The 142,752-nt window shown below is 44.0% G+C and overlaps 7 protein-coding genes across 7 annotated transcripts; 1 reads left to right on the forward strand and 6 right to left on the reverse strand.

Moving 5' to 3' along the window:
• Window positions 1–16,689: 16,689 nt before the first annotated feature.
• LOC116502534 (zinc finger protein 85-like) lies at window positions 16,690–35,293 on the reverse strand. The gene is given in 6 exon segments (XM_032208415.1): window positions 16,690–16,923; window positions 16,925–18,585; window positions 19,193–19,208; window positions 20,065–20,144; window positions 33,259–33,385; window positions 35,267–35,293. Coding segments are annotated over 6 exon segments (2,145 nt in total).
• LOC116502535 (guanine nucleotide-binding protein G(s) subunit alpha isoforms XLas-like) lies at window positions 35,292–37,299 on the forward strand. Its single transcript, XM_032208416.1, has 2 exons — window positions 35,292–35,397; window positions 36,250–37,299. Exons 1-2 carry the CDS (start codon window positions 35,292–35,294, stop codon window positions 37,200–37,202), a joined length of 1,059 nt encoding a protein of 352 aa, XP_032064307.1. The 3' UTR covers window positions 37,203–37,299.
• A 2,595-nt stretch (window positions 37,300–39,894) lies between these two features.
• Window positions 39,895–86,094, reverse strand: LOC116502537. The gene is made up of 19 exons (XM_032208417.1): window positions 84,191–86,094; window positions 80,789–80,906; window positions 80,577–80,647; window positions 74,236–74,362; window positions 71,342–72,238; window positions 70,983–71,151; window positions 65,320–65,815; window positions 62,788–62,908; window positions 62,588–62,661; window positions 59,863–59,989; window positions 56,176–56,255; window positions 54,269–55,951; window positions 50,455–50,638; window positions 46,882–48,164; window positions 46,559–46,694; window positions 46,363–46,439; window positions 43,883–44,009; window positions 41,136–42,803; window positions 39,895–40,585 (listed from the first exon to the last, which is right to left on the reverse strand). The coding sequence occupies exons 1-19, from the start codon at window positions 86,039–86,041 to the stop codon at window positions 40,473–40,475; spliced, it is 9,402 nt and encodes a 3,133-aa protein (XP_032064308.1). The 5' UTR covers window positions 86,042–86,094; the 3' UTR covers window positions 39,895–40,472.
• Window positions 53,674–66,122, reverse strand: LOC116503083. The gene is made up of 7 exons (XM_032209244.1): window positions 65,320–66,122; window positions 64,308–64,697; window positions 62,788–62,908; window positions 62,588–62,661; window positions 59,863–59,989; window positions 56,176–56,852; window positions 53,674–55,951 (listed from the first exon to the last, which is right to left on the reverse strand). The coding sequence occupies exons 1-7, from the start codon at window positions 66,028–66,030 to the stop codon at window positions 53,999–54,001; spliced, it is 4,053 nt and encodes a 1,350-aa protein (XP_032065135.1). The 5' UTR covers window positions 66,031–66,122; the 3' UTR covers window positions 53,674–53,998.
• A 4,929-nt stretch (window positions 86,095–91,023) lies between the features above and the next one.
• On the reverse strand, window positions 91,024–91,819 carry LOC116502540 (zinc finger protein 626-like). The gene is made up of 2 exons (XM_032208420.1): window positions 91,652–91,819; window positions 91,024–91,563 (listed from the first exon to the last, which is right to left on the reverse strand). Exons 1-2 carry the CDS (start codon window positions 91,817–91,819, stop codon window positions 91,024–91,026), a joined length of 708 nt encoding a protein of 235 aa, XP_032064311.1.
• A 10,409-nt stretch (window positions 91,820–102,228) lies between these two features.
• On the reverse strand, window positions 102,229–123,622 carry LOC116502541 (zinc finger protein 429-like). The gene is made up of 11 exons (XM_032208421.1): window positions 123,073–123,622; window positions 121,379–121,487; window positions 121,096–121,178; window positions 119,503–119,614; window positions 117,635–118,261; window positions 116,767–116,894; window positions 107,581–107,991; window positions 106,536–106,647; window positions 106,052–106,131; window positions 105,257–105,383; window positions 102,229–103,640 (listed from the first exon to the last, which is right to left on the reverse strand). Exons 1-11 carry the CDS (start codon window positions 123,580–123,582, stop codon window positions 102,337–102,339), a joined length of 3,603 nt encoding a protein of 1,200 aa, XP_032064312.1. The 5' UTR covers window positions 123,583–123,622; the 3' UTR covers window positions 102,229–102,336.
• Window positions 123,623–130,198: 6,576 nt separating this feature from the next.
• LOC116503782 (zinc finger protein 501-like) lies at window positions 130,199–135,982 on the reverse strand. The gene is made up of 4 exons (XM_032210403.1): window positions 135,931–135,982; window positions 135,136–135,197; window positions 133,522–133,648; window positions 130,199–131,717 (listed from the first exon to the last, which is right to left on the reverse strand). The coding sequence occupies exons 2-4, from the start codon at window positions 135,187–135,189 to the stop codon at window positions 130,486–130,488; spliced, it is 1,413 nt and encodes a 470-aa protein (XP_032066294.1). The 5' UTR covers window positions 135,190–135,197; window positions 135,931–135,982; the 3' UTR covers window positions 130,199–130,485.
• Window positions 135,983–142,752: the final 6,770 nt, after the last annotated feature.

The following is a 142,752-nucleotide window of genomic DNA, read 5'->3' on the forward strand; positions in this document are numbered from 1 at the left end:
ACAATTGTAACATTGTGGAGTAAACCCAGGCCAACAAATATGCTGGATGACAACACCCAGAATTTCTTGTTAACGGCCAGGGTCCTCGCCTCTCCCACCTGGTGTAGTGGGCTGTGCCAGGCGTGAGAAAATCCACCGCTCTTTTCCCACGGGGAGGGGTACCCATTACACCAACTTCCGAAGTCTCTGCCTCTCTCCCTCCCTCCCCCGCCCGTCCTCCCCTCTGCCAAAGGGAGAAACCACGAAGGGCCTTTTTATCCCCTTCCAACCCCCCCCCCCCCCGCAATGCAACCTCTAGGATCCCCCCCCGCCCTCGGCATGCAGCCTCTAGAAAGCCACAGGCGGTGCTCCATGGGTCCCCGATCGATGAGTTCGGTGCGGGGGAAAGAGGAGGAGCTGAGTCCTCGGCCCCGCCTCCCCTGCAGAGATGAATTGCCAGTCCGTTTTGCATCGCACGGCCTCCCCCCCGAAACTGGCTAGAATTTCCCCAGGAGAAGCCATCTCGGCAGCTTCAGAGCTCAAACGGAGCATGCGCGAGACAATGTTGCCCGTAGTACCTCCTAAGGGCGGGGGGGGAAGCGTCCACATGAACGGATGTTTTCCAAGGAAGCCGCTTCTCTCCTTTCCGCTCTAGGAGTTAACTCTCTGTCTTTAACCCTTCCATTGAGCCTTGCTCTTGCAGGCATAGATGTCATGAACTGTACAGCGGGAACGACACATGATAGTTAATTGGCGTTTCACGGGCAAAAAGGATTGGGTGAAAAGCGAGGAAGGAAGCCCTCCGCCGAGCTGAGACATTCCCTTTGTGTCCCATCACCCGCTCCCCCGCCCCTCCGATTTTTATTCCCCTTAGATTGTTACGCAAAGGAGGCAAACGCGTCTCTTTTGTCAATTAATATCTGGCGCACAGGGTTGAAATGGAGGGGTCCCTTTATCCGCTGGCTTGAAAGGTGAGGTAGTCAGCCACCACTAGGAGGTTCCCTCCACAGGCAGCGCAGCACTGGCAGCCCGAGAGCGTCAGAAGGGTTACTGAGCATGCGCTATCTCTTGCCCTCTTTCCCTGAGCCTAATGAAAAGGTGCAGAGAGGTTGTGCATCCGACAAAGGCTTCCCTCCTCCTCCGCCTTTTGCACTGTGGACCCACCCCACCACCACCACCATTATCCGGGGACAAGAGACTCAGGAAGTACTGGCAGGAAAGGAGGGTTTACTGCTTGAGCAGGGTGGTGTTGGACTAGATAGAAGACCTCTAAAGACCCTTCAAACTCTTGTTATTCTGTATCTGTTTCCTAAAAATGCTGCAGGAGTCACTTTGCAGCATCTCTAGAAAAGATTTGCCAGTGTGCAGAGGATATGCAAATCTGGAAGGGAAAAAAATGAAATTTGAATATTATGGACATAAAATGAAATAAAATAAAAATCTTTCTAACACCCACATTTCTTTCTTGGCTCAACCCACCTCGCAGGGTTGTTGCTGGAGAGAAAATAGGAGCCGGAAGTCTTAGGTATATTCTCTGCCCTACATGTAGTCCTCAATTACAACAGTTCATTTAGTGACCAAACTTACAATGGCCCTGAAAAAAATGATTTAAGACCATTTTTCACACATTTGCCACGTTGCAGCATCCCCATGGTCACATGATCAAAAAATCCAGGCGCTTGGCAACTGACTCATATTTGTGATGGTTGCAATGTTCAGGGATTATTTGATCCCCTTCCGTAACCTTCTGACAAGCAAATTCAATGGGGAAGCCAGATTCACTAAACAACTTGCTACTAACTTAACTACTACAGTGACTTAATAACTGGCATGAAAGGTCATAAAAAGGGGGGAAATTCACGGCTGTCTCTCTTAGCAACAGAAATTTTGGCCTCAATTGTGGTTGTAAGTCGAGGATTACCTGTATTTATTTTAAAAGCAGAATTAAAGCAGAATTTAAAAACCCTAATAAATGTTTAAAAAGTTATTATTTTCAAAAAATTCAGTACTTCTCTTCTGCATAAGGTATTGTTTTCTTGGGCATACATAAAAAAGGGGCAAATCAGGAAGATGTTCATTAAGCTACAGAAAAAATATTTGTAACTTTGCTTTGCAAAACTTAAATTCAAGAGCAAAAGCAAGATAATTAAGTCTAAAGGACCACTTTCTGAATTAAAGGGCTGTCCTTTATAATAAAGGACAAATCACTATGATGGGCTGGCTGCTAAAATAAAGCAAGGTCATGGCACACACTTGAAAGTAAATCAGGAAGACTGTAATGGGGGGGGGGTCTGTCTGCCAAGAACAAAAAATGCTTATCAACAGGAAATATGCATGTGTAAAGCTTGTAGCAATTATGGCTAGCTAGAAAGCTGATAAAAGGTAACAAGAATTAGACAACTTGCAGACCTCAGCAACATGTTAGGAATAGAGAAGCTCCGGAAGCCTCTGGAGGGCCTCCAGGGGGGCGGGGGAGGCTATTTTCGCCCTCCCCAGGCTTATATAAAGCCTCTGAAGCCTGGGGAGGGCGAAAAAAGCATGCAAAAAATGGGGAGTCATGCCTGCATGCGTGCTGGGGGGGGGGTTCGCACATTGCATTATGGGTGCGGCACGCCCGCACACGACCCCCTTGCGCTCCCCCCGTTTATGGCACACAAGCCAAAAAAGGTTCGCACTTGCTAACCTATACTATAGCTGTGTATTGGGGGGGGGGGGGTTGTTCCTAGGTGCCACCACTGAATTACATTTTGTTGGATAGGGCCCATTATTCAAGCCTATTGACATCCTTTTGGAACTTGAATCTATCTTCTGGAACATTGGCTATTCCCCTCCCCACCCCACCCCAGTTTGGAATTGTGGGAAGCCCCACAGCCCACCAAGCATGAAATATTTTGGGGGATATTAAAAAAGGCAGAATATTATATTTCCCCAAAAGAGAAATGGAGAAACATGTTCTTAGAGGCAAAAAGCCAGGAATTCTTTCAGGGATAAAGAGGGAAATCAAGGTCCTTTAGTAGACCTGCAAGATGCGGTGGACATGTATACTTAGATGCCTTGGTAAGTCATTTGACAAAGTAGACCAGAGTCTACTTCTTGGCAAGATAGAAAATGTGGGCTAGACAGCGGTCATCACCACCAGATGGATTCTTAACTGGCCGACCAATTGTATAGTTCTCAATGGTTCAGTATGCTCATTTTCACTTTAAAGATAGATGAGGCCAGGAAGATTAAAACACCCTCTATATAATTCTGCAGGCAATGCTTATACAAGCCGCATTTGGATTTGGGGGTGTCAAAATAATGGCCAGGCATTTGGAAATTGGCAAACCTTCCATGTGGGGTGGAAGAAAGCCTTTCTGGAGCTCCTTTCCAGCTGATTGGAGGAAACACAGGAGTGAATGCTCCTGGTGTACTCCAGATCATATATATTCAAAAATACATTGAGCACTAGAGGGCAGCATTGAACTTCTTTTTGAGTACTACTGGAACTTCCAAATCTCTGAACAGGGAAAGGAGGACATGGACAATTGGAAAGAAGGGGAAATAGAGAGGAAAGAAGCATACACTGTTTAACATTAGCAGATGCCAAGATCAGCAACAAATGTTAATTAAAAATTGCAAAAAAAGTGTACTTAAGCACACACATATATGAAATAACTTGATTAGTTTCCATCCATTGTTTCTTGTCAAAGCACCAGAAGGCAGGACAAGAAACAATGGATGGAAACTAATCAAGGTGAGAAGCAATCTGGAATTAAGAAAAAACTTCCTAACAGGAAGGACAATTAACCAGTGGAACTACTTGTCTCCAGAGGTTGTGTGGGTTTCATCACTGGAGTTTTTTAAGATATTGGACAGTCACTTGTCTGGAGTGGTATAGGATCTCCTGGTTGAGCAGGGGACTGGACTAGAAGACCTCCAAGGTCCCTTCCAGCTCTATTCTGAATAGCTTTTCAACATCAAAAAGACTGCTTTTCCAATTAGGATATTTTTTCCAACAAATCTTTTATGTTCCAGAACATATGCTAGGTAATTCGGATTTGTACCAAAGAAAGTCAGAAGTCATTCTTTTTGTGCTATTCTTATTTTTTCTTTTTGCATTTCTATCTTCTATCTTGGTTTTTTCTCTTTCTTATATAGTTTGCTGTTTACCTTTTTAATTTGGGGTTTTTTGAAAATCAATAAAGTTATTAAAAAAACTATATACTGGCTATTATGTTAATAATATAGCATCAGTAATAATGCACTTGGAAAATTTCACCACAGAAATACATGGCAAGTTGTGTGGTCTACAGATTCTAATGATCTAAAGTGAACTGAAGGGGCTGGATTGAAGCTCACTGTAGCAATCAAGAAATAACCTAAATAACATAAATCTAGGCTGTCCAATCAATTGATCGACAAGGGAAAGAAGCCAACATTGTACTAGGCCACAATACAAAATTCAGATCTCAGAGGTCTTCTAGTCCAACCTCCTGCTCAACAAGAGATCCTACACTATAATTTGAATGACTAGCGTTGTGAAAACAATCCAAATTTTTAAAAAAGAGACAACAAAAGCCAGAAAATATTTAATTTTAAAATGGTGGCTGCTGAATGGACAACCAAAATGAACATTTGATGTAATAGGACATTTAGTAACTGTATTGGTTCTGTGGGTTTAACCCTGGCACAATTTGGTTGCCCATGGTTCAGGAGATCTTGTCCTCTCTAGCTTTGGATTGGAAAAAAAAATAGCAGCAAGTAAGACTAAAAAGATCTGGGTCCCCTGGAAGGTAAGGTGAAGATTGGAAATAACAAGCCTGGCTTTCTTGACATAAAGAAGGATAGTCCAGATTATTTCTCTCACCTCTGAACCCTTTTCTTTGCTCACTTTGTATTTATTCTCCTGTTGGCCTCCTGTTTTTCTGCTTGGGTGAGATGGCTTGTAGGAGCTGTAGGCGTCCCAGGATCATGTGATCACCTTTTGTAACCTTCTGACCTTTTGTAACCTTCTGACAAGTAAAATCCATGGAGGAAGCCAGATTCACTTAACAACCATTTTACTCATTTAAGAACTGCAACATTCACTTTAATAATTGTGGCAAGAAAGATTGCAAAATGGGGCAGAGTTTATTTAATAACTGTCTCACTTAACAACAAATTCTGGACTCAATTGTGGTCTTAAGTCAAGGACTACCTATATAATAATGCTTAAATATTACCATTGTTATAAATATGTCACCAAGTTTACAATGCTGAGGAAGACCCACTCTTCTTTAAACCTTTTCCAGTTTTACTTCAAGAATTACAGGTTACATCAACACATTTTAAAATATTGGCAGATATCATTTTCATTTTCTGATTGTCCACACTATACCAGATCATGGATACGGGTGAGTCTGTGTCAGGATCCAATTTGGGTCAGTCATTGGAACCAGAGATTTAGTCTTCTGAATTTTCAGACTTGTCCTGAAGTCCATCCTCAGGGAGGATGGAGTCCATCCTCAGGGAATTTCTCTCTCACCAGAATTTTCTCAAACTTCTCTCACCAGAGAAGTTTCATGAAGATAGGCTCCAGCACAACTCCAAAATCTCAGAAGACTACACCTCTGGTCCTGGTGACCAACCCAGATTGTATCCTGCAACATTATCCAGGGGCACATATATTTTCCTTCATTCATGAGTCTGTCAGTTCACCAGAATTTACCAGGAGGTACATCTGGAGCAGTGGTGGGTTGCTAACACATTTGCTACCGGTTCACTCGTGCACCGGCACTCGCTTACACACAAGGTTTAGGTTTAGGTTTTATTCAACTTGTAGGCTGCCCTATTCCCGAGGGACTCAGGGTGGCTAACAAAACCAAGGGAAGGCGGGGGACAATACAAAAGGGAAGGCAACAGAAACAAACAACAATACAAAGCCAGTTTAAAAGGTCTCAACAAGCACACCAATTTGAGTGGGGATGGAACTCAACAGCCCCAGGCCTGCTGGAACAGCCAGGTCTTAACGGCTTTACGGAAAGCCTGAAGGGTGGTAAGGGTCCGAATCTCCACGGGGAGATCATTCCAGAGGGCCGGAGCAGCCACAGAGAAGGCCCTCCTCTGGGTGGTTGACAGCGGGCATTGGCCGGCAGATGGAATTCGGAGGCCTAATCTGTGGGATCTAATGGGTCTTTGGGAGGTAATCGGCAGGAGGCAGTCTCTCAAGGGAAGTGGGTGGAGCCTCCGACCGCCACCACTAGCTGTTCGGCCAAACCGGGCCGAATCGGCAGCAACCCCCCTCTGATCTGGAGGGACCCAGAAGGGCCTTCTCCATGGTGGCTCCCTCCCTTTGGAACATCATCCTTGCAGAAATTAAACTGGTCCCCACTCTGACATTCTTTCCGAAGGCCATGAAGCAGAGGTGGGTTCCTACTGGTTCAGACTGGTTTTGCCAAGTAGATAATAATTGAGCCTGCCATGCCCCTGAATTGGTTCTATCAGTGGCACCATAGGCACCACCATCTTTTTTGCTTCAAAAATGCAGAAGCATTTTTTCTACTGTTCATGTGTGCATAGCGCGAATCAAGCACACATGCACCCTAAGCGCATCCCTGAGCAAACCGGCAGTAATAGAAGCCGGAACACATCCCTGCCCTGAAGATGTGTTTTTACCAGCAGGCCTGGGGAACCCAAAGTGTGATGGAGTCCATCAAATGGCTTATTTAATCATGTGCTGCCCCATCCAGCTCTGTTCTGCTTGAAGTTGGTGCTTCTCAGACTCCTAGTCAATTATGTGAACAAAGCCTTAGAACAAATTCCAGAGGGATGATAAATACTTCTCATATTTTTATCCCCATGGAAAGGTGTGTTTGTGAGTGTGTGTTTGTGTGTCCATGCACATGCACGTGTGTGATTTAAGATTCCAAAAATATTCATCATCTCATTATCATCTCTGGAAAATCCTCTTACCTGCAGTTCTGCCTCCTTCTGCTCCTCTGCCTAGCTCAATAGGAAACCTTCTGCCAGAGACGCTGCCTGAGATATAGTCTCTGTACTCTGAAGTACCAGCTAGGATGACACAGGGTGACACTCCTTCTCCTGCCAGGAGTTCTTGTGAAACCATCTCTCTTTTGGGTTCCAAGGGACAGCTGCAAAGCATCTCCTAGCTTTGAAAGCAAGTTGCTTCCATGAGGCAATCTTCAGGATGGGTTCTTTTCCTTGTTACTCCAATGAGAGTTCAACTGTCTAAGATGACGCTTTCCACTCTCAAATAGAGAGAAGGTAAAAAGTTCAGAAGTCCCGCAGAGAGTAATCCAACAGCCTCCTGGAGAATCCTTTATTTGGAGGAGTTCTTGGTGCTCTCTGAGCTTGCTTGTTTTCTTGCAGACATTTCATTACCCAAACTAGGTAACATCATCAGGGCTAGTAAGGAGTGGGGTTTGTGCTCAGTTTATATTCTATATTCTAAAAAATCTAAATAATCCTTTATTCCTTGGATCTTACATTTGAATACGAACTGGGGACAGTTTGTGATCTGCAGCCCTTTCAGAGGGGTGGCCTGGCAAAAGGGGATTTCACACATGCCCACTCCCACTTTGAAGTCCGATGCAGCCAGAATGGTGGAAGCATCTCTATACAATTTTGCAGACAATGCCTGTGCAACTTGCAATGGGATGGGGGGGGGGGTGACACCCAGGCATTTGAGGATTGGCTAATTCTCCTTCTGGGCTGGGAGAAAGCCTTTCTCGAATTTCTTCCCAGCTGATCTGAGGGACTGGAGTGCTGCTGGCATGCACCAGATCACACATATTCAAAAATGTAGACCACTAGAGGGTAGTATTGCGCTTCTTATCTGACTTGTGGCTAGAGCTACCTGATTTCTGAACAGGGAAAGGAGAACATGGACAATTGAAAAGAAGAGCACTGTTTAAATATAGGAAAAGTCATGCGATCTATAGACTCGACTCCAGGGATCATGAATTTGAAGGGGGGTAGATTGAGGCCCTTTGCTAGAATCAAAATTAAATAATATAAATATGGGCTGTTCAATCTGTTGATTAATGAGGGTAAGAAAGAAGCCAAATAATATATGAGGTCATAATACACAAATCTCACTGATGGTGTGACCAACCAATAATAAGAATAATTCATTTGTATGCCGAGTCTCAGCAACTCTGGGTAGCTTACAACTATTAAAAACATTTAAGAACATAAATCAATACAAAAGATCCCACTATATAGGGTATCAGTCAGATCCCATTTGGAGTACTGTTTCCAGTTCTGGAGACCTTTTTAAAAAGAAAAGATATAAGATTGATCTAGTCCAGAGATGGGCAACAAAAATGATGAAAGGTCTGAGGGACAAATCGTATCAGGAGAGATTGGAAAACTAGATATGTGTACCCTGAAGGACAAACAGGAAAGTGGGAACATTATTGAAACCTCAAGATATATTAAGATTGTGAATAAGATTCTAGAAAGCTGTACTTAGAATGTTATGCAAAAATCAAGAACAGGGTGGGTAGTCTCAAAATGATAGGGGGGACAAAAGTAATGTTAGAAAATATTATTTCACATAATGAAGAGTGGTGGAAGTTTGGAACCATCTTCCATAGGGGGTAGTGACTCAAACATCAGTAACAGTTTAAATATGTTTGGGATAAATGCATGTCCACCATCCATCTCTAAAATTAAAAGCTAATTTAAAATAATTAAATCATCATTTTAGTCATTTTCCATCCACTGCAGGATGAAGGCCTCTTCCACATTTCCAATTCCAACCAATACAATCCTGAGCTTTATTTGCCAATTGGGCCTGCCATACTTGCTGATGTTGTCAATCCATCTTGTTTTAGGTCTTTCATTGAACGCTTTTTAACAAGTGGGATACATTCTGACTGACTTGGCTCACCTGCCATCAGTTCTTCTTGTTATGGGACCAGTCCAATTCTTTTCCTCTCTTGATGACGTTGCATAGTTTCATTTGTTGTCTAATTCATATGGTCTTTCTATCCTATTTTATAATTCCAAGAGTATATCTTTCCATGGCTCTCTGCACCACCCAGTTTTTGTATTGATTGTGAGGTTAGTGTCCATGTTTCACCGGCGTACGTTAGAGCAGGTAGCACACACTGATTTAAAACTTTTCTCTTCAGGCATGGGGGGAGGCTGTTCTTGAAAATTATGCTTAACTTGCTAAATCCCTGCCAACTACAATTAACCCACCATTCAATTTCCTTTATTGTATAACCTTGCATTAAGATCCATTGGCCAAGGCATATGTAGTGGTCTGTTTAGTTCTGCTCCAGATATTTTAAAAATAATTTCTTTGGTGAATTTGTTAAACATAACCTTGCTCTTGTTCAGGTTTAAGCCAAATGGTTAATAATTTAATTAATTAATTAAGAAGAAAAAAAACCCTACTGAAGCTGAATAACTCTCTCATCTCAAACCATCTCACAGGGTTGTTGTGGGGAAAATAGGAGGGATTCTTGTGCGTGTTCACAGGCTTGAATTAAATAGAATTTTTTTTTTATTTTTCCTGAGCTGGGTCACGAATAAACAGAAATGGCAGCTGCTGGAAGTACAGTAGCTTACTCATTCAACCACATACAGTGGTTAAAGATAGCCTACATTATTAGAGGGTCTGCCAGTAGAAGTTTATATAATGACAAGCAGGTTTTGATCTTCAGATGTGCAGTCTGAGATGCTACTGCCCTGGGCTTTGATTACAAGGTGCATATTGGATATGTAAATTTAAATATTGTCCTAAGGATGTTTAAGCCCGGGAAGGAATATCGCCCTCAGATATGCAGATTCCTTCCTAATTGTGGATTTATTATGAGGTCAAATTGATATTTTTTAATTTAAATATCCCAACTTTATTTTTGATATTTGCTTAAATATCCCACCTTTATTATTTTTACAAATAACCCAAGACGGCAAACATATCCAACATATTCCTATTTTCCCCACAACCACAACCCTGTGGGGTGGTTTGAGATGAAAGTGAGTCATTCAGCCTCTTATTCAGTACTCACTCACTCAGTTACTTAGTCCTCACTTACCAACAGTTCATTCACTGACAGATCCCACGATTCTTATGACTGGTCCTCAAAAGTTCTGGTCGTAGTCATGAACACAATTCAGGAACTTAGCAACCATAAGCATAGAGACATAGAAAACTGATGGCAGAAAAAGTCCTAATGGTCCATCGAGTCTGCCTGTTGAGGGTTTTTTTTGTTTTTGTTTTTAATTAAATTATTAAGACCCGTTTGACTAAAAAAATAAATCTGAAAAAGAGTCAGGTTATTTTTAATAAATTCACCAAAGAAAACATTTTATATCTGGAGAACTAGCTGTAGAAGACCACTACATACACATAAGGATTGAACTTCTCGTCCCAATTTTTCCTTGAGGAGATTCTTTTTCTTTAACAGAGCCTGTGAAGTATTCTTAAGTTTAGGCCAGGCATCAAATGAAGGGTTTCTTTGCCTGCTTATTCTGAGGTTTGCCTGCACGTCAATGCCTTTTAACTTCTAACAGCATAAGGAAGGTGGGATCTAGTCGTTCTCAAAACCTTAAATTGGAGCTGTCTCAACAGCAATTTGCAACATCTCCTCTCTCTTCGCGGCTGAGGCGAAATTGCTGGACTCATCTGAGGGACATCTTGATGAGGGCCCAGAGTGTTGAGGGCAATATGCTGATTTTGAAAACCGCTTAGACAGGGCTGTAAAGCGCTGTGACGCGGTATATAAAACTACATGGTATTGCTATCTGTCAGAGAAAGCTACTCCTAGCGCTGCCGCCTTAGCAGCAACTGCGGACCCGCTGAAACAAAAGTACAATTTCTCTCAGTTCGGAAGCATCCTTTGGCGCCGTTACTGCGCGCAGGCGCCGTTCTGCCGGGTGACGTCACAAGCAACGGTTGCCCGCGCGCCTCCCTGGCATTCTTTTAAATAAATAAAAAATACCAACCGCCTGGGAACTCCCAGCGGCAACGTTTTCTCGCGCATGCTCCGTTTGTTCACTGCTGCAGCAGTTATGCTTCTGCGCACGAATGCTCGGAGGCGGTTCCGCGCGACGTAGAACGCACTGTACGCTTCTCTAGGGAGGCAGCGCCAGAAGGGCTCGGCCCCGCCCCTTTCTACGGTATTGAGCGCTTGAACGCAGTCAGGACTTTGCATCCCCGGTGGATTTCAGGCGATCCTAGAGGCTGCGGGAAGGAGGTGGGGGAGGCAGTGTGATAATGGCCTTTTCTTAGTCTCCCGTCCTGGCAGAGTGGAGTGGGGGAGAGTGCCTCTTTTGGCGCGCAAGTCCCGAAGATGTTGCGAAAAGTGCAAAAGGTACCCCTCCCCGTGGGAAAGGAGCGGTGGATTTTCCCACGCGTAGCAGGCGCACACCTGACTACTACAAATTGTACGGTAGAATTATAATTAGTAACCATTCTAGCCAGGGCCGCCAAGAGGATTGTTAAGTGCTGGAACAAGACTAATATAGGCCTTCTCACATACATGAACACACAAATCAATAATGTCATAACTGTACATTTACAATGTGCAGCACTTTGGAGCTCCAGATATTTGAGATGACATTTCATAACCATCCATAAACTGAAATGAAATATAAAATATATTCATAAACGAAATGAAACTAAACTTGCAAACTTAAATAAGTAATGAAATTAAAATTCAATAAGTTACCTAACTGTTCACTGAGTTTCAGATTAATAAAGGTTATGTCAAACAAGGTTGCAAGGTGGTTTTGCTATACACACAAAGTATAGGGTTTGAAGTATATCTCCAATACTGTTTTTCTTTTAAAAAATTTGGTTTTGAAAAAAAAATCCCCTTCATGGGCCCCCTATGAGCTCTGCAAGGGCTTCAATGGCTCTATTCCCAACCAGTACCCCTAAATGATAAGAGGGTGAAAGTTGTTACCCAACACATCTGGAAAGCTCTGGGACACCCCCCCCAACCTTTCCATAAAACAAAGAGGGAACTTGGCAGGATGGGAACAAGGAAATCAAGAGAGGCTTTCAGCACACAATGCACTACCCCCAAAACAGAGCTCATATTTGGGAAAAGGGACTCTTTTGGGGTGCTTTTGGGCTCTTGGTGCTCTAATACTGGAGGTTTTTAAGAAGAGGTTGGACAACCATTTGTCTGAAATGGTATTGGGTTTCCTACCTCAGTCAGGGTTGGACTAGAACAAGGGTCCCCAACCTTTTGGACCTCAGGGACCACTAAATTCATAATTTTAAATCCCGCAGACCACTAATATGATCTGCCTAATGACTGGCTGTGTGGGACATGGTGGCTCAGTGGCTAAGATGCTGAGCTTGTCAATCAGAAAGATTGGCAGTTTGGCAGTTCGAATACCTAGTGCCACGTAACAGAGTGAGCTCCCTTTTCTTGTCCCACTTTCTGCCAACCTAGCAGTTCGAAAGCATGTAAAAATGCAAGTAGAAAAATAGGGACCACCTCTGGTGGGAAGGTAACAGCATTCTGTGCACCTTTGGCATTTAATCATGCTAGCCACATGACTACGGAGACATCTTGGGACAGCGCTGGCTCTTCAGCTTTGAAATGGTGATGAGCACCGCCTATAGAGTTGGGAATGACCAGCACAGACACTATGTGTGAGGGGAACCTTTACCTTTATCTTTTTAATGACTGGGTGGGTGGGCGTGGCTGGATGGTCATGTGAATGGGTGGGCGTGGCCAACTCTGTCACTCACATCAAGGGCACCTCGCCAACTTCTACTCGCTCTTCTCCTCCCAGCCACTCCTCACCTTCCTGCCCGGGGTCCTTAGGGCCCCAACCAGAAGCAGTTGTTGGAGCTAAGGAGCCACCATGAGAAAGACTTGGCAAAGCAGCTGGCTCAGTTCAAATTGGATCTGACTGAGAAGGAGGCTCAGCAGAAGCGCCTCACTGAGGACTACGAGTATAGGCTTTCCAAGCAGAGGGGAGACCTGTGGGAGTGCAAGGCCAGGTACTAGCACCTGGAGGCTCAGTGGGCTGAGATGGTCAGCCAGTTCCAGGACATGATGCAGTCCCACTCCCACTAGAACAAGGCCCTCTGGTTCTCCGCCACCAGCAGCACTTCCCTCTAGCTTCGCCCAAAGCCCCGCACAGGAGGCTGAAACAGGCCCCAAGTCAGAGTTTCTCCCTGCCTCCAACTCACACAAAAAGACCCCATAGGGCGAGACTCTCTAGAGCAACACAAATGTTCATTGCACGTATCCAGCCCAGGGGTCATAGTTTGAGGACCCTTTGATTTAGTGAAATATTAAAAGTGCAAATAATTTTTTGTGGCCCACCAGTTGGTGACCATTGGACTAAAAGACCTCCAAGGTCCATTCCAATTCTGTTATTCTGGGGGTGACCCTTATAGGCAAAAACACTGGTCCCTCTGCACTCAACCCTTTATTCTCCCTAGCATAGCACATTTTGAAGTGAAGGAACATGACTTGTTTTGCTCTATACGGGGAGGGGCATAGGAACCAGAAGTCCGGAGTCTGAAATTATCTAGTAATACTAATTTCCCCACCCCAAATGGGAAAATACTTACATTAGGGCTTTCAGAGTTTGTGTGGGAAGTTAACCTTGTTTTGATTTCAAATTAATTTAATCATAAGACTTAATGGAGGCATTAAATGGCTGTAACTCATAAGGGAGTCATTTTAGGTTTGTCAAGTACTTGGTCATTAATTAGCCATTGTTGCAAGCTTCTTTCATCATCACATCTTGGAAAGTCACTACATTTGCCTCTCGCTGAGAAACTTCAGAGGACTTTCAAATCATGTAACCAGGTTTTGTTTACAGGCTCAGCTTCAGCTCTGCCTCTGCAGAGGAGTTGTGACAGGCTTCGCTTTTCTCCCCTATAATTATGAAAACTGTAGGGATTTCTTTTCTCGCTGCTCTCTCTCTGGAGAGATGATCATCTTTTGAAGCCAATAACAAACCAAATTAGCAAGAGGTGTCCCCAGGTACAGAGACTTAGAAAAAAAAGCTTTCAGTCATACTCTGCTCCAAAACTCTCTTGAGGTAGCCCTTTTGCCAAATAGCAGGGGTAATGTTAGGCTAATGTCCTGCATTGAACCTGAAGGCCATAAATGTAAATACCTCTTTCCTGCTTACAGTTTGATGGGGGCTTAGACTCGGATACATTCAGAAGCAGTGTTGGAAATGGCCATTTAGAACCTAGAGTGCAAAATCATGTCTAGGAAGCCCCCTGGGTTTAAGTTTAAAATAGAGAAAAGTTTTCTTTTTTAAACTTTCCTCTATGAAAATATAACGAGTTGAAGATTGCAGTGTTGGCTTAGCAATATTTGAAGGGAAAGAATAGCAGAGGCAATAGCACTTACACTTATACCGCATTTCTCTGAAAAAAAGGCTCTTATTTTCTTTTGATAACACACACACACCCCGAAATAAGCACTTGGCCTTATTTTCAGAGAGGTCTTATTATTTTTGAGGTGCAGGAGGCGGTAAGCGTGGTCACCTCATGGCTGCTGCTGTGTCGCAATATTGGGGGGGGGGTATTTTCAGGGGAGGGCTTTATTTTAGTGTGCTCAAAAGGCCGATTGGGCTTATTATCCAGGGAGGGCTTATTTTCGGGAAAACAAGGCGTATCATAGTGCTTTACAGCCCTAAATGGTTACAGTGTCAGCATATTGACCCCTACAATCTGGATCCTCATTTTACTGATCTCAGAAAAATGGAAGACTGAGTCAACCTTGAGACGGTGGGGATCAAACTCCTGATAGTGAGCTGAATTAGCCTGCAATACTATATTCTAACCACTGCACCACCATGCTTCTTATTGAATGTTAAGAAAATAAATGTTCCTATTTAAAACTGAGAGTGGACAGAAAACCAAAATCAAACTGTATAATTTTCCAGTAGTGGCATGGTGCAGAATTGGAATTGAGCCATGGTGGTGCAGTGGTTAAAATCAGTACTGCAGGCTACTTCTGCTGGCTGCCTGCAATTTGGCAGTTCAAATCTCACCAGGCTCAAGGTTGACTCAGCCTTCCAAGGTCGGTAAAATGAGGACCCAGATCGTTGGGGGCAATATGCTGACTCTGTAAACCGCTTAGAGAGGGCTGCAATGCACTGTGAATTGGTATAGAAGTCTAAGTGCTATTTAAGCAGGCAGGAATTTGTTGCAACCAGAGCTTTCATGCTCCGTGGAGGAAGATCACATGTAACCTAATGCACTTACACTTCAGGAGAAATTTATTTTTATTCTTCTTAGCCTTTTTCCTGTAAGTCAAATGATGTCTGTTTTTTTTGTTTTTTTTTGTTTTTTTTTGGGGGGGGGGGTTGGATCAACTGAACGTCTATCCATTGATTGTGACAGAAAATTGACCAACCTGGTGGTGTGGGCTCAGAGAGTGATTTTCATGCCTATGGTGGAATGATAACTCACAGTCTTCAAGTTTTTAGCCTGGGTTTTTAACCACTACAGAAAGACCTCAACTTACAACCATAATGGCACTTGTAATCTCAGTTGTAAGTCATTGCTGTCATAAATCAAGGCACCATTGATTTACAGGACTTTATTTTATGAGACGTTTTACGATAGCCTAAGGTGAGCCAACATAGTCATGAAGCAAACCACGTGGTTGTAAATAATATCTTGCTGAAAATGAGGCAATTCAAGGTGTGGGTGATCACCTTTAAATCTCTTTATGGCATGGATGCAGGTTACTTGAAGGAACCAGCTCATCCCACCAGGATTGGCCTGTCCCACCTATTCCAGCAGATGAGGTTGGCCTCAACCCTCCAATCCTTTCATAAGGGCCTAAAGACGTGGCTCTACTAGTTAGCTTGGGGCCCCAGTGGAGGAACAGCACGGGAGGTAGTTGCTCTAGTAACAGATCTCACCTCCCCAAGTCCGCCCACACTCTCCCCAAGTGTCCTTAAGTTTTAATGTTTGATTGTAATTATTTTTGTTTTCATTGTATACATACAGACCAGTGGTTCCCAACGTGGGGCCCGCACTCCAAAGTGGGGCAATTTGATTTTTAATGGGGGCAATTTGAACCTTATTTAAACCAAGTTAATGGCCTTTTAGGCTTCTTCTGCATTAGTAGAGTTAACTTTTTGAGTAAACTAAGAATTATATGTCACAGGGGGGGGGCATCAGGATTTTAGAGATGCTTAGGAAGGGCATGGCCAAAAAAAGGTTGGGAACCACTGATAATAGACATATTTTTATCACTAAAAGCTGCCTAGAGTTACCTTATAGTAAGATGGGCGGCTAATAAATTTTATAAATAAATAAAGACTTTTAAGGCATCCATTAGGAACATTGTTTTACCCTGGGGGACCCGGAGCATGCCCATCCTGCCAGATGGTGTAGGATAGGGAGAAAATATCAGGAATAGGCAATCCTGCACATAAGGTGGCCCATCCTATCTATGTAGGGCTGTAAAGGTGACAAAAACTACCTTGAAGAGTGGCATAGTGGTAAGAGTGCAGTACTGCAGGCTATTTCTGCTGACTACCAGCTGCCTGCAATTTGGCAGATCGAATCTCACCAGGCTTAAGGTTAAGAGAGGAGAAATCTAGCTCTGGCCCTCTGCTGTCTCAAGTGTCCAAAAAGATAAGAACAGAGGGTAACAGTGGAAGAATTTCTCCAAATATATTCTCTGGAATTGCACTGGAACAATTTGTCCTAAAACACTTATTATTGTTAACCCCAGCAATTTAGACTCTTCTTTATTATTTTTAATCTCATTTTGAGCTCGTAAGTGAGGCCTCTATGCATTTATACGGTTTCTCCCCCATGTGGATCCTTTTATGGTATGTAAGTCGAAAGTTTTGTATAAAGCTCTTTCCACACACATCACATTTGTGCAGTTTCTCCCCTGTGTGAATTATTCTATGGGAATTAAGATTACACTTCTGGATAAAGCTCTTTTCACAATCCGTGCATTTATATGGTTTCTCCCCCGTGTGGATTTTTTTTATGGGAACTAAGATAGCTGCACTGGGTAAAACTCTTTCCGCATTGAAATGGTCCTTCTCCTGCATGGATCCTTTTATGGTTTCCAAAGAAACCGCTCATGCTGAAGCTCTTTCCGCACTCCGTGCACTTATATGATTTTTTCCCCGTGTGGATCCTTTGATGGGATGTAAGCTGACTGCTTTTCCGGAAGCTTTTTCCACAGTCCGTACATGGATATGGCCTGTCCCCTGTGTGAATCATTTTGTGGGAATTCAGAGTTGCCTTCTGAGTAAAGCTCTTCCCACATTCCATGCATTTATATGGTTTCTCCTGCATATGGATTTTTTTATGGGAATTAAGATTCCCACGCTGGCTGAAACACTTCCCACATAATGTGCATTTATGTGGTCTCTCCTTGGTGTGCGTCTTTTGATGGGAAGTCAGCTGAATGCTCCACCTGAAGTTCTTTCCACACGCCAAACATGAATATGGCTTCTCCCCTGTGTGGATCCGCTTATGATAGGTAAGTTGAAAGTTCTGGATAAAGCCCTTTCCACACTCTTTGCATTTATATGGTTTTTCCCCTGTATGAATCATTTTATGGTAATTAAGATTACACTTCTGACTAAAGCTTTTTCCACAATCTGTGCACTTATATGGTTTCTCCCCTGTGTGAATTTTTTTATGGGTATTAAGATAGCTGCACTGGCTGAAACTCTTCCCACATTCCATGCATTCATACATTTCATTAGCTGCATGGATCCTTTTATGATACGTACAGGAACTGCTCAAGCTGAAGCCCTTTCCACAGTCTGTGCACTTATAAGGTTTTTCCCCTGTGTGGATTCTTTGATGAGAAATAAGCCGAGCGCTCTTCCGGAAGCTCTTTCCACACTCCATACACGTATATGGTTTCTCTCCGGTATGAATCATTTTATGGAAATTCAGAGTAACCTTTTGGGTAAAGCTCTTTCCGCACTCGGTGCACTTATATGGTTTTTCACCTCTGTGGATCTTTTGATGGGAAGTAAGCTGGGCAGCCTTCCTGAAGCTCTTACCACATTCCATACATTTATATGGTTTCTCTCCTGTGTGGATCATCTGATGGGAATGAAGAGTAGCCTTCTGAGTAAAGCTCTTTCCACACTCCACGCACTTGTATGGTTTCTCTCCTGTGTGAATTTTTTTATGGGAAGCAAGATATCTGGGCTTGCTGAAACTCTTTTCACATTCCATGCATTTATATGGTTTGTCTCCTGAATGTATTATTTCACTGGAAACAAAGGAATTGCTCTCACTTAAATGCTTTCCATTCTCTGCACATTGATATGGTTCATTTCCCATATTCATTTCACTACATAAAGGAAGATTGGAAGTCCATTTGTAGCTTTTCTCATCCTTTTGGTATGCATCCTCTTTTTTAGTGCTAATTGTGTGGTGTTTGTATAAATCTGAGCCTTCTTCAAATGTTTCCATGCTTTCCACATTTATTTTTTCATTTTGATCTTTTCTGGGAAGAAAGTCCTGGATTTCAGTGGATGGGAAAGTTGAGCTACTGTTACTCTCATTTGTTGACAGATTTCTTTTGTGTTCGTTTGGTTCCATTGAATTTGCAAATCCTTCTCTTCTATCTTTGTGCCTGAACATTTGGAAGACTTCCTTGTTCTCTTGAATGCAATTTCCTTAAGAGAAAAAGAATGAATGAATAATTGAGGCAAGATAGAGGAAGCAAAATAAGAAATCATAGCACAGGAAGTTAGTATAAATTTCCTAGTGCAGGGGTGTTAAACTGGCAGCCTGCAGGCCGGATGTGTCATGCGCAGGCCATACCCATCCCAGCTCCGTGAATGGGGAAAACATTGCAAAACGTCATGTGGTGGCAATGTGATGCAGCAAGTTTGACACCCGTGACCTAGTGAAATTCTGCCATATATTCTCCACTATTTTGAAAGGAGTTTGTTCTGCTGACCAACATTAAATACTCTGATCTAAGCCTTACAAATTTGGTGTTTGAGTGACAAGTTGTTATAATGTCCATATGTATAACACTACATAGTATAGAAGTGGATCGCTTCCCTTTTATGAGCTTTTCAAACCATCAAAATTTGCACTTACACCATTTCACTGAATAAATTCTGCTTATGGATTGCTATCAATCAGAGTTCAGTTAAGGAAGCGAGAAATCAGGGGGAAATGGCTAATAATATATATTCCAGAAGTGAACAAGTGGAACCATGGGAGCAAGGATTTATAATTACCAGATCTAATTTCTTGTCTGTCTTGAAATACCTGCTATTATCAGTAACTGTGGTAAAAACAATAGTTAATAGAGAAACGGGGGATTCAGGGAACACAACAGCAGTCTATACAGTTAATTTCATTTACTAGTAATCTTCAACATACAACCACAATTATGTCCAGAATTTCCACATTAAATTATGGTCATAAATCCAATCATGTGACCAAATCTGTTTTTACAACCATCTTTACAGTAGTTGTTAAGTGAATCACAATTAGCACTTGCAGTTTTCCTTCAGTCATTTAAGGTTGTTAAATGAAACAATACATATTGTGCAGTACTGCTGGGGAAGGTGATAATGTTCCCCCTCCCAACAGTTTAAATTAAATCTGTACCTGAATAAAAATCAGATTTATGGACAGTAACAAAAGCTGTAGTTTTCTATATCGGGGGGGGGGGGGAGATGAATTGTTGTCAATGTTTAAAGTTACTATGGTACAAGTATTCTTCAACTTACGACCATCTGTTCAACAACCGTTTGAAATTACAATGATGCTGAACAGAATTACAACCATTGTCCAAGTTATAACTATTGCAGTGCCCCCATGGTCACATAACTAAAATGTGGGTGCTTTGCAGCATACCTATTCCTATTACCATAGGGGTGCTGCAACTTGCTCCCAGCCACCTGTCTAACTCTGTCTGGGCTGCCCTCACTAATAGCACTAGGCCGCCAAGTTGCACCAAACTTCAACTTGAACTAGAAGCCAGGGGCCTGAAGAAGTCTTAGCTACCTGCTACCATTCTGGTCTCAACTTCAGCCCTAGCCACTCAGAAATTGGCCTCATGCCAATTTCCAAGTAATGTGAGCCTTAGGAAATGGGATCAATGCCCCCATAGCAAAGGGCTGCACGCCACTTACCTTCAGGTGATTTTCTCCTTCTATTAAGAGGCCCCCACAATGTACCTGAGGCAGCTCCAAGTTGCCAAAGGCCTTCTTTCCTAAAAACAGCTGTAGAGCATGTTCTCATATAGCCTCTGGAAGTCATGTAAGAACAGGCTATGTGTTGCATGGTCTCTGGAACTTCCAGAAAGTACAAGAGAACAAGGCGTGCTCTCACACAATTGCCAGAGCCTTTGCAGATGGATGATAGGATATGCTCTCGTGTGTCTTCTAGAGCCTCTAAAAATTATACAAGAACAGGATATGCTCACACCAGCCTCTTGTGATTCTAGAATCCACGCAAGAATGGAAGGTGCTCTTCAATTCCCCACCATCCAATCAGAGCTGAAGAAAGTGTAACGTCTTCAAAGAAAAAACAGAAGGTTGTTGCATCTTGAAAAAACACATTTGGGAACGGGACCATGAGTTTAAGTCCTGCCTTAGACATATACAGTAGCTACGTAGGTGATTTCAATTGGCTTGAGGAAAAAGGAACTGGCAGTGGTGGGTTTCAATTTTTTTTAGAACCTATTCTGTGGGTGTGGCCTATTTTGTGGGCGTGGTTTGGCAGTCATGGCCAACTTGACATCACTCATGCACACTCAGTCACTTGACCACCACCCCCAAGCCTTGTAGCAAAAAAATTTGGGACTCCTATGAAGGGGGGGGAAGAGAGGGGGAAAACTCCCAAAAATAGACAACTAGAGGATTAAGGGCTGAAATTAGGGAGAACAGAGGAGGCACGACAGAGGGGAATCCAGTAGAAAGCTATCACACGTTGGGGCAAGAACTTTGGGAGATCGGAGGAGGCAAGACAGAGGGGAATCCAGTAGAAAGCTATCACACGCTGGGGAAAGAATTTTGGGAGTACAGAGGAGGCACGGCAGAGGGGAATCCAGTAGAAAGCTATCACATGCTGGGGAAAGAGCTTTGGGAGAATGGAGGAGCGACGACAGAGGGGAATCCAGTAGAAAGCTACCACACGCTGGAGAAAGAACTTTGGGAGATCAGAGGTGAATCCAGGATAAAGCTATCACATGTTGGGGAAAGAACTTTGGGAGAACGGAGGATGCAAGATACAGAGGAATCCAGGAGAAAACTCCTGAGCTTGCTGCTGCTGTCTGGTGGATTGGGCCACTGGACCTCTCCATGCTTCTCCGTTCACCACCTCCACTCCCAGGTATGGGACTTGACACTGAATTGGGCTAGGATAGTGCAGACGGATGGGGGGTAGTGAGAGATGGAGCGGCTTAAAGACGGGCGGGGGTGAGCGAGGAATGACAGGGCTGGGGCAGGCGTTCCGGAAGTTACTTCCGGATCCACCGGTCAAACCTCCTCTCACCGGAGTGGTAAATTTCACCATCCGGTTCTCCCGATCTGGTGCGAACCAGCAGAAACCCACCACTGGGAACTGGCAAACCACTTCCCAAAAGTATCACCAAACTAATGAAATGAACTTGTCCAGGGAGCTGTAGTCACTAGGACTAAAGATTGACTTGGAGTTAATTTAGAAAGAAAAGCTTGCGTTAAATCACTTTATTATCTGAAGCCACCCAAAAAAATAATCCTCTATAAAGTACTGCAAATAGCCACAGGTAGAGCTATGAAGACATATATATATATATATATATATATATATATATATATATATATATATATATATATATATATATATATATATATATATATAATGTTATATTTATGCTGATAAATAAATAAAGGGAGACTAGTATAGATCTATTTCAAGCTATTTAGCTCTCATCAGCTAGCCATACCCAAGTTTTTGGGAATCGAACCTGTGCTCTATTGCCTCCCAGGCAGGGAGTTAACCATTTGAGCTACAGAGAACGACTCCTTATCAGCCAGCCAGGGTGGGAGGTATATACTTAGAGTCACAACCCCTGGTATGCCCAAGTATGGGAGGAAGGTCACACTTCCACTCTCTGTCATTAGGCTCGTCACAAGAGTCCATCCAGACAGAAACCCAATGTTTTTTACTGTTGCCTTTTTTGTTACATTTGTTATATTTATGCTGATAAATAAATAAAGGGAGACTAGTATAGATCTATTTCAAGGTATTTAGCTCTCATCAGCTAGCCATACCCAAGTTTTTGGGAATCGAACCTGTGCTCTATTGCCTCCCAGGCAGGGAGTTAACCATTTGAGCTACAGAGAACAACTCCTTATCAGCCAGCCAGGGTGGGAGGTATATACTTAGAGTCACAACCCCTGGTATGCCCAAGTATGGGAGGAAGGTCACACTTCCACTCTCTGTCATTAGGCTCGTCACAAGAGTCCATCCAGACAGAAACCCAATGTTTTTTACTGTTGCCTTTTTTGTTACATTTGTTATATTTATGCTGATAAATAAATAAAGGGAGACTAGTATAGATCTATTTCAAGGTATTTAGCTCTCATCAGCTAGCCATACCCAAGTTTTTGGGAATCGAACCTGTGCTCTATTGCCTCCCAGGCAGGGAGTTAACCATTTGAGCTACAGAGAACGACTCCTTATCAGCCAGCCAGGGTGGGAGGTATATACTTAGAGTCACAACCCCTGGTATGCCCAAGTATGGGAGGAAGGTCACACTTCCACTCTCTGTCATTAGGCTCGTCACAAGAGTCCATCCAGACAGAAACCCAATGTTTTTTACTGTTGCCTTTTTTGTTACATTTGTTATATTTATGCTGATAAATAAATAAAGGGAGACTAGTATAGATCTATTTCAAGCTATTTAGCTCTCATCAGCTAGCCATACCCAAGTTTTTGGGAATCGAACCTGTGCTCTATTGCCTCCCTATTGTGACTCTAAGTATATACCTCCCACCTTCTCGCCGCTCCCTCTTTCTCTCTGCCGGCTTTGACGGACTCGGAGTGGTGTGGTGAGCTCGGGGGGCTCAGTTCTTTGTCATCTGAACAGCGGGGGTTATTAGAACTGCCGGAAATTATTTGGGAGCTGTGGGTTGGGCGGCTGGCTGTATTTGCCACCGCTGTAGCCCCCCCCTCCGGACTCCCCCCCCCCCGTCCTACTCTGTCCGTCCTACGCTGTTGTTCTATTGCCAGCTGCCTGCTTATCCTGTGGTCCTGCGATCCTCTGGGACGCTATCTGTTCGGCTGGGGATTGAATGGAGGATGGAAAACGGAGCCTTGAGTAGCTCTATTATTATTCTACGTTTGATCTGAAGAGAAAAGAGGCCTGAACACTCCTCCTCCCCCCCCCATCCTTTAGACCTTGCCGGTGAGCGCAGCGGCCGCAGCGGCAGCGGCCACATGGACATGGTGGAAGCGGAGGCGACGGAGGGCGTTCCGCGGCGGCTTCGGCGGCCTCGGCAGCGGCTGGGCACCCTTGGCGGCGAGTATAGCGGTCTCACGGTGGCACAGGGAGCGGAGACAATTGAGGGTGTTTCGCGGCGGCTTCAGCAACGGTGGGGCTTTTCGGCCCCTTTTTTACAAGCTCTGAAGCCTGACGAACAGCTTGGCGGACAGCTCGGAGAGTTTGGGGAATTTATGGTGATTCTGACTGGGCTGATTATTTATCATCGTTGTTTAGAGTTGGGGAATTCAAACGGAGGCCTGGTCCGGCCTTGGCGAAGCGGGCGGCTGATTGGGTGTGCCGCAGCTGGAGCCTTTTCCGGATGCCTCCCCCCCTCCCCCATACTGAACTCAGCTTTACAGCGACACCATTGCTTTCAACAACATTGCTCCCCTTACCAATACTGTCCCTTCTACCAATGCTGCTACTGGTACTGTTACTACTCTTTCCAGCAACATAACCCCTTGTTCCAGCATTGTTTCCTTTACCAACGCTGCCTTATTTTTTCGACGCTGCTCTTCCCATCAACGCTGCCTTTTTACCAACATTGGTTCCCTGCCGCCTCGGACTCTGCTTACCAGATTTTCCTCACCTATAGACCTAGGCCCTATGTGCCTGTCTGTCTTAGCCCTGACTATTACCATCATTACTACTGGTGCCTATCCCCAGAAGGAAACTTTGGTCTGGGCTGTGGATGGATAGTTGATGGCAACAAACTGAACTCGCACTTAAAAACTTTTTAATCAATTGCGCAACTATTTTAACTCTCACTCTTTCTTTGCTTTCATCTTTTTCTTCTTTCTTTGTATGGGCTATGCATGAGGTACGTATGAGATGAATGAATGTCCCACTTTTATGATTATATTGTTGTAAATTTTGTGTTTTTAACCATTACGTGGGGATTGTTTGGGGGAGTGTATGAGTATGTGTGATTCGGAGGACCTGCCGGGAGTTGCGGGGGCTATGGGGGTGGTTGAGGGGACCAGAGACACGGGAGAGGGTCGGGGTATTGCGGTCGTAACAGGGAGGGGCAGATACGGCGGGGACTTCAGGGCAGGCCATTACCGGGGAAGGAGGGTTCGCTACATTACAGAGATCCCTCCTTCCGGCCCTGGGAGTCCCACTCCGAGACCAGATGGCGTAAGTAGTCAGGACCCTGGTCTCAGGCTGTTGTCGCTAAATGCCAGGTCTGTTGTCCATAAAGCTCCTCTCGTCCGGGACTTAATTTTAGACGAGAGGGCAGACCTGGCATGTATTACTGAAACCTGGCTGGGCCCAGAGGGAGGAGTCCCCCTTGTAGAGCTGTGCCCAGAAGGATTTCAGGTGCTGCATCAGCCGAGAGCCCAGGGAAGGGGTGGAGGTGTGGCCGCCGTTATCCGGGAGTCGTTAGTTCCTCGTAGGGTCCCTGCTCCGGAGATTGTCGGGTGTGAGTCTTTGCTGTTAAAGTTGGACCTCAAGGGTCAAGTGGGGTTGCTGCTAACGTACCTGCCTCCCAACAGCGTTGCAGCAGCCCTCCCCTCGCTCCTCGAGTCGGTAGCCGAGCTGGCAGTTGAGTTCCCTAGGTTGATGGTCCTAGGGGACTTTAACTTGCCATCGCTCGGTGAAAACTCTGATGGGGCGCAGGAGTTCATGGCTTCCATGACAGCCATGGGCTTGACCCAAGTAATTCGAGGCCCAACCCACTCAGCGGGACACATGCTTGACCTTGTATTTCTCTCGGAGCAGTGGATTTACGATCTTGGTCTGAGGGGGAGCGACATCATACCCCTGTCGTGGTCAGACCATTGCCTACTGAGGCTCGACTTCCGGAGGCCAAACCCCCACTGTAGGGAGGAGGAACCGACCAGGTGGTTCCGCCCCAGGCGTCTTATGGAACCATCAAGGTTCCAGACAGAGCTTGGGGTTATTCCTGACACTTTCGCCCACAGTCCGGTGGAGACTCTGGCTGCTGCGTGGCACTTGGCAGCGTCAGAGGCCCTCGACCGGATTGCGCCACTGCGGCTCCTCCGAGGCGGCGGATCCCGGAGACCCCCTTGGTTTACCGAGGAGCTCCGGGAGATGAAGCGCCGGAGGAGATGCCTAGAGCACCGTTGGAGGTCCGATAAGTCCGAATCGAACCGAGCAATGGTAACCACCTGCACCAGGGAATATACTAGGGCACTTAGGGCGGCAAAAAGATCGCACATAGCCACCCTGGTCGCATCCGCTGAGTCCCGCCCAGCCGCCCTGTTCAGGATAACCCGCTCCCTACTGAACAAAAGGGAGACGGGGGAACCCCTGCAGGGCAGAGCTGAAGAATATGCCCAATTCTTAGCGGACAAAATTGCTCGGTTTCGGTCGGACTTGGACTCCACACCTGCAGTTCCAGCCGAGGCACAGGGGGATCAAGGAGAACAGCTCTGGGTTGAGTTTCAGGACGTTACCCCCAGGGATGTGGACAAGGCCATGAGAGCTGTAAGTTCCTCCACCTGTGTTCTGGATCCGTGTCCCTCATGGCTGGTTGTTAACTGCAGTGAGGTGACACGAGGCTGGATCCAGGCGGTTGTAACCGCCTCCCTTCGGGAGGGGAACTTCCCCGCCGCACTGAAAGCGGCGGTGGTGAGACCCCTCCTGAAGAAACCATCCTTGGATCCAGCTGTCCTCAACAGTTATCGTCCGGTCTCCAACCTTCCCTTCCTGGGGAAGGTTGTTGAGAAGGTGGTGGCCTTCCAGCTCCAACGGTCCTTGGAGGAAGCAAACTATCTAGACCCCTTCCAGTCAGGCTTCAGACCCGGTTACAGCACAGAAACCGCTTTGGTCGCATTGATGGATGATCTTTGGAGAGCCAGAGATGAAGGACATCCCTCCATCCTGGTCCTCCTTGACCTCTCAGCGGCTTTCGATACCATCGACCATGGTATCCTTCTGCGACGACTGCGGGAGGTGGGAGTGGGAGGCACCGTGCTACGGTGGTTCTCCTCCTACCTCTCGGACAGGTCGCAGTCGGTGTTAGTGGGTGGGGAGAGATCGTCCCCAAGGCCCCTAAATTATGGGGTGCCGCAGGGCTCGGTCCTATCCCCCCTACTATTTAACATCTACATGAAACCGCTGGGAGAGATCATCCGCAGGCACGGGATCAGATACCATCAATATGCGGACGATACTCAACTGTATCTGTCCGCCCCGTGCCAAATCAATGAAGCGGTTGACGTGATGGGCCGGGGTCTTGAAGCCGTTATGGACTGGATGAGGGCTAACAAGCTTGTGCTCAACCCAGAAAAGACCGAGTGGCTGTTGTGTTTCCCTCCCAAAGATTTGGCCAATATTCCAACACTCAGGCTGGGGGGTCAAATTCTACACCCCTCAGAGAGGGTCCGCAACTTGGGAGTCCTCCTGGATCCACAGCTGTCATTCGACCACCATTTAACGGCTGTGACCAGGGGGGCATTCGCCCAGGTACGCCTGGTGCGCCAGTTGCGACCCTACCTGAACCGGGAGGCCCTCACAACAGTCACTCGGGCCCTTGTGATCTCTAGGCTGGAATACTGCAATGTGCTCTACATGGGGCTGCCCTTGAGGAGCATCCGGCGACTTCAGCTAGTGCAGAACGCAGCCGCGCGAGTGATAGCGGGTGCACCCCGATTCACCCGCATAACACCTATCCTCCGCGAGCTGCGCTGGCTACCTGTCGATCTCCGGATGCGCTTCAAGGTGCTATTAATCACCCATAAAGCCCTACATGGCAGTGGATCTGGATACTTGAGAGACCGCCTTCTGCCAATTACCTCCCTACGACCTATAAGATCCCATAGATTAGGCCTCCTCCGCATTCCATCGGCCAGCCAGTGTCGGCTGGCAACCACAAGGAGGAGGGCCTTCTCAGCAGTAGCCCCGACCCTTTGGAACGAGCTCCCCGTGGAGATTCGTACCCTCTCCACCGTCCAGGCCTTCCGCACTGCCTTGAAGAACTGGCTCGCCCGTCAGGCCTGGGGATAAGAATCGCTACCCCGCCCGAATGATGAATGGATGTTGCTTACTATTTTATTATATGTTGTTGTCTTAATGTTGTATTCCCCTCTCCCTGGTTTTCTGTGAGCCGCCCTGAGTCCCCTCAGGGAAAAGGGCGGCCTACAAATGCTAATAAAACCATAAAACCAAACCACCCTGGCTGGCTGATAAGGAGTCGTTCTCTGTAGCTCAAATGGTTAACTCCCTGCCTGGGAGGCAATAGAGCACAATAGGCAGGGCATATGTGCGGGGGCCACACGGGTATTGCATTTGGGGCGGTTTGGGCACACACCCATTCACACACACTTTGGACACTTGGTCCAGAAAAGGTTAGCCATCACTGGAGTAGGCTATCACGCGGCATTGTATTTAGATCTCCCAAACTCAAGAATTGGCCCTAACAAGTTTCAGAACAGAGCAGTTCATAACATTTTCCCTCCCTTCAACCATCTTTAATTCAGTAATCAATTTCCATTATCTTTCAAAGAACTGAACATTTTTAATTTTACAGTAATAAACATTTTAATAACAACTTATAACTAACAAAAAATACAAGTATTATAATTATAGACATATTGCATTTGTCAGCTCCGAGACCTGAAGCTGCCAAGACTCACCGTCCCACCTACGCAAACTGAAGAAATTCATGCTAACAATCCATGATTAATTGCCGGGTGGTTTCTCTCTGGGTCACAAGGTGATGAGTGTGCAAACGCGCGGGGTGCAGCTTATCAATTACCAATGTAGCTATAAAAGGTGGTGGGAAGCACAGGGTGGCAGCTCTGACTATTCATTGCCTTAGTGCTTTGTTGGTCAGTTCGTGCTGAAGGAAGAATACAAACTGCATTTCAAACCGTTTCTGTGTTTGGCTGGTTTCATTATCCCTGACAGCATTACTGTGCAAAAATAAAGGGCAAAACCAGATTTTACAACTGCCTACTATATAAATGTACAGAAAAGTTAATCTTTTTCTGTGTCTTGAGTACTGGTGTCATTAGATAGGTTGGCATAGCTGATTGACAGCTGACAATCCAGTGTCTTCTGTTCCTGTACATGGGGAAGGTGGTACAGTTGAGAAAGGAGTGACTTTACTAAAGAATCCAGAATCCCCAATCCAGGAGCTTCGCAGGCAGTCGCTTTCATGACCAACTATTTTTTGTGCTGAATTAATATTTTACCGACAAAAAAATAAAGGGAGACTAGTATAGATCTATTTCAAGCTATTTATGGTTAGCTGATGAGAGCTAAATACCTTGAAATAGATATAGAATAGAATAGAAATAGGATCACAGTTGGACGGGACCCTGAAGTCCAACCCCCTGCTTAGGCAGGAAACCCTACACCACTTCAGACCAATGGCTATCCAACATCTTCTTAAAGACTTCCAGTGTTGGAGCATTCACAACTTCTGGAGGCAAGTTGAAGCACTGATTAATTGTTCTAACTGTCAGGAAATTTCTCCTCAGTTCTAAGTTGCTTCTCTCCTTGATTCGTTTCCACCCATTTCTTCTTGTCCTGCCCTATGGTGCTTTGGAGAATAGTTTGACTCCCTCCTCTTTGTAGCTGCCCCTTAGATATCGGACCACTGCTATACTGTCACCCCTAGTCCCTCTTTTCATTAAACTAGACATACTAGTCTCCCTTTATTTCTTTGTCAGTATAATATAAATGCAACATAAATATAAGTGCTATTGCTACAGTGCTATATAAGTCTAAGTGCTAATGCGAAGTGCTATTCTGTCACTGAACACTTTATATTCAGGTGTCGCTTTGGCCTCCCTCCTTTCTGTATATAGATCCACTCCGGCATTTTCTTCCGAAACACCTGTTTCGTCCATGTTGAATTTCTGTTCAGGCAAAGAGTTGCCTTTTGCTATGATGTCATCAAGTTCATCTGGGCAGCTTCTTCGTTGGTGCTTGTGGCTTCACTTGTTACATGTACATTGTGATAATTGAATCTTCACTGAAACCACATAAATCATCTACTGCTGGCAGTGAATATCATGAAGTACCACTCTCCAGTCTTTCCTTCAGCACTATGAAACTGCTGTGCGCCTTAGCCTGAATGAGAAGAAGTCTAAACAGAATCCTCTTTTAGATTTGATCCTCCATCCAAAACAAAAACAGTTTTGGTTTCTTGCGATAATGGCATCCATTCTGGTGCTCCTTTAAACACCTCTCTGATCCTTTCTTTATCCTTCAGAATAGGGGAGATGGTAGCAGAGATGGTGAAATGGGCTAGCTCTTCTTCTTGCACTATGATGTTCACTTTCTATCCCTCGTCAAGTGCTTTGATGATCTTCCTCTTCAAATCCAGGTTGATGCTTTTCCTTTGCTTCTTGTCTACTTGCTTGGCTGAAAAGGAACCCAGTTTCTTTTGATGTGACACTGTCAGCCAAACCAAGAGATAATTGGAAAGTATTATCCTGTGAAGTGAAAGAAAGAGAGGGGGAGAGACAGAGAGATTGGTTCAGAATAATTTATTTTCAGTGTTAGGGTGGGGGAAGGCGAACTGTAGTACAAGAATGTGTTTTTCTTATTTGGCAAAAATTTCTTTTCCTGGACAACAGGACATGAGCAACAATATATTTTAAATTCATTTATTCATTGCATAAACTATGTGCTTACACATTCCATCTTTTTTTCTTGTTCCCCATCCTGATCTTCTTTATCATTTTTTTCCTTATAGTGTACAGCAGGGATGTCAAACTCAAGGCCTGGGGGCCGCATCCGACCCACGAGATGCTTAGCTCTGGCCCATGAGAGCACCCTAGAAGCAGTGAAGGATTGACCCGCAGTGCTTCTGCCGGCAAAAACAGAGCTTGGGACGGCTGCATGCAGCCCTCCCGAGCTCCATTTCTGCTGGCAGAGGGTTGCAGGAGGCCGTCGCAGCAGAAAACAGAGCCCAGGAACCTGTTTTCTCTGGCAGAGCGCTCGGGCCACCACAGGCACCCCCAACACAAGTGACATCGAGCTGGCCATGCCCACCCTTGCCAAACCCACCCTGTCCCCCTAAAGTCAAACACAACCCTGGTGCAGCCCTCAGTGAAATCGAGTTTGACACCCCTGGTATACAGCACGTGCAAGGTGAATCTGATTTTTGACAATTGAAGGGAGTCATCTGTGAAGGCCAGACTCTACATCAGTGGGCCCCCAACCTTTGGGGCACCAGTGACCAATTCCGGGGAGAGAGGTTTATCCGTGCTTCCTGTATCCCATGGATGGAGCTTTGCTTGTTTGCGCAGCCCATTTTCTGGCATGTCGTGAACCAGTCCTAGTCCACGGATTGGCGGTTGGGGACCCCTGCTCTACATACAGTGAGGAAAATCCAGGGTTTATAGCAGGGGTAGTCAACCTTTTTATACTGCCCACTTTTGTATCTCTGTTAGTAGTAAAATTTTCTAACCGCCCACCGGTTCCACAGTAATGGTGATTTACAAAGTAGGGAAGTAACTTTACTTTATAAAATTTATAAAGCAGAGTTACAGCAAACCCCTACCGCCCACCATGAAAGCTGGAACACCCACTAGTGGGTGGTAGGGACCAGGTTGACTACCACTGGTTTATAGGAAGGGATAAGAACCTCGTAAAAATAATTTACAAAGTTGAAAATCAGGAGTTTAGAAACAACATAGACAATACATATGGTATTGTTTCACTAATGTTTTATTCTATGGTTGGGTCCCTGCCATCTGTAGGACTCTCTCACGGAAACCATTGACACATTTGTCCCAAGGGTGCTTTTTCAGGAGGCAACTGGACTTTCTTGGTTTTTTTTTTCTTTTGAAGACGTTTTGCTTCTCATTCAAGAAGCTTCTTCAGCTCCGACAGGATCATAGTGAGGTATGGAAGGATTCATATTCCTTGCAGATAGCTGGTCATTTGCTTTCTTTTAGAGGGTCATTGAAGCAGGTTTATCTGTGTCCTCAGGGTCACATGAGTAGTGCTCCCGGTTCCTATAGTCTGCAATTTTTCCTCTGGAAATTGACATGGATGACTGAGAATCTCTACAGACATTTAGCTATACAATTTGGGGTGAACAACCTTTGAATGAAGTGGGAGTAGGAATGGATTTCCTCAGGAAAAAATGTCTTCAAAAAAACCCCAAGAAAGTCCACTTGCCTCCTGAAAAAGCACCTTTGGGACAACCATGACCTGGATCACTGAGAATCTCTATAGACATTGCCACATTTGCAATGTGTGTACACTAATATATATTGTGCATTAAATAAACATAATTTATTTTGTTTCCCAATACTTTGACCTCTCTCTAAAATATAAAGAAAATAAAATACTGTAAAAGAGGAAAAGTGATGAGAGTCTTCAACACATTCTCACCTGTTTTTTCTATGTTTTCCAACAGCAGCAGAGGATTTAATGCAGGGCTACTGTATTTTGGGGAGAAAATTTGGTTCTCTATTGTTGTTAGAAAATCCAGAGAAAGCAAATGGAAAGTATTGAAAACTTTGAACATTATTTTTTTTCAAATATTTCCAAACTATTGGAAAAGAAAATTTAAAAATACCATAAAACAAATGCAGTGCAGTAAAAATAAAAATAAAAGAAACATCCTAGATCAGGGCTCACCAACCTGTGGGGCATAGGCCACTACTAGACCATGGGCTAATTGCCACTGGGCCGCATGAGTGGCCAGTCAGTGTATGCACCTCTGTAGGCGCCCACAGCCCCACTCATGCTCATGTTGTCACAGATGCTCGCAGCCCCACTCACGAATGTTGCCACAAATCTCGCGAACATGTGTGCACATGCACTTGCCCCTTCCACAAAATCATTTCCTCTTCCTCTCCCTCCCAGGCCACCAATCCAGAAAGGTTGGGGAACTCTGCCCTACATCAACAACGGAGACTAACACACTATAGTAGATAAAAATGCTTACCATACACCAGTAATACAGTGATGATGATGATGATGATGATGATGATGATGATGATGATGATGATGATGATATAAACAGTCTGACTATTGGCAATTCTGTGGGTCAGGTCTCTCCACATCTTCCAATCTTCCAACCAGTTGCGTTTTTCTATTTTCTGGCTGGTGCCAGCTTTGACGATAAATGAAACAGATGTATATAGCTAACCTGGCTGCTTTCTGCTCCTAAAGGAAGGAAAATATTGGAATTTTAAAAAATTAAAAAGAATAAGCTAGCATACAGTGTTATTAAATATAATTGAAAATTAGACAGGAAGAGGATGCGACATGCATGTACAAAATTCTACAAAAACTTGAGGGTGGTGGTAAATTAAAGCCAAGCATAAGTCAATGCGGAAAAAGTACTTACCTTTCTTGTAACGCTTCGCTCCGCTGGTGCTGCACACAACAGCAATGGAGGGGGAGGGAGTGCACCTGTCTTGGATATTGATCCCTCATATGACCTTGGTAAGCAAAGGCATGCCGGCTGCAAAGTCCTCATGTCAATGGGAAAAAAACCAAAAGACTTGCTGTTCAGTCCCTGATTGTTGTGCAATCAGCTGAGCCTCAAAATAGAAAATCATAAGCATGTGTGACTTCTGGGGTACCAAAGGGCAATCACATGACCCCAGGCCCCTTGGGAGGGCCCCAAATAGTCACTCCTTCCAAAGTGGCTGAATCTTAGTGATGCAATGATGAAGGTCTGCGGGGCTGATAATTTCAGGGCACGGTCATAGGTCTATTTATGGGACATTGTTGTTAATTCAAAAAGATATTAAGCCAGTGGTCATAGGTTGAGGACTACCTATAATGCCATTTAATCTAATCTCTCACCAATAAGATAATCAGATCCCCTCCTTTTCCTAGCCAGACGAAGTTGGATCTATCTGACCATAAAGTATTTCTTCTAGGCATCTAATGACAACGCAGGGGGTCTTACCCAAAAAGGCCACATTTCTGGTGTTTTCCAGCATAACCTCTCTATGTAGAGCTTTTTGATCAGGATTTAACCAAGACCATTCCTCCTTGGAAAAATGCACAGCCACCTCCTCAAACAACACAAGAACCTACAAAAAGAAGCAGAGAAGTTTTATTTAGAAATTCTTTCATTTTCTTTCAAGGACCCCCAAAGCAGAGATTTGCAGTGGGCTACAGGGGTATCTTATTCAGGGTTAATTTCTCCCACCGTGTTGGCATTCCAGAAAGCCTGTTTTGCCACCACAGGCACCCCCAACACAAGTGACATCGAACTGGCCATGCCCACCCTTGCCAAACCCACCCTGTCCCCCTAAAGTCAAACACAACCCTGGTGCAGCCCTCAGTGAAATCGAGTTTGACACTCCTGGTGTACAGCATGTGCAAGGCTGAATCTGAAAGCCTGTTTTTCCAAGTCTCCAATTAGGACAATCAGAGGCCCTGTCAGATTAGAGTTACCGTACATGAATATATCATTCATTGTGGTTATTCTTTATCTGATTCCATTTTAATTCAATTTCATTTTTAGTTGGTTGGAAATGGCTAATGTATCAACTATACCCATGATGGCGAACCTATGGCACACGTGCCACAGGTGGCACACAGAGCCAAATCAGCAGGCACAGGAGCCACTGCCTTAGCTGGGCTCCACCGCTCATGCATGTGCTGGCTAGCTGATTTTCGGCTGGCCCGCCCACACTGCCCTTCCCTTCCCAGGAGTCTCCACATAGGGCTCACATGGAGGTTCTGGGAGGGCATTTTCAGCCTACGGAGGGCTTCCAGGGGGGTGGGGAGGCCATTTCCACCCTCCTCACTCTCCAAGAAAGTTTCTGGAGCCAGGGGAGGGCAAAAAATGGGCCCACTGGAAGTAGGGAAATTGGCTGTTTCCAGCCTCCGGGGGGGGGAGCTGTTTTCACCCTCCACAGGCCCCCCAAAAGCCATGCAGAAATGCACGTGGCAGCAGGGGGGGGTCACACACGCATGCACAGAGGTGACAGCATGGGGGTCATTAAATTATGGGTGTGGGCACATGCGTGCAATAGCGCATGCTTATGTGCATGTTTTTGCCACCTGAGGGAAAAAAGGTTTGCCATCACTGAACTATACTGAATGTCAGGCACTTTTCTGAATGTAAATTAAGATCTTTCTGTATCAATTCACAGAGAAGCCTATCGCTAGTTCTCATCCTACCTGTTGTAAGAGAACATCCTGATGGGATCTTTTCTAACATTTTAGCTGATATATTGCAAGATCTCTTTAGAGATCAATCCTGTGCCCCACCCCCCAAACAATGTTACAAAAGTATGGAAAGAGCCATCAAAAGGATATGATTTGTGAGGTGCTACCAACATTCAGGCCAATTTTAGCTTCTTGTCAGACCCACAACAGTGTTGGGAGGGGAGCTAGGGTAAGCATTAAAACGTTAAAGGTTTCCCTCACATATATGTGCTAGTCGTTCCCGACTCTAGGGATTTGAACCGCTGAACTGCCGACCTTTCTGATCGACAAGCTCAGCTACTGAGCCACCACATCAGGTAAGCATTACTGACCAGCAAGGTGGAGATCTTTTGTTATGGGTTCTACATGTGATGTTGTTGACTCTGAGCAACATGAAATTAGGATTCATCTTGCTGGTCAGGGTAAGTATTGCTGACCAACAAGATGAATGCTAATTTCATGTCGCTCAGAACCACCAGCATCACATGTAGAGCCCATAACAAGAGATCTCCACTCAATCTCTCTATCCTTCCCGACAATTCACTCCTACCTGAGTCAGAAGTTCAGCTGACCTTTCAACTCCACCAGAAAAAGGAGAACAATTTATGAATGGCAACTTTTCCTTCCCTGTAAGATAAAAGTAACAGAAGTGCAATGTTTAGAAACATAACTACTAAGATATGAATAAGAATCATGCAAAAGAGAGCCCTAAGAATGAGAAAGAAGCATTTTCTTTCCTAGGAAACTTCTCTTACCAGAGGTGTTCTGCCTTTGATCTTCATGGAAGATCCCCCTACAGAGCAGCTCCTGGAAAGGATCTGGCAGATCCAAGAGCAGATGGAAGTCATGACTTGGAGAGCCTTTGTGAATAGCAATAGGAATAGCAGTTAGACTTATATACCGCTTTACAGTGATTTACAGCCTTCTTTAAGCGGTTTATAGAGTCAGCCTCTTGCCCCCACAATCTGGGTCCTCATTTTACCCACTTTGGAAGGATGGAAGACTGAGTCAACCTTGAGCCTGGTGAGAGTCGAAATGCCAAATTGTCGGCAGCCAGCAGTCACCAGAAGTAGCCTGCAGTACTGCATTCTAACCACTCCACCACTGTGGCTCATGCTATTTGTCAGTGATACCCTTTCCTGCACCAACAAGCCCTGCTCAAAGTCACCTGTTTTCTAGTGACCTCTTGACTACTGCAATTCATTCTACGTGGGCTGACCTTGAAAAGTACTTTCTCTAGTAGCTTCAATTTGGTTCAAAATGCAGCAGCCCGCATGGTTTTCTGCAAGTTTAGATTTTGCACACGTGTCATCTCTCTTGAAGGAAGGAGTTGTATTGGTTGCCAATAAGGTTCCAAGCCCAATTCAAGATGCTGGTTGTCATCTTTAAAGCCCTTCATGGGCTGGTGCCAGATTATTTGAAGGACTCTCTTTTACTAATTACATCTACTCAACCCATCAGAGTCGAAAAAACGGATATGTTATGGGTCACATCTCTTAAGAAAGTCAGTAGGGCCTAAGGACTCAAGAATGACACAGAATGGTTAGTATGATAGTTGTTGCCAGGGGTATATGGGAGTTTACTGGTTTTCATATTTACGGTTTTATTTCTGTGGGCTGCCCAGAGTCACTGAGGGAGTGGGGTGTCCATATAAATTTTCTTAAGAAATAAAATAAAATAAACATCTACTTGTATATTTACAACATGTAAGTATCTCAACATCCCATCATTCTTTAAGTTTCCACCTTGATTTTGCCAAGTGAAGGTTTCTCACCTGCATCTCCCACTTCTTCTTCTGCTCCTCTACCTGGCTCAGGAGAAAACCTTCAGCCAGGGACACCGCCTGGGCGCTGGTCTCTGCTCCACGTTCCCGGACCCAGCTCTCCATCTCGGGGGGCAGAAGAGCCACCAAGTCGTCCAGGATCAAGAGGTCCAGCATCTGCCCCTTTGTCTTCCTTTCGGGCTGAAGCCACTGGCGACAAAGTTGGTAGAGACGGCTACAAATCTTCCGGGGGTCCTGGTTCCACAAGGAGGCCAGAGCACCCATCTTTCTTCCAGTGGCTTCCTGCAAGACATCCTGAAGGTCCTCTGTCGTCCTCCATTGGGTCCCTTTCAAAGAGGGGGCATGAAGCTTTACCTGCAACCCATAGGCCCTCTTTGGCAGGTGAGACTTTAAATCAGCGGGCACAATCTTTCCTGGCACAAGATGATCCTGATGAGGGTCTTTTGCGCAGTTCTCTGAGTGGACTTCTTGGGGCCACCTGTGCCCCAGTCCTGACCCCTCCAAAGGGACTTCTGGCAAGGTCCCATTTGGAGCCTCCTCCTCCTCCAGCGGACCTGCCCAAACAGCTCTCTCCTGATCAGCAGCCGACCAGCTCCTCTCCTTGCGCACCAGGTGCAGCGCCTTCTCCAGCAACGGGCGCAGCTCGTCCCCTCGGTCGTCCCAGCCTTCCTCTTGCAGGGCCTTGGTCAAAGCTAGCAGTCTCTTCGGCTGGGCGCGCCCTTCCTCCCGAAGCAGCGCTTGGACAGCATCCCGCGGCCGCTTCTCGAGCAGCGCCTGTAGGGCGAGCTGCAGAGCGACCGCGGCATCCCCGGGCAGGCCGCTCTCTCCAGCTTTCTCCAGCTTCGCCGTCAGTCCTAGCAGCGCCGCCCGCAGCGCTGCCACGCCGGGCTTCCTCCCTCGCCTCGTAGCCGGGCCCGGGTCTTCGGCCAGCGCTTGGATGCCGCGCAAGAGCGCCATCTCCAGTCGTAACAACCCCCGCAGCCGCTCCTGCTCGGCCAATGACACCACCGCGCCTGGTAGAAGCTAATGGCCACGCCCCTGCTGGACGCTCCTCCCCGGGAAGCCCGGCCCCTTGTGAAGAGACCGTTAGAAAGGACCGGACCGTTAAAAGGGCCCCGAAGGGACCAGCTATTTAAACTGAAGGGAGAGTTCTCTAGACTTAAGCGGAAGGGAACAAACGTGAGGCAGGTTTTCAGAAGTGCGACTTAAAAAGATGCTTTTCCTTTTGTAAAATAGCGCTTCTTCATGAACCTCCCACGCCTGACTGCTGGAAATTTCTCTCAGCGATTATTTTGAAGAAGAAGAAGCCGTTTTATTCAAAAGGCACCACATTTGTGCTGCGGAGTGATGGTGGCCTTGAGTTTGAGGGTGAAGGAATGGGCTCAAGCTCAACGGGATTAAAACCCTGAAGAAAAATATTTCAAGAAGAGACCTAAAGAAGAGAATATACATACATACATACATACATACATACATACATACATACCATACCATACCATACCATACCATACCATACCATACCATACCATACCATACCATACATATACATATGTGTTTGCATATAGATATATAAAAATTTTGAGATGGGTGTTTATATATTATGTATGTGTACATATGTAAACAAACACACACACACACACGCTCTAGAAGAAACACCCATCTCAAAATTTTACCTCAGAAATTGCACCAAATTAAACTTGGAAAGGCCCATGTTCACTGAGTGTAAAAGAGGAATTCTTTGAAAAGGAGAAAATCAGAAGAAAGATGGCAGCTTACATGAACTTAACATTTTGATCTAATATAGTGGGTCTCAACCTTCCTAATGCTGCGACCCTTTAATACAGTTCCTCATGTTGTGGTGACCCCCAGCCATACAATTATTTTAAGCTTTTTGTATTTTTTTGAAAATATGTGTTTTCCGATGGTCTTAGGCGACCCCTGTGAAAGGGTCATTCGACCCCCAAAGGGGTCGTGATCCACAGGTTGAGAACCATTGATCTAATACATCAAGGAGATGCATTCATCATATTTTTTGGAAAAGAAAGAACTGAAATGCTCCTAAAGAGAGATGCATCGCCTCAGAGGCCTAAGAACTGAGTATTTGAAACAGCCTAAATATTCAAAAAATCTCAAAGGAACAAAAGGACCTGAGGTAAAATAAATATAAAGATGGGGGAGGGGGAGAGTCAGCATTACTCAGGTACCTGCAAAGTCAAGATGGTGGCCATGATCATGTGACGGAAACCACCTATTTTTAGTATGTGGTAAACTTACCTGGTCAGTTTTAGACATGGTATTGCAGATCTGCATTTGGTTACTTATACACTTCTAAGCAAATGAAAAACTCCTCTCAAATCTACTGAGATACAGAAAGTTCTGTCTCTTGCACTTCTGGTGGCCTCAACCATTGTTATCTGATGCTGTTTTAGCATGTCTTTGATATTCTCTCTCCATCTTCTTTTGCGTCCACCTCGTGTTCTTTGGCCTTCTCTTTTTTTATATACCTTGTATGGTATAGAATCCCAAGACTTTCTCTCCAAGTGAACAAACCACTTAACTTGCTTTTCTTATATATAGTTTGATTAGTTCTATTCCAATTCTCTCTCTTATAATCTCATTTTTTATTTTATCCCTTCTGGTCACTCTGGCAGCTTTCCTCAGACATCTTATTTCCATGATAACTAACTTTCACTGATGTTCTATTTCAAGTGTCCATGTTTGGCATTGGTAACATAAAGTGGGCATGAATATGCTTGGTATGAGATGCTTCTTTGAATGCTAATTTCTTTATTCATTTTTCCATCTTCAGCCAATATCATTCCTACATATTCTGATACTGTTTTATCCTTGTCCCCTCTATTACTAAGTTTAAGATGTACTTTTTTTACATAGTAATCAATATAATGGTCATCTGAATTAAATTTTCTCATTCCCATCCACTTTAGTTTACTGATTCCCAAGATAATTAATGTTCGTCCAGCTTAACTTGATTCATAGATTTTACATTCTAGGTTCTTAGGCAATATTGTTCTTTATAGCATTGGACTTTCCTTTCAACCGCACTCCCCACCCGACACAAGCACAGCTGAATCATATAATGGGAATGAAGGGCTCCCCCATGTCCTGCTTCCTGGGGATTCTGGACATTTTCCTGGAGGCAGTGCTGGAGGTCTAGAGCTCTGCTTTCACTTTGCCTGAGCTGTGCATTCAGGGAACTAGGCAGCAAGGAACAACTGATCTGTTTTTTTCCACTTTCAGGATTCAAAGAACCTGAATGGAAAGCTTTGCGTTCCCATTTTTCTTCCTCAACACAAGCCCATATCTTCCTTCTCATGACTAGACAGTCATGTCAGAACCTCCATCCTGGCAAGACGTTCCCTGCAATCTCACTGCCTTCAGCAATGCTCAAAGGATTATCACAAGTGAGCACAGAGCCCTAGAAAGGTAAGACATTCAGTGAAATATGGTGTGATAAAAATGCTGATGATACTGAACAAACCAGTGACTTTTATTCAATTTGAGCAGCAACGTGGCTGAGCACTGTTTGAGAAAACACTTTCAAGCCAATGTCAACTCTGAAACCTTCAGGACTGGCTTCAATGGCTTTCCAAAAAATATTTATTTTATTTATTTACAGTATTTGTCACATCTCGGTTTCCAATGTGGCTAAAATGAGAGATAATAATTAAGCCCTGATCAAAAATTAATCCCAACAAGTTTCTGTAACTATTTTAATGTTATTTTAAAATGTAGATTTTGTTCTGGCTCTGATCATAGTACAGAAAGGCAGAAATGGCCCTGCTGGCTGCTCAAAAAAAAAAGGTATTTTGCACATGCATATAAGACATCGGAATTCTATAAATTCTTCCTGAAGCAAATTTCCACACTCCAAACATATATTTGGTTTCTCTCCAGATGGATTCTTGGGACAAAAAATAAAAAAGGAATTGTTGACTAAAATTGTTCCCTACTATCTGTTCATTGTAGTTGCCTCAGTTCCACTCTCTGATTCTAATTTCTCTTTGATTTTTGTTCCACACAAAAATAACTACAAAAGGCAGTTCTCTTCTTGTTCTTCTGTGATTGTATCAGATCAGTAGCCACATCTGGGCCATATCTTCAGACATGAAGAACTTCTGCCAATGTTCTTTGAAAGGTATCCCTTATTTGCATTTTCTTTATTTTGATTCCCCATGATTTCCAAATCTCTCTTCTCTCATTTCATGTTTCATTATTCGTGATGTCAACATGCTTGACTTCCTTTTGTTTTCATTCTCCTGCATGTCTTTTACTTGGAACAAAAAGAAAAAAAACTCATTAGAAGTGTAAGACAGATACAATATATGAGATTAATTGTATGATCACCCCATTTCAATAAATTGAAATAGCACACAATGTCAAATTTATCCAAAGATGAATAAGATGCTGGTTATACTGGTTTTTGGAGCAAAGCTGGACTTTCCAAGCATTTTCAATTCCATATTTCTGAAAAAAAGGATTTTCTCTTATTGATGTGCCACATAGCTGGAACTGTAAAATGACAAAACTTTTAAAGACAGGGCACCCATAACTGTGTGACACAAGCTCTGCCTTTTTTATGTGCATTGCATGTGCAACTTACAAAAAAAAAACCAAGCAGTTTTTTGACCATACTTTTTGGACACCCACAGAATTTTCAATCAGGATTTCACAGTGAGAAAAGTACCTTTTCAGGAATATACATTATATACTCAGGAGCCAAATAAATATACATACACACACACACACACACACACACACACACACATACATACATACATACATACATACATACATTCTTATCTAAAAATACACATTCATACCTAAATGGATCCTCATATGGGATGTAAGATTACTGCTCGTTGTGAAGCTCTTTCCACACTCCATGCATTTATATGGCCTCTCCCCTGTGTGGATTCTTTTATGAGAGGTAAATGAACCATTTTCACGGAACCTCTTTCCACATTCCAAGCATTTATACGGCTTCTCCCCAGTGTGGATTCTTTTATGAATAGTAAGAGAAGTGTTTTCACGGAAACTTTTTCCACACTCAAGGCATTTATGTGGCTTTTCTCCTGTGTGGATTGTTTTATGGGAAGCAAAATGACTGCCCCGGCTGAAGCTCTTTCCACATACTATGCATGTATATGGTTTCTCTCCAGTGTGGATCCTTTCATGAAGAGTAAGGGACCCATTATTACGGAAACTCTTTCCACATCTCCTGCACTTATATGGTTTCTCTCCTGTGTGGATCCTTTTATGAGAGGTAAGCTGAATCTTTTGAGTAAAGCTCTTTCCACACTCTTTACATTCATATGGTTTTTCCCCTGTGTGAATCCTTACATGAGAAGTCAGTTGAATATTTTGAGTAAAACTCTTTCCACACTGTATACATTTGTATGGTTTCTCCCCAGTGTGGATTCTTTTGTGACAAGCAAGGTTGCTGGTTGTATTGAAGCTTTTGCCACACTCTGTGCATTTGTATGGCTTCTCCCCTGTATGGATCATTTTATGTGAAGTAAGTTGAATGTTCTGTGTAAAGCTTTTTCCACACTCCAAGCACTTATATGGCTTTTCCCCTGTGTGGATCCTTTTATGGTAGGTAAGTGAACTGCTCATGCTGAAGCTCTTTCCACATTCCATGCAGTTATATGGTTTCTCCCCTGTGTGGATCCTCTTATGGAAAGTAAGGGAACTGCTCTCACTGAAGGTCTTCCCACACTCCATACATTTATATGGTCTTTCTCCTGTGTGGATCCTTTGATGGGAAGTAAGTTGAGTGCTCCACCTGAAGGTTTTCCCACACTCCATGCATGTATATGGCTTTTCCCCTGTATGGATTCTCTGATGTGAAGTCAATTGAATATTTTGGGTAAAGCTCTTTCCACACTCTTCACACTTATATGGTTTCTCCCCTGTGTGAATCATTTTATGGGAATTAAGATTAACCTTCTGAGTAAAGCTCTTTCCACACTCGTCACATTTATAAGGTTTCTCCTCTGTGTGGATTTTTTTATGGGAATTGAGATTACCACGCTGGCTGAAACTCTTTCCACATTCCATGCATTTATATGGTTTTCCCCCCGAGTCAGTCCTTTCACTGGGAACAAGAGAACTGCTCCCACTTAAATGCTTTCCATTCTCTGTACTTTTATATCCTTTATTTCTCATTTTGGCTTCTCCACATAAAGAAATGTTAGAAGTCCAATTGTAGCTTTTTTCAACCTCTTGGCCTAGATCTTTAATGTGAATTGTGTAATGTTCATATAGATCTAAGTTTTCAAATGGCTCCACATTCTCCACTTTTAGATTTTCTTTCTGATCTCCTTTGAGAAGAAAGTCTTGAATTTCAATGGTTGGGCTCCTTTTACTCCCATTGTTTGACAGATTTCTTTCATTTTCTGTTGTTTTCATTGGGTATGAAAACGTCTTTCTTCTCTCTTCATCTCTGAACATTTGGACAGCTTCCTTGTTCTCTTGAAGATTATTTCCTTAAGAGAAAAAGAATGAACTACAATTGAGGTAAGGTAGAGGAAGCAAACTAATAATTCATAGCATAGGAGGCAAGTATAAATTTCCTAGTGAAAATCTGCCAAGGATTCTCTGCTGTTTTATAAGGTGTTCTGCTGACCAACATTAAATACTCTGATCAAAGCCTTAAAAAAGTTGGATTTTGAGTGACAGGTTATTATAACACTAATATGAAGAAAACTGCACAATATAATAATACCGTGGCACGACATAACCTCGGTAGACTAAAGCGCGCCGACAACACCGCGATGTCAAAAGCGCGATGTCAAAAGTGCGCCCACAACAGCGCGCCGACAACAGCGCGCCCACAGAAGCGCGATTTCACTTAAGGTAAGGTTTAGGGTTAGGTTTAGGGTTAGGTTTAGGGTAGGTTTAGGGTAGGTTTAGCGTTAGGTTTAGGGTTAGGTTTAGGGTTATTTTTAGAGTTATGTTACAGCGCGCTTCTGTCAGCGCGCTGTTGTCTGCGCGCTGTTGTCGCGCGGTTTTGATGGTGCGGTTTTGTCACCGCGCTTTAGTCACACGCACTTTAGTCTACCGTGGTTTTGTGGTGGAACCTAATAATACAACAGTTCTATTTTATGAGTTTCTTAAACTGTCACAAAATCCACTTATTTAAATAAAGGAGCACTTTAATTAATTTCACTTATGGAATTCTACTCACAGCTAGAATTCAGTTTAAGAAAGTGAGGAATCAGGGACAAGAAGCTTGTAATATTTATTGCAGAAGTGGAGAATGGGAGCAAGGAGTTGTGCTAACTACATCTAATTTTTTTGCTTATCTTGAAATACTTGCTATTAACTGGGGAAAGAACATGTATATAGTGAAAAGAGGGAAGAATTTGGGATACAGAAAGTCAACATAATAACATTTACATCTAGTGCCATTAAATGAAATTTTTAATGGTAAGATGACAGTACCCCTCCTTTTCCTAGCCAGGTGAGATCACTTTATGAACTTTTAAAAGAAAAAAAAACCTGGCTCTAATTATTCATAAAGTATTTCTTCTAAGCATCTGGGAGGCAGGGCAGGGGGCCTTACCCAAAAAGGCCACATTTCTGGAGTTCTCCAGCATGACTTCTCTGTGCAGGTCTTTCTGAACAGGATCTAGCCGAGACCATTCCTCCTCAGAGAAACACACAGCCACCTCCTCTAAAGAGACAAGAATCTGCAAACAGGCATATCCCTATGAGCAACCAAATTTTATTTGCAAATTCACTCCATTTGATTTGAGAATCCCAAAGCAAAAAAGATTTAGAGTGGGTTAAATAGACACTTTCGGCAGGGGTAAAAATTTGATGTGAAAAAGCTGTCAAGAGTTCACTGCGTTTGACTGAAGTAAGATTGGTGGATGAAGTAGATTATCTGAGGAGTATTTAGATCTGTTTCAGTCAAGCTTCAGTTTGTAATCATCCAGATCTGGAGATATTTACAGATAGGCCTTGACTTACAACCTAAGTTACAATCTACCTGAAAAAGGGGACGCACAATTAATGTTCCGATATGCCCCTCCCACCACATGGTCACATAACCATATTTCGGGCCCACAGCAACATGACTGCATTTATTGCCATTTGTAGCATCCAGCAGTCATATAACCATGGCTTATGATAGTTTTACCAAAAACCAGCACTTATTTCAGTTTTCGACAAAACCATTCCCATAACAAACAATGGGTTCACACTTATGACCATTGCAATTCACTTAAAAACCAGGCATCAGTTCTCATAGATGCAGTTATTAGCTTACCGTCTCCCCAAAGTGTCATAAATTCTCTTTTCAGTTTCTAGAATCCCCAAAGATTTACAATGAATTAAAAAGGCATACTCTGCAGGATGTCTATGGAGATTCTCAGTCATTCAGGTCATGGTTGTCCCAAAGGTGCTTTTTTCAAAAGGCAGCTGGACTCTCCCCCCCCTCCCCCCCGGAAAATGTTTCGCTTTCATCCAAGAAGTTGGGTGAAGAATTGAGCTGAAGAAGCTTCTTGGCTGAGAAGCAAAATGTCTTCAAGGGGGGAAAAAATCCAGTCGCCTTTTGAAAAACCATCATTGGGACATGCGCTGCAGGATTAAAAACCTGATGTAAAAAAATTCCAGAGTTGGCAGCATTTGACCAATGTGGTAACATTTGTGGACGAAGCATATTGTCTCAGGAAACAATGTCTAAATCTGTTTAGATCCGCAGCCACTCAGATCTGGAGATATGTCACCTCTGATCTTGGATAGGGTGGCACATCTCCTTTCAAGGTTGGGTACAACCTGAGTGACTTCTCAATGACCAGAAATGACTTTGTAGAAACTTCAACTCATGTGCCATTTGTATCCTTTCCTAGATTGGGAAGCCCTTCAGTCATTTGTGAACTTAGGGCTGCTCTTTAAAACCATTTTGAAGTTTTAACTGGTTTAAAATGCAGAACTGGATTCTGGTACTGCTTTATCTGATTTTAGGGGGGGGGGTAATAAATTGAAGAATTATTGTGACCTATAAAGCACTATATAGCAAAGGTCCCAGATATTTAAAGGAACACCTATTCCCTTTTGTATCAGCCCAAGTGGTTCAATGTAACAAAAGGTTGCAAGCTATAGATAAATAGTATCATTTATTGGTCTCTCAGAAACATTGGTTGAAAATGACCACTGAATCAAATAAACCATGCTTGAATAACTTTTATGGCCCTTCTGTGAATTAATCAAAGTATCTTTCTAGATTAATTCACAGATAGGCTTATCACTAATTCGCGTCTTGCCTGCCAGTTGCAGAAGCATGCATAGCTGGGATCTTCTCTAATATGTTAGAGAATACACATGCAAATACAGTTTCCCAAGAGTGTGCAGAGACCTCATTAAAAGATAAGATTTATGAAGGCCATTCAGTATTTGGATGACACTCAATCCAATTTTGGCTTGTCAGATCCAAAATTGTTTTGAGAGGAGAGTTGAGCTAAGCATTACTGAAGCTGAACCCTCATTTTATATTGCTACAAACAATGTACAGTAATATATATTGAGCCCATCAGAAGAGACTGTATATACAGATAGTCCTTCACTTACAACAGTTCATTAATGACTGGTCAAAGTTACAATGACACTGAAAAAACCTGATTTATGACCCTCTATTACACTTATGATTGCTGCAGAACTCCCGTAGTCACATGATCAAAATTCAGATGTTTGGCAATGGATTCAGATTTTTGACGATTGCAGTTTCCCAGGGTCATGTGATCATTCATCAGTTTTTGCGACTTTCCGACAAACAAACTCAATGGGGAACGCAGGTTCATTTAACAACCATGTTACTAACTTAACAAATCTAACAATTCACTTAACAACTGTGGCAAAAAAGTCATAAAATGGTGCCAACTTACTTAACAAATATTTTACTTAGCAACATAAATTTTGGACTCAATTGTGGCCATAAGTTGAGGACCACCTGTAATCTATCTTCCCTGACATTTTCCCTCCTACTTCTAGATGAAATGGACAGCACACAAATCCAGTAAATAAAAATAAAATAAATAATACCTGAGTTGGAGCTTCAACTGTTTTTTCAACTCCATCAGAAAAAGGAGAAGAACCTATGAATGCGGACTTTCCATTCTCTGTGAGTAGAAGTGACACAAGCAGAATTTTAAGAAACATCATTACTAACATAGGGATGCAAAGGATATCCAAAAATAATGAGACACAACAGCTTTCTCCCTAAGGAACCTTCTCTTACCACAGGAGGTGTCTTGACTTTGATCTTCATGGAAGATTGCACTGAAGACCAGCTCCTGGGAAAGATCTGGAATATCCCTCTTTCCCTCGGGGTTCACAGAGATGGACTTCAAGTCAGGCCTCAGGAAATGAAGGGCCTGGAGAAGCAAAGAAATGCAAGTAGGAGAATTTACAGGAAAAATATAAAAGCAGATTGTCAGTGTCTCCTCAATGGAACCATTTGCCTTATATATCTTTCCTTAGCATCTTCAAAACATTATTATGGAAAAACATAAGAATCCCAACATATGGTTATTTTTTCACGTCCCACTGAAGATTTCTCACCTGACCTTCTGCCTTTTCCTTCTTTTCCTCCATCTGGCTTAGGAGGAAAGCTTCAGCCAAGGCCACCGCCTGGGAACTGGTCTCTGCTTCACACTCGCGCACCCAGCTCTCCATCTCTGAAGGCAGGATAGCCAGGAATTGCTCCAGGATCACCAGGTCCAGCATCTGTCCCTTTGTGTTCTTTTCGGGTTGAAGCCACTGTCGGCAAAGCTGGTGGAGATGGCTGCACATCTCCCGGGGGCCCTGGTCCCACAAGCCGGATGGCAGCACACCCATCTTCCTGCTGGTCGTTTCCCAGAGAGCAGTCTGAAGGTCTTCCGCTTTCCTCCCTGGAGCATCCTTCAAAGAGGGTGCACCCATCTCCACCTGCAGTCCATGGTGGTGAGACTTGAAGTCAGCAAGCATAATCTTTCCTGGTGCAAGATGACCCTGTTGGGGATCTTTTGGGGAGCTCTCTGCAGGGAACTCTTGGGAGGACCTGTGCCCCAGTCCTGACCCCTCTAAGGAGACTTCTGGCAAGGTTCCATTTGGAGCCTTCTCCTCCAGCGGGCCTGCCCAAACAGCTCTCTCCAGATCAGCGTCCTGGCAACTCCTCTCCCTGCGCACTAGGCGCAGCGTCTTCTCCAGCAGCGGGCGCAGCTCCTGCAGGGGCAGCTCGGCCCCTCGCTCGGCCCAGCCTTCCTCCTGCAGGGCTTGGATGAGAGCCAGCAGCCGCTTCGGCCGGGCGCGCCCATCTTCCCGCAGTAGCGCTCGGACAGCCTCTCCCGGCCGCTTTTCCAGCAGCGCCTCCAGGGCAAGCTGCATAGCGAGCGCGGCGTTCCCGGACAGACCCGGTCCCTCCTTTGCCTCCAGCTCCGCCGCCAGTCCCAGCAGAGCCGCCCGCAGCGCCACCACGCCGGGCTTCCTCCCGCGCCTCCGTCCAGTGGTAGCAGGGGCCGGATCCGCGGCCTCGGCCATTGCTTGGATGCCGCGCAAGAGAGCCATCTCCAGCCGCAGCAGCCCCTGCAGCCGCTCTTGCTCAGCCTCCGACAACGCCGCGTTCCGGGCAAGAAGAGTCTCCCGGCCGCGCCGGGCTTGGCTCAGCTGCCCGCAGAAGCGCTCCAGGTCCGGCGGCTCATCCAGCTTCACCGCCCAGCGCCAGCGGGCCTGGACCGGCTCGGAGACGCGCGCCGCCAGGAGCTCCTCCGCTTCGGCCAGCCTGCTGGCCAGCTGCTCCGGGGAGATGCCCGGCGCCGCCATCGCCTGCCTAACCTCGACCCTGCGCTCCCTCTGGGTGGCACCTTCTCATATGGTCCGCCCGGAGCCCCCTTCCCAAATCGTAGTGGATGGGATGTCCACAGCTTGATGGCAACTGCTGGCCCCCGCCCTTCCTTACAGGACTCTCCTCCCCAGAGGCGGGGCTTCGACGCCCGCGCCTTTTCCCTGACTGGGGAAGGGGGATTCACTTTTATACGGCTCATCAACCGAGCCCCCCTGGGCGCCTCCTGCTGAACATGGTCAACGAATAGCACTTAAGTCACAGTTATACATCTAGTCCTCGCCTTAGGAGCACAATTGAGCCTGCAATTAATATTGCTAAGCAAGAGTGTTGTTAAATCAATTTTGCCCCATTTTACGACCTTTCCACAATTTTTTAATGAATCACTGCAGCAGTTATGTTAGTAACCCGGTGGGTAAGTAAATCTGGCTTCCCCATTGACTTTACTTCTCAGGTCACAAAAGGGGATCTTATCATGCCAGGACACTGCAACTGTCATAAATATGAGTCAGTTGCCAAGAATCCAGATTTTGGTCATGTGATCATGTGGCTACTGCAATGTTGTAAGTGTGAAACATGGTCATAAGTCACTTTTATCAGCAATGTTGTAATTTCGAACTATCACTAAATGAACTGTTGTAAGTTGAGGATTACCTGTATACTACTTCACAGTGTCTTATAGACCTAAGCAGTTTTCAGCATATTACCCCAAACCATCTAGGTCAGTGACGGCTAACCTTTTTTGGCTCGAGTGCCAAAAGCAGAGGGAGCGCAGGGGGGCCATGCAGAGGTATGCCACACCCATAATGCTATGTTCGTAACCCCAGCATACATACATGCACAACACACACATCCCTCCTGAAAGCTCCAGATACCCTGGAGGAAAGAGGTGACACTCGGGCATCTCAGCGCTTCTCTTTTCAATAAAGTCACTCTGAACAGAAACTGGAAAGTAGGACATTTTAGGCAGAGCAAGACCCTCAACTTGGATTCAGTGACTATAGAGAAAATGGAGTCTCCGATAGGTGACCCTGTCAAGAACTAATTCAAAACTGAGCCTTGACTGGACATGAAGCCTTGGAAAAGAGACCCTCTCTCCAAAGGATCCTGAAGAAAAAAAAATCCACATATGAGGAACATGATAATATTGTGAAGCGGGTTTCAGAAGTGCAGCATAAAGTTGGTCTTCCTTCTGGTAAAATAAAAGCACACCTGAATGATTTTTGCCCTCATGACTTTTCACAAAAAGGTTTCCCTCAGCAATTATTTTGAAGAATAAGAACCCATTTTATTCAGAAGCTACCCCAAATCCAGGATGGGAGGAGAGAGTGGCCTGGAGGAGGTGAAAGGGTTAGCTGTAAAAAATTGAAGCCCTGAAGAAAATTATAAATACTTAAAGAAAACGTATTTTTTTTTATTGCTCAAGGAGAATATTACCTCAGAAATGCAACCAGGGTGGAATAATTGTCTAATTTCAGGCAGTGTAAAAATAATTCTTTGAAAAATTGAATAATGAGGATAATTGGGGGAAAACTCATTGTTTACCAGAATGCATACAAGTTGTTAAAATGTCAAGATGGCAGCCACGATGGTCGGTTTCAGACAAGGTAATGCAAATGGTGTAATTACCTCAGCTAATCCACATTTGGTCTTTACTCTTTCAAAAGCAAGGGGAAATTCCCCCTCAAATTTACCTTTGCACATATGTATCATCTTAGTGACATTTTCTTGGCCACCTTCTACAAGGTTTGTCCCATCATCCAGAGCCTAATTCTGAGATGGCTGGAGAGAGAGGGAGAAACGATAAATCTGGAAAAGAAATTAAGAGGTCATTCCTTCTATGGAGAATTCTGGGTTATTATCCTAGATTCATGTTTCTAATATTGGCTAAATCAGAAGATATATATTCGATATGTTTAAACTGGTAGTCTGGAATGGGATCTGTAGGCTAAGCAGATGACAAGGGAGTGTATGGTGGAGATTTGCCTGCTCATTAACCACACCAGGGACAGGAATGAAGGGCAACATTGAAAGAATTTCTCCAAATATATTTCCTGGAATAGTACTGAAATCTTCACACACCCTTTACATTCATATGGTTTCCACCATGTGGATTATTTTATGGCAAGTAAGGGTGCCGATTCTAATCAATTTCTTTTCACATTCAGTTCATTTACAGTATATGGTTTCTCTCCTGTGTGGATTCTTTTACGGTATTGAAAGGTACTGTTCATACTGAAGCTCTTTCACACTCCAGGCACTTACATGGTTTTTCCTGGGTGGATCCTTTTATGCAAGGCAAGGGAAATACTCACTTTTCATACATTTGTACATACTGATGTGGCTCTTTTGATGGGAATAAAACTCATGGATCAATTTAAATATCTTTCCATTCTCCCCTGTATGGATCATTTGATGGGAATTCAGTTGAAAGTTACAGGCAAAGCTCTTCCTGTGCACTTGACATTTATATGGTTTCACCACTTTGTAGGGTCTTATCTGAGAAATGAGTTGAATATTTTGAGGAAAGCTGTTTCTATATTCTATACACTTATATGGTTTCATTCCTGTGTGGCTCTTTTGGTGGTGACTAATCTGAAGGTTTTCCATACTCTATGCATGCATGCATATGACTTCTCCCGTGTATGGATTCTCTGATGCGAAGCCAGTTGAATGTTTCAGGAAAACCTCTTTCCACACTCTTCACGTTTATAAGGTTTATAAAGTTTTCCTTCATGTGGTTTTTTTTTAATGGGAATTAAAATTATCAAGCTGCCTGAAAGAGTTATTTATACGGTTGATCCCCTAAGTCGATTCCTTCACTGGGAGCAGAGGAACTGCTCTCACTGAAACATTTTCCATGTATTTCTGTATTTTTATATACTTTATTTCCAAGGTTGACTTTACCACGTAAGGAAAGGTTAGAAGTCCAATTGCAGTATTTTTCATCCTTTTGGCATAGATCCTCTTTGTTAGTGTGAACTGTATAATGTTCATATGAAACTGAGTCCTCTCCAAACATTTCCACACTTTCCACATTTATTTTTTCGTTTTGATCTTTTCTGAGAAGAAACTCTTGAATTTCAGTGGATGGGAAAGTCAAGCTCCTCTTTTTTTGACAGATTTCTTTTGTGCTCTTTTGTTTCAATTGGTTGTGCAAACTCCTGTCTTCTCTCTTTATCCCTGAACCCTTCCTTGTTCTCCTGCATCTTATTTTCTTAAAAATAAAAAGAATGAATAAAAATTAAGGAGAGGTAGGGGAGGCAAAATAGTATAGGTAATGAGTGTAAATTTCCTAGTGAAATTCTGCCAAGTTTTCTCCATTATTTTGAAAGGTGTTTTGATAAGCCCTATTAAATACCTTGGCCTAAGCCTTATAAAATTTCAAGTTTGTGACAGGTCATTATAATGGTCATATGAATACAGGTAGTTCTCAATTTATACACAATTGAGCCCAAAATTTATGTTGTTAAGTGACAAATTTGTTAAGCGACTTTTCCCCCTTTTTACGACTTTTTTCACATTTGTTAAGTGAAATCATTACAGTTCTTAAATTAGTAAACATAGTTAAGTGAATCCAGTTTCCCCATTAACTTTGCTTGCAAAAGGGGATCACATGACTCTGGGACACTGCAATCATCATGTGAGTCAGTTGGTGGCAGAGCTGATGGTGTGATGAAAACGGCACACTTTCACAGGGCTCCGTGCTAAGCTGCCTGCCAGGGGGATCATATTGGACGTAACTGGATCTAAGCCACCTTGGGTGGGGAGGTGGAAGGTGGCTATTAAACTGGCTGGACCAAGTCTGTGACAGCTCCAATGAAAGAGCAATAAAAGAGACAAAGGAATAACAGTGTGCTTGGATCTGGGTGAGACACTTTCAATTTTCCAACTTCTGTTGAGGAATTTGCCCCAGAATCAATCTTTTATTTTGAAATGAGACTCTAAAAGAGAGGTGGTGGTTTTTCACTCACTCCTCAAGAAACAGCAGCAGCTGAACTCAGGAGTTGCTGACAGACCCCATTAAACAAGTAAACGTTTTTAAGAAATAGAGCTTTAAATGGTTGGAACTTTGGCTGGCTGTGGATTTTTAGAAATATATTTAAGATACTTTCCTGAGTACTGAAATTTTGAAAAAATTAACATTGGGTACATGGAAGTTTTTGAAGTGAACCTTGGATGATAGTGGAGAAATAAAGTAAGGACGCCATCTACTGGTGGAATCTGGGCAAAGACCTTGGATTTGTTTTGTGAAAAGCAAATTATTTGGGTTTGCTTAAAACTAAACTGATAAGCTCAATTGGTTGGACTCAGAAAACTATAGAAATCTGTGACTGAGACTTTCTGAATTATAAATATGCTAAGCAGTGTGAAACTTGGATTTATCTTGAAGCTAAGTGGATGGTTCTTAGATCTGCTAGACAGGTGACTTATATTTATTGAGAATTTTGTGGGCCTTGTGGAAATACTATTCGCTACAAGAAAAATAACGGAATTAAAAAGAACACTGAAGAAATGGATTGGATAATTTAGACAGACTGTGTTTAATTCAAAACTAAAGTTAAAGTTAAAGAACAGTGAACTTGATTGATAACTTAAAGGGGTGGGGGAAAGTGGGAGAAGAGATCTACTGGTTAAAAAGGGTACCTTGAGGGGGTGGAATACAGCGATATATCAATCTGATAGTAATAACATGAGGCAGGTGTGGCAAGGGATTCAACAAATTACCCACCACCAACTGACCAATGTCATCCCTGCTGAGGGGGACGCTTCATTAGCAGAGGAGCTGAATTATTTCTTTGCTCACTTTGAAGTGGAGACATCAAACACAGCTAAAATACAGCCACCAGCCCATTGTAACCCCCACCTCATGGTGGAGGAACAGGAGGTGAGGAGCATTTTGAGAGCTGTGGACTCTAGAAAGGCTACTGGTCCTGATGGTATCTCTGGCCAAATGCTTAAAGACTGTGCTGATCAGTTGGCTGGAGTCTTTACTAGGATCTTCAATCAGTCTTTACCTCAGTTCACTAGTCCATTGTGTTTGAAGGCTTCCATCATTGTTCCGCTGCCAAAGAAGTTCCCTATCAATAACCTCAACAACTACAGACCAGCGGCACCCACTCCTATCATCCTGGAGTGCTTTGAGAAATTGGTCTGCTGGCACATTTCTGGTCTTCCACATACATTTGATAAACATCAGTTTGCATAAAGAACAAATAGATCTACAGAGGATGCCATAGCCACTACACTTCACATTGCTATGACTCATTTGGACAAGAGGGGTGGGGTATGTGAGGATGCTTTTTGTAGATTTTAACTCTGCATTTAACACAATTCTATCACATAGACTAGTGCCGTGATGGTGAACCTATGGCGTGCCACAGGTGGCATGCAGAGCCCTCTCTGCAAGCTCGAGACACACGCATGTGCGGGGGATTCATGTGCGTAGGGCTTGGGGGCTTTTGCATGCATGCACAGGGGGGCAGGGCACACAGGGGGTTGTGCATGCATTGCATTATGGGTGTGTACATGTGCTTTTGGCACACGACAACAAAAAGGTTAGCCATTACTGGTATAGAATAAGGGACACAACACGCAACCCTGTGGTGTACCAGTGTTAAGAATAAGAATTGAAGAGATATGATTACCTAATCTGACAGGCAGATTGAATAAGGAAGCCCAACATCTATAAGTTTAGACACTAGTCCAGTGATGGCAAATCTTTTAGAGACCGAGTGCCCAAACTGCAACTCAAACCCCACTTATTTTATTTATTTTAAAAAACCCACAATAACAGCTTTCAATGATACAAACAACTTTTTATCAAAAGGTAAAAGTTTGCATTTGTCATGCTTTTGATTAATGTGACTTTTGCTGTTGTATGCATGCTGATAATTTTTCTAACCTTGGCTCATACTTTGTAAGTTTGAGAGCCATACATGCAGCAGCCAGGTCATCTGTTAGTTTGTTTCTGGCGTCAGGTTTGATATAATTCAAAGCTGAAAACAGCTGCTCACAAGCATAAGATGACCCAAACAAGGTAAGGAAAGCAATCCCAAGTGTTTTCATTGAGTTAAAATTATTTGGCAGAGAATTCCACACTTTAAGAATTTCATTTTCAGAACTGACTGTGTCAGAAGTAACTATGCTGTCCTGTGTCATCCTTTCCATCTTCTCAAGTGTTTCACGCAGGTCACAGAATTTATTTTTCCACATAGAGCTCTCTTGAAATTCCAATAGCTCCATTTCCAGATTTTCTAAATCTAACCAGTGTAAGCAGGAAAGATCAAGTTCTTCAAATTTGGCTTTATCTGGAGAAGTAAGAAAACACAGGGTTGTCTCCATTTTACGGAACTCTAAAAACCTGTTAGTAAAACCCACCTTTGCAGCTGCTACAATGCTAGAAAATTCCTTGTAGATTTCCTGATGGCTTGTAGGATTGTCTGCAAATGTTGTAGAATTTTCTAAATATATTTTTAGATTTGGAAAATATTTCAGCTGCCCACTTTCAAGGTCTCTTTCAAAAACCTGCAGTTTTCTTTCAAATGTTTTGATATCACAAAACATCCTTTCTGCTGTTTTCCCTACACCTTGTAGTTGCTCATTCAGTACATGGAAGTGTACTGTAAAATCTGTAAAAAACATGAGGTTGGTAAGCCAGGCCATATCAATGAGCTGTGGACATTCCCGCCCTTTTTCATTCATAAACAGCCTAATTCCATCCAAGCAGGCTACAAATCTCTCCAGGACTCGTCCTCTGCTCAGCCACCGGATATTGTTGTGCATAAACAAACCATTATATTGTGCCTGAACCTCCTCAAGAAGTACTTGAAACTGTGGAAAATTCAGACCATGAGACATGATATAATTCACCATTTTTGTGACATCTTTGAGGACATCGTCAATTCTTTTGCTGCTTTCCCTGTCGCAAAGAGCTTCCTGATGTATAATACAATGGAACTGAATGACTTTATGCTTCATTTCTTTAACAAACAACTGTATGAAACCAGATGTTGCCCCCACCATAGAAGGGGCCCCATCACTAGTAATTGAAACCACTTTTTCTGGTCTTATGCCTTGTGACAGAAAAGCCTCCATCACAGCTTTGTAGATATCTATCCCTTGTGTTCTTTCAGGCAAAGACACCAGTTTCACCAGCTCTTCTCTCATGATGTCACCAACAGCATAACGCAAAATTATTACTAGCCTTGCATGATTATTTACATCTGTACTTTCATCCAAGCACATGGAGTAACAGGCTGCCTTTTGTAAGTCAGTGGTGAGCTGCTGACTAACATCACTTGCCATGCGCTGGACTCGATCTTTAACAGTATTCCTGCTAAGTGGCACCTCAGAGATGCGTTTAACAATTTTATCCCTGTTTGGGAAATCATGAAAAAGGGAATTACACTTAGACAACATGGCCGTCTTGATAATATCTCCATCAGAGAGGGTCTTACCATGTTTTGCTATGCACAGTGAAATTTGAAAACTGGCAGCTGTCAGATGATTTTTTTTAGAAAGAAAGTCAGAAAAACTAGGAGACTGCGAATGATAGTTCCTCAATTTCCCTTCAAGAAACTCTTTTCTTTCAGTTGCACCAAGTTCGGCAACACTTTTGTGGTTGGTGTTAAAGTGCCGCTTGACACTTGATGTACGACACACAACACTTTCTTTGCACAAAGTACATAACGCTTTCCCATTGTGTTCAATCATTCCAAATGACTCTGTCCAGGCCCCTCGGAATGATCTTCCACTACCTGTTTTTGCTTTTTTTGCTGCGCTCATTTCTGGGTATTCAAGACTTGGAGTCTACAAAAACACAAAATTTTAAAAAAAATGAAGCATCCAGGACAAATCTCCCCCATACTAAAAATAGCTAACACTATTAGTTAACACTAACAAAATTGATATTCCCTGAATCAACAATCTATGGCAATGATTCTCAGCTAGGGTTCCATTTGAATTTGCTGACCACCAGCCCAAGGGGGCAATGTTCCACTGACTAGCCACAGTCACACAGTCCCTGTACTTACCCTGTAAGCAATTTCAGCGATGGCAGGGAAGCGGGCAAGGTCCGGGAACAGCTGGGCCCGATCAGTGAAAGCAGGAGCAGCTGGGTGATGGAAGGGAAGCGGGTGAGGTCTGGGAGCAGTAGATGAGATCTGGGAGCAGCGGGCGAGGTCTGGGAACAGTGGACGAGGTCTGGGAGTAGTGGGTGAGGTCTGGGAGCAGCAGGCGAGATCCAGGAGCAACTGGGCCTGGGCCACATTGTTCGGGACATTGGCGACAGCAAAGTGGGTGAGGTCTGGGAGCAGCTGAGCTCGATCAGTGACAGCAGGAACAGCTGGGCCCAATCGGCGACAGCAGGAGCAGCTGGGCCCAATCAGCGATGGCAGGCAAGGGGGCGAGGCCCAGGAGCAGTAGCCATGGTCCAGGAGCAGTGGCCATAGTCCGGGAGCAGCTGGGCCTGGGCCATGTGGTCCAGGAGATCGGCAACGGCAAAGCGGGTGAAGTCCGGGAGCAGCTGGGCCTGGGCCACGTGGTCCGGGAGATCGGTGACGGCAGTCAAGTAGTCCATTTTTTCCCTCCCATTTTGTAAGTGGGAAGTCTGCTTTTGGCCAGAAAGCAACTTGGCGCGGCGATGCGTGCCCGCAGAGAGGGCTCTGTGTACCACCTCTGGCACGCATGCCATAGGTTCGCCGCCACTGCTCTATAGAATTAGATAAATGGCAAAAATTGTGGGATAGAAACTATAAATTAATAATGTCTACAAAATATAAGCAAAACATATATAAAATGTTTTATAGATGGCATTTTCCACTGGCTAGATTAGCCAAGATATTCAAATATATGTCCGTTAAATGTTGGAAGTGTAACCAGATTACAGGGTCATACTACCATATGTGGTGGATGTGCCCAAAGTCAAAAATGTATTGGACAAAAATACATACAGATAGAAAAAAATGATAAAGGAACATATAGATCTAAAACCAGAAATATTCTTGTTGAGTATCATACTAGAAAAATATGGTAAAGGGAATATGTATTTAATATTACATGTGTTAACAGCAGCCAGAATTGTATTTGCACAATATTGAAAGGGTGAGGAGATCCCTACAGAAGAGAAGATAATAAAAAAGATATTAGAATGAGCAGAAATGAACAGATTAACTGTTAACACTTGAAATTAAGGAGAAGGAAGACACTGAATATTTTGAAATATGGGATTCGTTTTATCTATGGTTAAACAATAGAAACTTGTTAGAACCTTTAAAACCACAAGAGAAGGATTAGTTTTATTATGAGGGCTGATTACATTGTTATTAACTTTGATTAGTATTAATAATGAATATGTATTAATTTTATGACAAGAAAGCATTGTTATTACAGGACTATTACTGAAGAATATTATTACAAACAGGATGAAGATTTGCTGAAAGTAATTGTAATCAGACAACACACTGTCAATATGGATATTGAAAATGTAGCTACTTACAGTTAAAAAGAAAAAAAAACATATGTAAAAAAAATGTGAGTTGTCAATCACGGGACCATGAGGAAGCTAGGACAGTCATAAGTATGAAAAATGGTCATAAATCACATTTTTCAGTGCCACTGTAACTTCCACCGGTCACTAAATGAACTGTTGTAAGTCGAGGATTACCTGTAAAACTGCACAGTATGAAATGGACCACTTCTATTTTATGAGCTTCTTAAACTCACAAAATCTATTTTTTTAAGTAAAGGGCCACATCTGCTCTGTTGGTCTCAATAAATGTGCTGAATTTATTTATTACTTAAATGGAAGAGGGACTTCCATTTAAGGAAATAAGGAATTGGGAAAGAAGCTTGTAGTAGTTATAGTAGAGGTGAAAAAGGGGGAGAATGAAAGCAAGGAGATGTGCTAAATGGTCTAATTTGTTTGCGTAACTTGAAACGCCTATTAACCAGGAAAAAGGAATATATAGGCAGTCCTCAACTTACAACCATTTGTTTAGTGACCATTTGAAGTTACCACAGCACTAAAAAATGACGAGTAGAGTAGGATAGGATAGGACAGGACAGGACAGAATAGAATAACTTTATAGTCACTTTGAATGTACACTAACTGGCATACATTAAAAATGAAATTTCATTGCATACAGCTCTTAAAGAGTCACCGCCTTCAATATTATGCTACATAAACATGACAAAATAAACAAATAAACAAATAAATAAATTCAAAATTATGTATATACCCACATATGTAATATTACACAGAGAAACAGCAGAGTCTAGTTCGGATGTATACCATATTTTTCACACTATAAGATGCACCCCCCCCCCCCCAAATAAATGTGGGTGGAAATGTCTGTGCATCTTATAGAGTGAATGTGGGCCTGTTTTTGGCCTCCACAGATCCTGTTTTTGGCCTGCAGAGTGCTTCTGGATGCCAGGGAGGACAAAAACAGGATCTGAAGAAGCCTCTGGAGGCCAAAGACAGGCCCAGTTGTGGCCTGCAGAGTGCTTCTGGGGACCAGGGAGGCTGAAAACGGGACACACGGAAGGTTTGGGAGGCCAAAATCAGGCCCGCATTTGGCCTGCAGTGCTTCTGGGGGCAAGGGAGGCCGAAAATGGAATGTGCAGAGAGAAAAAAAATTGTCTTGTTTTCCTCCTCTAAACCTAGGTGCGTCTTAAGGCCCGATGCATCTTATAGTGCGAAAAATACGGTACATATTTATGGCAAGAAAAATGAATGTGAGTTTACCAGGCGGGATGGCAAAGGGAACAAAGCTGTTATAGAATGTGGTATTCCTGCTAAAAATACTTTGAACCCTCCTCCCAGAGAGGAGCAACAGAAACAGACCATAAAGTGAATGTGTGAGGTCTCTAACGATGCTATGAGCTCTAAGCACAAAGCGCTTATAAGCAGTATCCTGAGTAATGGGAAGCAAGCTTCCTATAATCTTCTCGACTGTCCTCACCATTCTCTGTATGGACTTTCTATCTGAGGTACTGCTGCAACGAAACCAAATAGTGATGCAGTGTACTAAAATGCTCTCAAACATGCCTCTGTAAAAAGTGGCCAGGACAGAAGGAGAAAGATGCACTCTCCTTATCTGACACAGGAAATGCAAATGCTGGTTTGCATGCTTCACTAATTTGGTCTGGAGAGACCAACTCAGATTGTTAGTTATTTGTCTCCCCACCCAGATATTTAATACTGTCAACCACCTCTACAGCTGCATCCTCGATGCTGGCTTATTACTGTTTTTCACACAACTATTACGGCATCCCTGTGATCACATGATCATAATTCAGACGCTTGGCAACTAGCATGTATTTATGATGGTTGCAGTGTCTGGGGATCACAGATCCCTTTTTGTGACCTTCTGACAAGAAAAGTCAATGGGGAAGCCGGATTCACTTAACAACCATGTTACTAACTTAAAAACTGCAATGATTCACAGTAACAGTGGCTAGAAAGGTCGTAAAATGAGGCAAAATTAATTGTCTTGCTTAGGAATGGAAGTTTTAGGCTCAGTTGTCATCAAAGTCTATCTGGAGTTTAAAGTCAAAACAGGGAGTGCCATTAAATCAACGTGTTACCCATAAATTGACTGATTCCTTCCTTTACCTAGACAGGTGAGGTTGTTTGTTAACTGAAAGAAGAAAAATGACTGGCTCTATCAGTAAAATATTTCTTCTAAGCATCAAAAGACAGGGCAAGGGGGCCTTACCCAAAAAGGCCACATTTCTGGAGTTTTCCAACATGACGTCTCTGTACAGGGCTTTCTGAGCAGGATCTAACCGAGACCATTCCTCCTCAGAGAAACACACAGCCACCTCCTCTAAAGAGACAAGAACCTGGGGGAAAAAATCATACTCCTATGAGCAAACCAGTTGCATTTGCAAATTCTCTCCTTTTGGTTCAAGAATCTCAAAACAAAGATTTGTAGTGGGTTAAACAGGAATCTTCTGCAGGGTTAAAAATCTGATGTAAAAAAAACTTGTTGGAGCTCAGAGCATTTGACTGATGTAACATTGGTAGAAGAAGCAAATTATCTGAGGAAGTGGATTCTTTAGATCTGTTTCAATTAGGCTTCAGTTCGCAATCATCCACATCTGGAGATGTTTACGGGTAGGCCTTGACTTAAAAGGGATGTTTTTGTTGGTTATCTACCAGAAAAATATGATAAAAAGGCTATATATCTATTTTTACATGTATTAACTGCAGCTAGAATTGTATTTGTGCAATAATGGAAAAATGATGAGATATTGTCAGATGAGAGTATAATTAAGAAAATATTAGAATGTGCAGAAATTGACACATTAACACTCATTATTAAGGATAAAGAAGAAACAGAATATTTTCTGATGTGGGATGTATTTTATCAATGATTAATTGAAACAGAAGTTAAATGGAGGAGATATAAAAAAAGAGGAAATGTTAATGTGGAGAGAATTTGATGATGAAGATGTTGAAGGCAAATGAAATATCTTTCCTTAACGTCCCAAATGTACTTTTTCAAGAGGCAACCTGGACTTTCTAGTCACAGAATTTATAAAGAAGGCACAACTAACACAACACAATAAGAACAAAGAACGACAAAAAGGCATTTTTTCTACCCTACAGCTTAGACAGGGAAAAAGCACACAAAACAGAAAAACCAACCCAGATGGTCAGGGACATGTCTCAGAAAGCTGACAGATGGGTGAGATAATTAGACTTGCAGAAAAAACAATTGTTACCAATCTGCTTTCCATTGAGGACCTGTATACTGCACGAGTCAAAAAGAGGGCTGTGAAAATATACGCAGACCTCTCTCATCCTGGACATAAATTGTTTCAACTTCTGCCCTCAAAATGATGCTATAGGGCACTGCACACCAGAACAAGTAGACACAAGAACAGTTTTTCCCCAAATGCCATCACTCTGCTTAACAACTAATTCCCACAACTCTGTCAATAATTTACTAAGAATGTATTACTATTATTCTTCTCTTCCTAGTATCTATATCTTCACACTTATGACTATATCCATAGTGCTTGTATCTTTCAATGTATATTGTTTTATTTGTTTACTAATATGATTTGATAACTTATTAGTAACCTTGACTATCACTAAGTGTTGTGTATGGAGAATGTATTTCATTCTCCTTATGTACACTGAGAGCATATGCACCAAAGACAAATTCCTTGTGTGTCCAATCACACTTGGCCAATAAAGAATTCTATGCTATGCTATTCTACAACTGTCTGACAGACAGCTTACCCAAACAGAAAATAATGTTTTGGTGAAAGGACCAAATTTTTTAGTAACACCAGAACAGGTACCAATTGTACAGCTCCTCACAGCCACAAAGTCAGCCATCAGGAGCAATAAACTAGCAGAACCAGAATCAGAATAATTAAGGAGGAAGGTAGATGCAGCCCTCACCAGGGTCAAAACACCGGCTTCCAATCTCACCATTCAAGAAAGGAGAGTAGTGACATCTCAAGGAAGAGACCCAAACATCACCCTCCTGCCATGCTGATAAAGGAAGATGCACAGTTATCCTGAACATAGATGGCTACAAGGCCTAGGACCTAGCTGAACAATCTTCTGAAGGACACGGCTACATATGAGATTCTGGAAAAAGACCCCACCAACGGTTTCAAGGAAAAGGCCATTGATTTATTGCAACAGAAAGTCCAGTTGCCTCTTGAAAAAGTATCTTTGGGACAACCATGACTCTTTGGGACAACCATTCTTTTGGATGAGAATCTCCATAGACATCTTTCCTCAACAAATCAGCTAGGACTATCAGAGCTTGTCAAGAAATTAAAAGATGCTTGCTCCTGAGGAGGAAAGCTATGGCAAATCTAGAGAGCATACTAAAAAACAGAGCCGGAGAAGACTCCTGTGAGTCCCTTGGTCTCCAAGGCAATCAAACCGGTGAGTCCTAGAGGAGATCAAACCTGACTGTTCTTTAGAAGGCCAGATGAAACTCAAAATACTTTGGCCACCAAATGAGAAGGAAGGACTCACTAGAGAAGAGCCTAATGTTGGGAAAAATTGAGGACAAAAGAAGTAGGGGACGACGGAGAATGAGGTGGCTGGATGGAGTCACTGAAGCAGTCAGCGTGAGCTTAAATGAACTCTGGGGGACGGTAGAGGACAGGAAGGCCTGAAGGAACATTGTCCATGGGGTTGCAATGGGTCAGACACTAACTAACATAATCACAGCTTCTAATCTGGACATTTGCAGCAGAATGCACTGATGGGCCCTTCCATAACATTTTAGCCAATGGACTAGGGGTCCTAATGGATCAATTTTGCCCTTCAGAAGAGTGCAAGGACAGCTCTTAAATTTTTTTTGGATGCCACCAATATTTAGATGACACTGAGCCAATATCATATGTAGTCAATTGAACGAGACCTCCAACTGAAGCTTATATCTTAACTGACGTTTCCTCTCCTACCTGAGTTCGGTGTTCAAGTGGCTCTTCAACTGCACTAGAAACAGAAGAACCAATGAATGCAGATTTTCCATGCCCTGTGAGGAAAAAATGACATAAGCAGAATTTTTGGAAACATAGTTAATAAATTTTGGCGAGTATTATACAAAACAGGGCCCAGAGAATCAGGGAAAAAATCCCTTCTTTCCAACGAACCTTCTTACCTGATAAGGTGCTCTGACTTGGATCTTCATGGAAGATCCCACTGAAGAGCGGGTCCCCGGAATGATCGGGCCAATCCCTTCTTTCCTCTGGATTCTCAGACTTCAAGTTGAGTCTTTGCAACTGATAGACCAGGAAAAAAAATACAAGTAAGAGAATTTATGAACAAGGAGCATATTCTTACTGCCAGCTCAAAAATATGAGCCAGCAGTGTGTGGCAGCAGCCAAAACAACCTAATACAATCCTTGGTTGTATAAACAGAGGCATAGAATCAAAATCACGTGAAGTATTAGTGCCACTTTATAAAGTGGCTTTATATACGGTGGCTCAGTGGCTGAGTTTGTCGATCAGAAAAGTTGGCAGTTTGGTGGTTCGAATCCTTAGTGCCGTGTAACGGAGTGAGCTCCTGTTACTTGTCCCAGCTTCTGCCAACCTAGCAGTTTGAAAGCATGTAAAAATGGAAGTAGACAAACTGAAGCCACCTTTGGTGGGCAGGTAACAGTGTTCCGTACACCTTCAGTGTTTAATCACTCTGGCCACATTACCACGGAGATGACTTCAGACAGTTTTGGTCACATTACAAAAAAAAATGTTGAGATTTTGGAAAAAATGCAAAGGGCAAATAAAATGATTAAAGGCATGAAAGCTGCAGGATTTGGGTTTGGCTAGTCTAGAGACAAAAGGACAAAAGGGTGAACATGATAGCAGTATTTGAGAGGTTGCCACAACGAGGAGGGAGTCAACTGAAGGCAGGACAAGAAACAAGGATGGAAACTAATCAAGGAGAGAAACAACCTGTAATTAAGGAGAAACTTCCTAACAGCAAGGACAATTAACCAGTGGGACAGCTGGCCATGAGAAGTTCCGTGACCCGTCAAAAGCACGTTCCACAAAAGCGCGGTCGACGAAATCGCGTATGTGACGTCATCACAACGCGACGAAAAAGATCTAAAAATTGAAATAAAAATTAAATTACAGCAAGCCGATTCACATAAAGGTAAGGGTTAGGTTAAGGGTTAGGGTTAGGTTAAGGGTTAGGGTTAGAGCGTTAGCGTTACGTTTAGCGTTAGGTTAAGGGTTAACGTTAGGTTTTTTGTTACGTTAAGGGTTAGGTTTAGAGTTAGGTTAAGGGTTAGGTTTAGGGTTAGGTTTGGGGGGGCTTAGGGGAAGGTTTTAGCTTTATTTTTACATTTTTCGATCTTTTTCGTCGCGCTGTGATGACGTCACATACGCGCTTTCGTCGACCGCGATTTTGTCGTCTACGGTTTTGTGGTAGAACCGAGAAGTTCTAGGTGCTTCATCACTGGAGGCTTTTAAGAAGAGACTGGACAGTTACTGGTCTGAAATGGGATGGGGTCTCCTGATTGGGCAGAGAGCTAGACTAGAAGGTCTCCAAGGTTCCTTCCAGCTCTATTCTGATTGACTCAGAGTTCAACATCTCCTAAGTATTTTCACAAACCTGTTAAGGAGCCTGTAAAAATTCCACTTCCATTTCTGACTTGCCAGGTGATGATTTCTCACCTGCATCTCCCCCTGCTTCTTCTGCTCTTCTGCCTGGCTCAGGAGAAATCCTTCAGCCAAGGCCACTGCCTGGGAGCTGGTCTCTGCTCCACATTCCCGCACCCAGCTCTCCATCTCTGGGGGCAGAAGAGCCAGGAACTGCTCCAGGATCACCAGGTCCAACATCTGTCCCTTTGTGTGTTTTTCCGGCTGCAACCACTGGCGGCAAAGTTGGTGGAGATGGCTGCACATCTTCCGGGGTCCCTGGTCCCACCAGCTGGATGATTGAACACCCATCTTCCTCCTGGTCGTTTCCCGCAGGGCATCCTGAAGATCCTTCACATTCCTCCATGGGGCATCATTCATAAAGGGGAGGTCCGTCTCTGCCGGCAGCCCATGCAGTTCCTTTGGCTGAAGGAAAAGCATTAGTCGGTGGATACAGGTAGTCCTTTCATTTAGTGAATTACGATGGCACTTTGCAGCATCCCCTCAATAATGTGATCACAATTCAGATGCTTGGCAACTGGTTCATATTTATGACCATTGCAGCATCCCTGGCTCATGCATTTCATTTAACAAGCATATTACCAACTTGTCAACTTGCAGTTGATTCACTTAACCACTGTGGCAAGCAATATCGTAACATGGAGCAACCCCCCCCTTCAGGAATGACTCACTTAACAACAGAAATATTGGGCTCAATTGTGGTCATAAGTTGAGGACTAACTGCACAGTGATTCACTTCCCAAAGGTCATAAAATGGGATAAAACTCACTCAACAAACATCTTGTATAACCAAAACTCACTCAACAAACGTCTCACTTAACGATGGAAACCTTAGCCTCCATGGTGGTTGTAAGTTGAGGGTTACCTTTACAGTGATTTGCTTCCCAACTGCGGCAAGAAAGGTCGTAAAACGGGACCACTCACTCACTTTCAACAAATGTCTTGCTTAACCAAAACTCACTCAACAAACGTCTGGCTTAGCGACAAGAAACCTTGGCCTCCATGGTGATCCTAAGTCGAGAGCTACCTGCACTTTCTTTCCTGACTCAAGCGGCTCCTGATGACGCTCTGCCTCCTCCAGGGAGATATTTAGGAAGAGATTTTCCTCCAGATCCACAGCAGGCCGGCCCCGCTCCTTGCGCGCCAGGCGCAGCGCCTTCTCCAGCAGCGGGCGCAGCTCCTGCAAAGGCAGCTCGTCCCCTCGCTCGGCCCAGCGTTCCTCCTTCAAGGCTTGGATCAGGTTTTGCACCCGCCGCCACGGCCGGGCTCGCCCTTCCTCCCGCAGCATCCACTCCAGCGCCCAGAGCGCTTCCCGCGGCCGCTTCTCCAGCAGTGCCTCCAGGGCAAGCTGCAAGACGACCGCGGCGTCCCCGGGCAAACGTGACCCCTTGGATCCCTCCAGCGGCCCCGCCGCCACCTTCAGTAGCGCCGCCCGCAGCGCTGCTGCCGGACCCAACGCTTGGATGGCGCGTAGGAGAGCCATCTCCAGCTGCAGGAACCCCTGCAGCCGCTCCTGCTCGTCCCTGGAGAGAGGCGCGTTCCCGGCTAGCAGAGCCGCCCTGCCTCGCCGGGCTTGGCTGAGCTCCGCGCAGAAGCGCTCCAGATCCGGCGGCTCGCCCAAGTTCACCGCCCAGCACCGGCCGGACCGGATCGGCTCCGACACGTGCGCCGCCAGCAGCGCTTCCGCTTCGGCTAGACCGCGCGCCACCTGCTCCCGGGAGAAGCCCGGCGGCGCCATCGCGACCCTCGCTCCTGCTTCTTACTGCCAGCAGTTCAGTGGTAGCAGCAGGCGGGAACCCCGCCCCGCCTCCCCAAAGGCGGAGTTTCGTGAACCCCGCCTCTTTCCGCCTTTCTGTGAGCCGGGATCCCCTGCTCCGCCCCTTCAACCGAGGCCCATGAGTGCCGCTTGATGAAATAGATAGATATATAGAGATAGAGACAGAGACAGAGAGGGGTGGGTGGGTTAAGGTACATAGATACAAGATAACAGAAATAAGAATAAACATGAATAAGAACACAGGAAATGGTTACAAATAAATGGGGACAGTAGGACAGGGATGTTAGGCACACTGGTGCACATGCACGCCCCTACTGATCTCTAAGGAATGGGGTGAGGTCAATAGTAGACGGTGTAAGGTTAAAGTTATGGGGGTTTGAAGGATGTAACAACAGAGTCAGGTAGTGCATTCCAGGCATTGGAAGGGACCTTGTAGGCCATCTAGTCCAACCCCCCCAACCCTGCCCAAGCAGGAGGCCCTACACCATTCTGACAGATGGCAGTCCAGTCTCTTCTTGAAAACTTCCAGTGATGAAGCTCCCACAAGTTCCGAAGGCAACTTCTGTTCCATTGGTTGATTGTTCTCACTGTCAGAAAAGTTCTCCTTATTTCCAGTTGGAATCTCTCCTTGATCAGTTTCCGTTCATTATTCCTTGTCTGGCTTTCGGGTGCCTTGGAAAACAGCTTGACGCCTTCCTCTCTGAATACAGGTAGTCCTCGACTTACAACAGTTCACTCAGTGACCATTCAAAGCTACAATGGCACTGAAAAATGAGACTTAGGATGGTTTTACACGCTTAATGACCTTTGCAGCATTCCTACGGTCACATGATTAAAATTTATAACCTGAAAATTTGTCGCTAAATTAAACATTTGTTAAACAAGTTGTGTCTCATTTTATGATCTTTCTTGCCACAGTTGTTAAACAAATCATTGCCGTTGTGAAGTTAGCAACACAGTTGTTAAGTGAATCTGGCTTCCCCATTGACTTTGCCTGTCAGAAGGTCGCAAAAAGGGAATCACTTGACCCCGGGATGTTGGAACCGTCATAAATATGAGACAGTTTCAAGAGTTTGAATTTTGATCATGTGACCATGGGGATGCTGCAATGGTGATAAGTGTGAAAAACAGCCGTAAGTCCTTTTTCTCAGTGCTATTGTAACTTTTGAACCATCACTAAATGAACTGTTGTAAGTTGAGGACTACTGTTCATTAATGTATAGGCAAAATCCCTACCCCCATATACTCTCATGATCTGCTTTCCTTCAGATGCCACATCCCACTGTTGTAAATTGAGGACTATCTAGAAAGCGAGAGAGTAAAAAAGAGAATTTTGACAATTGTAAGTCACCCGTTAACCTGCAGTAAAATGGGAAACTAATAAGTGTAATAAATAATAAACAAACTGAGATTCAACTGGACATGAAACATCAGAAAAGTACCATCTTTCTAAAGTGTCTGAAGGGAAAATTCTCGCTACAACAATATAATAAATATAAAGGTTTAAAAAACACAGCATAAAGATATTTCTCTACCACACATCCAGGTTAGGGAGAGCCAAAGGTGGATAATGGGTGAAAACCTGGAAGAAAATGATAAATATTTAAAGTTGAATAACAGAATAGAATAGCAGAGTTGGAAGGGACCTTAAAGATCATCTAGTCCAATCCCCTGCTTAGGCAGGAAACCCTACACCACTTAAGACAAATGGTTATCCAACATTTTCTTTAAAACATCCAGTGTTGGGGGATTCACAACTTCTGGAGGCAAGTTGTTCCACTGATTCATTGTTCTAATTGTCAGGAAATTTCTCCTTAGTTCTAAGTTCCACCCATTGCTTCTTGTCCTGCCTTCAGGTGCTTTGGAGAATAGTTTCACTCCCTCTTCTTTGTGGCAGACCCTGAGATATTGGAACACTGCTATCACGTCTCCCCTAGTCCTTCTAGACATACTCAGTTCCTGCAACTGTTCTTCATGTTTTAGCCTCCAGTTCCCTAATCATCTTTGTTCTTCTTCTCTGCACTCTTTCTAGAGTCTCCACATCTTTCTCATATTGTGACAACCAAAACTGAGCCCAGTATTTCAAGTGTGGCCTTACCAAGGCATTATAAAGTGGTATTAACCCTTCACGTGATCTTGATTCTATTCCTGTTTATGCGGCCTAGAGCTGTGTAGGTTTATTTGGCAGCTGCAGCACATGGCTGGCTCCTATTTAAATGGTTGTCTACTAGGACTCCAAGATCCCTCTCACAGTTACTATAATTGAGCAAGGTACCAAATATACTGTACCTGTGCGTTTGGTTTTTCTTGCCTAAATGAAGAACCTTACTTTTTTCACCATTGAATTTCATGTTGTTAGATAGCGCCCAATGTTCAATGCTGTCAAGATCCTTCTGTACCTTAAGCAGATCTCAAGGAGAGAAAATACATATTTAAAGAAGCACCCTTTTTCAAAAAAATTAGCTCAGGAATTATACAAATGTAGGGAAATTTAAGGGCTGTGTTGGAAGAAATCTGGGCTCATCTGAGTTCAGTTGCAAGTGGGGAGAAAAACACTGGCAACATGGAGGCTGATGGGAAGGATGGTTTAATGGTGAAGCAGAACCACCAAGCACCTGTGATTCAATGAGCACATGGATTTTTAATAGTTTATTCTGCAGCATTTGGTAATTTAGAGGCTTGTTTTGTGTGTTTTGTTATTTGATTTTAAGTAGTTTGTCTGAGGAAGGCAGGCAATGAGTTGGGGATTTTAAATCTTGTTTAACAAATGTAATTAAACCTAGGTGCTGACTTCCTTGGGGTTTCATCCTGTCTTGAATGGATGACCAAATCTGCATTTCTAAAAGTTGGCCCCTTAGTTCCTACTTGGAGCAGAGAGCTGAGTCTTGAATGGATGATGAAATCTGCATTTGTAAAAGTTGGCCTCTTAGTTTGTACCTGAGGGCAGAGATCTATGAATTTCTGTCTTTAGAAACATGTTTCTCCTTTAGGGAAAATATAATATTCTGCCTTTTAAATATTTCCTAAATATTTCATTCTTCTAAGCGGGGTGGGTGCTAACTTTCTTCAGCAGCAAGGGCCTAATTTTAGGGAGTTTAAACGGGGGAATAATTTGAAAAGGAGAAAAATCAGGAGAGATAACAGCTTTGATAAGCTTAATATTTTGAACACAAAGAGAACCATCCATCATATAGGAACTTTAGGGTAAGTTAAGAATATAACATAATGGGATTGTTCAAATAGAGCAAGTTCCCTTTAAATCTTAGGTGAATCTTTCCAGCAGTGGCTCAGTCAAGAGATGGAGGTTTTTAAGAAGATTGGACAATCATTTGTCTAAAATGGTATAGGGCCGTGATGGCGAACCTATGGCACACCTGCCTGAGGTAGCACGCAGAGCCCTGTCTGTTGGCACACGTCTTTGCCCCAGGTGAGATCTCTGTGATGTTTCTTTCGTGAGCTTCCGTTTCCCTGCAAATGACAAAACAGCTCATGTAAAAAAAGTTCTTACCACTTTGGGTCTCTGCTATGTATGCACCTTTCAGTTTGGGCATGCACGTACACGCAGTTTCGGCATGTGATGACAAAAAGGTTAGCCACCACTGCCCTATATCAGTGGTGGGGAACCTTTTAGACACCGAGTACCGAAAGTATCCCCACTCGTGCCTGTGTGACTCCCCCTTGCATGCACCCCGTCCCTCTCACCCATTTGTGGCTTCCAGGTTGGTGCGGGCGGCTTTCCAGGCCCAAAATGGGACGCAGGGGTGTCACGAGGCCCCAAAATGCAATGCAAGTGCCCCCCACACATGCACCCTGTTCCCCATGCATGCATGTGCACATCCTCTGCACGCAACCTGCTCTGGCCCACAAACATGTGGGGCAGAGACCTGAAGACCAGCTGGCCAGCGGGAGGCACATATGCATGTGCGGTAGAGCTGGGCTGAGGCAATGGCTGGTGTGCCCACAGAGAGGGCTCTGCATACCACCTCTGCCCACAGAGAGGGCTCTGCATGCCATAGGTTCACCATCATGGGTGTAGGGTCTCCTGCTTGAGCAGGGGGTTGGACTAGAAGATCTCCAAGAAGCCTTCTAACTCTGTTATTTTGTTATGTTTGGGATATCTGATCTGGTAGTGTGGGTTGTGGCCTTGGGGTTGCGTCAGCTAGTCTGCTGCTTACTGTCATAGAAAAGGAGGGAGGGATCAGTGGAGAATTTTTCACTGCAGCTTTGCAACTAGGGCCTGGATTTCACTTATCTCTCCAAGGCCATTTCTGTTAGCTCTGATATGCAGTAGCCTCTAGTTGCCTAGCTACAAGGGGGTTGGGCTGTACAGTTTGTTTCAAGTTTCTGTTTTCGCCCACTTTGCCTCAGAGCTTGCCTGCAATTTCTTGCTTTCCTGTTCATTCCTAGTAAAAAGTACTTTTGTCTAAATCTATGGAGCCAAGGATCTGTCTTTCCTAGGATTCGGACAGAGGCAACCCTGACCCAGTGTCCAATGGGGAGCTGCCTAATCATTTATTGCAGCAGACAAGAATGGAAAGCGACAGCGGAAGAATTTCTCCAAATGTTGCCTGGGATGGAACTAAAACTGGAACAATTTGCCTTGAAACATTTGTTTATTAAATCCAACAACCCCAAGATAGGAAGCCCTTTAAGAATTCAAATGGTTCTTTATTATTTAATATCCCATTTAGAGTTTGCCAGGAGGGGTCTCCCACTTGCCACCTGTCCTGTCCACCATCTGGCTCAGGAGGAAGGCTTCAGCCAAGGCCAGGACCAGGACCTGAGAACTTTTCCAGGTGCAACAGATTCAGCATCAGTAAATGTGGTTGTCTCTGGATTCAGTCACCAATGGCTAAGGTGGTGTAGGCAGGTGGAAATCTCTTTGGGCCCTTTATTGTCCTGGAAGTGGATACTTCGAAAGCTCCAGCACTGGACCTCTGAACTGATGAGTTTTGTGGATTTTCTTCCCATATTCCAAGAATTTACACAGCTTCTCCCCAATATGGATCATTTTGGGGAGAGTGAAGGCAGGGGTCCCATCCCTGGGCCGCAGCACACTACCAGGTTCTGGCCCGTTCAGAACTGGGTGGTGTGAGGGGTGGGCCGGCATATGTGCATACATAGCTCAACTTGTATGAGTGGTGAGCCAGCGCGCACATGCAGCTCAACTTGCACAAGATAGTGCAAGCCGGTTCCCCTCACATACACTTACCCCGGCTGGGCCATAAAACTGTAAATAATTGGGGACTGCTGAGTTAAGGGACCCATTTTTAATGGAATGCCTTTCCACACTTCTTGCATTTATGAGGTTTCTCCCCAACGTGGATCCTTTTATGGGATTTAAGGTTACCCTTCTGAGTAAATCCCTTTCCACACTCCGTGCACTTGTGTGGTTTTTCTTCTGTGTGAATTTTTTTATGAGAATTAAGGTTACTGCGTTGATTGAAACGCTTTCCGCACACCATGCATTTGTACGGTTTCTCCCCGGTGTGTATCCTCTTATGGGAGGTAAGTTGAAAGTTGTGGGTGAAATTCTTTCCACACTCGTTACATTTGTATGGTTTCTCTCCTGTGTGATTCATTCTATGGGAATTAAGGTTAGCCTTGTGGTTAAAGCTCTTCCCGCAATCTGGGCACTTAAATGGTTTCTGCCCCGTGTGGATTATTTTATGGGAAGTAAGATATCTGCGCTGGCTGAAACTCTTTCCACATTCCATGCATTTATATGGCTTTTCCCCTGAATTGATCCGTTCCCTAGGAGCAAGGGAACCTCTCTCATTGAAGGGTTTTCCGTTCTGTTTATATAATTTATTTCTCACATCGGTTTTCCCTCGTTCAGAAAGGATCGTAGTCCTATTGCTGTAATTTTCTTCATCCTCTTGGCCCAGAGTCTCTTCTTTCGAGCGAACTGTGTTTGCTTCATATAAATCTAAGCCTTCTTCAGAGGTTTCTACGCTTTCTACGCTTTCTACTTTTATTTTGTCTTTCGGATCTCCTTTGGGAAGAGAGTCTTGAATTTCAGGAGAGGGAGAATTTGAACTGCTCTTGCTGTCGTTTCCCGACAGATTTCTTTCGTGCTCTTTTGTATCCGTTGGATTTGCCAACTCTGCTCTCCTCTCTTCATCTGCGAATGTTTGGACGGCTTCCTTGTTTTCTTGAATGTGATTTCCTTCAGAGAAAACGAACGAATGAAAATTGAGGCAAGGTAGGGGAAGCAAAATAAGAATTCACAGCACAGGAAATAATATGTCCTAGTGTAATTCTGTCAAGGGTTCTGCAATATTTGGAAAGTGTTTTGCCTTTCAGACTTGGCGGCCTGGTGCGGATGGTTCAGTGAGAATGGCAGGTACATGTGTGTGACCTCGCACACGCAAATGCTTCTCATGAGGAGCTGCTAGGGCAATTGCCCACCCGTCACATAAGTGGAGCTGTGTGCGCATGCAGGGTCACCTGCCACTTGCTCAGCCCAGCTCCAAACGGGCCATGGCCCGGTAGTGGGCCGCAACTCGAGGATTTGGAACCCCTGATCTAAGCCTTACAAAATTTGGACTTTGAGGGACAGGTTATTGTAACGTTCATATCAGTGGAGGGATTCAAATGTTTTTTACTACCAGTTCTGTGGGCGTGGCTTGGTATGCGTGGCTTGGTGGGCATGGCAGGGGAAGGCTACTGCAAAATCCCCATTTCCTCCCAATCAGTTGGTACTCAGGAGGCAGAGAATAGATCGGGACGGGGCCAGCCAGAGGTGGTATTTACTGGTTCTCTGAACTACTCAAAATTTCCGCTACCAGTTCTCCAGAACTGGTCAGAACCTGCTGAATACCACCTCTGGTTCATATGAAAAAAACCGCGCAGGATAGAAGTGGGTTACTTCTATTTTATGAGTTCCCTAAACAATAAAAAAAAATCCATTTGCTTCAATAAAGGAGCAATGTATTTATTTATATGTCCCCCTCTCATTTTTGCAAATAACTAAAAGCGGCGAACATATCCAACAGAACCTTCTCCTCCTCCTCCTCCTTTTTTCCCCCACAACAACCCTGTGAGGTGAGTTGGGCGAAGAGGGTGTGACTGGCCCAAGGTCACTTGCACTGTTACACCATTTTGTTCAATAAATGATTTTTTTTAATTTATTGAATTTATATTTATTTATTTAGGCAATTTATATTGCCGCCTATTTGCACAGGGACACTCAAGGCGGCTTACAGAATATAAAACTTCATATAAAAACAATAAACTAATAAAAGAGTCTTATCATAAATTAATATAATGAAATCACCCCCTGCCCTGGCGACAGCCCCTCACATGAGCTTTTTAATGGTCTCCATCCCGCTCTGGGTTCCCCAGGCCCGCAGGCAGAAATAGGTCTTCAGCGCCTTTTAGAAGAGTATTAGTGGGGGCCATTCTAATCTCTGGGGAGGGATGATGTTCCATAATTCCACTTATGGATTCCCATTATGTCAGAACTGGAATTCAGTTTAAGGAAGTGAGGGATCAGGGAAAACAAGTTTGTAATATTTATTTTAGAGGTGGACAAGGGGGACAACAGCAACAAGGAGCAATGCTAACTAGCTCCACAGGTAGTCCTCGACTTACGACCACAATTGAGCCCCAAATTCGTGTTGCTAAGTGAGAAATGCGGTGAGCTTTGCCCTGCTTTATTACTTTTCTTGCCGCAGTGGCTAAGCGAATCCTTACACTTGTGAAATTAGTAGCATGGTTGTCAAGTGAATCTGGCTCCCCCCCGTTGGCTTTGTTTGCCAGAAAGTCGCAAAAAGTAACCCAGCAACCGTCCTAAAGAGGAACCAGTTGTCAAGCATCAGAACGTAAATCGCGTGACCACCATGAGATGGTGCAACGTTAGTAAATGTAACTAATGGTCATAATTCCATTTTGTTCAGTCCCGTTGTAACACTGAATGGTCACCAAATGAACTGACGTACATCGAGGACTTCCTGTAATTTTGCTGCTTGTCTTGAAATACCTGCCATTATCTGGAGAAAAATAATAGCTGAATGTGGAAACAGGGAGGGATTTTAGCAGTCAACATAATAACATTGATATCTGGTGCCATTGAATCAATCTCTCACCAAGGAGATGAAAAACAGTGTTGCATTTTCCCAATCATTTCTTCTAACCATCAGAACAAAGAGCGGAGATCCTTACTTAGAAAGGCTAAATTTCTGGCGTTCTCCAGCATGATTTCTCGGTACAGAGATTTTTGATCAGGATCTAGCCGAGACCACTCCTCCTCGGAAAAATGCACGGCCACCTCTTTAAAAAAAACGAGAACCTGCATAAAAGAGAAGACTCGGTTTTATTTGCAAGTTCTCTCCTTTCGAATCAACAATACGTAAAACAGAGATTTGCAAGGGGTCAAACGGGCCTTGTCTGTAGGATTAAAAACCGGATGCAAGGAAAACTGCCAGTTCACATATCTCGATTAATGTCAACATTTGTGCATAAAGCCCGTTACATGAGAAAGTGGATAAAAAGTGTGATAAAAAAATTGCAAAGACGAGCAACTAAGATGATTAAAGGCATGGAAATAAAAGCATATAAAGAATGGTTGCAGGAATTGGGTTTATTCTATAGCAAGGGCGTCACACTCAAGGCCTATGGGCCAGATCCAACCTGCAGGATGTTTAGATCTGGCCAGCAGGGTTGCCCTAGAAACAGCAACGGATCAGCCCATGATGCCTCTGCCAGCAAAAATGAAGCTCGGGAAGGCTACGTGTGACCTGCCTGGGCTTCGTTTTCAGCCACAATGGTCTTCAGCTCTCTGCCAGCGAAAATGGAGTGTGGACTCCCCGAGCTCCATTTTAGCTGGCAGAGGGCTGAAGAAGGCCGTTGCGGCCGAAAATGGAGCCTTGAGTGATGTCAAACTGGCTACGCTCACCACAGCTATGTCCCCTGGTACCCCGAGGTCAAACACAACCCTTATGTGGCCCTCAATGAAATCGGGTTTGACGCCCCTATTCTAGAGAAAAGAAGAACTAGGGGGGACATGATAGCAGTATTCCAATATCTGAAGGGTGTCACAAAGAAGAGGAGGTCAACTTATTTTCCAAAGCACCAGAAGGCAAAGCAAGACAAGAAAGTAATCAAAGAGAGATCCAACCTTGAATTAAGGAGAAATTTTCTGATAGTGAGAACAATTAATCAGTGGAATGACTTGCCACCAGAAGTTGTAGATGCTCCAACACTGGAGGTTTTTAAGAAGAGACTGGATAGCCCCTTGTCGGAAATGGTATAGGGTCTCCTACTTGAGCAGCGGGTTTGACTAGAACAGCAGCTCCAAAATGTTTGAACACCAAGGACCAGTTCCATGGAGATAGGGTTTTCCACGCACGGGAGGGAAGGTGGTTTTGTGTGCTGCCTGTATCCTGTGGATGGGGCTGTTCTGACCCAGCATTTGCAAGTAGTGATAAGATGTTTACTCACAAGTAAAACAGCCCCTTTTTATAAGAAGGCAGTAACAGTCTTTTATTCACATGGGCAAACAAAAAAAATCAAACATAATTAGTACCAACAAACCTGGGTTTAGGCCAAGAAAACCGAATTGCTTGCTGTATACTAGAAACAATCGGTTGGCCATTCCTAAACTCCTCCTATTTATTTCCCAGCCAGGGTCATCTGCTTCTGCCTCCCCCCCCCCCCCCGCCTCCAAGAGCCGCCTGTTTTCCTTTGCTCGCCTCTCTTTTCCTCTCAGCGCATCTGGTATAGGCACCATCTGTTCCTCCCCCTCACTCAGCTCAAGCCCTGAAGGCAGCTGCTTCTCCATCTGGGCTCTCCCTGTCTCTCTGATGCTGTTTCCTTATCAGAGCCAAAGGTTCCAAAGCTGGCCTAGGCTCTTCCTTCACCTCCTCCTCAAGCTGGCAGCTGACAATGCCTATTTCTGTAACTTAAACCTCTTTTGTAGGAATTATAGGCCAAAATGAAAAGGTATGAACGAACGAACGAATGAATGAATGAATGAAATTAATCAGTGTATGCCTGATTTGGTGCACATTTCTCCAAGCTGGTAGATCAGTGAAGTTTTTCCCATTAATAGAATAACAGAGTTGGAAGGGACCTTGGAGGTCTTCTAGTCCAACCCCCTGCCAAGGCAGGAAATCCTACACCACTTTAGACTAGTGGTTATCCAGCATCTTCTTAAAAACGTCCAGTGTTGGAGCAGTCACATTTCACAGTCCACCTCCTTGTCTGACTCTGCAGGTAGCTCTGCTAGCAGCCGACAGGCCACAACAGGGACTTCGCTTGTATGCATGGCCTGGTTTCTGTCATACCATGGACCGCTGCCGGTCCAGACCAGAGGTTGGGAACCGCTGGACTAGGAAGACCTCCAATGTCCCTTCCAGGGCTATTCTGATTGATTGAATTACACCCATTTCATGCCACGATTTATCATGGGGACAACCACATTGATTCTCCTAAATGACTCGTAGTGGAACTGGGATGGAGGAGGTACCCCTGTTCTTGCATCCTAAAATCCCTCAGCAGCTGTCCATACCATCAATTGGGCTATCCTTCTGGACTGGCCGGAGAGGTTGAAAAGGGGATCATCTTTCTCTGGAGACAGTTTGAGTCTCTATTAGCTGAAGAGAATAGTCATTCCCTAGGCCTCTCTTTTGTAAGGTGCAAATGGGCTCAAGGCTCCCTTTGCTAAAGCCAGTGATGGTGAACCTTTTTTGCCTCGGGTGCCAAAACCACAGACACAATCGTTTAGTTTAATCCCCCTACACGCACGCTGTTCCCTCTGTGCATGTGCGCATGACACCCCCACCCACTGCCCCGCGAATGTGTGTATGGCTTTCTTGGGAGCCTGGGGAGGGTGAAAATGGCCTCCCCCGCTCCCGGGAGGCCTTCCGGAGGCCGGAAATTGTCTATTTTCCAACATCCAGTGGGCCTGGTAGGTCTGTTTTTCGCCTTCCTCAGGCTCCAGAGGCTTTCTAGATGCCTGGGGAGCCAAAACATGTTTGAACACCAGGAACCAGTTCCGTGGAGATAGGGTTTTCCGCAGACGGGAGGGAACGTGGTTTTGTGTGCTGCCTGTATCCTGTGGATGGAGCTGTTCTGACCCAGCATTTGCAAGTAGTGATCCAACTTCTGGTTGGCACGTTGGCCTGTTGGCGCGCATGGAGCTAACAGGGCAACGCCTTGCGTGCCCTCAGAAATGGCTCCGTGTGCCATTCGTTCACCATCACGGTGCTAGACATCTAAAGGGAGCCCTCAACGTACAACCACAGTTGAGGCTAATTTTTATGTTGCTAAGTGGGAAATCTGCCAAGTCAATTTTGCCCCATTTTGCGACCTTTCTTGCCACAATGGTTAAGTGAATCGCTGCAGCTGTTAAGTTAGCGACATGGTTGTTAAGTGAATCTGACTTTGCTGGCCAGAAGTTCGCAAAAGGGAATCACATGATCCAAGAACATTGCAAACATCCTGAATACGAGTCAGGTGCCAAGTGTCCGAATGCTGATCACCTGACCACGAGGATGCTGCAATGGTCGTAACCGTGAAAAACAGTCTTAAGTCACCTTTTTCAGTGTGGTCGTAATTCTGAATGGTGACTAAACGAACTGTTGTTAAATTGAGGGCTACCTGTATACAGAATTTTTAGGATTTATCTGTGAGTGTGCAGTTATCTTTCTGGATCAAATCAGAATAGAACTGGAAGGGACTTTGGAGGTCTTCTAGTTCAACCCCCTGCCCAAGAGGAGATTCTACACCATTTCAGACAAGTGACTGTTCAGTCTCTTCTTAAAAACCTCCAGAGATGAAGCTCCCACAACCTCTGAAGGCAAGCTGTTCCACTGGTTAATTGTCCTCACTGTCAGGACGTTCCTCCTCAATTCCAGGTTGCTTCTCTCCTTGATTAGTTTCCCTCCATTGTTTCTTGTCTTACTTTCTGGTGCTTTGGAAAATAAATTGTGGCAGCCTCTCAAATACTGGACTATTGCTATTTTGTCTGATCTAGTCCTTCTGTTCTCTAGACTAGCCAAACCCAAATCCTGCAACCGTTCTTCATGTGTTTTAGTTTCCAGGACTTTAATCCTCTTAGTTGCTCTTCTTTGCTCTTCCAAATTCTCAACATCATTTTTGTAATGTGATGACCAAACTGGATGCAGTATTCCAGGTGTGACCTTACTAAAGCTTTATAAAGGGGTACCAATACTTCACATGATTTTGATTCTATGCTTTTGTTTATACAACCAAGGATTGTATTAGCTTTTTTGGCTGCTCCTGCATACTTCTGGTTCATATTTAAGTGATTGTCCACTAGGATATCAAGGTCTCTCTAGCAGTTACTGTTTTTAAACCAGGCTTTGCCTCATTTGTACTTTATACCTTTGATTTTCACAAAAAAATCACAAATAGGCCCATCACTGGTTTTCATTCTACATGATAATTTGCAGGATAAAGTGCTGGTATGATCTTCTTTAACATTTTAGCTGATACACCGCAAAGCTCCTGGGGGGGTTGAGCCTGTCCACTCCCTCTTAAGAACTTTACAGAAGCAGAGCGAGCCCATGAAAACGATTTAGAATAGAGTAGAATAGAATAGAACAGAATAGAATAACAGAGTTAGAAGGGACCCTTGGAGGTCCAACCCCCTGCTTAGGCAGGAAACCCTACACCACTTCAGACAAATGGTTATCCAATATCTTCTTAAAAACTTCCAGTGTTGAAGCATTCACAACTTCTGAAGTTGTTCCACTGATTAACTGTTCTGTCAGGAAATTTATCCTTGGAGTTACTTCTCTCCTTGATTAGTTTCTATCCATTGCTTCTTGTTCTACACTCAGGTACTTTGGAGAATAGCTTGACTCCCTTGCCCCTGAGATATTGGAACACTGCTATCATGTCTCCCCTAGTCCTTCTTTCTCTTAAAATAGACATACCCAGTTCCTGCAACCGTTCTTCATATGTTTCAGCCTCCAGACCCCTAATCATCTTTGTTGCTCTTCTGTGCACTCTTTCTAGTTATCTCAACATCTTTTTTACATTATGGCGACCAGAACTGAATGCAGTATTCCAAATGTGGCCTTACCAGGGCATTATAAAGTGATACTAACACTTCACATAATCTTGATTCTATCCCTCTGTTTACACAGCCTAGAACTGTGTTGGCTTTTTTGGCAGCTGCTGCACACCGCTGGCTCATATTTAAATGGTTGTCCACTAGAATTCCAAGATCCCTCTCACAGTTACTACTATTGAGCAAGGTATCACCTATACTGTACCTGTGCATTTCGTTTTTCTTGCCTAAATGTAGAACCTTACTTTTTTCACCATTGAATTTCATTTTGTTAGTGTCCAATGTTCAAGTCTAATTTGTTTAATTTGTGAAGTGCTATCAACATTTGGATGACAGATGGATTTCAGCTCCTTGTAGGACCAACAACAGTTTTGAGAGGGGACTTACATTAAACATGACTGATCGGCAATCTGAACCCCCTATTTCACATTGCTCAGAACGAACAATATCTATCATATGTAGAGATATCAAAAGTAGATTTTTATTTTTTTTTAAAAGACAAAAAGATTGGGGTTTTTTGAGGAAAACCAAGATGTTTCGCTTCCTATCCTGGCAGCTTCATCTGTTGTATTGGATGTTGTGAGAGATGGAAGGACAGTTACTGACAGTTGAGATCAGTTGATGGGAAGGGATTTGGGGGGGGGGGGGGAAGAATGGAAAGATTGTGTGTGTCAACTGATCTTAATGCTCTCTGACAGCCATTGTGTTTACTAATTCAACTGATGAAGCTTCTGGGATAAGAAGCAAAACATCTTGTTTTTCCACAAAAAATATCAGTCCAGTTGCCTTTTCAAAATAAATAGCAATAGCAATAGCAGTTAGACTTATATACCACTTCATAGGGCTTTCAACCCTCTCTAAGCGGTTTACAGAGTCAGCATATTGCCCCCAACAATCCGGGTCCTCATTTTACCCACCTCAGAAGGATGGAAGGCTGAGTCAACGCTGAGCTGGTGAGATTTGAACAGCCGAACTGCTGAACTGCAGTCAGCTGAAGTAGTTTGCAGTGCTGCATTTAACCACTGTGCCACCTCAAAAACCACTTTTGATACAACTGTGACTTGGATAACTGAGAATCTTCATGGATTCTTTACCATATGTAGATTAATAGATTCTAGATCCAAAGTTTCGTAGATTTTCTTCCAAATGTAGAATGATAGATTCAGTACCATACGTCAAGTATATGAAAATATCGAAGAGCCGAGGTGGCGCAGTGGTTAAATGCAACACTGCAGGCTACTGCTAGATCAGCAGTTCAGCGGTTCAAATCTCACCGGCTCAGGGTTGACTCAGCCTTCCATCCTTCCGAGGTGGGTAAAATGAGGACCCGGATTGTTGGGGGCAATATGCTGACTCTCTGTAAACCGCTTAGAGAGGGCTGAAAGCCCTATGAAGCGGTATATAAGTCTACTGCTATTGCTATTGCTATCTCCAACTGATCTATCCGTGACATTTCGGCTCCTACCTGAGACGGATGTTCAACTGCTTTTTCAACACCAGCAGAAAAAAGAGAAGAATCTAGGAATGCCAACTCTCCTGCGAGATAAAAGTGAGATAAAATTTTCAGAAACATAGTAATTACTTTATTTGTAAGTATTATGCAAAAGAGGGCCCAGAGAATGGGGGGGAAAGTGTCCCTTTCTGAGGAAACTTTTCTTACTGGTGGAGGTGACCTACTTTGATCTTCATGGAAGATCTCCCTGAAGAGCAGATCCCAGGAAGGCTCTGGTGGATCCCTCCTTTCCTCCAGATTTTCATTGACGGACTTCAAGTCAGTCCTCGGGAATGGAAGTCCCTGAAGAAACAAAGAAGTACAAATAATGGAACGTACAAAAAGGAAGCAGATGCTTACTGGAACAATGGGCATTAAACATCTCCTTTCTTTAATATTTTCCTAATGCTACAGGTAGTCCTCGACTTACAACAATCCATTTAGCCACCGTTCAAAGTTACAACAACACTGAATCAAAGTAACTCATGACCATTTTTCATAGTTACAACCTTTGCAGTATCCCATCGTCACATGATCAAAATTTAGATGCTTGACAACTGGCTCATATTTATGACTGTTGCTGTGTCTTGGGGTGTGTGTGTGTCATGTGATCACCGTTCGCAATCTTCTGACAGGCAGTTAATGGTGAGATCCGCATTTAACAAAAAAGTTACTGACCTAAGTTAGTAAAAGTGACTTTTGACCATTTTTCACACTTATGACAGTTGCAGCATCCTCATAGTCACATGATTTACATTCGGATGCTTGAGAACTGACTCATATTTATGGCAGTTGCAGCGTTCCAGATTATGTGATCCCCTTTTGAAACCTTCCAACAAGCAAAGTCAATGAGGAAGCTGGATTCACTTAACAACTGAGTAGCTAATTAAATCACTGTGTTGATTCACTTAACAAACATGGCAAGTAAATAGCAATAGCACTTAAGACATATATACTGCTTCACAGTGCTATTATAGCCCTCTCTAAGTGGTTTACAGAGTCAGCCTATTGTCCCCAACAATTTGGGTCCTCATTTTACCCACCTCAGAAAGATGGAAGGCTGAGTCAACCTTGAGCTTGGTGAGATTTGAACAGCCAAATTGCAGGCAGCCAGCGGTCAGCAGAAGTAGTCTGCAGTCAGGGTGGATTTGATTTAAAGAGCAACTACCATCTCTGTCCCGCAGAGACTCCTCCTCTGACCCGCTGTTGACTCACTGACAGTCCCAATATTGCAGCATATACAGCCTCATGCTGCATAACTAAGCTCCATTTCATGCGGAATAAGCTAAATTATTAATGTATTTTAAATAGAAAACAATTTTGATAGTTTTACTCCAAAAGCATTTTATTAAAATAAATTTGATTTTAAAAAGTCTGATTTAAATTTTAAAAAATCCAATTTAAATTTTAAAAAATCTGATTATTTTATTTTATTTTTAAAAAATCATCTATTTGTATCTACCCTGCTTTCCCCACCTTGAAGATGCATGCAAAAATACCAGGATGGGAACCCCAAGCATTGCTCCCCCAAAACGGGAGCTACCATCTTGAAAGTATGGCTTTCTCACATTTCTTCTAAAGATTTTACAGTTCCTGAGAAGAGGGGAGGCTCACAGCTTCTGCTGCTGGGTCCTGCAAGGACTTCCTGCACCCTCTTTGCTGGGGAGTTGGGGGGGGGGGCTTCAGGGCCCAAGGTGGGGAGGGGTTTGAAGTCAGGGAAAGCCTTTGCTGGATGCTCTTCCTTCTTCTTCTATGCCTTTTCCTCGGGTTTGGAAAGCGAGAAGCAGAGCCTGGCAAAAGGCAAGTGGCGCATGCCCAGTTCACTTCTGATATTCTGCAGGTTGAAGGAGCCCCCTAGTGGCCTCTGCCTTCCATGGATGCCCATTTTGAAAGCCAGAGTATAGAGCTGTGGCCAACATTGTGGAAACCTTTTGGGAAAAGTCTATTTTTGAGGTTTGATGGCTAATAACACTATGTTTGTTTGGAGTAGCAGCATAAATTATATACCAATGGAAAGATAATGTAATGCAACGAAGTTTGTTTAATTATCTGTATTCTATGAAAAGTTATAGCCAAATATAGCCAACAATAAAACCCAGTTAATAGAAGCAATCATTCAATCTTGGTTTCACATTATAACAGCTGTAGAACTAAAAGACTTGGTTCACTCCATGCGAAGATATTGTAATTCATGCTAAGGGTTACCCAACTAAGGATTAACCGGCATGGTGATAATTTCAGTATATCTCGTTTTTTCTACGTGTTTCACTTTTCTTCTTTATAACTGCTATTCTAATAGCAAATCCTTCATAAAAGTTATTGCATTACATTCTTGATTAAATTATCTTTCCATTGATATATAATTTTATGGTACTACTCCCCCCCAAAAAGTGGTATTATTAGCCATCCAACCTCAAAAAAACTGTACTTTTCCCAAAAGGTTTCCATAATTTTGGCCACTACTGTAAAGTATTTTTCAGTGGGAGGGAAAAAATGCCAGGTGTGGCATTTCATAACAATTCAAGCAGAGTAAAATCTGAGGGTCGGGAGGAGTGGAAGATGGAAGACAAAGGGAGTGTCTCAGGTCGGTCCCCCGGGCCATGATGCTTCCCCGCACCCAAAAAAAGGCAACTGAATTTTTCTTGGTTTTTGCTTAAAAACCTTTTGTTTCTCATCCAGGAAGCTTCTTCAATTCTTCAGGAAAAGAAGAATGGAAGAAGCTTCTTGGATTACAAGCAAAACCTCTTCAAGCATAAAGTCTCAGTTGCCATTTGAAAAAAAAACCCTTTGGGACAAGGGAGCAAAAAAGACCCATTTCAGGCTCCTTGACACCCTTTAGATAGCACCCAATACTGCTTTACGCTCATGAGAAAGGGCCAACCAACACCGTTATAGTTCATGTCAGCTATGTCTCCAAAATCAAGATGCCATGTAAGGGTTAAAGACAGAGAGTGTTAAGTCCTAGAGGGGAAAGAAGGATGAGCATCCGGCCTTCCTTGAAATACATCCTCCAAGGAGGAAATTTTAAGAGATTTAACAGATTAACAGAGTTGGAAGGCACCTTGCACGTCATCTAGTCCAACCCCCTGCTCAAGCAGGAGACCCTACATCTGCCTCTACCTAGGATCAAACTCACAACCTCCACCTCTACAACAGTTCATTTAGTGACCGTTCGAAGTTATAATGGCCCTGAACAAAGTGACAGGGCCGTTTTTCACATTTACGACCATTGCAGCATTCCCCACGGTCAGGCAATCAAAATTCAGACACTTGGCAACTGATTCTTAGTTATGACGGTTGCAATGTCCCATGGTCATGTGATTTTCCCTCTTTTGACAAAATCAATGGGGAATCCAGGTTCACTTAACAACCATGCAACTAGCTTAACAACTGCAGCAATTCACTTAACAACTGTGGCAAGAAATGGTGGAATCTCACTTAATAAACATCTCATTTAACAGAAGTGTCAGGCTCAATTGTGGTCATAAGTCAAGGACTACCTGCATAAAGAAAGCCTGTCAGAATCCCAAACACATAAGTTATTATTTGACGTCCTATTTTGAGCTTGCCAAGGGAAGATCTCTCACCTGCATCTCTCTCTGCTCCCTCTGCTCTTCTGCTTGGCTCAGCAGGAAGCCTTCGGCCAGGGCCACCGCCTGGCAGCTGGTCTCTGCTCCACACTCCCGGATCCATCTCGCCATCTCTGGGGGCAAGAAGGACAGGAACTGGTCCAGGATCACCAAGTCCTGCATCCGAACCTTGGTGTTCATTTCCGGCTTTAACCACTGGCGGCAAAGCTGGTGGAGACGGCTGCACATCTTCCGAGGCCCTTGCCACCACAAGGAGCAGGACAGAGTCCTCATCTTCCTCCTGGTAATGACTCGCAGGACATCCTGAAGGTCCTCCATTTTCTTCCACGGGGCACCCTTCTTAAAGCGGACAGCTGTCTCTGCCTGCTGTTGCGATGCTGTCTCCTTTGGATGGGGAGGCCAGAAGTCGGGGGAGACAGTCTTTCCTGATTCAAGAAGCATCTGGACGGGGCCTCTTACAATGTCCTTCCTCGTCCGTGGAACGTTCTTCAAACCGGGGGCGTTCATCTCTGCCTGCTGCCCATCTGTCTCCTTTGGAAAGGGAGACCTGAAGTCAGTGGCATCCTTCTTCAAGTGGACATCAGTCTCTGCCCACTGTCCAAATGCCGCCTCCTTTGGACGGGGAGGCCACAAGTCGGGGGCGACCATCTTTCCCGATTCAAGAAGCGCCTGGTCGGGGCCTCTCGCGACGTCCTTCCTTCTCTGTGGGATGTCCTTCAAACTGGAAACGTCCATCTCCGCCTGCCACCCACCTATCTCCTTTGCAAAGGAAGACCTGAAGTCAGCGGGTGGCATCTTTCTTGGCATCAAATGCTGCTGGGAGGGGTCTTTGGGGAAACTCGCCTTTTGGGGGGACCTGTGTCTTAGTCCTTGGACTTTGAGGACAGTCCCATCCGGAGTCACTTCTTCTTCCTCCTCTTCCTCCTTCACCACCACCATCTCCTGCCATCCTGGGACTTTGAGGATGGTCCCATCCGGAGTCACTTTTTCTTCCTCCTCTTCCTCCTTCACCACCACCATCTCCAGGGATCCAGGGACTTTGGGCAGGGTCCCACGCAGAGTCACTTCTTCCTCCTCCTCCTCCTCTTTCACCACCACCATCTCGGGAGATCCTGCCCACTCGGCGCCCTCCAGATCGGCCGCCCGCCAGCTCAGCAGCTCTTTGCGCACCAAGCGCAGCCCCTTCTCCAGCAGTGGGCGCAGGTGCCCCATGGGCAGCTCGGCCCCTCGCTCGGCCCAGCCTTCCTCCCGCAGGACCTGGATCAGAGCCAGCAGCCCTCTCGGCCCAGCGGTCCCTTCCTCCCGCGGCAGCGGCTCCAGTGCCCGGATCGCCTCCGCCGGCCGCTTCTCCGACAGCGCCTCCAAAGCCAGCTGCAGACCGAGCGCGGCGTCCCAGGAAAGGCTTTGTCTCCTGGCTACATCCAGCTCCGCCACCAGTCCCAGCAGAGCCGCCCTTAGCGCAGATACGTTGGGCTTCTTCCCGCGCCTCCCTCTCGATGTAGCCGTAGCGGTAACCGCAGGCGTAGCTGTAGCCGTCGCCCTAGCCGGGCCCGACCGCTCGACCAGCGCTTGGATGCCGCGCAAGAGAGCCATCTCTAGCCGCAGCAAGCCCTGCAGCCGCTCCTGCTCGGGCTCCGTCAGCGCGCCGTCCCGGTCTAGCAGAGCCTCCCGGCCCCGCCGGGCCTCCCGGAGCTGCGTGGAGAAGCGCTCCAGGTCGGGCGGCCCGTCCAGCTGCACCGCCCAGCGCCAACGGGCCCGGACCTGCGGGGACACATGCGCCACCAGTAGCGCCTCGGCTTTGGCCAACTTGCGCTCCAGCCGCTCCGGGGAGAAGCCCTGAGCCGCCATTGCTTCGCGCCGCAAGCCACTTCCCAGCCGCTCAGGGGCACGCAGGCGCCCACCCTCACCCCCGCCCTCTCCCGACGGACCCTCCTCCCCGGAAAGGCGGAGCTCTACGTGGGCCTTGCCCCTCCTGGTAGTGCTGGGAAATCTCCTCTGTAGGCCTTTCAACCCGAAGCCCGGGGACGCCGCCTGGCTAAGGAACAGAAGAGCAGAGAGGAGAGCACAGCAGAGCAAAGCAGAGCAGAATAGAATAGAGATAGAAATAAATACAGCGGAACGGAGTAGAAATAAGACTAGACTTAGATCAGACTAGAAAATAAAATGAATAGAATCGAGATCGAGATAGAGCGGAGTAGAAATAATACTAGAATAGAATAGAATAATAGAATGAAGGGGAGAAAAGAGGGGAGGGAATAATGAAATAATAGAGTAGAGTTGAATAGAATAGAATGAAGGGGAGGCGAGAGGAGAGGAGAGAAGGAAGAATAAAACAGAATAGGAATAGGAATATAATGCCAGAAGGGTTCTTAGAGGTCTTCTAGTCCAGAAGGTGGCGCAGTGGTTAAATGCAGCACTGCAGGCTACTTCAGCTGACTGCAGTTCGGCTGTTCAAATCTCACCGGCTCAGGGTTGACTCAGCCTTCCATCCTTCCGAGGTGGGTAAAATGAGGAGCCGGATTGTTGTTGGGGGCAATATGCTGACTGTAAACCGCTTAGAGAGGGCTGAAAGCCCTATGAAGTGGTATATGTCTAACTGCTATTGCTATTGCTAGCTCAAGCAGTAGACCCTATGCAACTTCAGACAAGTAGCTGTCCAGATTTTTCTTTAAAAACCCCAGTGATGAAGCACCCACAACTTCTGAAGGCAACCTGTTCCACTGGTTAATTGTCCTCACTGTTGGGAAGTTTCTCCTTGATTCCAGGTTGCTTCTCTCTTTGATTAGCTTCCATCCATTGTTTCTTATCTTGCCTTATGGTGCTTTGGCAAATACCGTATTTTCACGACCAAAAGCCGCACCAGATTATAAGCCGCAGTATCAATTAACGTTAATTTTTCAAACTTTTTCCACATATAAAGCGCACCGGGTTATAAGCCGCACGTTTCCCGACGCTTCTGGACATCTGTTGCAGTCGCGAGGAGGAGCGGAGAAGAGCGTGAAGGTTCTTGGCGCTCCAGGAAGCCGCGAAAGCAGTTGGGAGAGGCGCACGGCTTGGTTTCTCCTCCCTGGACGTCGCAGCAGCAGCCCCAAACTCACCGATCTCAGTGTTTTTCGCATCGGGGTGTGCTGCAAGAGCATGCCCCGATGCGAAAAACACAGAGTTCGGTGCGCTTGGGGCTGCTGCTGCGACGTCCAGGGAGGAGAAACCAAGCCGTGCGCCTCCCCCAGCTGCTTTCGTGGCTTCCTGGAGCGCCAAGAACCTTCGCGCTGTTCTCCGCACTCTCCTCGGCTCCTCACAACTGCAATAGACGTCCAGAAGCGGCAGGGGCTATCGAGCTGGAAATCCAATCCCCATTAGCCCCAAAAGCCGCTTCTGGACATCTATTGCACTCGCGAGGAGCAGAGAAGAGCGCGAAGGTTCTTGGCGCTCCAGGAAGCCGCGAAAGCAGCTGGGAGATCTTTTTCCACATATAAAGCGCACCGGGTTATAAGCCGCACTGCCGGTTTTGGATCAAATTTTAGGATTTTCAGTGCGGCTTATAGTCGTGAAAATACGGTAATTTGACACCCACACACACACCCCGCAGCTCCTCAAATACTGGAACACTGGTATCAGGGCATTTTTCGGGCATTTTTCAGGCTGTTTTCTGGTGCTCACGAAGACCAGCTGGTGATGGTGCATGAGCCCACAGAGAGGGTTCTGCATACCACCACTTACACGCATGCCATAGGTTCATCATTACGGCTTTGTGCTATATAGGGCTTTATAGATAATAACCAACATCTTGAATTGGACCTGGTAGCAAACCAGCAAACCACTGCAGTTTGCAGAACAAGGATGTTATATATGTCCCTTTCTGAGCACCAAATATGGCTCATACGGTCACACTCTGCACCAGGTGAACACTTCTCAAGGATAGCCCCATGTAGGTGCATTACAGTAGTCCAATTGGAAGATGACTGTGGCATGAATGACTCTGATTATTTGAATTCTTGTTTCAGAAAATTGATATAAAAACTGTTAGGACTCATCTCTATTACTAGAGGGTATGAAATCTTCAAAGCCTAAATTTCTCTTTCCCTGCCTCTTACACAAAAAGTAGTAAAGGCAAGCCAATCTTGAGTTTCTTCCTCACCCCATCATCTTCATGGGCTAAGCTAATGTTTATGTAACAGCTGCTGCATAATTCCTTCAAAACCATCCCATGGGACCCTTCAATTCCACTTCCTAAGTGTAGTTTAATGGACCACTGGCTTAAGACCTCTGTTTTCAGGGCAGGGAGAGAGGCATGTCAGAATTTGCATAGTCCTTTCTCCTTTCAGCATCTTCACAGTGCATTTTTTTGGAACAGAAAAAGTGTGTTGGGGAGAGAGATAACTGACTATTTCTGATCTAAATATCATAGGTATACCAGTTTTACTCACCAACTAGTATTAACATGTCTCTGGCTAGGCTGGGCTCAATGCTTTGTAAATTCACTGCTTTGTGAACATTATTACATTTGACCTCAGAAAGCAAGCTGTCACACAGAATTAATGACATTTGGGTAATAAACCAAAAGTGATGGACAATTCCTTGTAACAGTACTATCATAATTAAGCAGGGGTTCGTTTGGTTAGATACTTAAGACAGGAACAAACATTTGGGCCTCCAAGACAGCAAAAATGTTTTTAAAAATATTAATTTATTTTTTCCTTTTCTATCAGAAGCTTAAGGCAATGTTTACTTCCACCTTTTTGCTCCCAACAACCACCTCAAAGCAACCTGGATAATAGGATCCAACAGACTGAGATTTGAGGTTTAAGGCACAGTTAAACTGTCCTTGATTCAGTTTTAGAGGAAAGCTGCATACAATATTGCGTCTTCAACTTTCACAGTTGCTCAAGGGAACCTTTTCTTCAAGGACTGAGCCAAAATAAGAGCTATGTAGTTGTTTATTGATCACTTAGCATTCTATAACCAAGTTCATTCTAGATTTCTTGACACTTTTTCCACTGTTGTGTGTATTCTTCAAAGAGGAACTTTCCTTTGTTTTCAGATTATCATCAAAGTTCTTTGTATGCGCACATTGCTTTCTGCTGCTGCTTTCTTTCCTTTTCCTACTTCAAGTGCTTATGTTAGGATATTTAACTTAGTAGCTGGAACAGTAAAATGTACAATGGGCCAGAACACACAGTGTAATTGATTGGTTGGACTCCACAGTGAGGCAATCTATATTATGATTGGTTGCTGTGGATGTAAAGAGAGAAGTTTCCCTTCTTTCCTGCTTTTTTCTTCAAGGTGCTCTGTATGCTATTTAGATTCACCTCATGATGTTACTGCATTCCCGACTATCTTGTCTGCTGTAAATATAAATGTTAAATATATTTATTTATATAAAACTACAAGTTTGTGTCAGTGTCTCTGACTTTATTTGGACACCTGCTGCACAATTCCTAACAACTTGCACCTGTGCTTTCAGTAAATTATGCTTTGGAATCCTACTGGTTGCAGGAATTGGATATGTCTAGTTTAATGAAAAAAGGACTAAGGGAGACATGATAACAGTGTTCCGATATTTGAGGGGCTGCCACAAAGAAGAGGGAATCTAACTATTCTCTAAAGTACCTGAAGGTAGAACAAGAAGCAATGGGTGGAAACTAATCAATGAAAAAAACAACTTAAAACTAAGGAGAAATTTCCTAACAGAATAATTAAGCAGTGGAACGACCTACCTCCAGAAGTTATGGGTACTCCATCACTCGAGGTTTTTAAGAAGAGAGTGGACAAACATTCGTCTGAAATGGTATAAAATTTCCCGCTTGAGCAGGGGGTTGGATTAGAGGACCTCCAAGGTCCCTTCCAACTCTTATTCTGGTTCCTTTTCCTCAAACTACAGCCCTTTTTATCTCTCAAACCAGCTTGCTGACATGTTCCCTGCATTTTATTTTTGGAAAGCAACAAGTCATGTGATTGCATAACCATGATCATGTCTTTGCAGGGATAATTTCTCTTTGCTGTCTCTCTTGCCAGCCTCTTTAGCTTGGAGGTCAGGAAGGATAAGGCAATTCTCACCTGGTTAAACTGTTAAAAAGAAACACAGAGCCATGATATAGGTCAAATTCTGTTTCAAAAGTGGTTAAGTAAAGACTTTTACTGAAAACAGTCATTTGTTCACATTAATGAACATATATCTAAGATATTTGTTCATTAATGTAAACAAATGATGTTTTTCAGTGAACGTCTTCCCAAATTCCATGCATTGGTATAGAGTCTCTCATATGGTTTTTTGTTTTTATTGAGGGTGGGGGACAGTGGGAGGTTCCTACCGATTTGGACCGGTTTTATCGAACCGGTAGTGGTATGGCTGCCTGGGTCGCTGAAACCGGCAGCAACCCAGGCCTGCCACACCCCTGAACCCATTCCCCGGTCTCTTCTGCCGTTGCTGGCATGTTTCTGTGCATGCACAGAAGTTTTCAGTCAACTGCGCATGTGCAGCAATGCTCAGGTGCGCAAAACACCCTCTCAGCAAACCAGTGGTAAACCAGTTAGGGGGGATTATAAGCATTGCTGATGCTCATTTTATGAGAAGCTGACTGCTACATTTGAAACTCCTTCCACACACCATAAATTTATATGCATTCTCAGTCCGTGGATCCTTTTATGGAAAGTCAAGGAACTGCAAACACCAAAGTTCATTCCTTACTACATGCATTTATTTTTCTCCACATCGTCCCTTCTTTTATGAAGAATAAAGGACATTTTCTGACTGAAGCTCTTCCAACATTCTCTGCGTTGGCATGATTTCTTTTTCTGTTGTCTGTTTTTTGGGTTGAGTTGTTAATTTTTTACACAAATTCTTCGGGTAGAATAAGATTTGCACTCTTGGAGAGTCTTTTATGAGAAGCCAAGTCAAAACTCTGACCAAAGCCCTTTCCACACTCTGTGTATTTGTAAGCTTTCTCCCCCAGATGGATCTTTTTGTGGGAAGCCAGGAAACTCCTCAACCTGAAACTCTTCCCAAACATCAGACAGATACAGGGTTTCTCGCCCATGTGAAGTCTTTTATGAGAAGTCAGGTTACTACTCCGACTAAAGCTCTTCCCACACTCTGCGCATGAGTACGGATTCTCTCCTGTGTGGATCCTTTTATGAGATGTCAGCTGGCTGCCCAATCTGAAGGTCTTTCCGCACTCTGCACATTTGTATGGTTTCTCCCTGGTGTGGATCCTCTTATGAGATGAAAGTTTGCTGCTTTGTTTGAAGCTCTTTCCGCACTCCACACAAGAATATGGTTTCGCCCCTGTGTGGACCCTTTTATGTAAAGTAAGAGAACTGCTCTTGCTGAAGCTCTTTCCCCAGTCCATATAAGCATATGGTTTCTCTCCCTTGTGGAGCCTTTTGTGGGAAGTAAGGTGACAATTCTGGCTGAAGGTCTTTCCACACTCCATACATGTATACGATTCCCCACCCCACATGGATCCTTTTATGCAAAGTAAGTTTACTGCTCCACCTTAAGGTCTTTCCACAGTCCATACATTTATACGGTTTCTCCCCAGTGTGGCTCCTTTTATGTGAAGTAAGTTGGCTGCTCAACCTGAAGCTCTTTCTACACTCCAGGCATTTATAAGGTTTCTCCCCCATGTGCAGCCTTTTGTGGGAAATCAGGGAACTGCTGTCACTGAAGCTCTTGCCACAGAAGTCAAGTTACTGCTCCGATTAAAACTCTTTCCACATTTATAGGGCTTTTCCCCTGAATGAATCTTTTTATGGGATCTTTGGTTACTATGATTGCTGAAATACCCACACTGCATGCACTTGTAAGGTTTTTCCACTGTGTGGATTTGCTGGTGTAAAGGAAGAGAAAAAGTTTGCCATTTCATGCTTTCTCCATCTGTGCTGATCGTTTCCTGCATCAGGTCCATACTGTTTACACAATTCTGGCTTATCTGTCAGTGTTGTCACCTCTGGAAGGCAATTTCCTATTTTCTTTTCCAAGTGATCCTCTCGGGTGAGGAACTCGTGGATTTCAGCACACCAAGAAGTGGACAATTTCTTCTCCAGATCTGCAGAGTGGTTTTCTTCCAATGCTTCTGATTTGCTGTTTGATTTCTGATTTTCGCTTGTCTCTTTTTCCACTTCATGTTGGATTGTCTGAGATGATTCCAGGTTCCTGGTCATTCTCATTTTCCTGCTTAAATGCCTCTACAGAAAAAAAAAGAAAAGAAAGTAGAAAACTTTTTTTAATTTAGAACCCGAGGAAAGCAACAAGGATCAATTCCTATCAATTGATTGTCAATTCTGTTCTGCTTTTTCTCTACACGCTTTGTCATACATAACAACATTACATTGGTTATGCTTAACCCATAACCACAGACCTGTGGTCATACTAACTGCAAAATGTTTTCCAAACTGTTCGGAACACCCCTACTTTTAGAAATGGACCATTTCTAAATGGTCCATTTCTCTTTCCACCGGTAAGAGTGTATGTTATTGCGTCAGTTATTTGGTGTTATCTGTAGCAGTATTTGAATTTGAGTTTCGGGCATTTTGACCGCAGATATTTGCTAACATATTTCTTTTTATAATGTCGGGGCCAGGTTTTCCATCAAAAAGCGTGCGATTTGGTGATCCAAACTTCGAATAAACTGTTCTAAAATAGTATGGAGAAGCAGAGAGTGATCTGAGTGAAGTGGAATCAGATTGTGATGAAAATTTTGTAATGGACAGTGAGGACCCCCCCCCCCCTTTCTTACATCAGCAATGGTGAAGCTCCCAATGAAATTGATGTCCAGGTACAACCTACGTTGTGCAATAATTTATACGGCAAGAACAAATTCAAATGGTCTTCTGCACCTTTTGGAAACAATAGATCCAGAACCGCTGGTCACAATATTGTTGTGCAATTACCTGGACTATGGCCAGCAGCTAAAAATCTTAGTAATTCACCTACTCCCCTAGAAATTTGGAAATTATTATTTTCTAAAGAAATTATTAGTGCCATCATTCAGTGGACCAATGTAAAAATTAGAGAAGAAAGATTGAAGTTCAAGGATGAAGAAACAAAAAGTGACCTGCACGATGTGGATTTGATATTTTTTAGTTTACTGCTCTATACGGCAATGTTTACATCCAACCATGAAAACACTGAATGTCTTTTTTGCCACTGAGGTCATTATGACCTCAGGTCTGTAATAGCATAGCCGAAATAGTACATCTGGAGTTAAGGGTTAAATCTCACAAGTGATTTCTTTGCTTGGTCCTTTCATGCTGATTTTATGAAGCAGAGATTCACGGGTTTTTTTTCCCCTTACGAAGGCAAAGGCAAAATAATGAACTGAGAAGAACAAGAAAACAATTCTAACAAAAGTCAGAGATAAATGTCAACTTTCAAAACGACTCTAGCTGAGGAATTTTTGTTTTGGTTTCTGAGTTGCCCCACAGACAGGGGGAGGATAGAGGAATGCTATTCTACCAGATGCTAGACATAACACAGGCAGAGGCTGGGAGAGCCAAGGTCATCTCAGCAAGTGCTGAGCAAGAAAGGAGGGGAGTGCCTGAGGAACCTGCCATTTATCCAGTTGGGCAAAGTGATCTGAGACACTTGGGGGGAGGGAATCTTTTCCTTTTTTAATTATATAGCCAACACTCCAGAAGATAGGCTTAAGATACAGAAGGATCTTGACAGACTTGAACATTGGACACTATCTAACAAAATGAAATTCAATGGTGAAAAAAGTAAGGTTCTACATTTAGGCAAGAAAAACGAAATGCACAGGTACACAATAGGTGGTACCTTGCTCAACAGTAGTAACTGTGAAAGGGATCTTGGAGTCCTAGTGGACAGCCATTTAAATATGAGCCAGCATGACACTATGCAACAGCTGCCAAAAAAGCCAACACAGTTCTAGGCTGCATAAACAGAGGGATAGAATCAAGATCACGTGAAGTGTTGATACCACTTTATAATGCTTTGGTAAGGCCACACTTGGAATACTGCATCTAGTTTTGGTTGCCACAATGTAAAAAAGATGTGGAGACTCTAGAAAGAATGCAGAGAAGAGCAACAAAGATGATTAAGGGACTGGGGGCTAAAACATATGAACGGTTGCAGGAACTGAGTATGTCTAGTCTGATGAAAAGAAGGGATGACATGATAGACGGTGTTCCAATATTTGAGGATCTGCCACAAAGAAGAGGGAGTCAAGCTATTCTCCAAAGCACCTGAGGGCAGGAGAGGAAGCAAGGTGGAAACTAATCAAGGAGAGAAGCAACCCAGAATTAAGGAGAAATTTCCTGACAGTTAGAACAATTAATCAGTGGAACAGCTTGCCTCCAGAAGTTGAGAATGCTCCAACACTGGAAGTTTTTAAGAAGAGATTGGATAACCATTTGTCTGAAGTAGTGTAGCGTTTCCTGCCTAAGCAGGGGGTTGGACTAGAAGACCTCCAAGGTCCCTTCCAACTCTGTTATTCTCTTTTAGGGTAGGTGTGGCCAGGGTGGTCATGGACAGCTTGATGTCACTCCTGTTGGGGGTGCCTGTGGTGGTCTGTTCTGAAGGGATCCATTTTCGGCTGCCACCGCCTCCTCCAGTACTCTGCCGGCGAAAATGGGAGCTTAGGAGGTGTCCATGTGCCCCTTCTGAGCTCTGTTCTTGGCTGCCATGGCCTCCTACAGCATGCCACTAGGTTGTAGATCAGTGCTCAATCAGCGTGGGCTGGGCCAAGGCACTGCGGGCCCATCCTTTGCTGTTTCCAGTGTGGCCCCATGGGCCAGATGTAAGCGGATGCGGCCCACAGGCCTTGAGTTTGACACCCCTAACCTACAAGGTCCCTTCCAACTCTGTTAATCTATTAAAACTTATCTTTTAAAGTAGCACAGCCTGAAAAATTGATCAAGGAGACTCTCAAGGAATGATCTCACCTTAGATCTCAATAGGGAATTACCGTAAGTGTTCTCTCACCTTTCCTGGATCTGCAGAAGGGCAGATCTCCACCTTATTCCCACCAGGAGTCAGGCTATGCTTTGGCTAATTCTTGGAAGAAAGAAATAGGTTGATTACTTCACAGTACAAAAGGCCTTTGACAGAATTCAGAAGTGAAGACAAACTCTTACTGAGAGAAGCCATGTTCTTAGGATTCTCCAGCATGACTTCTCCATGAAGGTTTTTTTGCTTGGAATCCAGCAGAGCCCATTCCTCCTCAGAAAAATACACGGCCACCTCCTTGAAGGACACCGGCATCTGAAAGACGGACAACATTGTTGATTAACTGGGAAACTCTAGAAAGTTTTGAAGGATCTTTTCCTTGACTTACACAAGTAGTCCTCAACTCACAACCATTCATTCAGTAATTCTTTGAAGTTATGACCACAGTGAAAAAAAGGGACTTAGAACCGTTTTTCACACTTACCATTGCAGCATTCCCATGGTCAAAATTTCCTGACAGTTAGAACAATTAATCAGCGGAATGGCTTGCTTCCTGAAGTTGTGGTGCTCCACATGGGAGGCTTTTCTTAAAAGACTGGAGCTTGGACAACCACTTGTCTGAAATGGTATAGGGTTTCCTGCTTGAGCAGGGGTTGGACTAGAAGACCTCCAAGGTCCCATCCAGTTTTGTTCTTCTGTTAATAGCAATAGCAAGAGTGCTTAGACTTATATATTGCTTTACAGGCCTCTCTAAGAGGTTTAGAGTCAGCATATTGCCCCCAACAATCTTGGTCCTTATTTTACCAACCAAGGAAGAATGGAAAACTGAGTCAACCTTGAGCTGTGAGAATTAAATTGTTGGCAGTTGGCAGAATTAATCTGCAGTGCTGCATTCTAACCATGGGCCTGTTTAAAATCTACCTTTCAGAGGTGGATTGCCCTCAGTTCGGCCCAGAACGGGCGAACCAGTAGTGGTGGTGATGGGAGGCTCTGCCCACCCACCCAGACACTTCTGCACAAACACAGAAGCATTGTGCATGCTTGCATGCCTGTTAGCACAAGCAAACCGGTAGCCCCGGGATTTGCAATCCACCTCTGCTACTTTTGTAGCATTATGGATTCAGTTGGTTTTTTAGGATGCCCAGCAACCTAAATCACAGTTATCTTTGCTTCATTTATACTCATAATCCTCCTGCCCCTTAACTGGTAATAGCTCCAAATGCAATCACACCAGAGGTGGGTTCCTATCAGTTCACAGCTATTCGGTAGAACTGGTTCGTCAAATCTACCGAACTGGTTAGAAGAGGTTCCACCAGTGGACCCGGAAAGCAGGCCACACCTAGAAGAACATGTGTCCAGTGGTGGGATTCAAATAATTTAACAACTGATTCACCCAGGGTCAGGTTGGCTGGCGTGAGAGGCATTGCCCATCCCTGTCCTCCAGCTCTGCCGCACATGCGGGACGAGCCTCCCGCAACAGCCAACCCGACCTTGAGCAAATCAGTTGTTAAATTCTCCCCCCACCCCCACTATCAAAGTGGATCCTGAGCGCTGTGCTGCAATGGAGAAATGGGCAATGGAGCGATCAGCACAAGGGCAGGAGGAGAAGCAGGAAGAAGAAAAAGAGAAAGCGGCCTTCTCTTTCTCTTGAGCCTTTCTCTTTCCCTTTCCCTTGCGCTGGCTGCTCCATTGCCCATTTCTCCATTGCAGTCCAGCGCCCAGAATCCACTTTGATAGCTGCTGCTGCTGGTGGTACCGTATTTTTCAGAGTATAAAGTGCACCTTTTCCCCTCAAAAAAAGAGGCTGAAAATGTGGGTATGTCTTATACACTGAATACAGCATTTTTTGTCTCCTGAAACCCAGCCACCTTCACCAAAATGGCCATGCATAGCTTGTAGGAAGCTTTCAGAGAGCTGCTGGGGGCTGGGGAGAGCGGAAATGAGCAAAAAACAGGCTGTTTTTTGTTCAATTTTGCCCCACCCCCCCGCCTCAAGGAGCACTCTATAAGCTTCCTAATGTCTTTTTTTTTTGACAAACAACGGGCCTGTTTTTGCAAAAAAACAGGCCGGTTTTTTGCTCATTTCCCCCGTCTCAGGAACACCCTACAAGCCTCCTAAGGACTATTCATACCCTTTTTTTTGAAAAAAAAAATGGGGCCTTTTTCGCGAAAAACAGGTTATTTTTAGGAGGTTTGCAGAGTGCAAAAACCTTTTTTTTTTAATTTGCCTCTTCAAAACCTTGGTGCATCTTCTATTCTGAAAAATACGGTAATTTAACAACTGGTTTGCCCAAACTGGTGCAAACCAGCTGAATCCCACCACTGCTTCCTATTTCAGTTGCTTCAATGGGATTATTTCTTGCGTTCTTCACTGAGCTAGAGGTCCCCAAAGGTTGACGGCATGTATTATTTGCTAAGCCTTCTCCTACCTGAACTGCAAGCAGAATTGCTGTTTCTTTTTCACCAGGAAAAGAAGAAATTTCAAGAAATTTCTTGAAGAAAAAAGGGCAGAGATGCTGAAATCCCCTGGGTTTTATGCCCTCTCTGAGCTTCGAACTTCCTGGGGCACTGGAAGAGTATCCTGATTGGTTGCTGTCAGAGGTCATAGCTAGCTTGATAGGTTGTCTATGTGCTAAGTTTGATTGAAACCTGCTGGGTGGTGCAATGAAATGGCTCTGCCTAAAGGGGGAAGATCTTCGTTATGTAGAATAGACTGGCTCAGGCCTTAATGGCCCATTGACAAAGGTGGAGGGGGGCTATTAAGAGTGAGTCTGTTTCCTGCCTAAAAACATGTTTCTCTATTTCTCATCCAGGGAAATATAATATTCTGCCTTTTTAATACTTTCCAGGATATTTTATTCTTCTAGGAGAGGGGTGGGTGCTAAGTTCCTACAGGATATTGAGCAAAACTGGTTAGGGAGGTAATAATGTTTTTCTCACCTGATGCATTTGGTCCTCTGCCTAGCTCAGGAGGAAGCCTTCTGCCAAGGCCACAGCATGGGAACTGGTCTCTACTCCACATTCTCTCACCCAATTTGCCATCTCCAGGGGAAGGACAGCCAGGAAATGCTCGAGGACCACCAAATCCAGCATCTGAGTCTTTGTGTTTCTTTCCAGTTGCAGCCACTCAAGGCAAAGGTGGTGGAGACAGCCGCAAAGTTCTCGGGGTCCTTGGATCTCCTGGTAGAAGAACCCCCTGAACTTCTGGTGCTGGATCTTCCAAGGGAGGGTTCCTTCTTCCAGGATCTTCTGGGTGAACTCCTCCTGGCTCTCAACTCCTTTCCCAGCAGCGTCCTTTGCTTCCCACTTCTCTCGGGGCTGCCCCGGAGATCCCAAGACTTTGAAGGAACATTGTGGATCTCCAGTGCTCTTTTCTCTGTGAAGTAGCTGGTGAGTCTGCATCATGGTTCTTTTTGGAGAGGAGGGAACTTTCCCTTTGCTGTCTCCTACAAGGAAAACCTCAAAGTTGGTCTGTTACTCCTCCTTCTGCTGCACTCTGTTGCAACTTGGCCAAAGGGGAGTCCCCCACTTGGGTCAGGATCTTTATCCCCAAAGAGGACAGTCAGAGTCCTTCCCAGTTCCTCAAGGGTTCCTTATCCCTTTGCAGATATTCCAAGATTGGTCTCTCCTGCAGACTCCCCCTCCCTAACTCCCCCAAAACTGAGCAAACAAACTTGTCCCCCTCCCAAGTCAAATAAGCCTCGGTCCTTTTGTTCTGTAGGAAATGTAATAAAGAGAGCCCCAGAAGTTATATTAATACTACAGGTATTCCTCAACTTATGACCACATTCGAGCCAAAGATTTTGGTTGTTAAGTGAGATATTTGTTAAGTGAGTTTCGCTCTGTTTTACCTCCTTTCTTGTTACCGCTGTGAAATGAATCATTGCATTTGATAAGTTAGTAACCCAGTTGTTACGTGAATCTGTGTTCCCCATTGACTTTTTAGTCAGAAGGTCGCAAAAGGGGATCATATTTCCTTGGGATACAGCAACGGTCATAAGTGTGAACCAGTTGCCAAGCAGCTGAATTTTGATCACATGACTATGGGTCATGCTGCAAAGGTCATAACTGTGAAAGATGGTCCTAAGTCACATTTTTCAGTGCCATTCTAACTTTGAATGGTCAGTAATCAAATGGTTGTAAGTCAAGGACTTCCTGTAGATTGTTTGAATGGCTGTTTTTTGCTCTGTTCTCAATTTACAACCATTCATTTAGTGCCCGTTCAAAGTTATGATGGCCTAAAAAAATGACTTGTTTTTCACACTTATGCCCATTGCTATTCGCGTGGTCATGTGACCAAAATTCAGGCGCTTGGCAATTGGTTCATATTTATGACGGTTGCAGTATCCCAGGATCATGTGATCCCCTTTTGTGACCTTCCAGCAAACAAAGTGAATGGGGGAGCCAGATTCACTTAACAACCGTGTTACTGACTTAAAAACTGTGGCAAGAAAGGTTGTAAAATGGGGCAAAGCTCAATACTGTAACCATTTCATTTAGCAACAGAAATTTTGGGCTCAATTGTGGTCGTACATCGAGGACTACCTGTATAACATAAGTCACATAGAATTGCATGCAAGAGGGCAATGAATAAAAGCAATTTTCGGTATCTTCTGTTCCCGAGACTTTGTTCTGCTTGACTCAACATCTTTCTGAATGATTTAAATTTTTAGTAGTTGTCCAGATTTGTAGCAACTTAGATCTCCTAATCCTGTTCCAAAACTACATTTCCCTGATGTCATAATGATTTATTTCTGCTTGTTACTGCTAGATCAGCAGGTCAGCGGTTCAAATCTCACCGGCTCAGGGTTGACTCAGCCTTCCATCCTTCCGAGGTGGGTAAAATGAGGACCCAGATTGTTGGGGGCAATATGCTGACTCTCTGTAAACCGCTTAGAGAGGCCTGAAAGGCCTATGAAGCGGTATATAAGTCTACTGCTATTGCTATTGTTTGCAGTTATTGTTTTTTAACCTGTAGGTCAATGCCACTCAAAATGAGATAGCGAAACTTTTTTTTACTGTGTAAGATTATCATAAGGAAATATTCATTTCTCACTTGGTGTTTATATCTTTAAGGAAGCCACTAAAACAGTGGTTTTTTTTTTCTTTCTTTCCTAAAACGGATTTTAAAATTAATAAATGTTTTCTGTCAGGAAATTGTCCCAAATGAAGTCAGAGTCACTGACACGAACTTGTAGTTTGATATAAATGCATATATTCAACCTCTATATTTACAGTAACTAAGATAGTTAGACATATCACTACATCATGAAGTAAATCGTGAGGTAAATCACAGAAGAGGCATATGGAGCATGCAGAAGAAAAAGGCGGAAAAAAGGGAAACTCCCCCTTGACACCCAACAACCAATTATAATGTAGGAGCCTGAACTCTCCAACCAACTACCACAGTGCATTCTGGCCTATTATCCACTTTATTCTTCCAGCTATTAAATTAAATATCTTAACATTCTCATTTTCCTTCTGAAAGGGAGGCTTAATCCAGTGATACATTTTGAGCAGAAGAGGGGAGTCTCCCAAATATCCCTTCCTCCTTTCTGGGAATCCTGAACTTTGATGCTTCTCTTCACAGTCCCCTGCCTGGACTGTGCATGAAAAGGGGCAGCAGGGGAACATGGGGTCTGAATCACTCTCTCTCCCCTTTTCCCCTCATAAGACTTTGCATGTGGCTTTACCATCCCCAGGATGCAATTTTTTGCTTCCCTTCCCACGAGAAGGGCACTCCACTCACTGACCAGCGTCACATCTGAATCTCGGTCATTGTAAGACTTTGTTGCAGCCTCTTTAGCTTCTGCGCTGCTCAAAGGGTTAGCAAGCCAGTGCACAGTTCTAAAGAAATACTTAGGCAGAAAAAAAATCAAAGCTACAAGTACAGATTAGGAGAAACCTGGCTCGAAAGAAGATAAACCTCCAGGTGACTTTAACGACCCACTAAAAGAATGCAAATGACCATCTGTCTGCAAGGAGTATAAATCCTTCCATTCCACATCATCAGAGCTGAAGAAGCTTCTTGGATGATAAGCAAAATGTCTTTGAAGAAATGTCTTGGGAAAAAAGCACCTTTGGGATAATCATGACCCGGATGACTGAGAATCTCCATAGACGTTCAAGTAGCTTGAAAACCCGTAACTGTGAGAGGATCTTGGAGTCCTAGTGGATGATCACTTAAATATGAGCCTGCAGTGTGTGACAGCAGCCAAAACAGCTAATAAATTCCTTGGTTGTAGCAAGTGAGGCAGAGAATCAAAATCATGTGAAATATTAGTACCACTTAGACTGCACCTGGAATATAGTATCCAGTTTTGGTCACCACAAAAAAGATGTTGAGATTTTGGAAAAAAAGCAGAGAAGAGCAACTAAGATGATGAAAGGTTTGGAGAGTAAAACATATGAAGAACGGTTGCAGGAATTGGGTATGGTCAGTCTGGAGAAAAGAAAGACTAGGGGTAACATGATAGCAATTTTCCAGTATTTGAGGGGCTGCCACAAAGAAGAGGGGATCAACTTATTTTCCAAAGCACCAGAAGGCAAGAAACAATAGATGGAAACTAATCAAGGAGAGAACCTTGAGAGGACCTCCAAGGTCCCTTCCATCTCTAATACTCTATCATTCTATAATTCTTTCTTGTTTTGACTCAGGTATTTTCATATTACTGAGCAACATGGTATGGGAAATAAAAGCATCAAGATGCTCTCAGTCAGCTTAGCCTCCATTGAGCAATACGGTCAAACTTCTGGGAGGGGAGGGGAGAGGAGAGGAGAGCAGGGAATGGGAATAGGAAAGAACAGAACAGAACAAATCAGAACAGAACAAATAAGAATAGGAATAGAAATAGGAATAGAATAGGATTCTTTTTTGGCTAAGTGTGATTGGACACACAAGGAATTTGCGTCCAGTGTAGAAGCTCTCAGTGTACATATAAACAGTAACTAATAAGTCATAGATCATAACAAAGAACATTTTATAAATCATAAAACACCAATAGGATAAGATTACGAATTTGGAAGTGGTCCAATAGATCATAGTAGTATAATAGTATATACTACCCTATAAGACTCCCAAATAGATCACCGAAGAAATAATGATTGACTCACTTCAGGCAGTAATTATTTTTATTGATGATTACATTTATACCATGCCTTTCTATTTCTATAACCACTCAAGACAGCTTACAAAAAACATAAAGACAAGATGATGCAGAACACTGCTAATACTTTTATGGGTTTTCCTTGATACTTTTATGGGACAGAAGGTAACAGCTCTGAGTAAAGTTTTTCCCACATTCCATACATTTATGAGGTTTCCCCCCGTGCTGGATATTTCTATGGTAAGAAAGGTGACTGCTCCTGCTGAAGCTCTTTCCACACTCCAGACATTTGTAAGGTTTTTCCCCCGTGTGGATCCTTTTATGGTAGGTGAGGTAACAGCTTTGAGTAAAGCTCTTTCCGCACTCAAGACATTTAAACGGCTTCTCTCCTGGGTGGATGTTTTTATGGGAAGACAGGTGACTGCTTCTAATGAAACTCTTCCCGCACTCCAAGCATTTGTAGGGTTTCTCCCCCGTGTGGATCCTTTTGTGGATCGTGAGATCTGTGCTGCCCCTGAAAGTCTTCCCGCATTCTGTGCACTTTAAAGACTTCTCCCCCGTGTGGATCCTTCGATGGGCCTGAAAGGCACTGCGTTCTCTGAAGCACCTTCCACAGTCCGTGCAACTGTATGGTTTCTCCCCTGTGTGGATCCTCATGTGGTTAGGCAGGTGACTGCTCCACCTGAAAGTTTTTCCACACTCCACGCACATGTATGGCTTCTCCCCGGTGTGGATTCTCATGTGGCAAGTGAGGTGGCCCCTTTGAATGAAGCTCTTTCCACACTCCATGCATTTGAAGGGTTTCTCGCCTGTGTGGATCCTTTTATGCAGGTTCAGGTTGCTGCTCATTGTAAAACTCTTTCCGCACTCTGTACATTTGAAGGGTTTCTCACCCGTGTGGACCCTTTTGTGAGAGGTAAGGTCGGTATTGCGTCGAAAGCTTTTTCCGCACTCAGTACATTGGTACGGCTTTTCCCCCGTGTGGATCCTTTTATGGGAAGTGAGGGAACTGGAATGGCTAAAAGTTTTTCCACACTCCGTGCATTGATATGGTTTGTTTTCGGTGGAGATGCTCTGATATAACATCAGAGGGGAGTTCTCGTAGTAATTCTTTACACGGTCTCTACGTTCACAACCTTTTGCTTTTGGGTGGATCCGGCAATCTTTGTTTCTATCAGGTTTATCTTTGAATTGTTCTCCATACCCTGAATTCTCTCCCTTTTTCTTTTCCTTCTGATTTTTTGGAATCTGGAAGTCCTGTATTTCCATATTTAAAGTACTTGAGAATGTCTCACCCTGATTGCTTGGCTGGTTGTCGTCATCTTGTTCTGGTCTCCACATATTTTGAAACATCTCTTCTTGTCCTTCATTCTTAACTGTTTGCAATGGAAACATCCTTGCCTTCTCATTATTCTTATTCTCTTGCCCATCACCTGCATTGGGTAAAAAATAAAAGTACAGGTAGTTATCAACTAATGACCACAAGTGAGCCCAACATTTCTGTTGCTAAGTGATACACTTGTTAAATGACTTTTGCCCCATTTTACAACCTTTCTTGACACCATCGTTAAGTGAATCACTGTAGTTGCTAAGTCAGTAACACGGTTGTTAAGTGAATCTGGCTTCCCCATTGACTTTGCTTGCTAGAAGGTCGCAAAAGGAGATCACATGTCCCAGGACACTGCAAGAGTCATAAATATGAACCAATTGCCAAGCATCTGAATTTTGATCACATGATCATGGGGAAAGCAATGGGCATAAGTGTGAAAAACTCACTTTTTTTAGTGCTCTTGTAACTTTGAACGGTCACTAAATGAATGATTGTAAATCGAGGACTGCCTGTACAGAGCAAAAAACAGCCATCCAAACAATCTACAGGTAGTCCTTGACTTACAACCGTTTGATTAGTGAGCGTTTAAAGTTACAACCGCATGAAAAATGTGATTTATGACCATCTTTCACAGTTATGACCTTTGCAGCATCCCCATGGTCATGTGATCCTGGAATACTGCAACCATCATAAATATGAACCAATTGCCAATCATCTGAATTTTGATCCCATGGTCATGTGGATGCTGCAAAAGTCATAACGTTTAGAAACAGTCATAGGTCACGTTTTTCAGGGCCGTTGTAACTTTGAATGGTCACTAAACCTGTAAGCTGGTTGTTAAGTGAATCTGGCTCCTCCATTGACTTTGCTTGTCAGAAGGTCGCAAAACCTGATCATCTGATCCCAGGACAATAGCAATAGCAATAGCAGTTAGACTTATATACTGCTTAGTAGGACTTTCAGCCCTCTCTAAGAAGTTTACAGAGTTAGCATATTGCCCCCACAGTCTGGGTCTTCATTTTACCCACCTCGGAAGGATGGAAGGCTGAGTCAACCTTGAGCCGATGAGATTTGAACCGCTGAACTACAGCTAACAGTCAGCTGAAGTGGCTGCAGTACTGCACTCTAACCACTGCGCCACCATCATAAGTACAAACCAGTGGTGGGTTCCGGATCTGCCTTCAACCTCTCCGCAAGCTTCTGCGACGCGCCAGCTGCTCGGTGGAGTGTTGCGCAGGCGCTGTATGTGCCATGCGCATGCGCTGAAGCGCCAAAGGCTCAAAGGACAGGTAAGGAGCTCAGGCAGGTGCGTTCTCTGGAGCACCGTACTGGAACCCGGTGCTCCAGGCAGGCTCCGGTACACCCATACCAGGGCATACCGCCTGCAACCCACCAATTGGTACAAACCAATTATGAAGCATTCAAATTTTGATCATGTGACCATGGGGATGCTGCAACCATTGTAATGGTGAAAAATTGTCATCGGTCACTTTTTTCAATGCAGTTGTAACTATGACTGGTCAGTAAATGAACTGTTGTAAGTTGAGAACTGACTACCTATATCGAGAGAGAGAGAGAGAGAGAGAGGGAGGGAGGGAGGGAGGGAGGGAGAGAGAGAGAGAGAGAGAGAGAGAGAGAGAGAGAGAGAGAGAGAGAGAGAGAGAGAGAGAGAGAGAGAGAGAAACATATGTACAAATCAGAATAAATCAAGGCCCTTACCTAGAGAAACCACATTTCTTGAATTCTCCTGCATGACCTCACTATGCAAGGCTTTTTGATGGGGGTCCAATAAAGCCCACTCTTCTTCGGTAAAAAGGACAGCTATGTCTTGGAAGGACACGCTACCCTGAAAGAAAGAGAATGTTCCCAGGATGTTATTGCAAGTTGTCTATCTTAAGTCTATCTATCTTAAGTATCTTAAAAAGAACGGGTGTTTTACTTGAAGATTCAAACAATGTGAAAGAAAATGGACAGATTTCAGACCGACCATACATTGTGGGCCAAAGGTTTATAATGTGAATGATTCAATGAGAGTATCTGTCATCCATTTCAGTTAAGTTAGATAGCAAAGAAAGACTCCTGGTTATGGTTACGGTCCCATCAGAGCCCTGTTTGGAAGAGGAGGAGGAAGAACTGGGACCGTCCGACAAAGATCGCACCTTTGGCATGTTTGGAGAGGCCAGGAGCTGAGGACAGTGCTGCCCCAGCCCCGTCAGGCATTGAGGGAGGTGGTTGTCCAGACACAGAACTGCCTGCCTTCACAGACTCAGGGGAGAATCAGCTTCTGACAGGCAGTGGTGCCCATAAGCAGCTGATCCCCCTATGATGAGGAACAGCTGCCTCCTTCACTGATCCAAGGACAGGGAAAGCAGAGGATAGTCAAGATCAGAGAAGGAAAAAATAGCAAACCCTAAAACATTGAAAAAAAATCGGGGAGCATGATGTGCATACAGTCACAAAACAAAAGATCTACAAAGGTTTTTTTTCTGCATCTTTTCTAGGTTCTCCACTTACCAGAGCTACAGGAATAGATGCTGGTTTTGCTTTATCAAAAGGATCTGATTCTGCAAACACGGGGGATGTTGTTTTTCTCCCTGTGAGAAAGGCAAAATTAGGGGAAGCAGGCTTTTTGAAAGGCCTGCTTCCTTAATGACATCCAGAAAGGGGGAGAAGGAGGAAGAGGAGGAGGAAGGAGGAGGAGGAGAAGGAGGAAAGGAAGGAAGGGGGGAGGAGAAAAGAAGCAGAAGCAGAAGAAGCAGAAGAAGAAAGAAGGAGAAGGAGGAGGAGAAGAGAAGGACAGGGAGGAGAAGGAGGAGGGAAGGAGGTGAAAAGCAGCAGCAGAAGAAGAAAGGAGGAAGAGAAGCAGCAGAAGGAGAAACAAGGAGGAAGGGGAAAAGAAATAGGAGGAGGAGGAGGGGGGGAGGAGGAGGAGAGGAGGAAGATTATTACTGAAATCTCTCAAAGGAATTTACAGTTCTTGGACAGAATCTTATCATACCTGTTAAGAAATTCTGACTTGGATATTCTGAGGAAATTTTGTTGAAGATTAGCTCCTGAGATGGATGTTCTCTTGCCTTGAGGCTTTCAGAGGTCACTCTCACAAAGGTTCCCTGGGCAAGACATACCATACAAGAAGAGGAGTTAAGGATACTCATATTAGCGGATTCTTATCCTTTGCTTCCAACTTCACAGCCCCAAATTTCCATCAGTGGGTCCATAAAAACGTGATACCGCAAAGGTTCGCTTCAAATATGGCCTCTGAAAGTGACAATGGATTAACTTGCCTGCAGATGTTGCCATCATGTTTATAATTCCAGAAAGCTCCAGCAGCAAAACATCTAAATATTGAAGAATTGTCTTGAATTGAATTGAATTTGAATTTGAATGGATTTGTATGCCGCCCAATCCTGAAGGACTCCGGGCGGCTCACATAAAAACAGTTAAAAATACTAGAAAATTTAAAATACAAACAAAGAGGTTAAAAGAACACAACATATATTCAGTTCTTAGTGGGGCTGGAACTCAATCGAGGATCAACAGCCCCAGGCCTGCCGGAACAGCCAGGTCTTAGTAGACTTTCGGAAGACCGAGAGAGTGGGGAGGGTCCCGATCTCAGGGGGTAGATCGTTCCATAGGGCCGGGGCAGCTACAGAGAAGGCTCTCTCCCGAGGGGCCAGTTGACATTGTGTAGTCGACGGCACCCGGAGAAGGCCCACCCTGTGAGATCTTATCGGACGCTGGGAGGTATGTGGCAGGAGGCGGTCACGGAGATATCCAGGTCCTAAGCCATGTAGGGCTTTAAAGGTAATAACCAGCACCTTGAAACGTGTTCGGAAACCAATAGGGAGCCAGTGCAGCTCGTGGAGGATAGGTGACACATGGGTGTACCTCGGTACACCCAGTATCGCTCACGTGGCTGCATTCTGGACCAACTGTAGTCTCTGAACACTTTTCAGGGGCAGCTCCATGTAGAGTGCATTGCAGTAGTCGAGTCTTGAGGTGTTACTATCCATCTGGAACTAACAGGATAGAAAACTTCTCACCTGCAATTTCTCCTGCTTTGGTTCCTCTCCGTGGTTCAGGAGGAAGCCCTCTGCCAAGGCCACCGCCTGGGAACTGGTCTCTGGGTCACACTCCTGGACCCAGCTCTTCATTTCCAGGGGCAGGATGGCCAGGAACTGCTCCAGGATCACCAGGTCCAGCATCTCTGCTTTGGTGATCCTTTCTGGTTTCAGCCACCGAGCGCAAAGCAGGTGGAGCTGGCTGCAAAGCTCTCGGGGTCCCTTGGCCTCCTCATATCGGAAGGCTCTGAAACATTGGCACTGAGCGTGCAAATCGACCGCTTCTTCCTCTAGGTTCTTTGGTCCGATTTTTTCTCCAGTGGTCTCAGGGCGAGGAACTTGTCGATGTCCTTCCTCTGCTGGGTATTCTTCATGCATTTTTCTTTGCATTTTCTAACAAAAAACAAATGGGATTAGCTTTTTCCTGATCTCCAAAGTTATCTTCCTTGGTAGGATATCAACTGCATGAAGAGATTCTGGAAAAATCTCACCCCTCCTTACATATGATACTTTTGCAGGGTGGATAAAAATTGATGATTATTTATTTATTTATTTTAAAAATGGATTTTTTAAATGAAATTTATTTTATTAATTTATTTTAATCAAATGCTTTTGGAGTAGAAATCTATTTAAAGATAGTGTTCTATTTAAGATACATTAATAATTTAGTTTATTCAGCATGAAATGGAGCTTAGTTATGTAGCATGAGGCTGTATATGCTGCAATATTGGGACTGTTGGTGAGTCAACAGCGGGTCAGAGGAGGAGCCGCTGCGGGACAAAGGATGACAGTTGCTGGTATAGGGCCTCCTACTTGAGGAGGGGGTTGAACTAGAAGAGCTCCAAGGTGCCTTCCAGGTTCCACCACAAAACCGCGGTAGAGTAAAGCGCGCTCGACGAAAGCACGTACATGACGTCATCACAGCGCGACGAAAACAGCACGCTGTGAGCGGTAAACTTAAAATTAACGCGTAAATCTAAACCTAACCCCCCCAAACCTAACCCTAAACCTAACCCTAAGCCTAACCCTTAACCTAACGCTAAACCTAATGCTAACCCTTAACCTAACCCTAAACCTAACGCTTAACGTAACCCTAAACCTAACCCTAACCCTTAACCTAACCCTAACCCTAACCCTAACCCTTACCTTTATGTGAATCGGCTTGCTTTAAAAGCGCTTTTTAAAGCGCCCTTTTTTCTCCGCGGTCGTATTTGTCGCGCTGCTGATGACGTCAGGTACGCGCTTTAATTGGGCGCGCTTTAGTGGACCGCGGTTTTGACGGGTCACGGCCTTCCAACTCTGTTATTCTGTATTCTGTAGGGGTAGGGGTCCTTGGGGTTCTCTGAGTTTGCTTGTTTCCTTGAAAAAGTTTCATTATCCAAACTAGGTAATATCATCACCGGTACTGGTAGCACTGATGATGTTACCTAGTTTGGGTAATGAAACATCTGCAAGAAAACAAGCAAGATCAGAAAGCACCAAGGACCCCTCATGTCAACCCTGAACTACAAATATTCTCTGTTATTAGATAATAAACTGTTGAAATTGAAGAAACCTGAAAACCCAAACCTTGTTAAGAACTTCTCCCACCTTTTGATTCTTTGGGAAGAATCCGTGTAAGATGAGAGTTTGCGGGCATGATCCCACCCAAACTTGAAGCATCTCTTATTTCTCTGCTGGAAGAGGACTTCAATGAGAGGAGAAGGCCCTGGATTTAATCCAGCCATCTTTTTTTCATCCTGGGACTGGTCACACCATCTCTAAGCAGCAAACGCTTGGATGGATTCCCAACCATGTCATAATCACCTCAGAAATGGAACATAAATGCAGTATTCTAGGTGTGGTCTTACTAAGGCTTTATAGAGTGGCATTAGTAACTCCCTTGATCTTGATTGTATCCCTCTGTTAATGCAATTTAGGATTGCATTGGCTTTTTTGGCTGCCGCCACACACTGCTGGCTGATATTTAACAGGTTGTCCACGAAGACTCCAAAATCCCTCTCACAGTCACTGCTATTAAGCTTGTTTCCACACAGACTATATGTGTACTTTGGGTTTTTCTTGATTAAGATTTTACTTTTCTTTACATTAAATTTCATTTTGTTAGACTCAGTGTTCAAGTCTTTCAAGATCCATCTATCATCCCAGGTGTTGGCTATTCCTGCCATCTTAGTATATCCACAAATTTGGTAAGTTCCTCTTCTATTCCCTCATCTAAGTAGTTTAGGTTCTATCATATCTCAACATCTCTTAAAATGGACACCTAACATCAAAAACATCATCAAAAAAGTACAACAAAGAATGTTCTTACTGCGCCAACTGAGAAAGCTCAAACCGCCCAAGGAGCTGCTGATTCTGTTCTACAGAGGAATCATTGAGTCTGTCATCTGCACCTCCATAACTGTCTGGTTTGGCTCTGCAACCCAACAAGACAGACTTCAGAGGGTAATTAGAACTGCAGAAAAAACAATTGCTACTAACCTGCCTTCCATTGAGGACCTGTACATTGTACAAGTCAAAAAGAGGGCTGTGAAAATATCTACAGACCCCTCATATGCTGGACATAAATTGTTTCAACTTCTACCCTCAAAACGACACTATAGGGTATTGCACATCACAACAACTACACATAAGGACAGTTTTTCCCCGAATGCCATCACTGTGCTAAACAACTAATTCCCACAACACTGTCAAATTACCTACTAAGACTGTATTACTATTCTTCTCCTCCTTCCTAGTACCTATCTCTTCCCACTTATGACTATAACCATGTTGCTTGTATCTTTACAATTTATATTGTTGTATTTGTTTCCTAGTATGATTAGTAATCTATGACTATCACTAAGTGTTGTATCGTATGATTCTTGATGAATGTATTCTATTTTATTTTCGTTATGTACACTGAGAGCATATACACCAAAGACAAATTCCTTGTGTGTCCAATCACACTTGACCAATAAAGAATTCTATTCTATTCTATTCTATTCTATTCTCTCTTCTCTTCTAATTCTAGTTTCTTTCAGCCAGGTATGAATCCATCTGATGGAGATGTTATCTATCCCACATTTCTTTTAGCTTACCAAGAAGATTACTGGTGGGGACATGCTGGAGTCTTTTTGTTCTTTTTTGGGCTGCTTAATTGTCTCTTTTGCATAGTCTGTAAACGTTGTTAATTTTTATGTATCTATTGATGGCTGATTTGTCAAAGTGCCAGGCTTCTAAAAATTCCCTGGCATTTTTGGATTTGGCCTGGTCTAGGATGGTCATATTTTTCTCATGGAAACTATGGTTAAATCTGTCTATCTATGGTGAAATTTAATTTTTTCCCCAGAAAGATAAGATTGCCATATCTTTCTGACAAGAAGCCGACCTGTCAAATGTCTGACCTCTTTAAGCTAAGCCCAGGGCCAGCAGTTGTCCAAACATCCCCTCTGCCTCTCTTCCCTGTTCTGGGCAGCTGTCCTACCTTGCATTTTCACATCTGGATCTCAACTCCACTTGGTTTTATTTACATATATTTGTCACTATTGCAAAGCTTGGGGTTTTTTGCTTTTTGCTAAGAGTCAAGTTTGGGGCTGCTTGCAAAGCGCACCAAGTGACCATTCAGCCTCACAATCGAGACTGTCATAGTTTGCTTTCTGACTTCCTCCTCCCGCTCCTTCCCCGCCATCTGATCTGGTCCCCCCTCTCTTTGCTTTATTTCCCTTTGCCTTTCTCTGGACTCAATCCGTTTCACAAGGGGGTGGTCCTGGACCCAGAAATGACAGAAAGAGAATCCCAAGGTGGGGTGTGTGTGTGTGTGTGTGTGTGTGTGTTAGAGAGGGAGAGGGAGAGAGAGAGAGAGAGAGAGAGAGAGGTGATAGATAGATTTCCAATGTCCCAACACTGGAAGTCTTTAACAAGATGTTGGATAGTCATTTGTCTGAAACGGTATAGGATTTCCTGCCTAGGCAGGGGGTTGGACTAGAAGACCTCCAACGTCCCTTCCAACTCTGCTATTGTATTGTATTGTATTTTACCTCATTAGATAGAGATAGAGAGATAGATAGATAGATAGATAGATAGATAGATAGATAGATAGATGATAGGTAGGTAGGTAGGTAGGTAGGTAGGTAGGTAGGTAGGTAGGTAGGTAGATAGATAGATAGATAGATAGATAGATAGATAGATAGATAGATGATAGGTAGGTAGATAGATAGATGATAGATGATGGGTAGGTAGGTAGATGATAGATAGATAGATAGATAGATAGATAGATAGATAGATAGATAGATAGATAGATAGATAGATAGATAGATAGATAGGTAAGTAGGTAGATAGATAGATCGATAGATTAATAGATAGATAGATGATAGGTAGGTAGGTAGGTAGGTAGATGATAGATAGATATGATAGGTAAGTAGGTAGATAGATCGATCGATCGATTAATAGATAGATAGATAGATGATAGGTAGGTAGGTAGATGATAGATAGATAGATAGATAGATAGATCAATCCCGATCCTCTCTCCCTCCACCCACCGATCCTCCCTCCTTTCGCCAGACAGCTTTGCAATCTAGAGAAAATATCTTGCCTTTTTTCCCCTCCGCGGCTCCCACTTCTCTTCGCAGAGGAAAGGGGCACCACTCGGTGTCCCTCCGTTCCTGCAAGATCCTCCTGCAGCCCCCTTTGCCTTTGGGAAAGTTGAGGGTAAGAAGAAAGGGAGGACAATGAATGACGCCCAGGAGGAAGATTCCAGCTGATGCACTCGCTATAATTTCCTGTCTGTCTCTCCCCACCTCCCCAAATTAAAAAAAACACCCTGCTTTCTGCAGATAGTATTGTCAGCCAAGCTATCAGGCGCATGCGCGGTTTCCTAGGTGTTTTGGAAGTTTACAGAGAGCGCTCCCTGCAAGGAGAAAGGAAGAATGGAGGAGTGCTCTTTTGCCCGGGGTTGATGATGCAAAGATGATGGGAGGAAGGGGGGGGGGATACCCTCCTAAGAGAAGAAAAACTCGTCTTTAGATCTATCTAAGTCGGGTTTTTTTTTAGAACTTGGCAGCTTTAAGATGGGTGGACTTCAACTCCCAGCATCCCTTAGCAAACTCGATAGTTGAGGGATGCTGGGAGTTGAAGTCCGCACCTCTTAAAAATTGCCAAATTTGAGCAATGCTGATCTATGCTACAAAATAGATATTGTGTTTTTTCCCTGCTAAACAATAGCAGCTTCCCAAAGTATTTTGGAGAGCATTGAGACTGTTATTTCCTTGCAACCATGCAGGAGCTACTGTATTCTTCCCATTCAATCTCCCAAAACATCCTGTGATCCTTTAGGGAGGTCCTCACATGCTAGAAAGGTCCAGACCCGCAAGTGGAGACTCCACTTCCGGCCCCCTTCCGAGGAATTTATTTTATCTGAACGCAGCAAGCCCTGGCAAGGGCGTTTTGGACATGCTCAGTTCCATTCTGAAGCTCAAGAAGTGCCAGTACTGCAATGCTATGCTTCCCACGCTGCCCCGATAGATCCTGCACGTGTTGCCTGGAGACCTGGCAAAGAATGAATGGGTAGAAAAATTATGGGAGAGTGACAACGGTGTGTTAAAGCTATCAGAGTAGGTAATGGAGGAGGCCTTCGCAGATATTATTGTACTATAGCCAAGAAACCCAGTTTTTCATTCATATGTTTTATTAAGCTGGTTTAAGTTAGTTTGTCTTTGGTACTGTCCAAACCTAGACAGCATACTAAAAAGCAGAGACATCACCTTGCCAACAAAAGTGCCTATAGTCAAGGCTATGGTTTTCCCAGTTGCAATGTATGGCTGTGAAAGATGGACCATAAGAAAGGCTGAGCGCCAAATAATGGAGGCCTTTGAACTGTGGTGCTGGAGAAGATTCCTTTGATTCTTTTAGCTGCAAGGCGATCAAAGTGGTCAGTCCTAGAGATCAACCCTGACTGCTCTTTAGAAGGCCAGATCCTGAAGATGAAACTCAAATACTTTGGTCACCTAATGAGAAGGAATGACTCACTGGAGAAGAGCCTAATGCTGGGAAAGACTGAGGGCAAAAGAAAAAGGGACAGCAGAGAATGAGGTGGCTGGATGGAGTCACCAAAGCAGTCGGACAACTAACAACAAAGTTAGTTTGAAGAACAAATTGCAGTTGTATTGATGTAATCTGTCTTATCAATGTTTTCCAACTCAGCCAGGAGTTGTATCCTAAGTAAGACATATGTCCAGAAAACAGCCTCAGTCTTCCTGCCATACGAAAACAGCTTCAAGCAGAAGGAACTGGTCTTTTGGAATGGAGATTTGGCATCCATTCAGAAAGACTGGGCCAATCTATTCATAAATAAAATGCCTTCAGCCACAAACTCTCACAGAAGGCTGGATCTAATGGGATTAAGAATTTACACCACCACCACCACCCCAAATGCTAAGGACAGGACATGTCCTTTAGGACATACTAGGGTTAACCTACCACCATTGAAATAGTAAAAAACAAGGTTCACTACATTGCACAACCCCCTGGAGCATCTCAATCACCAAACCCCAAAACCCTATAAAGATCCATCCACTCACTCACTCATTTTGTCAGCCACCCCAGAAAGATGCTGCTGTCACTGAAGTTTCTGAAAAACAAATAAACAGAGATCTTTCCTTGTGGACAGCCTCCATTTTATTTCCAGCGTTTTTTTCTCTTGGCTTGGAACCAGTCTGCATTTTTCTTCCAACAGGCAGGGGAGAAATCAACTTACCTTTGCTACTGGTTCGCAAAGGTGTGAGTGCATGCGCAGAGCATTAAAAATGGAATGTGGTGACATCTGGGCGGGTGGGCGGAGCTTCATGCTTCCAGCACTATTGGTTGGCCCAAACCGGATAGAACCGGCTGAATTTCACCACTGCCAACAGATATAAAAATCACTCTACTCCCCATGCTATGATTCCTAAATAAACGGAGAACCTCCTTTCCTGCAGCTGGCCTCCAAATTCATTGGCTCCTGCGTCTTTCTCCTGGCTTGCAATCGGACCCACAGAATGATCAGCATGATGGCTGAAATTTTATAGGCATTTTCATCCCAGTGATGTACAGGTAGTCCTCGATTTACAACAATTCATTTAGTAACCATTCAAAGTTACAACGGTACTGAAAAAAGTGAGGTCTGACCATTTTTCACACTTAGCAACTATTGCAGCATCCCCATGGCCCCATGATCAAAATTCAGATGTTTGGCAACTGACTCATGACAGTTGCACAGTTCCGGGATCACCTGATTCCTTTTTGCAAACTTCTGACTAGCAAAGTCAATTGGGAAGCCAGATTCTCTTAACAATCGTATTACTAACTTAACAACTGCAGTGATTCCTTAACAACAGTGGCAAGAATGGGGAAAAACTCACTTAACAAATATCTCACATAGCAACACAATTTTTGGCTCAATTGTGGTCGTTAGCTGAGGACTTCCTGTATAGTGTTTTCTGGAATTATCCAATCCTCATTTTGCCAAAATAACAAGAACAAGATAGCCAGTTTAGATTAGTGTGTTTTTTAAAAAAAATATATTTATCAACTTTTAATACGTCCCATTGTGTGACTCTGGGCGTTTTACAAATAAAGCTATACAATCATATAAAAAGGCATAGTTTTTAAAAACAGCCTTAAAACACAATTAGAAATTGAACAGTAGAGAAGTTAAAAAAGCAGAGGCCTTTAGACCACAGCTGGGAGGTGCTGAGAAGACACAAGATATCATAGTATGTATAAAGGTAAAAGTAAAGGTTCCCCTCACACATATGTGCTAGTGGTTCTAAGGGGCGGTGCTCATCTCCGTTTCAAAGCCGAAGAGCCAGTGCTGTCCGAAGACGTCTCCGTGGTCATGTGACCGGCATGACTCAACGCCAAAGGCACATGGAACGCTGTTACCTTCCCACCAAATGTTTCTATTTTTCTACTTGCATTTTTACATGCTTTCGAACTGCTAGGTTGGCAGAAGTTGGAACAAGTAACAGGAGCTCACTCGGTTACACAGCGCCACAGAACTGCTGAATTGCCGACCTTTCTGATCGACAAGCTTAGCGTCTTAGCCACTGAGCCACCACGTCCCATTAATAGTATGCATAAATAGATCTAAATAAAAGCCTAGTTTTTTATACACCAAAAGGTAAAATTTACACCTGATCATAAGGATCGAGAGAAAGAAAAAGTAGATAGCTGGAAATGTCAGTTCCTTCAGGCTGTGTTTCTAAGCAGGCTGTTAGTAATTAAGCACTGCTCTCAAGTAGTCCTACTTGTTTGTAGCGTATTATGGAGATGTTATTATCAACTGAAGACCTTTCTTTTCCTTCAAATAAATCTTGTGGCTGCTCCAAGTGCCTTCTGTCAAATTTGTCCAGAGCAGTTGTCAGCCCTTTAAAAAATTAATGAAGAAAAACCTGTATACCTTCTTGCTATCCTGGAGTTGTACTACTCCAGAATAGCAAACAAAGAAAGAAGGAGGGTGGAGGAGGGAGAGGGAGAAGAAGAGGGAGGAGGAGATATCTGGCAGCATATTAAAAAGCTGCAGCTCATTTCATCAGATACATGGAGTACCAGGATTATAGGATTTAAACTAGGGTGAGGCTGAAGAAAAAGAAGAGGTTGGTTGGGCAACCACATCTTCAGAGCCTTACGAAAGAGTATCAGAGTGGGAAGGGTGGCTAGTCTAATTTCTGGAGGTAATTAAGGTTGTATCCAGTACCATGTTACCTGACTGTGACTGTGATTTATGATACTTGTCAGAAACCAAAGTTTACGCCAACAAAAAAAATGGGACTAATGGGCTTGTAAATTAAATCACTGCAAAAAAAAAAATGTTTGTTAAATCAGGTGCAGCTATGCGGTGACCTGTTTAACAATTGGCTCAATTGCGGTCCTCAATTGAGGATCCTAGAGAGGGCTGTAAAGCAGTGGCCTCCAACCACCATGGACCGGTTCCATGGAGAGAGGTTTTTCCATGGAGTGGAGGGTGTGTGGTTTCATGTCCTGCCTGCATCCTGTGGATGGGGCTTTGCTTGTTTGCGTGGCCAGGTTTCTGGCATGCTCAGACCAGTGCCAGTCCATGAACTGGGGGCTGGGGACCCCTGCTGTAAAGCACTGTGAAGCGGTATGAAAGTCTGTAAGTCTATAAGTAATTGTATTTCATCAACTTTAGACTTTTGTCATGGTCTTCCCACATTTTGGAGCATGGCCATGATAGAGGTTAAAAACCAGCTGGGAGAAAATGATGCACTTTTGACTGATGTACGTTTGCTTGAATGGATTGTCATGCCACCCATCGGAGCCTAAAACGGAGGAGGAAGATGAGCTGGAACTGGAGCCAATAGAGATCAAGGTTGGCTTTGGAAGGAGGTGGGGAGGAGCAGGCCCAGTCAGGCCAGGACTTTTTAGGATTGGGACGGCTTGCAGGCAGGGCAGAATGGGGGCAGGATGAACAAGAGAGGCTAAGCAGTGAACATGAGAGACAGAGCTCAGGCGATAACCCACTCCTGATCCTCAAGCATGGAGAGAGGAGAGAAGGCGGGAACAGCACAGGCTGCCCCGATGACTCAGGGGGGAGAGCACTCTGTCCCTCTTCACAAGGCACACCTGGGGACTGAGCCTTAAGGAGACGCTATGGGGAGGGACATTTGTCGGGAACAAACACTGAATTCATTGAGTGGTGTGTGCTGTTGCCGAAGTTGGACGTTTCTGAGATTAATTGCTTTATTTGCTCCCTGGACGCCTTGACTTACTCCTTTGCCCTGTTGGAGTTCTCACTTTACAGCTGTTGTGCTCCCAGTGTTGTACTATTTGCTGCCAGTGGCTGCTGGAGGTGTGTTTATGTGTGGGTGTTATCACTTTGCTCTGGGGCTTGCCAGAAACGTGAGAACGTTTGGGGGAAAGTTGGAGCAATAAAGGGGAGGTTTGAACTGTCAGTTGCCCATGTTGCCTCTGTGCCATGCCCCCGGTCATCACATGGATCCTTTCCCAGGAAATAAGTCCAGTAGAACGATGAAGCTCTTTTCATGTTCCTTACATTAACATGGTTTCTCCTGTATGTGGATCTTTTTATGGGAAATCAGGGAACTGTTCCTGCAGAAGCTCTTTCCACACTCCAAGCATTTAAAAGATTTCTCTCCTGTGTGGATCCTTTTATGGGAAGTCAGGCCACTGCTGAGGGTGAATCCTTTCCCACATTCGCTGCATTTATAGGGTTTCTCCCCTGTGTGGGTTTGTTTGTGGTAACTGAGATGATAGTTCTGTCGGAAGCTCCTTCCGCACTCCGTGCAGTGATATGATTTCTCTCCTATGTAGTAAGTGACAGTCAGGGGATTGGGGCAATTGTCATCTTTTCTGGATCCTGCGCCTCCATATTGTTCCTTTTTATTCTGGGTGCCACAACATTTACACGAATCTGTTTTATCAATTATTCTTTCACCACAAAACTGACACTTTTCTGTTCTTTCTCCTTTTGAATCTGATTGGATTTGGACGTTGTGGATTTCAGCGTGAGGAGAAGCAGCAGCTTTCTCTTCTCTGTATTTTAGATGGTTCCCGTCATCTCTTGTTGGTTTTGATGGACTGCAAAATGCCTCTTCAGCTATTTCATTTTTTCTGGTTGGCTCTGCCAGATGTGGCCCCTTATAGCTCTTTATCCCTCGTTCAGCTCCTGCATGAGAGAAAAAATGAAGAAAAAAAATTAGACTATTGTGATTAAGGAACCAACTTTGAATTCCACCATTTCTATAGTTTCCTTTCATCTCTGTATACCTGGATGAAACTAAGATTATTTTTTCATGTAGAAGCTGGGGTGGCTTTTTAGCAACTATTTTCTAAACACAAAAATTAACAAATAAACAAAAAAAGGGAAACCTTACTTACTACTCAATTCTGAAATGAAAAAATGAATGCTAAAGGTTTGATTAAGGGATGAAAGAATAAATGAATGATAAAGTTAAGGTTAGATTAATGGATGAAAGAATAAATGAATAGTAAAGTTAAGATTAGATTAAGGGATGAAACAATAAACGAATGATAAAATAAAGAAGTAGATTAAATTATGTTGGAAACCATCACACAGAAACATATGAATCTTATTCCTGGAAGTCTGAGTGAAAACTACTCGGTAAAATTTTCTGGATTCTATCAGTATCATTTTGCTGAGAAGAAGGTGATATCAAAATATGAGTGATCAGCAAAATTATTTAAGGAAATGGTGACCAGAGAACTGTCCATCCTCCCAGAATGTTAGAGTATGTTCATAGACTGGAATAGACATGGGAACATGGCCAGCCAATGGGGACTGTTGCAATAGACATGGCAGTAGGTCAGCCAATAGGGACTATTTGGATAGCCATGGCAACAGGTCAGCCAATGGGGACTGTTGGAAACATAGAATTTGGTTGCTATAAGAGACCATAAGAGACAGTTTGAAGTTTAGACTTGCTGAACTGTATGTAAAAGTTGGTTTGGCTTCAGTAACTCTCCTCAGTACAATGTAGGCCTCTATCTCTCTACCCTGTAATGACTTGCGTCTATGAATATTGCTTCTGTGTTCCTGATATTGTATGCCAAATTCTGCTGTTTGGTATTGTATATAAAGAAGTTTCTTATATATAATTGAATCCTGCTGAAGTTCATTTACTTGTGTGCTTGTTGGATGTGCTGCTGCAAACAAAAAACTCTGACACAGTATAATTTGGGGAAAGCCACACATTCTTCCCTGGAATTTCTGGAAGTTGATGTGGGTCAGTGCCAGGGGTGCCATCATGTTAAAGAGTCTTCTTCTTTTGTTTCTTCCAGTCAGAAGAATGGTTTAGGAATTTCTTGGAAAGAACTAACAGACTGATTGTTTCTAGCTATAGATTGAATGTTCTTCAATCTGGAACAAAAACGCAGAGAGCCTCTTACTAAGACAGGCCCAGATCCTTGATGTCTCCATCATGACCTCTCCATGCAGAGCTCTTTGGCTGGAATCCAGAAGGGCCCATTCCTCCTTCGTGAAATGGATCCCCACTTCTTCCTGAAGGAGAAAGGAACAGTTTCTTATTAACATACAGTCTGGTTCTCAACTTCTCTCCCCTCAAAACTCTCCCAAGCAGAGATGCCTAATGGATCAAACGCCTGCTTTCTGAGGAATTGTGTATGAAAACAGGAAGAGCTCCAGACCCCTGACTGAGAAGTTGTTGAGGAATGTCCCATCACATTTATTGATTCTGCAAAAAAAGAATGCCAACAGTGACATGATCTCTCTGGATTGCTTGTCTGATCCAGCAAGCAACATCTGTCTGTGATTTCAATCTTTCTAGAACATGGGTGTCAAAGTCAAGGCCTGCAGGTCGGATTTGCCCCATGGGGTGCTTAGATCTGGCCCGCAGAGCTGCCCTGGAAACAGCAAAGGACCGGCACACAGTGCCTCTGCCAGCAAAAACTGGGCCCAAGGATGCTGCACGCTTTCGCTGGCAGAGGGCTAGCAAAACAAACTAACAGCAAAGCAAAACAAAAGGAGAAATATTTCCCCTTTTGCATTTGAACATCCAAGAAGGGGCAGGAAAGGAGAAAGGGAAAAAAGAAGAAAAAAGAAAAAGAAGGAAAGATGGAAAGAGAGCAAGCAAGGAAAAACAAGGAAAGAGGGGAAGGTAGAAGAAAGGAGAATGAAGAGGGAAGGGAAAAGAAGAAAAGGGAGAGAGGGAGAAGGAAGGAAGGAAGGAAGGAAGGAAGGAAGGAAGGAAGGAAGGAAGGAAGGAAGGGAAGGGAAGGGGAGATTATAATGAGAGGGAGGTAGGGTCTGACGGAAGTCCTGCCTTAGCATTTGGCCACCACAGGTGACCCCAACACAGTGACGTCAAACTGGCCATGTCCCCACAACCACTCCCCCCCCAACTCAAATACAACTCTGAGGCAGCCCTTAATGAAATCGAGTTTGACATCCCTGTTCTAGAAGAATCCCTACGTGAAGTTCTTGTGAGTGTCCCATCAGGAAGTAGCATAACATAGCATGGTAAGTGTGCTCCAAGGGAGTTCTAGAAGAAAAATACAATTTGAGGGGTTCTTGGCGCTCTCTGAGCTTGCTTGTCTTTTTGCAGATGTTTCATTACTCAAACTACATAAGATCAACACTGCTAGCATTGATCATGTTACCTAGTTTGGATAATAAAACGTCCACAAGAAAACAATTGTGTTGGAGAGCAGCAAGGACTCCTCATTTCCATCCTGAGCTAGAAATATTCTCCCAAAGGGGCTTTTTCAAGAGGCAACTGGACTTTCTGATTTTTTCTTTGATGACGTTTTGAGCTGAAGAAGCTTCTTGGATGAGAAACGAAACGTCGTCAAAGAAAAACCAGAAAGTCCTGTTGCCTCTTGAAAAAGCATCTTTGGAACAGCCACAACTTGGATGACTGAGAATCTCCAGAGACATATAAATATTCTCCTTGATTGGAAATACAATTAACTTTTGACGGAATGCAAAGCTCACATTTGTGCTATGGAGCGTTGTCCTCATACCTGAGCTGGAAGTACAATCGTGGTTTCTGCACCCCGAGAAAGAAGAGGTGTTTGCACAGGGACCATCGGCCTCATTCCATTCCCTGTGAGTAAGACAAAAAAAATGGAGAAAACACCCTTAAAATGCCTACGGCATTCTGGAAGAAACAAACACGTTTAGCAGCAGAGAACCCTTAAGAACTCTTCACTGCATTCAGAATTATTTTTTTTCACGAAACAATTGCAAATGAAAGTAGCTCAGACAGTGCAAACTCTTAAGGACCTCAGCAGACAACTTCCTCACCTAACTCTGTATCCTCCTGGGATACGCCTCGGAAGACCAGATCTTGAGACTGAAATGACGTATCTCCCCGTGTTTTAGAGGGTCCAGTAAACTTCTCCATGAAGGGTTCCTGAATGTGAAGCAACAACCAAGAGAAAAAGGCAAAATTGGTACTTGACCTCTGCCTTAAACTTTACAATAGAAACTTCTTATATCCATGGAAATAGCTAGGAGGTAGCAACAGCAACAATGAGAAATGAAAAAAGTTTAACCTTAATATTTACAACACATCCTGGAAAGAAGGCCTGAGCTTCTCACATCCTTGGAAATTACTAGTAAGTAGCAACAGCAACAGAGAAAAATGCAAAATTGGTAACTGACCTCTGTCTTAAACTTTATAATACACTCTGGGAAGAAGGCCTGAGCTTCTTAAAGGTAAAGATTCCCCTCGCACATATGTGCTAGTTGTTCCTGACTCTAGGAGCTGATGCTCATCTCCGTTTCAAAGCCGAAGAGCCAGTGCTGCCTGAAGACGTCTCTGTGGTCATGTGGCCGGCATGACTAAATGCTGAAGATGCACACAGGGCTGTTACCTTCGCACCAGAGGTGGTTCCTATTTTTCTACTTGCATTTTTACCCGCTTTTGGACTGCTAGGTTGGCAGAAGCTAGGACAAGTAATGGGAGCCCACTCTGTTATGCGGTGCTAGGGCTTTGAACCGCCGAACTGACGACCTTTCTGATTGACGAGAGAGAGAGGGGGGGAGGGAGGAAGGGAGGGAGAGAGAGAGAGACAGAGACAGAGACAGAGAGAGACAGAGGGGGAGAGAGAGAGAGACGTCCATCATCCCTCAGATGGAGAGTCAACAGTCCCCAGGTCTGGATGATGAGGAAGAGGAGGAACAGCTGGGTCCAGTGCCTAATGTACAGATGTGCAGAAAGCAGAAGAAAGCAGTGGGAATCTATAGGCTGGTCATTGGGATGGAAGAGCGACCTCTGCTAGCTAAGCCCCACCCTAGCTCTGGGGATACAAGGCAGGGAGCAGAGATGAATAGGTGTGACAGACAACTATTCATCTCCATTGACTTCTGAATCCTGTCTGGGACTTAGCAGAATCCTTTCTTTGAATCTTCAGTGCTGAGAGTCAAGCGTGTCCTCTGAGCATGTGGGGGTGTGGGTGTCTCTGCTGCTGGAAAAAAAGGAAGCACAGCTTCCAGGATTTCTTGTTTGAGTGTGGAGAGAGTCCTGGTGTGTGGGGCCATTTCAGGGGGAAAGGGAACGAGCTCCGCTTTCCAAGGCCACTGAAAGACTTGTTAGCCTTCTGGGTGTGTGTGTGAGGAGGAGACTTTGCCAGGGGTGCTGGTGCTTCTAATAAAGGGAACATTTGGTTAACTACAGAGGGTTTGTCATGTTTGGAAGCCAGGCCAGAAGAGACTTCTTGCAGACGTTTCATAACCCAACTAGGGAACATCATCAGTGCTAGGAGGGATTGCATACTGGAGGAGGAGGATTATGGGGTCCTTGGTGCTCTCTGAGCTTGGTTGTCTTCTTGCAGACATTTCATTACCCAACAAGGGAACATCATCAGTGCTAGTCCTGGCAGTGATTATGTTATCTAATTTCTCTTCCTTTTGTAACCTCTAAAAGGAGTCACTTAGTAACAAGAACATTGCACATTTTAACATCCCTGTGTTTGAACCAGCAAGAAATTTCCCACCTGCAGCTCTTCCAGCCTCTTCTGTTCGGCCTGGTTGAGGAGAAAGCCTTCTGCAAGGGCCACCGCCTGGGAACTGGTCTCCGCTCCACACTCCCGGACCCAGTTTTCCACTTCCGGAGGAAGGATGGTCAGGAACTGCTCCAGGATCACCAAGTCCAGCATCTGTGCTTTTGTGTGTATTTCTGGCTTGAGCCACTGATGGTAGAGATAGTAGAGACGGCTGCAAATGTCTCGGGGCCCTTCAGCTTCTTGGTAGCAGAACTGACGGATATGGTGATGTTGTGCAACCCAATTGGCTTCTTCTTCCAGAATGTTCTGCGTGGCCTGTTCCCAGACTTCTCCAGGAGCCCCAGGCTTGCCAGCGTAGGACCCTTTTCTTTCTGCTTCCCCTGCTGTGTCTCGTGGCCCCTTGTTCTCTAGATGATTCCACAGCACCAAAGGACCTCTTGGACCGGCAGAAGACTTTCCACTCATAGGATCAGCCTGGCTCATAGGGATTTTCTGAGCCATCTTTGGGAACAAGGGTTTTTCTTCCCAAGGAAATCCCAAAAGCACCTCCACAAGACTCTGGAAAGGGCACAGAGAAGAGCAATGAAGATGATTAGGGGGTTGGAGGCTAAAACATATAAAGAACAGTTGCTGGAATTGGGTATGTCTAGTTTAATGAAAAGAAGGAGTAGGGGAGACATGATAGCAGTCTTCCAATATCTCAGGGGCTGCCACAAAGAAGAGGGAGTCAAACTATCCTCCAAAGGACCTAAAGACAAGACAAGAAGCAATGGATGGAAACTCATCAAGGAGAGAAGCAACCTAGAACTAAGAGAAATTTCCTGATGTAACAATTAACCAGTGGAACAGCTCGCTTCCAGAAGTTATGGGTGCTCCATTACTGGAGATTTTTAACAAGACACTGGACAGTTACTGGTCTGAAATGGGATAGGGTCTCCTGCTTGAGTCGTGAGTGTCAGGGTTCCAAATAGCATCCAAAAGTAAATCAGAGTCCAAGGCAAAGTATTGCTCAAAGTTTCAATTTATTAAGAGAGCCATGTGCCAACATCTGGGAAAACCCGAATCTGAAAGCTTCCAGGTTTTCCCCACCTACTTGAAAGTTCAAAATCTTGTCCCCACAGCCACAAGTCCATCACATGGTCCAATCTCCCACTGCCATGCTGGCAGTTTCACCCATCCTGTTCCGGTCAGGTGTAGAGGTGCAAAGACACAGGATGACCTTGGCTTTCTAGAAATTTTTTTTTGTTATGGCTACATCGCATCTGACTCCTACAATTCCCCCTCCCATTTTCCCACAATAGAAAATGCATAGCAGAATAATAGAAAGTGTGGCAGGCCAAAGATTCTAAAGAAAAGATGGCTGCAGGCCTCACAGGGAGTTGGACTAGAAGATCTCCAAGGTGCCTTCCAGGTCAATTCTGATTGATTCATTGAATGTGTAAGGTTTGAGAATACGTTTACATTCATAGAAGTTTGAGAATACATCCAAGTCACAACGAGTCAAAAATGAGACTTAGACAGAGGCTTGAATAACAATCAGCGTTTAATCTTTGATCAAAGGTTAAAAGCATGATGGTCAGTTGTTCCAAACATACCCAAGGATATGCATGAAGGAATTACACCCAAGAGAAGGAATGCATTCTTTTTATACTGTTAGAAATGTTATAAATGTCAGTAAAATCCCCCAATCCTATTCCTGCAAAAGGATAGAATACTTCTTCATTAGCGCTATCTTCTTCCTTTGTTCTCATGATTGACTACTTAGCTTCTCACGGGACATGAAAAATGTCAGTTTTACAGCTCTTTACAGCTCCATTCTGGGTAAAGTTCTATGCCCATAAGATTGTAGATTGAGAAGAGTTCAAATGGCAAGGATCACACGTTTTGACATTTGCCTATATATTTTTACAGACTTTTAATAACAGCGTTACAGGAGAGAGAAGAGCCAACGTCGCAACGATACAGACGTGCAGTCTTGATGCTCCGCCGCTGATTCTTTTATTGCTACATGGTCCCAACGGACCTAAGCCATCCCGTAGAGACGGTGACAGGGAGACAAAACCTTGCTGGTCTCAGGGACATTGCAAAGTCCCTGATTGACCCAAGGGAAGTGCTCCAAGCTGGCGATAAAACAGACAGCCTTGTGCTGACAAAGTCGGAGACGGCAGTGAAAGTGAGTCCATCTGGTGAGGCTTTTTTTTTTTAAATGATTGCCCAAAGGATTTTTTTTAAAAAAATAAATAAATTTGTCCTTTAAGCAAAGAATACAGCGGCGGAATTTATCTTTATTGGACTGTCTTGGAAAGTTTTTATTTCCCTTTCTTCCTGTTAATGATGTTTTGTGGATTGAAGTGACTGTAACGTTTTTTTGTTTCTCCTCGCAAGTGAATGAACTGTTTTTTTCCCCTCCTATTTTCTGCTGCCTCATTTGTTGGGTGGAACTAAAACCTATTTTATTTTAATAATTTTTCTTACTACTTCTCATTAACCTTCATTAAAGACTTTTAAAGATTATTGTTCTTCATAAGCTTGAGATAAATAGGAGAAGAATTGAATCTGCCATTCGGAAGTTAGAAGTTGGTTTTTTCCCCCCTCTTTGAAACAAAGTATCCTTTGTTCTCTCTGTTGATGATCCCACTGACATAATGAAGAGCTTTGCAGTCTTGCAGCTTTGGAGTTTTGCAGCTTATCTTGTGCAATTTGATAAGGAACCAAGGATAGAGTTGTTTTTACAGCTGCCTTTTTAAAAACACTCTTGGCAAGGGAAAGATTTTTTTTCTCCTTGCTTCTTTTTCATTTGGAAAAATGCATCAACCTTTAGATGAGGGAACACTGAGTCTTCAAGATTTGTTGATTGAAATTCAAAAGTTATCGGAAAGATCTGAGAAATTTGATAAGAAATTGGATAGACTGCTATCTCCTACAATAAAGGATGATGGAGTTGGAGTCCCCAAAAATAAAGCAATGAAGGAAGATGAAGAAGACAAGGATAAGATAACAGATGAATTTAATGATGGAGCAAACTTGGATAGAAATGGAAGAATATGGAAAAGTGAACTTGATATGCAGGAGTTCTATCCCTTTTTTCAAGAAACAGAGGGGGGGAAAAGTGATGATGATAGAACTAAGAAGAGAAACTGCTTCAGAAATATGTTTAATCAAAGACATGCTAATTTTAATACCAGTTCAAGGGCAATGAGGTTTTTTGAGAGATCTTTCAAGCAAAAAAGTGCTGAGAGAAGTTTATAAAAACTTTATAAAGGAAGTAGTAAAAAGATTGACACAACAACTGGTAAAAGAGACAAGATTCTTTTTTTACTGGAAAGATTCAGGTTGATAATGAACGTTGATGATAAAAAAATTAATTGATTTGTGGTGATTAATAGATAGTAACCTTAATACTTTATAGACATTTCTTAGATTGTTTTTAAATGTTTATTTGTTAAAATGTAATACATTATGACATTATGAAATAATAACTCTAATCAGTTAAAACAACTTGGATATAAATAGCAAATTGGGACCTGGAGGGAAAAAACTTTATGAATGTTATCAATAAATTTTTGTTGAGATTTTGTTATAAAGAAGTAAATTTTTCTTGGGTCTAACAAGAGGAGAGGTGATGTAAACAGTAAATAATCCTTAGTTGTTACTACTACTACTACTACTACTACTACTACTACTACTACTACTATAATGATTATGACTAGTAAAAGCCATTTGGATATAAATTGCAAATTGGGACCTGGGGGAAAAAACTTATAAAACTTATTAACAAATTCTTGTTTAGACTATGCATAAAAATGCAAGTTTTTTTTCTTTTGGGTCGGAAGAGAAAAGATGTGATATACATAATAAATAATTCTTAATTAGTTACAATAATAACCAAAGAAATGTTAACGGATAATGTTTAATGATATTTATATGTGTTGGCATTGGTAAAAGCAATTGTATAAAAGCTTTAAATGGTGAATTGGAGGGGAAAAAGGGGGGGGGAAATGCTTAGATATTTTATTAATTGGTTTTTTCTTTTAGAATATGTGATAAGATGTAATGCTACAGAAGATTTGTTGAGATTGTCAATGAATGCCAGTGGGTGGTTGTGTTTTTGAATGCAAATGATATCAGATAAAAGCACGTTTAAATAATTTCAGTTAAATGAGAATGGCAGTATATTGATAGTAAAATACATGAAGATTTTTGATGTAAAATGTACTATTCAGTGGGAAGGAAATATATGTAATAATTATGATAAAAACGCACGAAAACTGTTTGTAACCAATCGACACGCTTTCGACAGGATGTAATGGAAGATGATTTTTTTTGTGTTTTTGTTTATTTAAAACAAAAAAATAAAAAAAATAACAGCGTTACAGGAAATTAGTAAAAGGTATTTACAGCAGGTATATACACGTTACAGATACAAAAGCATAATGCTAGATACATACAGGAAGGCATAATATATGCTTTACAGGAAACAAAAAGTTTCTACTAAAACTAACAAGTTTCTACTTATTCCAGTATATTATATTCTGGTATATACTATTCCCCTTCAAATGAATGAATGCAAGGCGTTTCCAGCTCCATTCTCCAAAATGGAGATGGGATCTGCTTGCAATCTCTAAGATCCCCCTTCTTCCCCAGGGACTCCCACCCTTCCTACCTTTCTCGATGGACTTCTGCACCTCTGCTTAGATCTCTCCAAGAAATAGAAGGGAAAGTGTCCTCCCAGACCACGCTCCCTACCTGCCTAGCATTAACCCTTAAGGGTCCGATCTGTTTCTTTTCGCCCGTAAGAGACGCTGTTCCTCTTGCAGCTGCATATGCAGACTTGAGAAGGGCTGCAGCAAAGGTTGCGGGAGGCAGGCTGGCAGCTGGTGGAGGAGCAAGCCCTGCTCAGGAGGATGGGATTCCTCCCCAGTTCCCATGCACACAAAAAGTAACTTTCACTTTTTCCCCCAGGAGCCCACACACTTCCGCCCGCAAGTCAACACAACGCACTCACGTGCCAAAGCTGGAACCATCCCCTTTAGCACTGGGGATTGCAGTTGGAGGGTTAAAACGAGAGAGATGCTCTGGGGTGCTAGAGCAGCGCGACGCCGGCGGCGACTCTCACTTCCGACAGAGGAGCGCCCATGATATTCCGCGCTGAGATACCAACAGCTGGCAGAAGTTCTCCGGCGCCTGCTCAGTTTTTCCTCTGACGCCAGGAAGGTTGCCAGGACTTTGGGTTTCCCTGGGGGAGCCGCCTAACGGATGCCACTTGTATAGCAGACTGGGAGTGGGGATTGTTCCCCAGTTTTAAAAAATAAAACAAATGAGGATTTAAAAAAATATATATATGGCTTAATGATGGTATAAAATACATTGTTCATTTCATCACCGTGCATGCCGCTTATATAGTAAGATTCAAAACCACAAATTAATAAATAAAAACAACAAACCCAGGAGTGGGTTCTTGCCAGTTCTAACCTCTTCTATAGAGGTTCTACAATGCCGTTTAGAGGGGTTATTCTGGGAGTTGAAGTCCGCAACTCTTAAAGCTGTCAAGTTTGAACACCCCTGGGTTTTTTCCCCCTAAAAGGTTAGGGGTGCAAGGATCTTGTAACTTGACAGCTTTAAGACTTGCGTGCTTCAAATGCCAGAGTTTCTGAGCCAACATTTTGGTTGCTAAGAACGTTAAGTGAGTTTCACCACATTTTACAAGTTGTCCACACCCACCCAGTCACATGACTGCCAAGCCACTCCCACTCAGTCATATGGCCAGCAAGCCATTCCCACCCGGTCACATGGCCAACAAGCCACTCCCACAAAGCAGGCCACACCTACAGAAGAGGTTCTAAATTTTTTTGAAACCCACCACTAAACAAACCAGAAATTGATAAGATGCACATCTCCCAATCATTGCCATGGGGTAACTGCATCTATTGCAGTGGTAGGTTCCTACTGGTCCGGACCGGTTTAGCTGAATATGTAGTAGTTTGGCGGCCTCAGTTGCTGGAACCAGCAGTGACCCAGGCCTGCCATGCCCCTGAACCGGTTCTCCCGGCGGTGCTGTAGGCACTACCATCTTGTTTTTTTACTTCTGCACATGTGTAGAGCAATTTTTAATCACACTGTGCATGCACACACCAAACCTGCACATGGAACAGCCGTAAGTGAACCGAAAAATACAGTAATTAGCTTTGGAGGTGTGTGTGTCCTGTTGTAACTTCCCTCATTAAGGGACCAGTTGTAAAAACTACGTATCTTTCTCTCGCCTATCCATCCATCCATCAATCTATCATCTATCAATATCACCTACTATCTATCTCACCTATCATCTCCATCCTTTTATCTGCCACCCATCTTAACTAACTACTCTGGGCTGCTAATGAAACAAAGGGAGGGATCAATATTGATTCCAAACATGCTTTATTCATAAATGTCTTGAATAGAAAACTTCACTTCCGTTTCTCACTTCCTGTTTAGTGTTGAAACACTTCATTTATTCTCACACATGCTTTATGTCCATCATGTACTGTTTCTACACTTCTTGTATTTGTTAAAGACTGTAAAGTCTGCATCACAATGTAAGCATCCTTCCCCCCTATTCATTAGGCACATGAGTTATTTTGTTAAGTTTATTCTTCCAACAGAAACTCTCCACACACTTGGGAACTCTAATATTATTTGCTTTATTCAGTTATTAATATCTGAATTATTGCAATGGTTCGTACAGCTATCAGTGGAACAGTCTTGGATCGCTAAAAGGTGAATTTTAGAATTGCAGAGGGGTTAAAAAAACCAAGATGGCAGCTGTGCCTATCATAGAGTGCAGAGGAGGGCAACCAAGATGATTAGGGAACTGAAGACAGTTGCAGGTATGGGGATTAGTCTAGTGAAAAGAAGGTCTAGGGCTGACAGTATAACACTGTTCAAATATTTGAGGGGCTGCCACAAAGAAGAGGGGGTCAACCTATTTTCCAAATCACCTGAAGGCAGAACAAGGAGCAATCGATGGAAACTCATCAAGGAAAGAAGCAACCTAGAACTAAGCAGAAATTTCCTGATGGAACAATTAATAAGTTGAATGGCTTGCCTCCAGAAGTTATTGGTATTGGAGGTTTTTAAGAAGAGATTGGACAATCATTTGTCCGAAATGGTATATGGTCCCCTGCTTGAGCAGGGGTTTGGACTAGAAGATCTCTAAGCTCCCTTCTAGTTCTGTTATTGTGTTATAGGGCACATGCGATGCACAGGCCAAGTGACAGGGCTTTAAACATGGGTCTGCAATCCCCATCATTATTTTTTTGACCCGCTCCCCAGATGTTCCATCTCATTTTCATTGCAGTTTCTGAACTCTTTCGGAGTTTGTAACATCTGAATCGTTTTACACCGATGGGATTCAAAAACTGCATTTCTTCAAAGGCTCTTTTGCGCTCCAAGGACTGAGAGGGTTTTTCTCTCTGTGTGGATTCTCTCATGATAAGTGAGGTTTTTCTTACATGAATAGCTCTTTCGGCACACAAAACACGCGTACGGTTTCACCCCTCGGTGAATCTTTTTATGGATGCTGAGGCTGGTGCTCTGACTGAAGCTCTTTCCGCAGTCCAGGCATTTGTAGGGTTTCTCTCCCGTGTGGGTCCTTTCATGGCAATTCAGGTAAGTTCTGCTGCTGAACGTCTTCTCGCACACAGAGCACTGGTACGGTTTCTCTCCCGTGTGAGTGCGTTGGTGCAAAGTGAGGTGCGAACTCTGACTGAAGCTCCTTCCACACTCAAAGCATTTGTATGGCTTCTCCCCAGTGTGGGTCCTCCGGTGGGTCGTAAGGTGTGTTCCCTGCCGAAACCACTTTCCACACTCAAGACACATGTACGGTTTTTCCCCCGTGTGAATTCTCTTGTGAGAAACCAGACCGACATTCGTGGTGAATGCCTTGGGACATTCCAAGCAGAGGTATGGCTTCTCTCCCGAGTGACTTTTTTTATGCCGACTTAGGAGCGCGGTGTGGCTAAAGCTCTTGCCGCACTCCAGGCATTTGTATCGTTTTTCCCCAGTGTGGATTCTCCCATGTGAAATAAGGGAAGTGTTCCTACCAAAACACTTTCCACACTCCAAGCATCGGTAGGGTCTTTCTTCCGTGTGTAATCGCTGGTGTCGGGCTAGAGAGAGGCTCTGATTGAATTGCCTTCCGCACTCTGAGCATTTAAATAATTCCTCTTCTCCGCAAATTCTTTGATACGGCAAAAGATCACCCATCTGAAGAAAGTTCTTTCTGGGCGCCGAGCAATGATCTGATTTCTCACTGGGATGGATTTTTTGATGCGAAAGCAAGTTTGAGCTCTTTGTCCATCCTGAACGTTGATAGAGTTTCTCCCCTGTATAAATTCTCTGGTTCAATTCAAGTTTGAATTTGGAGATTAATGCCCTGCTATCTGAAGGATTTTTGTCCTTTTCTTCCTGTTTCTGGATTAAGTTTTGACAAGGGTCCTGTGGCCGGAAGGCAGGCAGATTCCTCCTAGTCTCTGCTTTTTGCCCTTCCTGTCCCCCTGATCCCTTGAGATCACCAGCGATCTCTTCCTGCTCTTCATCTTTGGCCATTCTGGAGGAGATACACCCCAGCTCCTGAGCAGGGGAATCTTCCAACACTGAACCTGCTTGGACAGAAACACAGAGAAAAGACTAGATGACAAATGAAATGGAAAAGTGGAACAAATGTACACAATCAGTCATTCTTGTAAATTGTCAGGGGATTGCGAGTAGGGGTGATATGGTAACAGTATTCCAATATCTAAGGGCCTGCCCCAAAGAATAGGGGGTCAGCCCAGGGGCCGGCTTCAAAAATTTCAGCAATGGATTCTCTGCCCAGTTGCTGGGGTATGTGGCCATGGTGGGCATGGTCTAGTCGGCCTCCTGCACCATGGCGGGGGGCCGTTTTCACCTTCCCCAGGCTCTGGAGGCTTTCCTCAAGCCTCTGGGAAGGTAAAAACTGCCTCCCCGGGCTCTGGAGACTCTCCAGAGGCCAGTAACGGGCCCATTTCCAGCCTTCCGGGAGGCCCGTTTTCCCCCCGCCCCGAGACTCCATGCAGGCCCTGCACTTACCTTGCATCCAAAACGAGCCGTGTGGAGACTCCTGGGAGGGGAGGGGCAGGATGGGAGGGGCGGGGTAGGCGGGGCCAGTCAGGGGTGGGATTTGGAGGTGCTCCGAACCAGCCATAACTGGTTATAAGTAGATATCACCATCAGTTTCCCCCATGTTTTCTCTGTGCCAGATTGTCTCAAAGGACCTAGCAGAAGGTGGCAGAAGAAACATCTCCCACCTTGTCCTTATTAAAGACGGGTTCAGCGAAAGGAGGACCTGAAATGGTGGCAATGCTTCAGATCAACCTCCTTCCATGGGGTCCTTCATCTCCAAGAGGTCAAAACACCAAAAAGGAGGTATCTCCACACAAATACAATACAATAGCAGAGTTGGAAGGGACCTTGGAGGTCTTCTAGTCCAACCCCCTGCCTAGGCAGGAAACCCAATCACATTATGGGGGGGGGGAATTACAGTCCTTGACCTGAGGCCACCCTCCTCCTGAAGCCCCCTCCCCCCCCAGGGGTGTCAGCTGCTCCCTTCGGACTTCTGCCTGCCTCCGCTGCCATCGCCACCAGCACCCCCCTCTACTGCCCCCATCCCTCCTTGGCTACGACCCCCTGCTTCTCCCCCAATTCAAGGGGCGGCTCCTCTCTTGTGGCTCCTCGGGGTCCTTGGGCATCCCGGGCGCTCCCTTGCTGCCCTCTGGCTGCTCACCAGGTCGCCCGCAAGAGGGCCTTGGTGGGCAGGAAGCCGAGGATCCTCTCCACCACCTCAACGAGGCTGCTCAGCATGTAGCCGCCCTTGGGCTTGGGCTCCATGACAATCGCAGACAGCGCGAGCCCCCCCCCCCCCCTGAAAAGTGCCAGCTGAAGGTTGGAAAGACATCCTGGAAAGATTTAACACTTTTCAAAATGCCTCCCTTGAGTCCACCAAGGCAATACAGGTAGTCCTCAACTTACAACAGTTCGCTTAGTGACCATCCAAGGTTACAACGGCCCTGAAAAATGTGACTTAGGGTCGTTTTTCACAGTTATGACCTTTGCAGCCTCTCCACAATCATGTGATCAAAATCCAGACGCTTGGCAACTCTCCACACTTATGACCATTGCTGTGTCCCAAGGTTATGTGATCCCCTCTGGTGATCTTCCCACCAGCAAAATCAATAGGGAAGCCAGGTTCACTTAACAGCCAGGTTACTAACTTATCAACTCCAGTGGTTCCCTTAACAACTTCGACAAGAGAGGTCGTAAAATGCGGGCAAAATGTATTTCACAAAGGTCACAAGAGAAATGTCGGGTTCGATTGTGGACGTAAATCGAGGACTACCTGGGCAAAGAAAAGACACAGGAATCGAGACCAGATTAAAGGAGACTCACTGAGCGAGGCCACGATCCTGTATGTCTCCAGCATGACTTCCCTGTACAAGGTCCTTTGGCCCCGATCCAGCAGAGCCCATTCCTCCTCTGAGAAATACACCACCAACTCTTTGAAGAATACAACAGCCTGAAAAAGAAAACCCAAGTCACAATCTGGAAGGAAGTTCAGGTGGAACACACGGCACCTTCTCCAGAAGAACTTCGGTAAGCTGCTGAAACAAAAACAAGAAGCCGGAAGTAAGCATCATGCTTAGCTTTGGGATTCAAATAATGTAACAACCGGTTCTCTGCTCTAATGACCAACTGGGTAGGCGTGGCTTGGTGGTCATGTGACCATGTGGGCAAGGCAAACGTCTTAACTGTTACAATGTAATAAGGGTTAACCAGAGAGACAGTTTCTGTAAGCAGGGCAATAAAGATAAGGCTACAAACAAAACCAGAATGTTTCCTTCCTGCCTTCCCTACAGGATTAATCCTGTAAAGTAGGGATAAACAAAATGAGATTTCTTCCAACAACCAATTCTCCAAACTGCTTAGAAAGTTAACAATCGGCTCTCCCGAATACGTGCGAACTGGCTGAATCCCACCACTGGTCATGCTGGAGGATTAAGACCAGGGACACCAGTTCCCATCCATCACCAGCCGGAAAAGGTCCAGAGAGACTTTGGGCCTGATTCTCTTTCTCAGGCCCACCTCAAAGAGAGTTCCTAACAGTGAGAACAATTAGCCTGTGGAATGACTTGTTTCCAGAAGTTGTGAGTTGCTCTATCACTGGAGGTTTTCAAGAAAAGATTGGACAACAACTTCTCTAAAATGATAGGGATTCCTGCTGTTCTGACCTAGGCTTCCCAAGAGCATGAAGCAAACTCCTTGTCCCGACCAAAAAAACCCCCCTTTGATTAATTTCCTGTGAATTCTGCCCATTCACATCCAGCAAAGTTTTTCAAGGGAGGATTTACAGTCACAGACCTTATCTGGCTTGGAGAGCTGATATCTGCAAAACTTGGCAAGGAGTCTTGGACAGTCACGAGCCAATTAAGCAAACTAATTGTCTCCTGCAAACTCCACTCCCCTTTTGCTCCTCTTTTATTTCCTCTGGGAGGAGCCATTCATCATCCACCTATGATCTTACTCTCAAGTCGACCCCTCTTCTTTAGCTGTTCCCTTCTTCTGGCAACTCTGCACATGTTCACACTGGGAACAGGCTCCAGCTGTTCATCTGCCTCACTAATTTCTGATTCTGAAGGCAGCTGATAACTGGCATACGCCTCTGGCCCCCTCTCTGCCTCCGATACAGAGCCCTCATCAGAGCCTTCCCCAGACTTCAAGACTGGCCCATGTTCCTCCCCAACCTCCTCATTGTTCGAATCTGCTGCCAGCTCTGCTGGCAGGCCACAACACCTGCTTGAGGAATCTAAGATTGGAGTAGAAGACCTCCAAGGTCCCTTCCAACATTGTTATTCCCTTAACAACTGAGGCAAGAAAGGTCATAAAATGGGCCAAAATTCACTTAACCCATGTCTCACTTTGAAACAGAAATTTGGGGCTCAATTATGGTCATGTCAAGGACTACCTGTACTTAAATCTTCTTTTTCTTCCTGCCCCGTAACCTACCTTTGGCGGTGCAGCCCACAAAAATGACAATGCAGATTGTGACCCCAAAGCCATGGCTTCACCTGTAAAGGAGAGAAGAGATAGATAGATGATAGATAGTTATGGGTGATAGATATAAATGATAGATAGATAGATAGATAGATAGATAGATAGATAGATAGATAGATAGATAGATAGATAGATAGACAGACAGACAGACAGACAGACAGACTGACTGACTGACTGACTGACTCTCTAGCTGGGGGTCTGGGGTCTAACAAGGCCAGTAGCGCTGCAGTTGGATTAGAGCATAGGTGGTAGAATCACCTCTGCCCCCCTTCTTTAACCCTGGAGGGGCTCAAAGCCCTGCACAGCCCAAAGGAATCCCCAAGTCCAAGCAAGAGATCCTTGTTTAAGGGGGTTTAGAGGCGCTCGGCTTCTGAGAGAAGGACAAGGCACTCTGCACACGCCCCGGGCTGCTCAGCCTTTGGATGCTGTTTTGCAGGGAGGGTTCTGTCCCCCGAATTGCAGGTTGCATCTGGGCGGCTTTTCTCTCCTCTTCCTTCCTTCGCTCCTCCGCTTCCCCCATCCGCACAGTGGATGATGGGGATGATGGGGTTGCAGTCCATCCCCCAGGACCCCCCACTCCCCCGCGGTCGCCGCTCTCTTGCACCGAGCTTGTGGGAGGCAGAGCTAATGGGCTGCCCATGCTCCCTTGCCTCCGGAGAGCCTTGCAAAATTGGGCTAAGGAATGGGACCGTCATCCTTTTGCACGGGGGGGGGGGGGCGTCGAGACCCTCCCGCCGCTGCGCCCACCTTCTCCCCGCAATCCCAGCGCGAGCAGACAGAAGGCCGTGCAAACTCTGGTAGGAAGGTACTTCCGCTTCCCCTTCGACGCGGGCGGGGCGCCGTCGTCGATAGGGAACCCGAAGTGTTGCCTCAGCAATGATCGCGGGGCTGGCGGGAGGACTATAATTTCGAACCCACAGAATGATCGGCAAATCCAAGAGGGCAGGAAAAGAGGGGTTGGGGAGGAAAGGGATCTATCTATCTATCTATCTATCTATCTATCTATCTATCTATCTATCTATCTATCTATCTATCTATCTATCTATCTATCTATCTATCTATCATATATGTCTGTCTGTCTCTCTCTCTCTCTCATCTATCATCTATCTGAAATGCAATCCCTGACTCTGTTACATCCTCAAACCCCCATAATGTTAACCTTAAACTGTCTACTGCTGACCTCACCCCATTCCTAAGAGGTCAGTAGGGGCATGCATAAGTGCACCAGCATGCCTAACATCCCTGTCCTACTGTCCCCATTTATTTGTACCCATTTCCTGTGTTCTTATTCATGTTTATTCTTATTCCTGTTACCTTGTACATGAGTGACAAAATAAAGATATAAATAAAATTAAAGTATCATCTATCTATCTATCTATCTCTCTCTCTCTCTCTCTCTCTCTCTCTCTCTATCTCTCTCTCTCTCTCTCTCTCTCTCTCTCTCTCTCTCTCTATCCATCCACCCACCCACCCACCCACCCACCTACCTACCTACCTATCATCTATTATGTATTCATCCATCCATGAGCAGGAATGAAGTTGTGAGGTGATGAGATGGTGGATTCTTCCTTGATTTTGGGAACCCCTTTTGTTCCTTCTTTTGAAGAAGTCCATGGACATCTCCCAGAAGTTCTTCTTTGAGGCCACTAGTACCCTTCACTTACCTCCCCTTGGCCTTGCCTGTTTTCACAGCCAATCAGCTGCTCTTTCCCTTGTGACATCACAAACAGCCAACTGCCTCTACCTAAGTCAGACTATCTCCACCTTAGTTTTCCTCCTGCAGTTATGGTCAGCCACCACATAGTTCATACTGGGCAGAATTAGTGGGACTTGCCATCCATTGTTTGGAATTCATTTTCTCTGTGTGTTTTCCTCTAACATGCTTGATTCTCCTGGATATTTTGCCTAAATAGTATGTTTTCTGCTTACTCTTTCTTTTCCTGATAAAATCTTTTTATAGCTTTCTCTTACAAGGATGTGTCCGAATGTAGTGATGTAGTACTCAGAGATCCAGGTTTGAGTTCTCATTTGATCCTGGAGATAGCCGAGCGATTTTTGTGTCAATCACACAATGTTTCTACCAGTGATGAAATTCAATTTTTTTTTACTACCAGTTCTGTGGGCTGGCTTGGTGGGCATGGCAGGGGAAGGATATTGCAAAATCTCCATTCCCACCCCACTCTGGGACAGCCAGAGGTGGTATTTGCCAGTTCTCCAAAGTCCAAACGACTCAAAATTTCCGGTACTGGTTCTCCAGAACTTGCTGAATTTCACTCCTAGTTTCTACCCAATCTACCACAATGAAGTAGCAGTTTCCCAGAAAGGAAGGAGCACATTCTAAGGAGGAGGTGAAACAAGAGGCAGCACAGGCCAGAGCTGAAAAGGAGACAGAGGAACTGAGTTAAGATAGCCACTCCATAGAAGCTCTCAGGGTATATTTATGAGGGTGTGTCAGCACCTCTCCATTTAATAATTAGGAAAGAAAGACCATGAGACTCCATACGTGGAAAATCAAATGTACTTTTACTAATTAAAAATGGTTAAAGAGCGGTTGCATAGCGAAGTCTGATTAATTAGGCGCGAAAGCAGTTGATATATAGAATAGCCCATTCCACACCCCCTGGCATCATAGGCTTAGTCCAATCATAAGTCCTTCAAGTGTCAGGTGTGAGATAACTTCAAAAGGCATCACGAAGATGGAATGTCGGTGCCGTTAGTCCAGGCGGGAAACACCCACGCATGCGTAGTCTGACCATCCAGAGAACTCCAGAACATTCCTCCAGCACATCGAGTAACCCCACCCAAATACCATGCCCTCCCTCCCCGTTTCATGGCAGCTGAAGCAACAGCAAAGCAGAAGCTGACAGGGTGAGACTAATGTGAGTTTAATCTGGCAAGATTCTGTCCATTAAAGGTAAAGGTAAAGGTTCCCCTCACATATATGTGCTAGTCGTTCCCAACTCTAGGGGGTGGTGCTCATCTCTGTTTCAAAGCCAAAGAGGAAGCAATGTCTGAAGATGTCTCCATGGTCATGTGGCCAGCATGACTAAATGCCAAAGGTGCACGGAACACTGTTACCTTCCCACCAAAGGTGCTCCCTATTTTTCTACTTGCATTTTTACATGCTTTCAAACTGCTAGGTTGGCAGAAGTTGGTACAATTAATGGAAGCTCACTCCATTACATGACACTAGGGATTCAAACTGCCAAACTACTGGCCTTTTTGATTGACAAGCTCAGTGTCTTAGCCATTGAGCCACTGTGTCCCTCTCATTCTGTCTATTAGGTGTGAGCAAATAAAGAAGTGAACTTTGGCTGGATTGTTGTATATCAGGGGTGTCGAAAGGGTCAAAAAAGAAGGGAAGATGGGAAATGGGAAGAGAACAAGGAAAAAAAATAAAGAGGGGAAGGAAGAAGAAAGAATGAAGAGGGAAGGAAAAAGAAGGGAAGGAAGGAAGGAAGGAAGGAAGGAAGGAAAATGTTAGATCGGGTAATGGAAAGGCACACACAGGCTAATGGTAACAACAGCTCTTTATTAAATACAACAAGTGAGAACAATCCAGCAAAGGTTGAGTCTGACAGCAGCCCTTTTATAGGGAGCTGTCAGACACTTTGACCAATGAGATTAAAGCTCTATTCCCGCCGGAACAGAGGACCTTGGTGGAAACCATTATAACTGTAGCAAGTATATAACACTTTCTCTTTCCGTTTCCTTCTGTTCCGGAGCCGTCCCAACTTCATCAGCCTACCTTTTGTTGCCAGTTTGAAAACCTTCTCTTGGATCAATCAGGGACTTTGCGAGGTCCCTGAGATCAGCAAGACGTAGTCTTCCTGTTCACCATCTCTTCGGGACGGTTTGGGTCCGATTGGACCACCCAGCGGCAAAAGTATTGGTGATGGTCTCAGAGCATTGAGACTGCATGTCCATACCATTGCGACATTGGCTTCTCTTTTAGAATATTCATTGTTTGTAGAAAGGTCTCCTAGCTATATCTGTATGGGGACTTCAGGTGTAGCCTTCATATCTCTTTTTATTATTTCTTTGAGAAAGCCCAGTCCTACGTGAAAGTCTCTAAAACTACTATATTTTTGGTATATAAGATGCACCTTCCTCCCCCTCAAAAGAGTGTGGAAATGTTGGTGTGTCTTATACAATGAATACAGCTATTTTGGCCTCCCGAAGCTCCGCCCCGCATCCCATTTTTGTGAAAAATGGGTGAAAATGGGCCATTTTTCACCAAAATAGGGGTGTTTTTGCTTTCCCCCACCCCCCAGAAGCACTCTGCAGGTTTCAGAAAGACTGGGGGAAGGGAAAATGTTTCAGTGAAAAACAGGGGTGTTTTTGCCTTACCCCAGCCCTGCTGAAGCCCGCAGAGTGCTCCTGGGGGCCTGGAGGACAAAAACTTTTTTTTTCTTACTTACCTCTTTGAAATCTTTGTGCGTCTTATACACCGGTGCGTCTTATAGTCTGAAAAATACGGTACGTTGGACCAAAACTCCCTGAACCCTCTCATTGAACTTTCATCTTCCTCCATTCCGAGAGAGAGGTGGGGGAGAGACAGGGAGACACAGAGAGAGAGAGAGACAGCGAGACAGAGAGAGAGAGAGACAGAGACAGATCTGGATATCACAGGAAACATTCAGCTTCCCTGTTGCAATGATCAAAAATAATTGAATTGTGCTCCCCGCTGGAGCATGAGGGATTTTTTCTGAAGTTGATTCTCTCGGGATCCAAGAAGACAAACATCAGGAAGCAAAGTGAAATTGCTGCTTGAGGCTTCCACCCAAGAGGAGAGAAGCAGTTCTTAAATAGCCCTGTCTCTGAACAGGTGGTGCTTTGCTCATGCAAAGCTTCATTGCCTCCTACTTGATCTCCCTGCTGCTGGATTCATTCTGCCCTGCTGAGAAAACTGTGCTTTTTGAAATGCCATCAAGGGTTGCAATGAAGAAAGGGATTCTGGTGGACATAATCAAGTCCCAGAAATTTCTGCTGTTGTTGCTTCTGGTTCTGCTGTCCAGTGCAACCGGTGGCAGAAAATGTCTCCTTAATTTCGTCAAGGACAGCAATGCTGTCTACACTTACTATCAATCAGGAGATCTCAACATCGGTGGGATTAGTTCTGCCACAACAGTTAAGTTCAAGCCAGCTGTCTTCTATAAGCCTCCCGTCACCAGTCTTGAGGGGTATGTCATAAATGTTCCTCTGTGGTTTCTTTTTTCACTCCAAACCACCCTGTCCATCAAGGATTATTTTCCCCGGCTTCTTCTGAGGGGATTCTTGAGGTTTTGGTTTTAAGATTCCATTTAACCACAAAGAACCAGCACTTGTGCTCCTAAAGTAACCCAAGACCACATGTGCTGTGTTGCTAAGAAAGGTCTGTCTTGGTGTCTTGTGGTGTTGGTGTTATCTCCCTCTTCTTGCATGTACAGTTGAGATTATTCACTGTAGTTTGCAATGCAAATACACTGCAGTTGTGTATAGGATTGTGCATTAAAAAGAGATCCTGTCATAAGTTGTTCTGCAATGAAAATGATCAGGCAACCCCTGTGTTTTACTTTAGGGTGGGTCCATTTATCTTCTGGTATCTCCTGTCCTTCTCTTTTGCCACCGAGGAGATCAACCAAAACGCCAAGCTCCTCTCCAATGTCACTCTGGGCTACAACTTCTATGACAATTATTATGAGGCTGGGATGACCTACGATGCCATGGCAGACCTTCTCTCAACCGGGGAAGCCAGCGTTCCCAACTACAGCTGTGGAAAAGCAAGAAATCTCTTGGCGATGATTGAAGGAGTGGAGTCGGAGGCTTCCAGTCAGATTTCAATCATGTCCAGCATCTACAAAATACCACAGGTAGGAATCAGCGTAGTCTGGAATTGGGTTCTCTGATTGGCCTCAAGAAGCCAAGGGTGCATGCGGATGGTTGATCTCCCCTTCTGTCTAAAGAAGGAGAGTGCTGGGGCCAGATAAGGACAGGAATGCTTGGGGATCTACCTATATATTCTACCCTTTTGACCTTTCAGCAGTCCAGTGTGTTCCTGCGCTGAGTTTTATTTCTTCAAATTGTCCCAGTGAAGGGTCTTCTTGTGCTCCCTGCTTAAGTGCTCAAATGTAGAATAGAAGGATCGCCAAAGGAAGGGTATCCTGCCTAAACTTGAACATATCTCTTCATTTTTTAAAAACATGGTCATTCTGTAACTTCAGTTCTTTCATCTTCATGTGCATTCTGGAATGTTGTTCCATAGTCAATCTTCTGATCTATCCAAAACTTCCATTCTTTTTTCTACAGGATATTTGTTCAATTGAAAAAGAAGAAATGACTAAGCTTCTTTTTTAAATAATATTTTTATTTATATATATAAATATTTTGAAAACAGTGTATTGTCCAGGCATTTCATTTTACCAAAAAAGTAACAGATGTAGTAGTAGTAGTAGCAGCAGCAGCAGCAATAACAACAACAACAACTTGACTTATAAATAAAATGACTTGAACTTTCTGACTCTACCAAAAACCACCCTACTTGGAACAACTTATATCCTCCGACATTACCTTAACAGTTCCTAGGTCCTTGGTTAGGACTCGAGCTGTTAGGCTACCAACCAGTCCCAAAGGCTGTGAATCTCACCAAAGATTAACCACATAATAATAATAATATACAAATCTGATTGATACCTAGGATGCTGGCAGCAACCTGTATCAACCATTAGCACCAGTCAATGAAATTTGGGCCACATCTTCAAATGTTCACTTGACTGAGTTTCATGCTTAATGAATAAAAGAAATAATAATAAATTGTATATTTTAAGAAGGTACTTGGTTGCTACCTAGGATGCTGGAAGCAACCCATATCAACCATTAGTACCAGTCAATGGTATTTGTGATGCATTTTTTGAATGTTCAGTTGCCTGAGTTTCATGTTTAATGAATAAAGTATAATAATATACATATTAATTATAGTAATATTAATAGTTAGATTAGCTTATTTATAATCATGTTCATTATACTAGCATATTTATATTATAGACGCTCAGCTTTTACATGCACATAACAATAATCTTTCTTCATCTAATCTCTACCCCTTATATCTAACCGTTGATAAAACCTATCCCATGTTGAGTAGAACTCTGTATCTCCTTTATCTTCTATTTTCAATGTCAGTCTATCCATCTCTGCACAATCCAATATCTTCCAGCTTTTATCTAATGGGATGCTCTCATTTTTCCAATACTGTGCAAATACAATTCTCGCTGCTGTCAATACACGTAGCATTAAGTATATAGTCCCTTTATCATAGCTTTCTGGTATTATACCCAACAGAAATGTTTCTGGCTTTAAATGTATATGCTGCTTAATCATCTGTTCCAACCATGTATGTATTTTTGTCCAGCATTTTCTTGACTTCATACATGTCCACCACATATGATAATAGGTAGCTGGTGTAGGGGTACATTTCCAACATTGGGCAAACATATTTTTAAAATTTGTTGCTAGTCTTGCCAGTGGCAGATGCCACCGATAGAATATTTTGTAAAGGTTTTCCTTATAAACAGTAGCCATTGTCTGTTTGTA

This window comes from Thamnophis elegans, chromosome 2, assembly GCF_009769535.1.
Source record: "Thamnophis elegans isolate rThaEle1 chromosome 2, rThaEle1.pri, whole genome shotgun sequence".
In the NCBI taxonomy this organism is placed as follows: Eukaryota; Metazoa; Chordata; class Lepidosauria; order Squamata; family Colubridae; genus Thamnophis; species Thamnophis elegans.

Bases quoted from the DNA above. Each gene is read 5' to 3' on its own strand.
- LOC116502535 (XM_032208416.1), top strand. From the start codon at position 35,292: ATGGAAGATCCCCCTACAGAGCAGCTCCTGGAAAGGATCTGGCAGATC. The intron at 35,398-36,249 runs GTTAGACTTATA...TCATTCTTTAAG, and splicing joins GAATAGCAATAGGAATAGCA to TTTCCACCTTGATTTTGCCA.
- LOC116503083 (XM_032209244.1), bottom strand. From the start codon at position 66,030: ATGGCGCCGCCGGGCTTCTCCCGGGAGCAGGTGGCGCGCGGTCTAGCC. The intron at 59,990-62,587 runs GTAGGAGAGGAA...TTTTTCCCCCAG, and splicing joins CACTTGAACACCGAACTCAG to GTTCTTGTCTCTTTAGAGGA. The intron at 56,853-59,862 runs GTAAGGCCCCCT...CTAATTCTATAG, and splicing joins CAGAAATGTGGCCTTTTTGG to AGCAGTGGCGGCGAACCTAT.
- LOC116502537 (XM_032208417.1), bottom strand. From the start codon at position 86,041: ATGGCGGCTCAGGGCTTCTCCCCGGAGCGGCTGGAGCGCAAGTTGGCC. The intron at 65,816-70,982 runs GTATCCACTTCC...GCCTCTCTCCAG, and splicing joins CCAGTGCTGGAGCTTTCGAA to GGACGAGCAGGAGCGGCTGC. The intron at 59,990-62,587 runs GTAGGAGAGGAA...TTTTTCCCCCAG, and splicing joins CACTTGAACACCGAACTCAG to GTTCTTGTCTCTTTAGAGGA.
- LOC116502540 (XM_032208420.1), bottom strand. From the start codon at position 91,819: ATGGGGGAGAAACCTTATAAATGCCTGGAGTGTAGAAAGAGCTTCAGG. The intron at 91,564-91,651 runs GTGGGGTGGGGA...AGGCTCCACAAG, and splicing joins CTTTGCATAAAAGGATCCAT to GGAGAGAAACCATATGCTTA.
- LOC116502541 (XM_032208421.1), bottom strand. From the start codon at position 123,582: ATGGCTCAGAAAATCCCTATGAGCCAGGCTGATCCTATGAGTGGAAAG. The intron at 118,262-119,502 runs GTAAGAGGCTCT...TCTCTCATGCAG, and splicing joins AAGGATCTGGGCCTGTCTTA to GAGCTGAACGAGGGATAAAG. The intron at 106,648-107,580 runs GTGAGAAGTTTT...TGTCTTGCCCAG, and splicing joins CAAAGCAGGAGAAATTGCAG to GGAACCTTTGTGAGAGTGAC.
- LOC116503782 (XM_032210403.1), bottom strand. From the start codon at position 135,189: ATGGCTTTGGGGTCACAATCTGCATTGTCATTTTTGTGGGCTGCACCG. The intron at 133,649-135,135 runs GTAGGTTACGGG...TTTCTTTTTCAG, and splicing joins TGTGGGCTGCACCGCCAAAG to GCTGTTGTATTCTTCAAAGA. The intron at 131,718-133,521 runs GTGAGTCTCCTT...CTGTCCAAGCAG, and splicing joins CAGGATCGTGGCCTCGCTCA to GTTCAGTGTTGGAAGATTCC.